This window comes from Dama dama, chromosome X (genome assembly GCF_033118175.1).
Source record: "Dama dama isolate Ldn47 chromosome X, ASM3311817v1, whole genome shotgun sequence".
NCBI lineage: Eukaryota > Metazoa > Chordata > Mammalia > Artiodactyla > Cervidae > Dama > Dama dama.
Window position 1 is genome coordinate 16,487,686 of NC_083714.1, and position 144,179 is coordinate 16,631,864.

The 144,179-nt window shown below is 40.7% G+C and overlaps 1 protein-coding gene across 1 annotated transcript; it reads right to left on the reverse strand.

Annotated features, from left to right (window-relative positions):
* Positions 1-4,621: 4,621 nt before the first annotated feature.
* LHFPL1 (LHFPL tetraspan subfamily member 1) lies at positions 4,622-56,958 on the reverse strand. Its single transcript, XM_061137261.1, has 3 exons — positions 56,577-56,958; positions 43,075-43,173; positions 4,622-5,170 (listed from the first exon to the last, which is right to left on the reverse strand). The coding sequence occupies exons 1-3, from the start codon at positions 56,956-56,958 to the stop codon at positions 4,989-4,991; spliced, it is 663 nt and encodes a 220-aa protein (XP_060993244.1). The 3' UTR covers positions 4,622-4,988.
* Between the last annotated feature and the right edge of the window lie 87,221 nt (positions 56,959-144,179).

A 144,179-nucleotide genomic window follows, 5' to 3' on the forward strand; every position in this document is an offset into this window, starting at 1 on the left:
AAACTATGACCAACCTAGACAGCATATTAAAAGGCTTTGCCAACAAAGGTCCATCTATTCAAAGCTATGGTTTTTCCAGTCGTCATGTATGGATGTGAGAGTTGGACTATAAAGAAAGCTGAGTGCCAAAGATTTGATGCTTTTGAACTGTGGTGTTGGAGAAGACTCTTGAGAGTCCCTTGGACTGCAAGGAGATCCAACCAGTCAATCCTAAAGGAAATCAACCCTGAATATTCATTGGAAGGACTGATGCTGAAGCTGAAACTCTAATACTTTGGCCACCTGATGCGAAGAACTGACCCATTGGAAAAGACCCTCCTGCTGGGAAATATTGAAGGCGGGAGGAGAAGGGGACAGAGGATGAGATGGTTGGATGGCATCACCAACTTGATGGACATGAGTTTGACTAAGCTCCTAGAGTTGGTGATGGACAGGGAAGCCTGGCCTGCTGCAGTCCATGGGGTGGCAAAGAGTTGGACACGACTGAGCGACTGAACTGAACCGAACAGATATGTCAATTGGGTAGGTGCTGTCAATCTGACACTCCTTCTTGAAGGAATATCCTGCTAAGTAGACTCTTGAGAAATGCTCAGTTGGTTTTGAGCTAGCCTGCCACCCATCACCCCTCTACACACAAGATCTAAGTGGTTCTGAGAGTCAGAGAGGATCCATGGTTAGGCACTCGATTTGTGTGCACAAGCAGGGAGCATGTTAGCCAGCCAGGTGTGGGACAGACCCCTGTCTCTCAGATCCTCCCTTTGCTCTTTCAACCCTCCCCTAATCCATGGGCTCTCCTTCCTCTCTACTGAACAGGGACAGACAAGGCTGGCTTAGCATCCAGAGTCTGCTCTAGGCCACAGGGGGAAAACAACCAGCAGGCTAGTCAGATGTCTATTCTATGCAAAAAACAAGGCTTGGCAGGAAAGAAACCAGACACCGGCAGTGAGGAATTTAAATTCACCTTGAACAAGGGGCTGGATCCCTCTTTGAATATAAGCCCCCGTGGGCCTGGTTTCTTCACAGGAAAAAAAAAATCCCCTTTAAATCCTATCCCCTTTCCCTGGAAAAGGAGAGGAAACTGGCCAACAAACTAATACCTTATACAAGATGACAGTCATTTTAAATGGTTCTTTTGAATTAACCCCTTTCTACTCAGTCTCCTCTCTAGGGTATAGCTACTTCACATTGTGTACAGGTATCTGAGCCACTGAGGGCAGCGAGGCATTGGGGAAGCAATGTGGATGGAAATCGGGAGCTGAGAACACTCACTGAGCTGTTATTTTCCTTTTGCCTCTCAAATCCCCAAGGTCCATGCTCTGCCCTTCTCTGCCATGCTCTGTGCCAAAGGAGGCTGACCTCAATGGACTGTAGCAACAGGTTTTTTTGTCAGCTGGCATCTGGCTGGGACTGGCTAATGGTGGGCAACAGTAGGAGATCAGAGAGCAGGAAGACAGGGAAATAAAGATTTTGTGCCCCTGCCTCCCTTCCAGGTGTGTTACATTTAAGCAGTGGGCTTCCCTGGTGGCTCAGACAGTAAAGAATCTGCCTGCCAATACAGGAGTCCCAGATCCAATCCCTGGATGGGGAAGATCCCCTGGAGAAGGGCATGGCAACCCAGTATTCTTGCCTGGAGAATCACAGGGACAGAGGAGGCTGGTGGGGTACAGTCCCTGGAGTCACAAAGAGTCGGACATGACTGAGTGACTAACACTTTTTGTCACTCAACTTTTCTACCTAAAGACACAGTTCCTTTCAGGTAACCCCTCTTGCACCACTAGAGTTCTGGCTGGGTTCTAATAACACAGTTTCTTCCCCTTGCCCCTTCAGTCTTTGGGGTGATATCAGCTCTCCACCATTCATTGCCTCTGCATGCCCCACCATCACGGTAGATTCCCTGAATTCTACCCTTACCACCATAAATAGCCCCTTTATTAAGCTCAGCTAGGAAAACTCCTTGAGTGTACCATCTGTTTCCCGCCAATACCCTAACTTAAGCACTTATATCACTTTCACAAATTTTATCCTGCAGAATTCCAAAAGGTTCCCTAGACTTCTGAGAAGAAAGATTACTTGATCCGACTGCCTTTTCTAAAGAAACTGATCTGCATTTTCTCAACTGACAGACATATTCTCCATACACCAAGCTCTCCTAAATTAAGGTTGCATTATTGTGCTTACACAATAGAAATGAAGTTTGAGCCAGTTCCATTTTTGTTTCACCTGTTCTTAGTCATCTTTCTTGGGGTAAGGGGGTGTTACAAACCTAATTACACTGTTTTCCTCCCAGCGAGGTATGCCCAACTTTCTTTACCTTAAATACTTAATTCAGTTTCATAGGGAAAACTCTTGCCATTAATTCAAATATCAGTTCCCTACTATCTGGTATTCCTATGTTATTCCCCATCTTGATGAAAGCCTACATCCCAGAGTGATCATACCAAAATTTTCACTTGTCCTCATCGTCACAAAACCACTAGACATCGAGTGTTATGGGATCTATTTCCTAGATATCTTTATAAAATTTTAATATGTTCTATTTAACCCAATATTCCCCAAATACTATCATTTCAACATTACTTGACCTTTTGGCTAAAATCAAATATAGTATCTGTTCTTATCAGTATAAAATTATTAATAAGATATTTTAATTCTGATATGTAATAAAATATTCTAAATATCTTCATTCAAATAAGTCCATCTGCTCCAGCTCCACAGTCAGGACCTGATCATCTTATACCTAGATTATTGAAATATCTATAGTCTCTCCCTATTTTCTTCCATTCTCCCCACATTAGTCAAACTGATCTTTGGAAAACACAAATACATTCACATCACTTCCCTTTCAATGGCCCTCCTTTAGGATAAAATCCAAGCTCCTTATCCTGGTTTAGAAGATCCCATTAGTAATTCCCTTTGCAGCCTCAGCTTTTGCCACCTCCCTTTTCACACCTTTATTCATCATTCTTGTGATGGAGCCATGTCTTTTCAAGTCTCCATGCCCTGCTTTCCATGTTCCCTTGTATGGTACACACTTAGCCTTTGCTAACTCTCCCTATTCATCTCTCAGACTCATCTTAGACATCATCTTTTCTAGAAATCTTTCCCATGAACTCCTTCACCCCCAAATTGGTTTAACAGCCCCTCTATGTGAAACTTTAACCCCCACCCCTTCACTTATTAGCACTTAACACACTGTTTGACAATTATTTATTTATATGTCTGTCAATATCCTATCACTTTTAGGGTAATTGTATCTTTATCTTTTTCCCCCAGTACTTAGCATAGAAAGTGGCATATAGATGGATATTCAAAAAGTGTGTCCTGAATGAGTGATTAAATGAATGAATGAGCTCATGAATGGAGTATATGCTTGAATTCACTTACCTCCACAAGGCCAATATATGGACCCTGATTGGCCCTTCTTAGGATGGCCTGTAACTAATGAGAACACTTTTTGCCATTTCTCTCCTTCCAGGTAGGGCTATACTGGGCTGTATAGAAACCACACTGGAGTGATTAAGAATAGAAAGAGATGAACTGGCCTTTTGCGTCACAGGCTGTCCCTAGTCCCTAAAGCTGTACTTATGGAACAAGAGAGCTAGCCTGAATTAATTAAGAAGAAGTAGGGGAGATAAATTCTGTTCCTGAGAAACACCAAGTTCTTAGCCATCCATCAGCCTTGAGCACAGATGGGATGGAGGCCAGGCCTAAAAATACATCAGCCCTAGGTGACATCAGGACTGTGTTCTTTTATGTCTAATTCACCCCAGATGGAAGGAAAAGCACTTGAAAGTCTTTGAAACAGGCAGAGAAACATGTATCATGCTGGGAATGACTATAGGGGCAAAAGGCCACTGTGGATTTCCTTGTCAGTGAAAATGAACTCTAGTAAGAATTTCAATAAGGAACCAGCAGAAACATCCTTGTCATCATCATTTTGAATTAGTATTTATTAAGCACACAACAAATGCTAGTCTCTGCTCAGAACATCTGATGAAAACCATTCCTGTATCTATAAGGGATGAGGGAATACTTGCCACTATTTTAATGCCAGTCACCCAGCCAGAACACAAAATGAACTCTTATGAATATTTTCTAAAGCATAATGAGGAAGGAGTCTTAGACTACATGCAAGCATCCTTGATTACTGTTTTTTCCACTGGCAGTCACTCTCCTCACAAGCTTCGTCACAACCAGAAAGGAAGAGAAGCAGGAAAAAGAGGAAGAGTCAAGGCACAATCATGACAGAGGCATTAAAAAAAATGGGCAGGGGCACTTCATAGATGTTTGCAGATGGCAACAAATATCAGGGGAGGACCAAAGGAATGGAGCAGTAGGAACCAGCCCTGCTCATCTCATGGCTCTTCCCTGCACTAGTGTTTTTGTTGTTGCTGCTGATGCTGTTGTTTAGTCACTAAGTTGAGTCTGACTCTTTTGTGACCCTATGGACTGTAGCCTGCCAGCCTCCTCTGTCCATGGGATTTCCCAGGCAAGAATACTGGAGTTGGTTGCCATGCCCTTCTCCAGAGGAATCTTCCCATTTCAGGGATGATTGAACCCATGTCTCCTGCACTGCAGGCGGATTCTTTACTGCTGAGCCACCTGGAAAGCCCATAAGTGTTTTTACCCAACCTTTAAGCTTTGGGGTAAGTGACAGGAGATGCAGCATTCTGAAGAACTGCTTGACTGTACAGCTTTCAACTGAGGATCTTTCTTATTATTTTGTATGAAAGGGCACTTTGGGACTTGGAGGCTAGTGGGTACTCGCCAGCTAGATAAACATTTGATAGAATTATTGTCCTTGGTGAATTTTGTAAATAGACACTGACCCACTGGTTTAAGGCAAAGTGAAAATGAATGATGAGTTAAAAAGCATACAAACACTGGGTTATATGACTGGCAAGTGGGTAGCAACTGGCCTCGTCTTAGTACTTCTTTTCAAGGCTCCCTTCCCTCCTCTTTCCCACCCTCTCCAATTCTGCCAAATCTCAAGGTTTGAGGCAGTGGTCAAACTCCATGGTATAAGAATTGGTGTTCTTCATGATGCTTTCCACCAACATGACAGGCTTGGGGTTTCTTCCAGCAAAGCAAGAGAGCCAGGTGCAAATCAACATGGCTGCAGCTGCGCCACCTCCAGCACAGTAATAGGCCCAGCCAAGCTGACAGGTACCTGTGGAAACAGGGATAGAGACATAAGGGTTAGATTGTCTTCTCATACATTCTCTTGGAGATGTTATGGTTAAAGTGAGAGTAGCAAACAGTGAATGAGACTGGACTCACTCTTTTCTCTTTCTTCCTTTGCTGATGGCTGGTATTAGCTTTAGCAAAAGGAATGTTATTCTGTTACACGTCTGTAACAGAATGGGGGTGGTGTGGGTAGTGGCAGTGGTGGTGATGCTAATGCCAGTGATGACAAGAACAACTTGATCAAGTGTCAAGAACTATGTTAAATTCTTTAGACATAGCTCATTGATCATTATAGTAACTATAGGAGTTAGGTACTCTTATTATCCCTACTTATTTTATACAAGAAGAGGCAACCTAGGCACAGGTTTGTGGAAAATCACACAGATAGGAAGTGGTAGAATCAGGATATAAACACTTGCTCATCCTAAATCTGCAGCTCCGCACTTTTAACCACACTGATAGACTACACTGCATGAACTGTTTTCAAAGAACTATATCCTGTATCATGGGGAAATTTGCAGGCAAAATCAAATTACTTGCTCCATGCCATGTGTCTCTATTCTACCTAATCTTTCAACATCCAGGGAAGAAATATGCACTGGAATCAAGGCCAAGCTTCTAAGGGGTAGTTTCAGTTTGAAAGATAATGGGAAAAGTCACCTGTTCACAAACATCCACCCCACCCATCATTTATTCTAGCACAGGTAGATTCTTTCCTTTAAAGTATTTGAATTTTTTCAGAGATCCATCAGAAAAAGTCAATGCCCATTGAAAGAGAGCTATTATATTACAAGGGATCAGAGTAATAAATAACTGCTGAAATCAAGTGCTTAAGCGAATAGGACTCCAGAAATTGGAGTAGATGCCCAGTGATACAAAATGGCAGAGGAATCCTGAGAAACAAAGTGGCTTTCACCTACATCACAGTCCTATAGAAAGCAAGTCCTGACTATAGTCAGTCAGTGGTGATGTCAAGACTGATTTTCAGGGCAATTTACATTTTTTAATTGAGGTATAGTTGATTTACAAGACTATATTAGTTTTACATGTACAGCATTGTGATTCAGTACTTTTACAAATTATAGTGTTAGTCACTCAGTCATGTTCAACTCTTTGAGACCCTATGGACTATAGCCCATCAGGCTTCTCTGTCCATGGCATTCTCCAGGCAAGAATACTGGAGTGGGTTGCCATTCCCTTCTCCAGGGTATCTTCCTAACTCAGGGATCAAACCCAAACCCAGGGATTGAACCCAGGTCTCCCGCATTGCAGGCAGATTCTTTACCACCTGAGCCAGGGAAGCTCTTACAGATTATACTTCCATTAAAAGTTATAATTATAAGGCAATGGCTATAACTCACTGTGCTATACAATATATCCTTGTTACTTCTCTATTTTATACACAGTAGTGTGTATCTCTTAATCCCATACCCCTATCTTGTCACTCCCCCCTTTCCTAGTCCCACTGGTAATGAAGTTTCTATTCCATATCTGTGAATCTGTTTCTATTTTGCCATATACATTCATTTGTATTATATTTTTAAATTCCACATATAAGTGATATCATGCCATATTTGTCTTTCTGTTTGACAAATCACTAAGCATAATATTCTCTAGATCCATTCATATAGCTGCAAATGGCAGAATTACATTATCAATATTTTTATGACAGAGTAATAGTCCATTGCATTGGATTGGCCAAAATGTTTGTTTGAGTTTTTCCATAACATCATATGGAACAACCTGAACAAACTTTTTGGCAAACCATTCCTCTCCACAAATATATATACACCACATCTTCTTTATCCTTTCATCTGTTGATGGACATTTGGGTTGCTTTCATATGCTGTTTATTGTAAATAGTGCTGTTATGAACATTGGGGTGCATGTATCTTTTTGAATTAGTGTTTTCATGTTTTCCTGATATATATACAGGAGTGGAATTGCTAGATCATACAGTCATTTTTTGAGGACTCTCCAAACAGTTTTCCATAGTGTCTACAGCAATTGGTATTCCCACCAACAGTGTACAGTGTTCCCTTTTCTCCATGTCCTCACCAACATTTGTTATTTGTAGACTTTTTGATTATAACCATTCTAACAAGTGTGAGGTGATGTCTCACTGGTTTGACTTGAATTTCTGATAATTAGTAATATTGAGTACCTTTTCATGTACCTGTTGGCCATCTGTATATCTTCTTTGGGAAAATCTCTATTCCTATCTTCTGTCCAATTTTAAATTGGTTGTTTGTTTTAACAATATTAAGTTGTATGAGCTATTTTTTTTAATATTTTGGGTATTAATCATAGTAGGTCATGTTATTTGCAAGCATTTTCCTTCATTTCACAGGTTCTATTTTTATTTTGTTGATAGTTTCCTTTGCTGTGCAAAAGCTTTTAAGTTTAATTAGGTTCCATTTGCTTATTTTTGCTTTTATTTCTTTTGCCTTGGAAGACAGATACCCAAAAAAGGCATTACTACAATTTATGTCAAAGAGTGTTCTGCTGATGTTCTTTCCTACGAATTTTGTGGTTTCAGGTTCTTACATTTAGATTCTTGATCCATTTTGAGTTTATTTTTTTATTTTTTTTTCCATTTATTTTTATTAGTTGGAGGCTAATTACTTTACAATATTGTAGTGGTTTTTGCCATACATTGACATGAATCAGCCATGGATTTACATGTATTCCCCATCCCGATCCCCTCTCCCGCCTCCCTCTCCATCCCATCCCTCTGGGTCTTCCCAGTGCACCAGCCCTGAGCACTTGTCTCATGCATCCAACCTGGGCTGGTGATCTGTTTCACCCTTGATAGTATACTTGTTTCAATGCTGTTCTCTCTGAACATCCCACCCTCGCCTTCTTCCACAGAGCCCAAAAGTCTGTTCTGTACATCTGTGACTCTTTTTCTGTTTTGTTATCATTACCATCTTTCTAAATTCCATATATATGCATTAGTATACTGTATTGGTGTTTATCTTTCTGGCTTACTTCACTCTGTATCATGTGCTCCAGTTTCATCCATCTCATTAGAACTGATTCAAATGAATTCTTTTTAATGGCTGAGTAATATTCCACAGTGTATATGTACCACAGCTTCCTTATCCATTCGTCTGCTGATGGGCATCTAGGTTGTTTCCATGTCCTGGCTATTTTAAACAGTGCTGCGATGAACACTGGGGTACACGTGTCTCTTTCAGATCTGGTTTCCTCGGTGTGTATGCCCAGAAGTGGGATTGCTGGGTCATATGGCAGTTCTATTTCCAGTTTTTTAAGAAATCTCCACACTCTTCTCCATAGTGGCTGTACTAGTTTGCATTCCCACCAACAGTGTAAGAGGGTTCCTTTTTCTCCACACCCTCTCCAACATTTATTGCTTGTAGACTTTTGGATAGCAGCCATTCTGACTGGCGTGTAATGGTACCTCATTGAGGTTTTGATTTGCATTTCTCTGATAATGAGTGATGTTGAGCATCTTTTCACGTGTTTGTTAGCTATTTGTATGTTTTCTTTGGAGAAATCTCTGTTTAGTTCTTTGGCCCATTTTTTGATTGGGTCATTTATTTTTCTGGAATTGAGTTGCAGGAGTTGCTTGTATACTTTTGAGATTAATCCTTTGTCTGTTTCTTCATTTGCTATTATTTTCTCCCATTCTGAGGGCTGTCTTTTCACCTTACTTATAGTTTCCTTTGTTGTGCAAAAGCTTTTAAGTTTCATTAAGTCCCATTTGTTTAGTTTTGCTTTTATTTCCAATATTCTGGGAGGTGGGTCATAGAGGATCTTGCTGTGATTTATGTCAGTGTTTTGCCTATGTTCTCCTCTAGGAGTTTTATAGTTTCTGGTCTTACGTTTAGATCTTTAATCCATTTTGAGTTTATTTTTGTGTATGGTGTTAGAAAGTGTTCTAGTTTCATTCTTTTACAAGTGGTTGACCAGTTTTCCCAGCACCACTTGTTAAAGAGGTTGTCTTTTTTCCATTGTATATTCTTGCCTCCTTTGTCGAAGATAAGATGTCCATAGGTACGTGGATTTATCTCTGGACTTTCTATTTTGTTCCATTGATCTATATTTCTGTCTTTGGGCCAGTACGATACTGTCATTTTGAGTTTATTTTTGTATGTGGTATGAGGAAATCTTATGGTTTTATATGTAGCTGTCCAATTTTTCCAGCATCACTTATTGGAAAGACTATTTTTTCTCCATTGTATATTCCTGCCTCCTTTGTCACAAATTAATTGACTATAGTGTGTAGGTTTATTTCTGGGCACTCTATTCTGTTCTATTAATCTGTCTGTCTGTTTTTGTGCCAGTACTATGCTATTTTGATTAATGTAGCTTTGTAGATTAGTCTGAAATCTGGGAGGGTTATATCTCCAGTTGTTCTTTTTTTTTTTTCTTTTTCTTTTTTTTTTCAGTTGTTCTTTTTTTCTCAAGATTGCTTTGGCAATTTTGAGTATTTTGTGGTTCTACACAAATTTTAGGATTATGTGTTCTAGCTTGGTGACAAACATTATGAGTATTTTATTAAGGCTAGGGTTTTAATATTTAGTATTTTAATAGGGATTACATTAAATCTGTAGATTTATTTCTTTCTGTTGTATAGCTGTTTTAGCAATATTAAGTCTCCTAATCCAAGAGCATGAGCTAGCTTTTCCATTTCTTTGTATAATCTTCAGTTTCCTTCATCAGTGTTTTACAGCTTTCAGAATATAGGTTTTTCACCTTTGGTTAAGTCTGTTCCTAAGAATTTTATTCTTTTTGATGCAATTTTAAAATGGATTTTTTAACTTTATTTTTCTGATAGTTCATTAACAATGTATAGGAAAGCAATAGACTTCCATATATTAATCTTATATCCTGCAATGTTACAGAATTCATTTATTAGTTCTAATAGTTTTCTGGTGAATACTTTAGGTTTATTTATATGTTGTATTGTGTCATCTGTAAAAAGTGACAGTTTTACTTCTTCATTTCAATTTGGATGCTTTTTCTTTTTCTTGTCTGATTACTATAGCTAATACTTCCAATATTCAATATGTTAAATAGAAATGGCAAGATTGGGCATCACTGTCATCTTCCTGAATTTAGAGGAAAGGATTTCAGCTTTTCACTGTTGAGTGAGCATAAGTTAGCTGTGGGTTTGCTATCACTGGTCTATATTATACTCAGATACATTCACTCTATACCCACTGTGATAAGGGTTTTTATTATGAATGGATATTGAATTTTGTCAAAAAATTTTTCCTGCATCTATTAATCATGTGATAATCATGTGATTTTTATCCTTTCTTTTATTAATCTGTGTATCACATTGATTGATTTGTAAATACTGAAGCATTCTTGCTTCCCTGGAATAAACCCCACTTGATCATGGTATATGATACTTTTTATATTTTGTTGAATATGGTTTGCTAATATTTTGTTGAGGATATTTTCATCTATGTTCATCAAACATATTGGCCTGTAATTTTCTGTTTTTGCAGTATCTTTGTTTGCTTTTGGTATAAGAGTAATGGTAAAGTGAAAGTGTTAGTTGTTCAGTTGTGTCTGATTCTTTGCAACCCCATGGACTGTAGCTCGCCAGGATCCTCTATCCATGGAATGCTCCAAGCAAGAATACTGGAGTAGGTAGCCATTCCCTTCTCCAGGGGATCTTCTGGACCCAGAGATCAAACCTGGATCTCTTGCATTGCAGGTGGATTCTTTACCATCTGAGACACCAGGGAAGAGTAATGGTGCCCTCATAGAATAAATCTGGGAGTGTTCCCTTCTCTTCATTTTTTTTAATAGTTTCAGAAGGGTAAGTATCATCTTATCTTCATATGTTTGATAGAATTCCCATGTGAAGCCATCTAGTTCTGGACTTTTGTTTACAGGGAGTATTTTTGAAATTACAAATTCAATTTGACTACTAGTGATAAGTTGGTTCAAATTATCTATTTCTCTTTGATCCAATGTTGGCAGAGTGTATGTTTCTAGAAATTTTCTTTCTTCTAATCTGCCTAATTTGTTGGCATATAACTATTCCTAGTGTTCTCATTATTTTTTGTATCTCTGTGGTAGCAGTTGTTATTTCTCCTCTTTCATTTCTTATTTTGTTTATTTGGGCCTTCTCTCTTTTCTTATTGGTGATGCTGGGTGAATGTTTATCAATTTTGTTTATCTTTTTAAAAAACAGGTCTTGGTTTCATTGATCTTTTCTATTTTTTTATCTTTATTTTCTCTCTGATATTTATTATTTTCTTTCTTCTACTGACTTTGGTTATTTTGTTCTTTGTTTTCTAATTCCTTTAGGTGGTAGATTAGGTTGTTTATTCAAGATTTTTTTTCTTGAGGAAGGCTTTTGTTGTTATAAACTTCCCTCTTAGAACTGCCTTTGCTGAATCTCATAGATTTCGATGTGTTATGTTTCAATTTCCATTTGTCTTAAGTATTTTCTGATTTCCTCTTTGGTTTCTTCATTGACTCATTGATTTTTTAGTAGCATGTTGTTTCACTTCCATGTGTTTGGGCTGGAAATGGAGAGGCTAGAGCTGGAGCCAGTGTGAGGTGGGACTTCTGCTCAGTGGCTGTGACCACCCTATCACAGATTTGATCTGATCCCATGTTGCTGGAGGAAAAGCTCTGAAGTCTGAGTTCAGGTTGGCTCTGTTGCCTTTATGCATGTATTTTCCCTTCTCCCTAAACCAGGACCCTTGTCCCAGAGATGGGGAGTGCTAAAGTAAGGGGGCCTCATGCAGGCTCTCTGCTCAAGTCATCTGCAGACAGTGATCCAGACTGTCTCCAATAAACTGCCTATAAGGGTGCCTGCAACTGTTTCCTCTCTGCTCAAAGCCTCAGATGCAAGTTCCCTTTGTTCCTCATAGCTGACTACTGCTCAAGCCTCTGCCACCCATGCTACCATGCCACATCATAAGGCAGGCAGGGCCCATGTGAACTCTCACTGTAAATTGGGGATTGAGCTATAGTGGAATGGCTACCCTCAGAGGTCTAGGCTGCTTCTGATACACTGCTTGAATAAGCACCCATGATAACCACTGCTATTCTACCGAGACTTTGCCCAAGGACCTGATCACCTCTGTATCCCGTGGTTAACTAGTCTTCTCCTTGGTTGTGGCTGCCCCAGATTCAGTGCTGCATTGTGATGTGGAGTGAGTAGGGCTGGAGCATTTCCTTGGTTTGGGCTGGGGCACAGCAAGGCAGTCATGGGAAACTGGGCAGTCACCAGAAAAGAGCTCTCTATGCCCTGCCTAGGGAGCAAGCAAGCATGTGTACACAAGCACATAAGCAGAGTCCAGGCTTCCCACAGCCCCACTCCACCACCCCCCGATAATCCCTGTGGTTTTCCAATCAGCCAAAATGGCTTGTCTCCTATACATAGGACCCCAGGACGATAACTCTCACTGTCTCCATCCTTGCATTGTCCCTTTTCCTATGAGTCCCCTTTTCTTCCTTCCTATCAAATTACATATGTATCTTTCACATAGACTTGCTTGTGCAGGAGTCCTTCTGCCAGTTTCCAGAAGACTTTCAGTGAGACTTGTTCCACGCATAGATACATTTTTTGATGTTTGTGTGGGGAGGATGTGGTCCCCAAGTCCTCTCACTCCACCATCTTGATTGCTCTCCCCTCATGACAATTTATTTTTCAATAACCAATTATTTCTCTTCACATGGTTCCCACTGACCCTTAATTTTCCTTGTTTTAATTGTCTGGTTGGCATATATATAAAGAGTCTAAGATGCCCCCAAGTTAGGCTGCTTTGCTTTTCCATTATGGCCAGGCTAATTTATCCCTAATTTCCCACGTTAGAAATAATCTTTCTACCACCAAGGCATCACTCATGCTGTCTCTCTTGCTATGAAGAGCTTTTCCTTTTATTCACCAATTCATATCTTCCTAAGAATACTCTTCAGGATTCAGCACCTCCAGGAAATCTTCCCTGGCTAACCCCAGTGAACTCAAGTCACCTCAACCAAGTAGCCCTCCAGGAATTTATCTATATACCACTTACATGAGTGTACCTGTTAGATAAAATGTTGGAATGAAGATTTTCATATCATGTATTTTTCATTTACTCTTTACCTCCTTCCAGATTGTTGGCTCAATAGAATAAATGTATTTGTTTCTTTTTTGATAATGCCCCCCATGCTCTGTCAACAGTGGATGCTCAGTATGATTTAGCCTAACAATACTTCAAAGATAGATATATTTGCATTTTCAACCCTCAACACCCAAAACTATGACTTAAATTTTGAATTAAAATGACAAAATCAGCTATTCTATTTGTTTCTGGAATGTGCTATAAGGCATATGCGTATTCTGTTCCTTTTGCCTAAAATGCTTATTGCATGTGCATACATACATATACACTTCCCACCACTCTGTGTGGTCAATGTTCAACCATTCTTCAAAGCTCAACTCTGGATATGAAATAGAAGAAAGGAATCCAACTTCTTGAGTAACCGCAACATGAACAATGACAGTAGAACTCTGGGAAGAGTAAAGTGAAAAATACCATCTTGAGGCAAGCAGACAATAGATCTGGATCCTCCACTCCAACCTTATCACACCTTCCTTTAGACACTCAATTTTCAGTCACTCAGTCACTCAGTAAAAGTAGGAGGTTTTATATGTTTTGGGTTTCACAGAGTGAAAATTCCATAGAAGGGCAAACCTTCCAGTTTTGCCATCTTTACAAGGAAGGCTATATATAGGCTATATTGTACCTACTTCACAGACAGGAATGTGAGGCTCAGTTTAAAGCCTTTGGAAACTCTCTCAGAAGCAGCAGGTACAGGTAGGGATCCAGATCAAGTATCTTTGCTTTCAGTCTGGTTCTCTGCCCTCTACTGTTTTTCTCATCCTCCCAAAAGCCATTTGCCTCTTACAGGACCCTTAATCTGTAAGCCCTACAGAGGGGGATCCTGTGTCAATTTGCAATAGACTCACTCACCAGAGCTTCTTTCCTAACCTCTCAAATGAAAATCCCCTGTGCTCACATGACAGAGTAGGCAGGAGCCAGCTTTGTGAGGAGGGGCCACTGTCGGAGACTTTCCTCCTCTCTGCAATGCTCCCAATCTAGTCTAGACAGGCATCAGAAGTCTCAAGCTGCTGCTTCAGTTTCCTGTCTGGTCACCCCCACCCCCATTGGAGGGGCAGAGCTTTTTCTATTAGGTACATGCACCCTGGGGCCAGGGAAAGACTTGTTTCTGTAAATGAAAGGAATAAATGCATAGCATGCCATTACTCCAAAGCCCTAAGCAGGAAGAAAGCTGACAGTGGGCAGCTCCAGAGTGAAGAGCTAGCTAGAAAGGTCTTAATAAACCTTATTGAAGCCAAGTCAGAACCAGGTATCCCTGAGCTAAAAGCCAACACCAAAGTGCCCCCATTGCCACCCGAAGTGCACAATTTCCTCTCACAGAGATGCCAGTTAAGCCGCTGAACAGCATCTAAGCCCAAGGCTGCTATCACACAGGAAATCAAAGAGAAATAGAGGAAATATATCTCCTATCCAATCCTCTCCCCCAACCCTACCTGTTATCTACCTGAGAGAACAGAGAGGTTACAACATTAGCATTGCAAATGGGGGGAAAAGAGCAAACCTTTTAAGAACTACATTTCCAAGTTGAGAGCTGCTGTCATTATTCACATACTCCACAGAAAGCTTGGACACTGGTCTCATGGCCTACAGAGGAACTCGTGTTTTCTGTGGAAGGATGCAAAAGTAGGAAGCCGTGGGAATAAGCTACCACACTTTACCTCCAATCACCTTTTAGTGAAGCCCCATGGAACATCACCAATCCCTAAATTCTATTTCTTGAAATACAGTTGATCCTTCTATTCATCTGACAAATATTTATCAAGTATCTACTATGTGCCATACATTTTGAATACATCACCTCATTTGATTCTCACAACAGCCATGATTATTTCCATTTAGAGCTGAAGATTTAGTAATCTCAGAAACTTAATTACTTTACCAACTTACATGTATCAGAGTTGAAATTTGAATGCCAGGACTAAGTCCATGGTTATCCATTTCAACCAGGCCAAGAGAGTGGAATCAACAATACAAGTTATTATGGTCCAAGTTTTTTTTTTTTTTTTCAAAGTCTTTTTTTTTTATTATTATTATTATTTTTTTTTCCAGTGGGTTTTGTCATACATTGATATGAATCAGCCATGGATTTACATGTTATGGTCCAAGTTTTATGAGAAAGTATGATACCTTTGGGCTTCCCAGGTGGCGCTAGTGGTAAAGAACCCACCTGCCAATGCAAGAGATGAAGGAGACTCAGGTTCAATCCCTGAGTCAGGAAGAACCCCTGGAGGAGGGTATGGCAACCCACTCCAGTATTCTTTCCTGTAGAATCCCATGGAGAGAGGAGCCTGGCCGGCTGTGGTCCATAGGGTCACAAAGAGTCGGACACAACTGACGCAACTTAGCACACACGCATGCATGATACCTTCAGCTAGTTAATTCACTGTTCTTGGTCTCAATTTCCTTTTTCTAAAGTGAAGGGAATTTTACTAAAGACATTTCTATAAAGGCAGCTTTCAATTCAAATTTTCCATTCTATTATGAACATGATAAATGCTTTGAGAGACATACAAGTAAAAAATGTACGTAATATCCAGGGAAAGAATTACTTGTAACTGAGAGGATTTAGGTTCAAGTAGGGTTTTATAGAGTAGCTAGCATTTTAACCAGACTTTAGTCATGGGAAGGGGGCATTCTGGGTAGGGGGAGAGGTTGGTGTGAGCAAAGTTATACAAGTGAGAATGCAGACCACATGGTTCAGAAACAGCACTCCATTCAGAGTCATTTCAGAAAAGAAGCTGTAGATGGCAAATAATGAGCTGAATCTAGACAAGGAAGGATCATGACTCTGTCATCTTTCCCACCATGAGTGGAGAACAATGGTAATTTCTGATCAGATAATGATATGATAGAACAAAGTTTCTCATCCTTGGCAACATTGACAGTTTAGGCCAAAGAATTCTTTGTCGTAATGGGGGTGGGTAGTGTTGTTCTGTGAATTGTAACACTCTGGCCTCTACCTACTAGATGTCTACAACTTATCCCTGCTCCACTGAACTGTGAAAAACAAAAATACTGACAGACTTGGCTATGTCCCCAGGGTGGAGGTATTAAGAACCACTGAGTTAGAAGTACAGTTTGGGAGATTAAGCTAAAAGCTCTATGTAAAAGGGATTGGAAGTTCCTGTGCTATAGGCAGAGACCAGTTAACCAGAGGTCACAGATGCTGTGACACATCCAACAATATGCAAAGCAGCCTCCCACCACAAAAAATGATCTGGACAAAAATGTTCATATTTTCAAGATTGAGCAACTGTCATTGAGGCAAACACCACATATTTATACTTTGCATTATCTCCAAAATGAATCTTGATGACTGAAAGATTATCCCAGCAGAATGGATTCTTCTTCCTTAAGAACAGCTATGCATGGTTCCTCACTGACCTGGCAAACTGGCTGAAACTGGGGCCTAGTCAGCCTTGAGCATTCTAGTGTGCTAGCCCAGGGAAGCTGGGGAAGGTCAAGGAGAGAGATCTCATAACGTATTGAGAAGGAACTACTGATTCCCTGAGAGTCAAGAAACTGGAGTCTTTGAAGAAATCTCTTACCCCTACAGGATCTCAGCTCTCTCACCCTTAAAATGGAAGAAAATAATTAAGTATCTTTGTAAAGATAGAGCAATAGGATGAATTTTTGAGATCTCCTTCAGAAATAGCCAGGCTCACAGGTGCCTAGCCTTTCAGATTGAATGCATGGACTGAACCTGCATGCTGGAATTGTTCAAGGACCTGTGTCCCCAGAAAATACTGCAGTGAGCTGACATCACACCTGGGGATTGTGTCTACATACATGCATAGTTATCTGTTATAAGACAGACTGGGTGGCAGGATAGGGTGAGAGAAGAGGTCCTAACTGCAAATTAGCTTTATGCAAAGCTTCTAGATAAGCCTTGAGATAAGCCTGCTCCTTTTTGTGCTCTTCTGTATCATTTCTAACACTCTATCTGTGAGTCATTCCATTCCAGTATTGCATTTGCTGTGACAAGATCCCTCATAAGAGTTATTAAGTCATCACTCAGCAGTGGGCCTGACATTTAAATCAAGACACGTTGCCTTTTATTTCAAGCTGCAAATCAAATTGGTTTGGAGTTTGACTCTATTTCCTTTGATTCAGCATTAAGTTATTACATCTCCACTGTTTAGAGAACAAATTATCACTGTCTGCTACTTAAACTGACCCTGCTCCCTAGAGATCCAGTCCTATGCTCTTCAGGGACTTGTTGTCAGGCCCAATGTCAATGGTTCATGATGAGCAAATAGGAAGGGTTAGCCACAAGCTAATGTTTTTCATGAGTCCCAACAGTGGTGTGGGTGTCAGAGTTGGGAATAAGAGTAGGAATGAGTCTGATGGAGAATATTTCTCTGCAGGGGGCATGATTGTAGTTCCAGCTTGGAAGCCAATAATGCCAGTGAAGTAATCCAAAGAAAAGAGTCCTCCTTGGAGGAAGAGAAGAAAGGCATAAAAAGAGAGTGTGCCCACTTTGGAAGACAGTTTCTTACAAAACTAAACATATTCATACCATATGATCCAGCAATCACACTACTTGGTATTTACCCAAAGGAGTTGAAAACTTACAGCCACAGAAGAACCTGCACACAGCAACTTTATCCATCATTGCCAAAACTTGGAAGCAACCCAGATGTTCTTCATTAGGTAAATAGATAAGTAAACTGTGGTACATCTCAACAATGGACTATTATTCAGTGCTGAAAAGAAATGAGCTTTCAAGCCATGAAAAGACATGGGAAACCTTAAATGCATATCACTAAGTGAAAGAAGCCATTCCCAAAAGACTACATAGTATACATTTCCAATTATATGACCTTCTGGAAAAGGAAAAAAGATGGAGACAGTAAAAGGATCAGTGGTTGCCATGAGTTGCAGGAGTGTGGGAATGACTAGGCAGAGCACAGAGGATTGTTTAGTTCAGTTCAGTTCAGTCACTCAGTCATGTCCGACTCTTTGCCACCCCATGGACCACAGCACGCCAGGCCTCCCTGTCCGTCACCAACTCCCAGAGTTTACTCAAACTCATGTCCATTGAGTTGGTGATGCCATCCAACCGTCTCATCCTCTGTCATCCACTTCTCCTCCTGCCTTCAATCTTTCCCAGCATCAGGGTCTTTTCAAATGAGTCAGCTCTTCACATCAGGTGGCCAAAGTATTGGAGTTTCAGCTTCAACATTAGTCCTTCCAATGAATATTCAGGACTGATCTCCTTTAGGATGGACTAGTTGCATCTCCTTGCAGTCCAAGGGACTCTCAAGAGTCTTCCCCAACACCACAGTTCAAAAGCATCAATTCTTTGGCACTCAGCTTTCTTTATAGTCCAACTCTCACATCCATACATGACTACTGGAAAAACCATAGCTTTGATTAGACAGGCCTTTGTCGGTAACGTAATGTCTCTGCTTTTTTTTTTTAATAACAGAAGATAGTTAGAGCAGTGAAATACTCTGTAGGATACTATTGGGTTGGCCAAAAATTTCATTTGGGCTTTTTTTTTTTTCCTAGAAGATGTTTTCCCAAATGAACTTTTTGGCCAACCCAAAATAATGATGGATGCACATCATTATACATTTGCCTAAAAGTATAGAATGTACAACACTAGTAATGAAACATAAGGTAAACTATGGACTCTGGGTGATTGTGTTGTGTCAATGTAGCTTCATCAGTTGTAACAAATGTACCACTCTGGTAGGGGTGTTGATAATGGGGAAGACTATGGATGTGTGGGAGCAGATAGTATATGGAAAATTTCTGTACCTTCCCCTCAGTGTTGCTGTGAGCTAAAACTTCTTTATTAAAGTCTTAATAAAATGAGAGAGAAAGACTGAGGGAAGTCTGTCTTTTCAGTTTTTCAAGTCTTCCCCTTTAGAATCATTTGATGAGATGCTAGGCTCCTGAAAGGCTGGAGGAGAAGACAGAGAAGCAGAGATATAGAAAGAATACAGCAACCACTAACACCTTGAAAACTTATGAGGGCTAAATGAAATGTAATGGAATTTAGAGATATATTAAGTTTTTATTTCATACATGCATATGTGCTCAATCACTCAGTCGTGTCCAACTCTTTACAACTCCATAGACTGTAGCTCACCAGGCTCCTCTGCCTATGGAATTTTCCAGGCAACAATACTGAAGTGGGGTGCCATCTCCTACTCCAGGGGATCTTCCTAACCCAGGGATTGAACCCACATCTCATGTCTTCTCCTACATTGACAGGTCGGGTTCTTTATGACTAGAGCCACCTGGGAAGCCCTTGATTTGACACAAGAGTTGGCAAAAGTCAAGTTCTGAGAGCTAATACTTCAGAAAAAGACTTGCTTGTGACTTGAGATCAGTGGGAAGAAGACCTAGATATTAGTGTGGTAGAGGAGAGGCTGATGGAGGCAAGCCTTGAGGTAGGGCAAGAAGGAATAAATTTGCTTTGAGAATATAAGCAGCTCAAGGGTGTAGAGAGAGGACTGAAATCCTGTACAAAGAGAAAATACAAATTCCAGCAACTCATGGAGTCAGAATGTTGGGAGGTGGTTGATGAAGAATGCAAAGAGAACCATATTAACACCTGTTTTTTTTTTTTTTTTTTTTTTTTTTGGTCTAATTTAGTCCAATAACCAGGAAATTTGAAAAACACTGCTCAAGCCTTAGGTAGGCAAAATAAGGGAAGGAGTGTCTGCAGGATGTAAAAGGACCTGCAAAAAAAAAAAAAAAGGACCTGCAATGGGAACCAGCATAGTGCTGTCAACCTCAGTACTCAGAGTAGAGGGATGGCATAGATATGAACTACGCAGGATGTCTGTCTGGGGCTTTCATAGACTTCATCATATCAAATCAGGCTGCCAACACTGGCTCTGAGTGAAAGACCCTCAGCTACAGAGAGATACCTAAGTTTCCTTTGGAATTCCAAAAAGTAGATTGAGAGGGGGAGGACTAGAGAGAGATCAAAGGAGACAGTGAGACTAAATATGACAATGAGACTAAAGGGGAAGGTGAAAGAGCATGAGAAGAAAGGCAGGGGGAGTTTGTTGAGAGAACATTAGGAGAAGATCAGAACCCTTGAGAACACAATGTACACTGAGTTGAGATCTTCAACAAACCTCTTCCTCATGAGGGTCCTTTTTTTCCAAAGCAGACTCAGCTCAGGAAAAACAGGTACTCCCTCCATCACTGCAGCACCCTCTAAGCTTATGAGACCAAATCTCCAACCCACTGCCCCAGCTGCTGCTTAGTGTGTGTGGTTGGTGGACTAGGAAGGCGGTGAGGAAGAGGGCAGGTTGCTCCTTGCTTACTCAACATATTTTTTTTTTCCCGTGAGGACCTGAATTCAGTGCTAAGCATACTGCTGACTTCAGGGTCTCCATGAAAGTGAAAGTGTTAGTCGCTCAGTCATGCCTGACTCTTTATGATTCCATCGACTGTAGCCTGCCAGGCTCCTCTGTCCGTGGGATCCCCTAGGCAAGAATACTGCAGTGGATACCCATTCCCTATGCAGGGGATTTCCTGACCCAGGGATTGAACCCAGGTCTCCTGCATTGCAGGCAGATTCTTTACCGTCTGAGCCACCAGGGAAGGCCATAGGTAGCAGCATAAAAACATTTTTAATGCAGCCAAAGCCAAGTTAAATGAGTAGAGAACCTTCTCTGCTAGATTCAGTACAGATGCATAATTGTCAAAGATAAAGCAAAGCCAGTGAATTCAAAGGTACCTACACCCACCACAGCCCCCAGTGAAAAGATACCCAAGCCATGAGAATAGCTCTCTTCTCACTTGCTTCACTGAATATGAGTATCAGTAGGAGCTTAGATTGGAAGCCTATGGAAGATTCCAGGAGCCTCTCAGGCTCCCTTATTAGAGAGGAAGGCAAAGCAAACAAACAAGAAAACTTCTGAAAACTTCAGTAGTTCAGGTAACCATATTATTGCTAGTAGCCACTATTTGGCTGGCTTAGTCAGGTCTGCCAGAGAGGTAGGACATTCTGAGCTGCCAACCCCATCTTGGTCCAACCTGATGTTCTAAAAAGCAAGGGAAGGCCAGGGCACTTTCTAGAAAGTCAGGGTAGCACTCTAGAATCAAGTCCTCACCGTGACAGAGATGTCCTGATTTGGTTGATTGTTTTCTTGCTTTTACACAAACTTCTGCTAAACAAATTGAGTCCTATTGAAATCTGCCCCACCACTACTGAGCATTTGATTCTCATCTATCCTCATACTTTGCCAACCTGCTTTCCCTATTTATATCATTTCTTGCATCACTAGCCTGAGGTCCAGCTACTCTGCTCATGTTTTTTATTCCACTGGGAGTGAGGAGAAGGAATTATGTCTCAGACCAATATAAATTATGCTACTGGGTCTTTACCAAGATTGACCCCGTTCTTGCTCCTGAAAAGACCTCCATGTCACTCTGTGTTGTCCTTTGTATACTCCATCAACTACACTTAGGGTTCACTGGAGGCTCAGTGGTAAAAAATTCTCTGCCAATGCAGGAACTGCAGGAGACTCAGATTTGATCCCTGGGTCGGGAAGATCCCCTGGGGATGGACATAGCAACCATGCCATTATTCTTGCCTGGGAATTTTCATGGACAGAGTAGCCTGGCGGGCTACAGTCCATGGGGCTGCAAAGAGTTGGACATGACTGAAACAATCGAGCACACACAGGACACTTGGAGCACCTCCTCACAAGAACTTTGGGAATTACTATAGATTAAAAGTCTATGTCCCCCAAATTCCTATGTTAAATGCTAATGCTCAGTGTGATGGCCTTTGAAGGTGGAGCCTTTGGGAGGTGATCAGGTCATGAGGACAGAGCCTTAATGAATAGAATTAGTCTTCTTATAAAGGAGGAGAGCTCCCTTGCCCCCTTCTGCCATGTGAAACACAGTAAGAGAATGGTAATGTACCAAATAAGGAAGTATTTCCTTACCAGACACTGAATCTGCTGACACATTGATCCTGGACTGGCCAACCTCCAGAACTGAGAGAAAAACATTCTGTTGTTTATAATCTACCCAGTCTTTGGTATCTCTCATAGCAGCCCAAACAGCCTAAGACACGTACTCTCCCCAAGAGACAGGTTTAAAAAAACAAAACAGCTAAGGAAGTGTTGGACCTCTGACTCAGTATGAGCTCTCTAGGATATTTGACCTCTATAAATAAAAAAAAAAAAATAGCTCCTCTTCTCTAACATCTGCTCAATAGACCTTTTCTTGCATCCATCTGAAGTTTCTCAGCTAATTGGGTCTGTAACTGGAATAGAAATAGCTAATATTGGTTAAATGCCTCCATGAGCCAGGCACTGCATTAAGCTCTTTAAACATGTTGTTCTCACATATGCAAGATCAACAAATCGGATGAGTAAAAGGGTACCAGCGACAGATGTAGAACAAAGAAATACAGTATTAATGTGATGAGTGTTATGACATAGAGTGACAAAAGGGTACAGATGAGGTGGGTCAAATACAGTTTGAAAGGGGCAGGGTGTTTTCAAGAAAAATAAGGTAGGTGAGGAAGACCAGGAGCTGACAGTGGCTCAGATCATGAACCCTTTATTGCAAAATCCAGATTCAAATTGAAAAAAGTAGGGAAAACCACTAGGCCATTCAGGTATGACCTATATCAAACCCCTTATGATTATAATTGGAAGTGACAAATAGATTCAAGAGATTAGATCTGACAGAGTACCTGAAGAACTGTGGACAGAAGTTCATAACATTGTTCAGGAGGCAGTGATGAAAATAATCGCCAAAAAGAAATTCAAAAAGGCAAATGGATGACTGAGGAGGCCTTACAAAAAGCTGAGAAAAGAAGAGAAATGAAAGGCAAAGGAGAAAAGGAAAGATATACCCATTGAATACAGAGTTCTAAAGAATAGCAATGAGAAATAAGAAAGCCTTCCTAAGTGAACTATGCAAAGAAATAGAGAATGGGAAAGACTAGAGATGTCTTCAAGAAAATTAGAGATACCAAGGGAACATTTCATGCAAAGATGGGCACAAGAAACAACAGAGATGCTGTGGACCTAACAGAAGCAGAAGAGATTAAGAAGAGGTGGCAAGAATACACAGAAGAGCTATACAAAAAAGATCTTAATGACCCGGATAACCACAATGATATGATCATTCACCTAGAGCCAGACATCCTGAAATGTGAAATCAAGTGGGTCTTAGGAAGCGTCACCACAAACAAAGCTAGTGGAGGTGATGGAATTATAGCTGAGCTATTTCAAATCCTAAAAGATGATACTGTGTGAAAGTGCTGCACTCAATATGCCAGCAATTTAAAAAACTCAGTAGTGGTCGCAGGACTGGAAAAGGTCAGTTTTCATTCCAATCCCAAAGAAAGGCAATGCCAAAGAATGTTTAAACTACTACACAATTGCACTCATTTCACATGCACTCATTTCACATTTAGAAAGGTCATGCTAAAAATTCTCCAAGTTGGCTTCAACAGTATATGAACTGGGAACTTCTGGATGTTCAAGCTGGGTTTACAAAAGCCAGAGGAACCAGAGCTCAAATTGCCAACATCCATTGGATCATAAAATAAGCAAGAGAATTCCAGAAAAACATCCACTTCTGCTTCATTGACTACACTAAAGCCCTTGATTGTGTGGATCACAAAAAAAAAACTGTGGAAAATTCATAAAGAGATGGGAATACCAGACCACCTTACCTGCCTCCTGGGAAATCTGTGTGCAGGTCAAGAAGCAATAGTTAGAACCAGACATGGAACAACGGACTGATTCCAAATTGGGAAAGGAGTATATCAAGCCTGTATATTGTCACCCTGCTTATTTAACTTATATGCAGACTATATCATACAAAATGCTGGGCTAGATGAAGCTCAAGCTGGAATCAAAATTGTTGGGAGAAATATCAATAACTTCAGATATGCAGATGATACCACGCTTATGGCAGAAAGCAAAGAGGAACTAAAGAGCCTCTTGATGAAGGTGAACAAGTCAAGAGTGAAAAAGCTCACTTAAAACTCAACATTTAAAAAACAAATATCATGGCATCTGGTCCCATCACTTTATGGCAAATAGATGGGGAAACAGTGGAGACAGTGAGAGACTTTATTTTTGGGGGCTGCTTCAAAATCACTGCAGATGGTGACTGCAGCCATGAAATTAAAAGATGCTTGCTCCTTGGAAGAAAAGCTAAGACCAACCTATACAGCATATTAAAAAGCAGAGATATTACTTTGCCAACAAAGGTCTGTATAGTCAAAGCTATGGTTTTTCCAGTAGTCAGGTATGAATTTAAGAGTTGGACAATAAAGGAGGCTGAGCACTGAAGAATTGATGCTTTCAAACTGTGGGGTTGGAGAAGACTCTTAAGAGTCCCTTCGACTGCAAGAAAATCGAACTAGTCAATCCTAAAGGAAATCAACCCTGAATATTAATTGGAAGGACTAGTGCTGAACTGAAGCTCCAATACTTTAGCCACCTAGTGCAAAGAGCTGACTCACTGGAAAAGACCCTGATGCTGGGAAAGATAGAAGGCAGGAGGAGAAGGGGATGACAGAGGATGAGATGGTTGGATGGCATCATCAACTCAATGGACATAAGTTTAAGCAAGTTCTGGAAGATTGTGAAGGGCAGGGAAGCCTGGTATGCTGCAGTCCATGGGGTCACAAAGACTGATACGACTGAGCGACTGATCAACAACAACAACAAGGTGAGGAAGGTGACAAGGGTACTTTTGAGCAACTGGCAGAACACATGCAAGGTTGCCAAAGTTTGAAAGAACACGGTATTTTCAGGGTGGCTGGGCAAGAGAAGCTTGGGTGGTGATGGAAATGATGGTCGGGGTCCCTATGGACCATGTAAAGGAGTCTGGGGTTTATCCTTAAGGCAGTGGGGAAACCATTGTCAAATAGTGAGAATGACATCAGATTTGCAGTTTTGAAACATCACTTTTGGACACAGAATGGGAAACAGGTCAGGGCAGTCATGTGTAGTATCTTGAGGAATAGAGAGAGAGAGAGAAAGTCAGGGGCTGTTTTCTGTAATCCAGATAAGAACTGATACTAAGGGAAAGAAGATAGATTATGGGGTTCTCACTGTATGCCTTTGCTAGCAGTATTTATTCCTTCTGATGACTGGCATCCTTATAGTTTGGGGTTGATATTACTATGGTCACATTCATTAGATAGCCATTGTTTTATATATATATATCATGTCTCTTCAAATAAACCACAAGCTCCTTGAAGACTGTAATCTTGAGTTCTGTGAATTATGTACAGTGCTCCATTCAACAACTTGTATACAGTAAGTGTCCAGAATATGCTTATTGAGTGACTGTTATCTATTTTTGACATAATATTCAAATACTTATAAGTGCTAAAAAGCTAGACCTGGCAAGCTGACCTACCTCAGAACTCAGGAATGAATGCACCCGCATTCCAGCTATTGACTTCATGCCATACCAGCAATGCCAGCTTTGTGTTTCAGCTCTTTCCTTCCAGGTTCCATTGGTCAATAGATATAGGCCATACACACTTTCCTGAGATCCAGGATCCCTGAGCAATAACCAATGCCTTGTCTCCCAGGTGGCTCATTGGTAAAGAATCTGCAGGAGACACAGGTTCAATTCCTGGTTTGGGAAGATCCCCTGAAGGAGGAAATGGCAACCCAGTCCAGTATTCTTGCCTGGGAAATTCCATGGACAGCAGAGCCTGGTAGACTACAGTCCATGGGGTCGCAAAAGAGTCGGACATGACTTAGAGATTAAACAATAACCAATGCCACAAATAATACAATATGTGTATAGCACTTTACAAGCTAGTTTTTCCATCCATTATCTCATTTAATTCTCTTTCTTTTGTTTTATTCATTCATCAAGTCCAAGTCAGAGGCAAGAACAGTGTTATCAAGGAAGGAAATGAGCAGCCAGGTGAAGTGTTTGACCAAGATTTTCACTTGGTCAGAGGGTAGAGACAGGACCAGGCCCACGTGTGCTTGGAAAGTCTGTGGTACAGGGAGAAGGGCCTGGGATGAGGATTACGAGGAACTGTGTTTGAAACCATGCCCTGTCATTTGCTAAATCTCTAGGCAAGGCATTTAACCTTTCTGAGTTTCAGGTCCCCCATGTGGAAAATAGAAGTGACACCACCTACCTCTCAGAGCAGCTGTGAAGATCAAATGAGATGACACATATAAAGCACTTAGCATGACACCTAGAATGATCAATACTTCTCAGCTCTGTTTTCTCTCAGCTAAACACTTTGCAACTAATTCACTAGTTCCCAAAAGTGTCCAGGAAGAGCTTTACAAAAGAGCTTTACAACACAGATTCCTAGGCTCTACTCCAGATGTACAGAATTGTTATCTTTGGGGAGAGGGCCCAAATGATTCTGATGTACAGTGCACCGGGGAACCACCTGAACCAGATCATATTAAGAGCTTTTAGGTAAAAAGTAGGAGAGAATCAACATTTATTGAGAATCTATGGTATGCTCAGTGCAGTGGTAGGGGCTTTCATTTGAAAGATATATTTGTACACAATTCTTTCCAGTTCACCTGGATGGGGCTTGGAGAAGATAGTTTGGAAAAGTCATATGACACAATACACAGACATATATTTTCACCCCTGTATCATTAACTTGGCCAGAGAACTGATTTTAGCATGTGCAGAAGTTGTCCCCAGTTTTCTTTCTGGTTCCCGCCTTTAAAACACATTTCATTTTACTTAAAAAAAATTCTTTCTGGGTCAGCCTAACGAGTGGAGGCACTGTACTAAATGTTTTAGGTATATAATTTCATTTTATCACAAGAATCCAGTGAAATGGTTGCTGCAGTATTAACACCCCTAATTAAAAAATTATACCATCTGACCACCTAACCTGCCTCTTGAGAAATCTGTATACAGGTCAGGAAGCAACAGTTAGAACTGGACATGGAACAACAGACTGGTTCCAAATCCGGAAAGGAGTACATCAAGGCTGTATATTGTCACCCTGCTTATTTAACTTATATGCAGAGTATATCATGAGAAATGCTGGGCTGGCTGAAGCACAAGCTGGAATCAAGATTTCCAGGAGAAATATCAATAACCTCAGATATGCAGATGACACCACCCTTATGACAGAAAGCGAAGAACTTAACAGCCTCTTGTTGACAGTGAAAGAGGAGAATGAAAAAGTTGGCTTAAAGCTCAACATTCAGAAAACTAAGATCATGGCATTTGGTCCCATCACTTCATGGCAAATAGATGGTGAAACAGTGTAAATAGTGATAGACTTTATATTTGGGGGCTCCAAAATCACTGCAGATGGTGACTGCAGCCATGAAATGAAAAGACGCTTGCTCCTTAGAAGAAAAATTATGACCAACCTATACAGCATATTAAAAAGCAGAGACATTACTTTGCCAAAAAAGGTCTGTCTAGTCAAAGCTATGGTTTTTCCAGTAGTCATGTATGGATGAGAGAGTTGGACTATAAAGAAAGCTGAGCACCAAAGAATTGATGCTTCTGAACTGTGGTGTTGGAGAAGATTCTTGAAAGTCCCTTGGACTGCAAGGAGATGCAACCAGTCCATCCTAAAGGAGATCAGTCTTAAATATTCATTGCAAGGACTAATGCTGAAGCTGAAACTTCAATACTTTGGCCACGATGTGAAGAACTGACTCATTTGAAAAGACCCTGATGCTGGGAAAGATTGAAGGCAAGAGAAGAACGGGACGACAGAGGATGAGATGGTTGGATGGCATCACCGACTCAATGGACATGAGTTTGAGTAAACTCCGAGAGTTGGCAATGGATAGGGAGGCCTGGCGTGCTGCAGTCCATGGGGTCACAAGGAGTTGGACACGACTGAGTGACTGAACTGAACTGAATTGAATTAAAAAATGGTTTCTGATTTTAAAACAAAGGTTTAGGATACAGTATAATCCTTGAGTAGCAAGGAAAGACAAACACTCATTAAAGGTGAGGGGAACAAAGAAAGCCAATGTTGAGGTTTATAGAGGGAAATCGAGTGGAGGAAAACGGGAACAAAGAAATGAAGCGTGAATAATGTTCTTTGACCGGAGGACCAGAGGCAGGACCGGGAAAGCGGCAGAGAACAGAAGAAATCCGCCTGACTTTACTGCCACCTCATGGTGGTCTGATGTATAGACAACTGGTTCATAATTCAGCCTTGTTTGTTGGAGCCTACTAGACCTTCTGCAGGACACTGGGTAAGGAAATAAAGCCAAGTGAAGCGGAGGACCTGCCCTTGGGGCCTTTTTAGAGCTTGTCTACCTCCAGGTGGCGCTAGTGGTAAAGAACTCACCTGCCAATGCATGAGCCTTAAGAGACACAGGTTCAATCCCTGGGTTGGGAAGATCCCCTGGAGGAGGGCATGACAACCCACTCCAGTATTCTTGCCTGGAGAATCCCATGCTCAGAGGAGCCTAGAGGGCTATGGTTCATGGGGTCACAAAGAATCAGACACGACTGAAGTGACTTAGCACATATGACACTCACTCTGGAGTCACCAGGCTAGACATCACTCTAGAGATTAACTACTCCAAGGGTAAGCACCCTCCTCTCATATGGGGAATTTCAGGAAAGACAGAAATGTCTATAAGAACCATTATTTTTTCTATTACATTCAAAATGAAAATAGCTTAGCATTCCATGAGATGTGTAGAACCTCATTACTTTAAGTTTGCCTCTATTTTTAATAGAAGATGGTCAGTGAAAAAACTTGCCCTGAATTTTAGCTACTGAAATGAGAGGGAGGAGGAAGTTAACAAAGCAGCTTTCTCATGTTTTATCACTTACACTTGTTGGGCATTGTTTTCATAAATCAGGTTCAGGTAGACTTTGTCATTTCATGAACAAAACCATCTCTGAAAGTAGATAAAATTATCCTAACTTCAGCCATAGGGAAATAGGTGTAAAGAACTGAACTCTGTATGTGGGCTCTATAAAAGCCAAAATCATAAAAAAAAAAGAATAAAATGATTACCAGGGGCTGGTGGTGAGAGAATAGGACAGATGTTAAGGATACAAACTTGCAACAAATATTAAATAAGACCTTGAGATCTAATGCACAGTACAGTGAATATAGAAAACAATACTGTATTATAGTCACCAAACTTGCTAAGAGACCAGAACATAATTATTCCAACCACTACAAAGAAATTATAATTACACAATGTAATATAGGTGCTAGTGATCACTACAATGGCAATCATATTATAATATATAAATGTATTAAACTAACATGTTGTACAGCTTATATTTATACAATGTTATATACCAAATGTATTTCAATTAAAACACCCAAAAAGTAAAGAACTAAATCACTTGGCTATGGTCACACAGTAAGATGGCAACGGAACCACTCTACAATTTGTTCATTCTACTCAATGCAACATTTAGAGAGTGCCAAGAGCATGCCAGGTACCAGGGATCCACAGTTGAATTAAGTTTCTCCCTCATCCACTGATTCCCTCCTTCCTCCCCCAACTTAGCCCAACTACCTCTGTGGGTGGAGACTCCTCTCTGGGTGGAGACTCCTCTCTGGGTGAACTAGGAGGGCAACTAAAAAACCTTAAGCAACACCTGAACCACAAGTTTTCTGGAAGGACTGGCTGCCCAGGGCATTCTAGTTGATGCTGTTCATCAATGAGATGCTTTTGGCAATGCCTTTGGCCAATCCTTGGACTCCACCCCCATGTTGTTGTTTAGTTGCTAAGTCAGGTCTGACTCTTTGTAACTGCATGGATTGCAGCACACAAGGCTTCCCTGTCCTCCACTATCTCCCAGAGTTTGCTCAAATTCATGTCCATTGAATTGGTGATGCCATGGGTGACTGATACTAAAAGGTTCCTCTCTTCTAGGAGGGTTGCCTTAAGTAGATTGGCTTATTTTGTCACTATCTTTCTGGTTTTTTAAGAACAAAGTAAATATGAAATTGGATCAAGTGTCTCCACACAAATGTAGGTGGGAGAGCCAGCACCGCATGACTGAAACCCTAAGACACCATTCCTGTGGCTGACACCATTGGAGGCCTAGGGAAACACTTCTCCAAATCGGTTGACTTACCTCCTCAGGAGAAAAGATAATTGCACCCATATGCCATGAAGGTTTGTGGATTGTGCTAATGCTCATGTGAAAGTGAGAAACTGTTTAGAAAAACAGGGAGTGTGTCTGGCTGGCAGGAAGGTTTAGATAAAAAAATAAAAACATATTATTTAACTCATCAAATTCATCCCACATGAAGCATGTGTGAGGCAAGATAATTGGTTCTTTACATCAGCAGCTAAATGTAGAATTGTGGGTTTTCTTTTTTATAAAAGCATGTAATAATGTCGTGTAACATTTTTTAAAAATACATAAAATAGAAGATTAAAACAAAAAAAAAAAAGGTAGGCGGGTCATGACAGGGAACTCGGTAGGTATTTGGGGCCTCTGGTTGTTCTTCAGCTAGTCCAAGGCTCTCTATTTCAAAACAGGGAAACCAAGGCTCAGAATAGGAAAGTGACATGCCCAAGCAAGCTCGGGAAAATTAAAACCCAACTGTTCTGATACCCAGGCAAGGGCTATTTCCACCACACTCTGCTGCCCCTCTGTGGACATGAGCATGTATTAAGCTGTTCTATTGTGCTCTGGTGAGCACAAGAAAACTCCGTTCCTAAAGAAGGAAACTGGCAGAGAGGAAAGGTAACAGGAAATCCCTGTAAACTGAAACCATAAAAGCTAAACCCCGAGTCACCGTAAAAGGCTTTGAACTGGCAAGAATGACAGGAAATGATGGGAAAATAGAGGAAATGGGCCTCTAAGAGAGGAAACAGGGAGCATACCCAAGGCCTTTAGGTAGCCTCTGTTGTGGGTCTTTATCAAGCTAACTGGGTCCCTCCCACTCTCCCTCCCAGAAGTCAAGCCTGGGACATCCTCTCCAAAGAGGCTCTTGAGAAATGTGCTGATTACCTACTAATAGCAGGTTATATTTAGTGCAACCTAAGCAAAGAACTAAAGAGCCTCTTGATGAAAGTGAAAGAAGAGAGTGAAAAAGTTGGCTTAAATCTCAACATTCAGAAAACTAAGATCATGGCATCCGGTCCCATCACTTCATGGCCAATAGATGGGGAAACAATGGAGACAGTGAGAGACTTTATTTCGGGAGACTCCAAAATCACTGCAGATGGTGATTGCAGCCATGAAATTAAAAGACACTTACTCCTTGGAAGAAAAGCTATGACCAACCTAGACAGCATATTAAAAAGCAGAGACATTACTTTGCCAACAAAGGTCTGTTCAGTCAAAGCTATGGTTTTTCCAGTAGTCATGTATGGATATGAGAGTTGGATTATAAAGAAAGCTGAGCACCGAAGAATTGATGCTTTTGACCTGTGATGTTGTTGAAGACTCTTGAGAGTCCCTTGGACTGCAAAGAGATGCAACCAGTCCATCCTAAAGGAAATCAGTCCTGAATATTCATTGGAAGTACTGATGCTGAGGCTGAAACTCCAATACTTTGGCTGCCTGATGCGAACAACTGACTCATTGGAAAAGATCCTGATGCTGGGAAAGATTAAAGGCAGGAGGAGAAGGGGACGACAGAGGTTGGATGGCATCACCAACTCGATGGACATGAGTTTGAGCAAGCTCCGGGAGTTGGTGAAGGACAGGGAAGCCTGGTGTGCTGCAGTCCATGGGGTCGCAAAGAGTCAGACATGATTGAGCGACTGAACTGACTGACTGAGTGTACTAAATGTTTTTATGCATGTTTTACTTCACTTAACCTTCTCAATAACCTTAGGAAAAAAACATATTTTTATCCATCTCCATTAATGGAAATGCAGAGAGGTTGAGTAGTGCACCCAGAGATGCACAACTATTTAAGTGGCAGGGCTCACATTTGAATCCAGGTCTTTCTACTATTAGCCTGTGTTGTTATTTATCATGCTTTGTACAAGTGGCTCCTTGCTGTAATAGAGGCTTTTTCTGAAAACTAAAGTACTGGGAACCTTTTCATTTCAACAACTGGTATCATTATAATGATGATGATGATGATACCAGACAACAACTATTGACAGGTTACTATATTCAAAACCCTGTACTAGGTGTTTTGCATGTGTGATGTCATTTGATCCTCACAACAACCTCAGCAAGTAGCAATAAGCTCCCAAATGCTAAAAGATTTGCCCGAGGTCACAGAACTAAGGGTGTACTGATGATAAAGCCCACTTTTACCACTAGGCAATCCTCTCATGGGTTCTTCTCTGGCTCCTACTCTTGGTAAAGCCAATTAAAGGCTTGGTGAAGACGGCATTAAATGCATCAAAGCTAAAGTTGAACCAAGATAGATTCATTTGTATGGATAAAGTCCATGAAATCTTTATTTGATATCTAGAGTTCAATTAAAAACCATCGAAACACCTTTCTCAGCTTATATCTTTCATTTACTTAGTCAAATTTAAGTGTGAGGAAATTTGCACTCAGCTATTGCTGGCAGCCGTTGTCTGACTTTTCCCTTCTTACTGAATAGCTGATACATTTAACAAACAGATATTGGATTGCCATTGAGCAACATCTTAGTAATATATATGAGGATCAGTGAGCTAGTCTCAAATCCCTAGTGAGGACTTGAGAAAGTTACTGTGCTTATTGGATCTTATTAGCTATAAATGAGAACACTGATTGATCTGCATGGTCCCTCTCCTTGTAAGTTTCAGTTCAAGCTCATGATTCTTTTTTTCTATTTAAAATATGATTCATTAATTTATTTTTATTGAGATACAATTGACATATAAAATTATATTAGTTTCAGACATAAAACATAATGATTCACTATATGCATATATTATGAAATAATCACCAGAGTAAATCTATTTAACATCCATCACCACATATTTTTTTCTTATGATGAGAAATGTTAAGATCTACTCTTTTAGCAACTTTCAAATATACAATGTCAATCATAAAATACGACTTCCCTGATGGCTCAGGTGGTAAAGAATCTGCCTGCAGTGCAGGAAACCCAGGTTTGGCCCCTGGATCAGGAAGATCCCCTGGAGAAGGGGATGGCTACCCACTCCGGGATTCTTGCCTGGTAAATCCCATGGAGAGAGGAGACTGGTGGGCTACAGTCCATGGGGTCATAGAGTCAGACGTGACTAAGCAGACATCATTAACTATAATAACCATGCATACATTACATGGCTAGTACTTATACATTTTATAAACAAAAGTTTGTACCTTTTGACTCCATTTACCCATTTCACCCAGTGCCCACTCCTGGCCTCTGGCAATGACCAACCTATTTTTGGTATCTAAGAATTTATTTTTATCTTTTGTCATTGGTTGATTTTTTCAGATCATACAGTACTTGTATTTGTCTGTCTGACTTACTGATATTTCACTTAGCATAATGCCCTCAAAGTCAATCCATGTTGTTGCAAATGTCAAGATTTCCTTGCTTTCTAAGGCTGAATAATATTCCATTGTATACATTTTCTTTATATATTCATTCATTGGTGGACATGGTAAGGTTGTTTCTATGTCATGTCTATTGTAAATAATTCTGCAATGAACATAGGGGTACATATATCTTTTCAAGTAAGTGCCTTTGTTTCCTTTGAATAAATACCCAGAAGTGGAATTGTTAGATCATATGGTAGTTCTATTCTTAATTTTTTGAGGAACCTCCATACTGTTCTCCATAGTGGCTATACCAATTTACATTACCACCAACAGTGCACAAATGTTCCCTTTTCTCTGCATCCTTACCAACACTTGTTATTTCCTGTATTTTTTGATGATAGCCATTCTGACAGGTGTGAGGTGACATCTCACTGTGGATTTTATTTGCATTTCCTTGATGATTCGTGATGTTGAGCACCTTTCTGTGTACCTATTGGACATCGGTCATCTGCATATCTTTTTTTGAAAAATGTCTATTCATATCCTCTGACCATATTTAAATTAGATTTTTTAAATTATTGATTTATATGACTCCTATATATATATATATATATATATATATATAGGATACTAGCAGCTTATCAGATATCTGATTTGCATATATTTTCTTCCATTTGGTAGGTTACCTTTTCATTTTGTTGATGGTTTCCTTTGCTGTACAGAAGTTGTTCAGTTTGATGTAGTTCCACTTGTTTAATTTTGCTTTTGTTGCCTTTGTGTTTGGGGTAAAATCCAAAAAAATCATTGCTAAGATCCATATCAGGGAGTCTACTGCCTACGTTTTTCTGCTGGGAGTTTTATGGTTTCAGGTCTTATGTAAAGTCTTTAACCCAGTTTGAGTTACTCTTTATGTATGGTGTAAGATGTGGTCCAGTTTCATTCTTTTGCATGTGGACATCAAGATTTCCTGATACCATTTATTGAAGAGACTACCCTTTTCCCATTGTATATTCTTGTTTCCATTATCACAGATTAACTGACCCATGTGTGGGTTTATTTCTGAGCTCTGTGTTCTCTTCCATTGATCTATGTGTCTGTTTTTACGCCAACAGTATACTGCCTTTTGACTACTATAACTTTGTAATATGGTTTGAAATCAGGAAGTGCGGTGCCTCTAGCTTTGTTCTTCTTTCTCAAGATTGCCTTGGTTATTCAGGTGTTGTGTGGTTCCATACAAGTTAATTTTTTCTTTAAGTGAAGAAGAAGAAGGAGTCAATTCCCTAAAATTGACTGGTGGGTAAGAGCCAGGTAATTGATTTTCCAGAGGGGTAGAGCAGTCACTAGGGGAGGACTGGGACCCCAGGGCACCAGGAAGATGGACTGAGAAATAGGAGAGCAGATCCTAGAAACAGGAGAAGGTTGGAAAAAAAGAGTTCAAACTTTTGGAAGGCAAGGGGTTTGAGATATTTTTTGCAACTCTAAGTTTTTATTTTGAGATCTGTATCTTCCCTCTCTGCCTCAGATTGTTTATCTCACACACACACACACACACACACACACACACACACACACACACACAATCTCTTTCTCTCAAGAAGATAAAACACACATAAGGAGTAGATATCCCAGAAGACCAGATAGAGGCCTTAGGTAGACTGCATGTGATCTTAGAATTTGGAACACAAAAACTTTTTTATGTATCTTTATACCTTTCTTCTATGATCAAGTTTTACAGGACCATTTAGGTGCCTTTATGAATACAAGTCAAACTCAGAGGCACTTTAAAATTTCCCATGAATACTCATTCCACTGAAACTCTTTGAGAATTCCATCATGTCCAGTCACTGCCTTATTTATTTGTACTCTGATTACACTAAAAGATTGATAGGGAACTCAGGCTGAGTCCAGGTGGTGGGGGTGGGAGAGACAGGATGAAATACAGGGTATTTTCCATGGTGTTTCTGAAAACAATAGAGCTAAAGTGTATTTTAAGGGAAAAAATCTCAAATGACTCAAGACACACACTCACCAATAGAGAGGGGGCGAGTCAATGTAGTACACACAGGAAACTGAATCAGGAGACAGGCTCCACTCATAGTTCTGACTTTAACTTGCTGTGTGACCTTATACAAATTGCCATACCTCTCTATATCTCGGGATTTCCTCATTATAAAATAGGCATATTGCCATCTTCTGTGCATGCACTTTTGAGGATCAGATTAGCTCATATTCATGAGAACACATTGCAAATGTGATCCATTCATAAAGTACAAAAAGACCTTTGTACATAAAGTACAAAGAGACCTTACCTTAGAATCACATGCTGCTGATAACACAATGGTTTTATAAACTTGCTTGAAAACAGCGATCTGACCTTAGAAGTATCTAGCTTTTCTAAATTCTCAATGGGACTCATTTGTGTACCCAATACTTATAGGCCATTGGGTATGAAGGAATCCCATAATAGTTCTGTAGCTCTAAGAGGATTTGAATATCACAGCAAAGCTGAAGTATGTATATTAGGACATCAGTTGAAATCAACTGAAATCTCTGCTTCTATTGTCCTTCCTATCCCCTTCATCTCTCTCAAACCAGTCAGGGTAAGAAGCTTTGTTCCTTGGGTATGGTCCATGTCTTTCTTGTCTCTGAGTCTTTCCCTTCCCAAAATACAGAGCACATAGTAGGGTGCAGAGCCTAGAGCAGAATCAAAGTAATGCCATCATTTGACTCTCTACTCCCCAGCACATTCTACTTTGTAAGGAAACCCATCACCTCTTTTAAGTCAAATACTGTGCTAGGTCCTTCAATACACTTTTTCTTATTTCATTGCAACAACAACACTCCATGATTAGCCCACCAGGCTCCTCTGTCCATGGAAATTTCCAAGCAAGAATATTGGAGTGCGTTGCCATTTCATTCTTCTGGGGATCTTCCCAACCCAGGGCTCAAACCCACATCCTCCTGCATCTCCTGCATTGGCAGGCAGATTCTTTACCACTGAGCCACCTGTAAAACCCCATGGTATCATTAGTATCACAGAGAAGAAAACTGAGACACAAACATCAACTGACTTTACCCCATAGGTAGCAGAGCCTGGATACCAACAAAGTCGTTTGACTCCAAACTCTATGATCTTCCAGTATACCACGCTGCCTCTCGAGGAAAAGAGAACAAAAACCTGGAGACTGGACACTCAGGGTACTTTTCTCCTAGTTTATCATCCATCCTCACAATATCTAAGGTATGTGAAGATGCTTCCACACTATCTGAATTTCCAGAGTATTAAAGAAAGGTCTAAGAAAAAAGGCTATACTTCTAGCATTGGCATTCCCAAATCTTGGCATTCACAAGTTTGGCATTCCCATCACATCATAAAATATTTCTTTTAAATTCTATTACATGTTTTACCATTGCTCCTGGCACCTCTGTATTACAAGGGAACAACTACCAATAGAACTGTCATTGTCATGTATGCTTGGCCAGTTGACTAGAAATGTGTCAAGAATGGCACAGGTTTTTAGTATTAACCAGGAAGCTGTATATTGTCACCCTGCTTTTTAAATTATATGCAGAGTACATCATGAGAAATGCTGGGCTGGAGGAAGCACAAGCTGGAATCAAGATTGTCGGGATCAATAACCTCAGATATGCAGATGACACCAAATTGCAGAAAGTGAAGAAGAACTAAAGAATCTCTCAATGAAAGTGAAAGAGGAGAGTGAAAAAGTTGGCTTAAAGCTCAACATTCAGAAAACCAAGATCATGGCATCTGGTCCCATCACTGGCAAATAGATGGGGAAACAGTGGAAACAGTGGCTGATTTTATTTTGGGGGGCTCCAAAATCACTGCAGATGGTGACTGCAGCCATGAAATTAAAAGACACTTACTCCTTGGAAGGAAAGTTATGACCAACCCAGACAGCATATTAAAAAGCACTACTTTGCCAACAAAGGTCTGTCTAGTCAAGATTATGGTTTTTCCAGTAGTCATGTATGAATATGAGTTTGGATTATAAAGAAAGCTGAGTGCTGAAGAATTGGTGCTTTTGAACTGTGGTGTTGGAGAAGACTTTTGAGAGTCCCTTGGACTGCAAGGAGATCCAACCAGTCCATCCTAAAGGAGTGTTCATTGGAAGGACTGATGTTGAAGTTGAAACTCCAATACTTTGGCCACCTGATGCAAAGAGCTGACTCATTTGAAAAGACCCTGATGCTGGGAAAGATTAAAGGCAGGAGGAGATGGGGACGACAGAGGATGAGATGGTTGGATGGCATCACCGACTCAATGGACATGAGTTTGGGTAAACTCTGGGAGTTGATGATGGACAGGGAGGCCTGGCGTGCTGTGGTCCATGGGGTCACAAAGAGTCGGAGACGACTGAGTGACTGAACTGAACTGAACTGAAGGAAGGTCCTAATATAGGGGCATGTTATTGGAGAATATGGGCAGCAAATGCAGGCCTCAGAAGAATAAGAGACGTGAGCAATTGGAAGAATGCAACAGTGAATCAAAAAAGGAACTAGGAGGACTTGACTCAAGCAAAATTCTGTAATTCCTTCATCCCTATGGATTCACAGAGCACAGTGTTTAGTGCACTAAGGAGAGGGGCATTATTGTCTTTAGGCAAATATATGGTGCATGAGAGAAGGGTAAATAAAGGAGATGAGAAAAGTCGTGATCCTATGGTAAAAAATTGAAGGCCATCAACTTGGAACAGAGACAGACATAAACAAAGTTGCCCTTTTGGGAACTAAGTCCTTAGTGGTGATGATTGGTGCAGAAAATTGCCAAATGATTACATGCAACTCACATCTCCAGTTTTCCCTCTGGTATTTTATTGCTACATTAATCAAAGCAGCAACTGATTCTATTAGAATAATATTACGCCCATACCAAAATCCAGTCAACATCTCAAGAAAGACATCTACAGGTTAACAAATATAGATGCAAAAATCCTTAGCAAAATTTGAGCAAACCAAATCCAGCAACATATAAAATGGATTACACACCATGATCAATTAGGATTTGTCCCAGAAATTCAAGGTTGGTTTAATATATGAAAATCAATCAATAAAAACATATGATTATCTCAGTAGGTGTAGAAAAATCACTTGACAAAATTCAGCACCTTTTCAGGATGAAAACACAACACTAGGAATAGATAAAAGGAAACTTTTTCAACCCAATAAAAGCCATCTATGAAAATAGCCTATGCATGCATGCTCAGTCACTTCAGTCATGGCCAACTCTTTGCAACCCTATGGACAGTAGCCCATCAGGCTCCTCAGTCCATCGGATTCTCCAGGCAAGAATACTAGAGTGGTTTTCCCTGCCCTCCTCCAGGGGATCTTCCTAACAGAGATCAAACCCATGTCTTCTGTGTCTCCTGCATTGCAGGCAGATTCTTTACTGCTGAGACACTGGGAAAGTCCAAAAATAGCCTAGTCAACATCAATACTTAGTGGTGAAAAACTGTATGATTTACCCCTAAGATCACAGATAAGGATGTTCACTGTCACAAGTTCTATTCAACATTGTCCTGGAGGTTCGAGCCAGGGCAATTACACAAAGAAAAGATTGGAAAGGAAGATGTAAAACTTCTCTCTTCTCAGATGACATGATCAGGTATATAATAAATCCTAAGCAATCTACTAAAAAATCATTAGAATTAGCAAAGGTGTTCTGCAAGGTTGCAGGATACAAGGTCATCCAGAAAAGTTATTTGTATTTCTATATACTAATATGGGCTTCCCAGGTGGCACTAGTGGTGAAAAACCCGCCAGCCAATGCAGGAGATGCAAGAGACCCAGGCTCGATCCCTGGATTGGAAAGATCCCTTGGAGGAGGGCATGGCAACCCACTCCAGTATTCTTGCCTGGAGAATCCCATGGACAGAGGAGCCTGGTCAGCTACAGTCCATAGGGTGGCACAGAGTCAGATACGACTGAAGCGACTTAGCACACACACATACACTAACAATGAGCAATCCAAAAATAAAATTAAGAAAACAATTCCATTTACAATATCATCAAAAACAACAAAATACCTAGGGATACATGTCACCAAACAAATTGTAAGACTTGTATACTGAAAACTAAAAAATATCATCAAAAGAGATTTAAGATAACCTGATTCACTGGAACATCATCTTGTGTTCATGGGTTGGGAAACTTAAAATGACTAAAGAGGTTATACACTCCAAACTGATGTATAGATTCAATCCAATCTCTATCAAAATCCCAGCTCACTTTTTTTTGCAGAAATTGAAAAGTTGAACCTAAAATTCACAGGGAAACACAAGGGGGCCAGAGTAGCCAAAACAATCTTCACAACTTTAGATTTGGGACTACTAATTGTATTCTTAGATATGACACCAAAAATACAAGCCACAAGAGAAAAATTAGATAAAAGCAGATTTCATTAAAATTAAATAATTTTATATTTCAAAAGATGTCATCAAGAAAGTGAAAATACAATCTACAGAATGAGGAAAAGTACTTGCAAGTCACATTTCTGAAAGGGGTCTAGTGTCCAGAATACATTAAGAACTCTTACAACTCAACAAAAATAGGCAAATAACCCAGTTAAAAATCAGCAAAGGATTTGAATAGGCATTTCTCCAAAGATATAGAAATGGCCAATATGTAAATGAAAAAATGCTTAACATCAGTCATGAGGGAAATGAAAATTGAAGTCACAATGAGATATCATTTCCCACACATTAGGATGGCTATAATTTTAAAAATGTGAAATAAGTATTGGTGAAGATGCTGGAAAATTGGAACCCTTGTACATTGCTGGTGGAAATGTAAAATGATGCAGTCACTTTGGAAAACAACTTGCAAGGTCCTCAGAAGGCTTAAATATAGAATTATCATTTGACACAGCAATTCTGTGCTTACCTAGATATACACCCAAGAGAAATAAAAATAGATTTCCATACAAAAATGTGTACACTAATTATTATAGCAGTATTAATCATTATAGCCCCAAAGTAGAAAGGCCGAAGTATTATATATCAACTGCTGCTGCTGCTGCTAAGTCGCGTCAGTCGTGTCCGACTCTGTGCGACCCCATAGACGGCAGCCCACCAGGCTCCTCTGTCCCTGGGATTCTCCAGGCAAGAATACTGGAGTGGGCTGCCATTTCCTTCTCCATACATCAACTGATAAGTGGATAAATAAAATATAGCTATACAATGGAATGTTATTCATCTATGAAAGGCAAAAGTACTGATACAAGTTACAACATGGATGGACCTTGAAAACATTATGCTAAGTAAAAGGAGTCAGACCCACAAAGTCACATGTGATATGATTCCATTTATCTGAAATGTCCAGAACAGGCAAATCTAAATTGACAGTGGTTGCCAGGGGCTGGGCACAGGGAGGAATAAGAAGTGGCTGCTAATGGGTAAGGGGTTTCTTTTGGGGATTTTGAAAATATTCTGAAATTGGATAGTAGTGATCGTACAACCATGTGAATATAGTAAAACCCACTAACTGTACACTTTTAAAGGGCAAATTTTATACTATGCAAATTTTATATCAATAAAACTGTTACTTTTTTCAGTCAAAAAAAATAAAATTTACTTTTTAGAGCAGTCTTAGTTTCACAGCAAAGTTGAGCAGACAGTTACAGAGATTTCTCCTCTGCACCCTGTCCACCACACCCACGACCACCCTCACTGTCAACATCCCACAGTGGAGTGGAAATTTTTTATGATTGATGAATCAACACTGACACATCATAACCACCCAAAGTCCATAGGGTATATTACAAATCACTTGTGGTATCATACATTCAATATGCTTGGACAAAGGTGCTTAGTCACTCAATTGTGTCCAACTCTTTGCAATCCCATGGACTTTAGCCCACCAGGCTCCTCTGTCCATGGGATTCTCCAGGAAAGAATCCTGGAGTGGGTTGCCATTTCCTTCTCCAGGGGATCTTCCCGACCCAGGGATCGAACATGCATCTCCTGCATTGGCAGACGGATTCTTTACCACTGAGCCACCTGGGTGTGTCCACCATTATAGTAGATACTGAGTCTGACAGAACAGTTTCACTGCCCTAAAAATGCTCTGTTAAAGCCTTTATTTATTTTTTTTTTAAGTAGAATTATAGGAGTAAGAACCCAGTAAGAGACGTGTGCTAAATCTTCAGCTTTCTCTACCCTGGTTAGCAGCACCAGTGTCTTGCTTCTTTTTCCTCCAGTCCCTGCCCCCAAAGTTTCTTTTTGAATTTCTTTACTCCTTCCTTCACCTATGGTAGAATCATTGTGTTTACCAGTCAGCCCCACCCTGAGCCAGGAACACTGGACATGCTAGGGTCTTCATTTTGTCACATCTTCTCTACTGTCCTTTCCTTATATTATGTTTGTACAGTAAACAACTCTCTCCAAAAATGAGTCAGGTAAGGCTCAAAAAACAGTCTGAGGTAACAGAGAGAAAAGGGAAGTATGGGAGCATAAGCTACAGTGAATGGGTGGCCTCATTGTTCCAAAATCCTCTACTACAATTGAAAATACTCAAGGAAACCTAGACATTCCATCCTGGTAGTTTGGACAAGTATTTTGAAATCTTCCAGGTAGAGTCTAATCTATTCCCAATTCACAATAATAAACTTAAGTCATTCTCAAAGAAGTTGGCAACCATAGAAGAGTCCAAAGTTATTTCTGTCACCCATTTTAATATTTAACACCTCTTGTCATTAACATGCCAGTAACAATGTAAAAATGCCAGTAACAATTCCCAATGTTTAACTTAGGTTCCTAATGCATGATATAAAACAAATTATCTCTTGCTTTATGCTCAGTGGAGAGTGAGAAGAGCTACTATTGATTTGTATTTGGAAAATAGTTGCCTAGAAAGAAATACTAATAGAGTCTAGGACTTATTCAAAGGATGACAGATCTGCAGTCTCTAAGCATTTAGAATCCCTCTGTAGATAAAACTGAAACTGTTAGTCGCTCAGTCATGCCCAACTCCTTGTAAAGCCATGGACTGTGGCCCACTAAGCTCCCCTGTCCATGGGATTCTCTGGACTGGAGTGGGCTGCCATTTCCTTCTCTAGGGGATGTTCTGGACCCAGGGATCAAACCCAGGTCTCCTGCATTACAGGCAGATTCTTTACCATCTGAGCCACCAGGGAAGCTCTCTGTAGACAGGGTTGCCCTAAATCGGTCACAGAACTCTGGGTAAAAGTACATAAGGGTGTGGTAAGACATCGTTAAAGAAGCAGAATTTATGTTCAATCCTTGTAAATTAGCAAGGCCGCATGAGACTAACCAAGATACCACTTTCCACAAGCTAACACAATGAAAGATTCAGGCAAGCACCACTAGCAAGTACAGGCCCCTCTAAGAGCACTTTGAGAAACCGATTCCCCATCACTGCCATCTTGCACAAGCCATCTTACCTAACTGAAATTGATTGGAGACATTCCCACACGTTTGCATTATCTCCGGGCTATTCCATCCTAAGGGGTATAATGCACAGCCTGAGCTTATCAGCAGTCCTGGAAAAAAAAAAAATACATACAGGCAGAAAAAAATATAACAGGTCTCCGTCATCCCAACATCCCCCCTGGATTAGCTCAGCTCAAATTCTGCCTCTTCCACTCAGAGTTTACCTTTCCTCTTTTGCCCTAGATATCTATGACACTATCAACTCAACAGGATGTCTTTACTGTGTCATGGGTGGTGAGCTGCAACAGATAGTAAAGGGGCCAACTCATTAAAAAAAAGGACAGTATTGGGGATTGAGACCAACCAATGTACTTTTTACAGCCAAAATGTTTTTGCCAATGATTCACAAAGCTGAGTTGGCCTCTCCAACCAGATTCCTCTTCTATCTTGGTCTGATTTACAAAGAGCAACAAGGTAGAGACAGCTACTTTTCCCTACAATTCAGCCTTTTCTAAGAGTCAGGTCAGTCTCTACTAGTTGAAGATAGGTCATGATTTCTGTAACTTGAAGTCAGTTGCCAGACTGAGATCTACACAAAGCATACACATTATATAGGCGTCTACTGGTGAGCAGGGGACCACACTTCCTCCTCCAGAAACACTTCTGAGAGAACATTCCAGCTTCAAGCTAAGCATTCCTACTTTCTTTAGCTTTCAAAACCTTCCACTGTGCCCCTTGCCTTCATCTCATTTTGTTGAGGTCATTTAATTATTAGAGGACAACTCTGTGCGATCTTAGTGATAACCTTACTCTTCTGACTAGAGATATAAATCTGGGTCTACTTGCTGGCACTGCCTTTTAAGGACATTTACGTCAACTACAGCTCTTATTTGCTGCCTAGGTTTACATTTTGTAACCTGTGACCCACTCCCCCTTGCCTTTGGCGATCATGAATTGGACTAAGCATTGGCATCTGACACAAGAGCAACCAAATTCGTTGGCTGGCCAGTAATGGGTGATATAGCATGCTCTGAAGAGAATAGCTGGGCCAGATTCTTGTTTCTGGAAATTTTAATCAAGGAATACAGAAACGTTGTGCTAGTTAGCAGATGGAGCAGAAGATAGGAAAAAAAACACCAGGAGGTAAAATCAAGTCTGTGTCAAGCTGAAGCCAAGTTCAATCCAAAGTTATGAATAGACATCAGTTCTGGGTAAGCTGAGCAAACTGATTGGTAAAAGAAGAGAACACAGTGGCAGAAATCAGATACACCATGAAGGGAAACTCCATACTGCTCCTGAAAGAGTTAGGGAATTCAGTCCTTGTTAATGGCTTTCCAGTTCCACTTTTCTTTTTTTTTTTTTTTCATTTATTTTTATCACTTGCCTTATGTTATAATAAATTCCCTTTTCATTGGAGAACTCAAGTCTCCGCTACTTACAACCAAGAGAGTCTAACTACAAGAAAACTATACTTGAGTGCTACATCACAGGTCATGGGACGATCACCTACCACGAGTGTGGATGCAGAACCTAACACAGTATAGAGCCCCCACAAAGCAGATATTTGATTAATGGTGACTAACTGGCATATTTAGAGGTTCCAGAAAGGTTCCAGACAGTGAAAGGCAGGCTGCTCCAGGGACTGCTAGCCTCACCTTTGCTTCTCTCCTCACTGAGGAAGATTTTATGTACACTCTGAGAAGCTAATAAGCCCACTTTGCCTTCAGCTGAAGCCTTTTCAAAGAAGGTCTTAACATACTCGCTAAGCTTGTTAGCAACATGGCAATATGAGCTGTTCTCAATATTCAGTGAAGCCAGAGAAAAAGATATGGACCTAAAGAAAAAACAAGAAGAGTTTAAATAGGAAAACAGAAAGAACTTTCTGATGGTGAGAGAGGGTTGAGAAACTAAAAAGAATGACCAATTAAGGTTAGAAATTCCCTTCAGTGGAATGATTAAAATTAGAAGACATTCTTATCTGTCCGATAGTCTTAAAGGAAATGAAACTGGTCACTCAAAAGACTTTTCTAGGCTCTGGAATTTATCCAGTGGCAATGGAACAGCACTCATTTTTTTCTTACCACAGATAAACTGAAATCATATGATACGAAGAGTTATGCACCAAAGTATGTGATCCCAGAGTATACACAATGGGTTAAGGACAGAATTGGAAATGAAACCTCAGCCTTTTCCTGCTTTCAGAGTCTACCCTTTGAGAGAAGAGTTAGTAAAAAATGAGCTTTTCCACACAGAGTAGGAAGAAAAAAACACATGTTTATAAAAGAACAGCAGTTCTGTATTCCAGCCTCCACACTCAGATCTCTGGGACGGGCATGAGCTCTGACTTTTCAAGCAGGGGCGTGTGTTAGCTAAATGCCTTTCCTGACATGGCAGGAGGAACCTACCACCTTCTTCAGCCCTCCTGCTCCTTAGACCTTACCATGCTGAGAAGTTCAAGTCACAGATCACCTTTTCCAGGAAACCTTTCCTCACCATCCCCAGTGCCTACCCCAAGCAAAGTTACATATTCCTTCCCTCTGCTCCAGAAATACCCTGTGCTTACTTCTGTGATCAGAATATTCTGTGATATAAGCCCTTAAAACTGCTGCCTGCTTTCATTACTGGACTGTGCATTCCTTGAAGGCAGGTACCATATTTATCTTCAACTATGTATCCTTGTTACCTACTTATTACCTGGTATGTAATAAGTGCTCAATAAATGTACCTGTGTCAGAGTATGCTCTGCCTATCTAACAGACAGCTTCTTTTGCTCCCACTTCCCAAGGGGGGAGCCTTCTGAAAGGATCTCCATGGTAGAGATGAGAGGTCATCCTAGACACTCAATACAGGTACAGAATTTTAGAGAAGGAAAGGCGTTCGGAGAGTACCTACTCCAGTCCCTCTCCATTACAGATATGGGTGCTGAGACCAGAGAGGGAAAGCAATTTACTCAAGGTCGCAGAGCCAGTTGCTGGCAATGCTGTTCTTACTAATAAGAGAGATCCTTAGAAGTGCTGTTCTTCTAGAGGCAGGTGTCCAGAAATGATCACTTTTTGGCAACAGTATCTATAGTAGGCACTAGGAATCTTATAGGCATTAAGATTCAGAGAAACAGCAGGATGGCTTAAGAGAACAATACAATATTATATACCTGAAAGTTGCTAAGAGAGTAGATCTTAAATGATCTCACCACAAAATAATTATGTAAGGCGATTTCTGTGTTCTCTAACCTTATCATGATAATCCTTTCACAATGTACATCAAATCAGTGTATTGTACACCTTACACTTACACAATGTTATGTCAATTGTATTTCAATGAAGCTGGGGAAAAAGAGAGGGAGAAAGAGATTGGGTTCTGTAGTCCCTAGACCTAATTTCAAATTCCAGCTCTGCCCCCTAGAGGCTGTGTGACTTTGGCAAGTTACTTAATCTCTCTGTGCCTCAGTCACCTCATCTTTAAAATGGGAATAATAGTACTGTAACTTATAGGGCTGTTTCAAAAAGTAGTACTCATAAAGTTTCCAGGCACATAGAATGTGCTTAATAAAGATTTATTACTATTATTAAACATCAGCCTCTTCCTCTGGCTCTTCCCTAACTTTCTACTTATATTCTCCATGCTAATTTCTTCCTCACATTTTTGTCCTCATAACAGCTGAAAAGTCAAAAGCTGAACAAGGCTTGATTTTAAAGTCACCTGCTTGGAGTTGTTTTCTTGCAATTTTTCTCAGTCACCAAGCCAGAAAGCAGGAATCTGCCAGGTATGTGTTCTGCCCCAGTGTAGGTGGCCACATGCTCTTCTCAACCTGCCCTACCACCCCTCCCATCCCCCATTCTCCCTCCTGCCTTTCAGACAGGTGAACACAATAGGTTATAAACATACTTCATGGACTTGTAACATACAAGTGCATACTTTATTGCACTTGTAACAGAGGATTATATCACATTTGATCATAGATGGATAAAGATGTCCAAGGAGACATATTATTTTAAAAAACAAAGTCACAGGGTAATTTATCCTCATTGTTGAACGGTTCTGTGAAGACCCACAAGATATTCTAGAACTAACACTCAAAAAAGATGTCCTTTTCATTATAGGGGACTGGAATGCAAAAGTAGGAAGTCAAGAGACACCTGGAATAACAGGCAAATTTGGCCTTGGAGTACAAAATGAAGCAGGTCAAAGGCTAACAGAGGTTTGCCAAGAGAATGCACTGGTCACAACAAACACCCTCTTCCAACAACACAAGAGAAGGCTCTACACATGGACATCACCAGACGGTCAATATTGAAATCAGATTGATTATATTCCTTGCAGCCAAAGATGGAGAAGCTCTATACAGTCAGCAAAAACAAGACTGAGAGCTGACTGTGATTCTGATGATGAACTCCTTATTGGCAAATTCAGAATTAAACTGAAGAAAGTAGGGAAAACCAATGAGCCATTCAGGTATGACCTAAATCAAATCCCTTATGATTATACAGTGGAAGTAACAAATAGATTCAAGGGATTAGATCTGATAGACAGAGTGCCTGAAGAACTATGGACGGAGGTACATGACATTGTACAGGAGGCAGGGATCAAAATCATCCCCAAGAAAAAGAAATGCAAAGAGGCAAAATGGTTGTCTGAGGAGGCCTTACAAATAACTGAGCAAAGAAGAGAAGTGAAAGGCAAAGGAGAAAAGGAAAGATATACCCATCTGAATGCAGAGTTCCAAAGAACAGCAAGGAGAGATAAGAAAGCCTTCCTCAGCGATCAATGCAAAGAAGTAGAGGAAAACAATAGAATGGGAAAGACTAGAGATCACTTCAAGAAAATTAGAGATATCAAGGGAACATTTCATGCAAAGATGGGCACAATAAAGGACAGAAATGGTATGGACTTAACAGAAGCAGAAGATATTAAGAAGAGGTGGCAAGAATACACAGAAGAACTATACAAAAAAGATCTTCATGACTCAGATAACCATGATGGTGTGATCACTCACCTAGAGCCACACATCCTGGAATGTGAACTCAAGTGGGCTGTAGGAAGCATCATTATGAACAAAGGAGGTGATGGAATTCCAGTTGAACTATTTCAAATCCTAAAAGATGAGGCTGTGAAAGTGCTGCCCTCAATATGCCAGCAATTTGGAAAACTCAGCAGTGGCCACAGAACTGGAAAATATCAATTTTCATTCCAATCCCAAAGAAAGGCAGTGCCAAAGAATGTTCAAACTATCCCACAATTGCACTCATCTCACACGCTAGCAAAGTAATGCTCAAAATTCTCCAAGCCAGGCTTCAACAGTACATGAACCGTGAACTTCCAGATGTTCAAGCTGGATTTAGAAAAGGCAGAGGAACCAGAGATCAAATTGCTAGCATCCATTGGATCATCAAAAAAGCAAGAGAGTTCCAGAAAAACATCTATTTCTGCTTTATTGACTACACCAAAGCCTTTGATTGTGTGAATCACAACAAACTGGAAAATTCTTGAAGAGATGGGAATACCAGACTACCTGACCTGACTCTTGAGAAATCTGTATGCAGATCAAGAAGCAACAGTTAGAACTGGACATGGAACAACAGACTGGTTCCAAATAGGGAAAGGAGTACGTCAAGGCTGTATATTGTCAACCTGCTTATTTAACTTTTATGCAGAGTACATCATGTGAAATGCTGGGCTGGAAGAAGCACAAGCTGGAATCAAGATTGCCGGGAGAAATATCAATAACCTCAGATATGCAGATGACACCACCCTTATGGCAGAAAGGGAAGAAGAACTAAAGAGCCTCTTGAGGAAAGTGAAAGAGCAGAGTGAAAAAGCTGGTTTAAAGTTCAACATTCAGAAAACTAAGATCATGGCATCCAGTCCCACCATGCATGCATGCATGCCAAGTCGCTTCAGTCGTGTCTGACCCTGTGCGACCCTATGGACAGCAGCCCACCAGCCTCCTCCATCCACAGGATTCTCCAGGCAAGAATACTGGAGTGGGCTGCCATTTCCTTTTCCACCAGTCCCATCATTTCATGGCAAATAAATGGGGAAACAATGGAGACAGTGAGGGACTTTATTTTGGGGGGCTCCCAAATCACTGCAGATGGTGACTGCAGTTATGAAATTAAAAGACGCTTGTTCCTTGGAAGAATAGCTATGACCAACCTAGACAGCATATTAAGAAGCAGAGACATTACTTTGCCAACAAAGGGTCTATCTAGTCAAAGCTATGGTTTTTCCTGTATTCATATACGGATGTGAGAGTTAGACTATAAAGAAAGCTGAGTGGCAAAGAATTGACGCTTTTGAACTGTGGTGTTGGAGAATACTCTTGAGAATCATTTGGACTGCAAGGAGATCCAACCAGTCCATCCTAAAGGAAATCAGTCCTGAGTGTTCATTGGAAGGACTGATGCTGAAGCTGAAACTCCAATACTTTGGCCACTTGATGGGAAGAACTGACTCATTTGAAAAGACTCTGATGCTGGGAAAGATTGAAGGCAGGAGGAGAAGGGAATGACAGAGGATGAGATGGTTGGATGGCATCACCAACCTCATGGACATGAGTTTGAGTAAACTCCGAGAGTTGGCGATGGATAGGGAGGCCTATCCATGGATAGGTATGCTGCAGTCCATGGGGTTGCAAAGAGTCGGACACAACTGAGCAACTGAACTGAACTGAATACCTGTCCCCTGGAGAAGGAAATGGCAACCCATTCCAAAACAGCGGAGCCTGGCAGGCTACAGTCCATGGTGTCGCAAAGTCAGACATGACTTAGCGACTAAACACATACTTGTCTCCAACAGTTATAATCAATTTGGGATGTGAAGATGTGCTTCAAATAGTAACATAGAAGTCATTTTCCAGTGACAAGCCCTGCCACCTTCTGGAAGACTGGGGGCTTATTAAAAATATAGATTCTTGAACTTCACCCTCAGGTATTTGATTCAGTAACTGTAGCCCAAGAATATGCATTTCAAAAACACCCTCATGATGCTGATGCCTCAGGTTCTGGTACCAACATTTGAGAAAAACACCACTAAAAATATGAAAAGCAGGAGCTCTGGTGATAGAGAAAATTAGTTTAAATCTCAGCCCTGCCATGTATGAGCTGTAGCCCTGGCTCCTACTTTTCTATGTGTCATTCCTAACTAAGGATTTACTGCTCCTCCAGCCACGTATGCCCCTTGGAGAAGTCTGTCCCAACTGCACATGCTCAGCTGGGTACTTCCCTATTCTCACCTATTTCTAGAAAGGGAAAGCCCTTTAGAGTGTGTTACTATCCTTACTCCCCCACAGCTCATGTGCAGATGACCAGTGGGTGGCCATCCTGTTTCCCCTCTTCAACGGCTCCTTCCACAAGAATCCCATCACAAAATGTACCAAGTGTCCTCCCCAAACATGGTTGCTATAGTTTTCGATCATTGCTCTGACCAAGCCGAGGTCTGGAATTAGACACTTTACTTGACTTCAGCCCTTGTGGAATCTCAACGCCAATACAAATGTTTGTGCATATGATCTCGGACAGACCTCAGAACCCTCTCTTCTGCTGCAATCCTAGCTGTCCTGAATCTTCCCCTGCTGCCAGAATTACAACTTCCCCGTATTTCAACAGCTGTGTAATCCCCTCCCAGCTGCACATTCTCAATTAGGTGGATGCCTAGTCTTTGTCTCCGGGCAGAGAAAACCTCCTCAACTGGCTGTTATGAACCCCCTTTGCCCATCATCCCTCCCAATCACAAGTGCAACTATTGGGTGAGCAGTCATTTTGTTACACTTCACACTCCACTCTCAAATATCTGTCCTAATATGGCTATTTGGTAGTTTGAATTTACTACCTTGAGCAGAAGTCTAGTCTGGGTTAATTTGTTATTAATTTGTTCAATTTATGGCTCTTGTAGCAACTTTAGCTCAAACATAGTGGAAAATTTATGTTTGTGGTCCAACTATATCTCAGCTTTCCCTTCCCAGGGAACTCCCCCACTCAACTCTCCTATTCATTTCACTGCATATTCTCTCTCCAAGTTATAAGACAGTTCACCTCTCCTAGAGATTTTTAAAATAGATCAGGGAGGCTTCACAGAGAGGCTGTACTTGACCTGGCCTTTTAGACATGGACAGACATTTGCAGGCAGAGATGGAAGAAAAGGGAATTCCAGAAAAAAAGCAACACTATGAGTGAAACTGAGCAGAGGTTCTCAAATGTTAGTGGGTACTGGAATCATGATGGGAAAATAACAAATAGATAACAAATCCAAGACAGTAGTTACCTTTGCTGTGGAGACAAGGGGATACGATCAGGGTATGAAGACTTCAACAACATCAGTAATAATCTATTCCTTAAGCCTTAGGATGCATATATCTGAAATATTTCATACTATACTTTCAAAAATAAGTCAGTCAGCCTGAGAGGCTATGTAGAATCCAGAGTGCCAGGCATCAGCTCTTATTCGGGAGATTTAGGAAGGCACTAAGGAATCTGCATTTAATAAGCACACCCAGGAAATTCTTATCTAAGTGCTTCATGGACCACTCTGAGAAACACTAAGATAGAACTTCCTCTCCAAAGAGATAAAGAAAAATCAATGACACCAGTGCATAAAGCCCAAGGCTGAGAGTCAGAGGGCCTCGATCATATTCTCTGCTCTGCTTCAAATCTTCTACATGAGTCTTTGTTAATAGGTTAACTCCTTTAAACACCATTTCCCAAACAGAAAGCCACTTTTATAATCCTTGCTCAACATGGTAAAGATAAGTTAAATGATGACTGATGACACTTTGGAAAGCTTTCCAGGAAATGCTTGGTTTGCAGAGAAGATAATGGTTTTTAAAAAAAACATCACCCTTTCCTTGAATCACATTCTCAGTGATCTGTCTCCAATGGCAATTTTCATTCAGCTTGAAGCATGTAGCATTAGGACCTTATGTGGAGCAAAACATTAGTGCCTGTCTGGATGTGTTGAATTCTATCTGCTTAACTAAACCAAAACAAAAAACGTCCAGAGTGGTAGTTCTTACTTGGGTTGGGGAAAGGGAACACAGCACACACATCAGAGTCACTGGGGAGATTTTTAAAAAACATGTAGCCTTCCACCTGTTGCTATGTATATTAGTATGAGAAAGAGGGAGAGAGACCATTTTTTTAAGCACTCCAGGTGATTCTGATACATTCCCTGCTCTAGAAAGATTCTTGGCCTCCCTCAAGTAACCTGATCCAAGATCTTACACTTTTTCCTGCCAAGAGTTCTTTATATTTACTTCTCACCTATTTCTTCTTCGGTTAGCTCTCACTGAAGGTAGAGGATAACTCACAAGCATGTTGCATGTGTATACACAGGGGAATGTAAATAATGACCTTGTTCTCAGGGATCAGGGGCCAGCTGGCTGGAAACCTCAGCATCCCCAGGGTTGAAATAATCTCCTGACCAGATGTTTCCTTCCCCGGTTAGAGGAGGGCATGAAGGTCCCAGTGGAAGGCTCTCTGGACCCTACACTTGTCCAGCTGGATCGGCTGCAGGTGGAGCAAATAGGACCCAAGGGCCCCATCAGGTCACCTTGCTGAATCTGACTCAGGCCAGCAGTTCTTTATTTCTTCCTGTCTCTCCCATTTCCCACCGCTCATCTCTGTGGACAGCCGCCAAACTGGGGAACAAGAGTCAGGCAGAGGGGAGGGAGTAGTTCTTAATGGATACTCCATCTCTTCAGTGGTTTGGGGTCTGGCAGGGATAAACCAAACCTGAAACAAATGGGTTCCTCCCCCTGATATATTTTGGTTAATGCACTAGCTCTGAGAAGCAGTCTGGCCTGGAGCAATGAAATCAATTTCCTTCGGTTGAACAACAGGCTTCAACTTAACCCCCACAGCTCTTTCTCATATGTCTTTTATCCGTGCAGCTCAAAACGCTCTTCAGGTTTGGCTTTCTGCCACTAACAGAGCCCATCTCTGAGGAGTGAGGCACAAGATCTCTGAAGAACCTTGGATAATGGTTGTATGCCAAGGGGTGCCTAGAAAATATGATACATTCAAGCAGGCTTTACCATTCCTTCACATCTGATATAACCTTGACAGGCTCCAGTTTCTAAAAAGGAAATGAAAATGACTCTTAGTTGGCTGGTATTACAGATGGGGAAGTTGTGGAAATTCAGCCATCTGTCCAGTATTATTCCCTTGCCCAAGGAGAAACCTTGTAGCACACCTTGGGTCTTAACTCTTTCCATGACTACTGTCAAATGGCATTTTATTCTTGAGTTTTAAAGATCCTCATCTAAGCATAAACACTGTGACTATGTTCCTATGAGCAATAGCCAATGGGGAATATAAAATGGCAGAAATCATACGAGATGAAAATGATACTGATGTTTCTGTTGCCTCTGCATGACATCTGCCACTCAGTTAAAGTTCTTCCCCACTCAGTTCATGGGTGTCTAAGTCTCCATTGCATGCATGTGCGTGCTAAGTCCCTTCAGTCATGTCTGACTCTTTGTGACCCTATGGACCATGGCCCTCCAGGCTCCTCTGTCCATGGGATTCTGCAGGCAAGAATACTGGAGTAGCTTGCCATTTCCTTCTCTATGGTATCATCCCGACCCACAGACCTGCATCTCTTGTGTCTCCTACATTGGCAGTCAGGTTCTTTACCACCAGCACCACCTAGAAAGCCCAAGTCTCCATTACCTAGTCACATCTTCCTTCAACAATTTGAGTTTCTGGACCTCAAAGGTGAGATCAACCAAAATGTATTATATGGAGACCCACAGAGGTTTTGTGAAAGTCTCACTTAAGCCCAAGGTAGGAGGCAAGGTGGCTGTAGGAGCCAATGTTAATTCTTAGAGTCAGATGTAGACTGTTGCTACTGTCCTTCTTATTCCTACCAGTTAGCCCCTCCTCACTCTCTGCTGGAAACTCTTAGAAAAGCAAATGAAGCTAAGTTGTCACTCTCAAGTCAGAAGAGAAGAGAATTCAGGGTGCTAATACCCTTGAATGAAAGCCTGGAAAAAAGGAAAGGATGTGAATGAAGCCAGCTCTCATGTGACCAACTTATCCCAAAATATACCAGACATTGCCTTAGCCATATGTTCATTCTTTCTACCGTTACTGAATGCCTGCTATATGCCAGGCGCTGAGCTGGGCCCTGGGCTATAAATATGAGTTGTAAGAAGCACTCCTTTCTCTGCCAGCTAAGTATCACTTCCTGAAATAATGAGCCCATAGAAGTACCAAGCTAGTCATAGTAAGCCCAAGAAAGCAGGTGAAAGGTGAGCCTACTTAAGACTCATTTGTAATATCTGTGGAGCCCACAAAGGGGGGCTAAAGTCATTGGTTTAGACCAGCCTTAGTAACCTGTTAGCTCTGTACCAGGGTTTTCAAGGGGAAGAGAGAAATTAATGTAATGACTTTCCAATGTGGCCAGAAAATCATTAGTAATGGGAAAGTTCATACATAAGGGAGATTAGAATGTTAATTCAAATTTAAAATTTTTACAATGAGTCTAGGGAAAGAGGGAAACATCTTAACATCACCTTAACTGGCACAAAAAGAGAATCCGGTACTTTTCATAAGAAGGCAAGGAAATCATATCTTAGCTTAGGGTTTCTCAATCTTGGCACTATTGACATTTGGGACCAGATATTTCTTTGTTTTGGGGAGTAGGCAACTATTTTATTTTTATGCATTGTGGTATATTTAACAGCATCCCTCATCTTTATCCACTGATTGTCAGTAGCACCCTCCCCAATTTGTGATAACCAAAAATGTCTCAAAGACATTACCAAATGTCCTCTGCTGGTGGGGGTGAGGGGTGTAAAAAATCAGTCCCTGATGAGAAGCACTGTCTTAGGTCATCACTACCATTGCACTGCAAGGCTACTTGAATGCAGTCATCGGAGAGAAGAAGAAAATGAGGATCTGGGCTATCTTGCCAATGAACCAATTCAAGGAAAGAAGGAAAGTGAACATGAGAGAGGTCAGTCATTTGCTTACAGCCACAGGGCAACTTAACAAAAGAGCCAGAAGTGGGATCGAAGTTTCCTGGCTCCAGTCACCCACACTGTGCTGCTAATGGAGATGACAGTGATAATGAATAGGAATTCTAAAACTTTTCAGGAACAACAACAAACTTCAGCCATTGATTCTACCAGCACTTTTTTCCATTTCCCCATTCAGGTGTAAAAAATAGCTCATACATTCACACATATATCTGCCTGTGTGTCTAAACTTGCCTTTTTCCTCTCAGTTCAAATGAAACCACTCCCATTGCTTTCCTACACTCTGCCATTTTTGCATTTTGTCCTTTCCTAGCCCATCCACACACTGCCAGCATCCCAGGTCTCCTGCACTAAATTTAGAGGCAGACTGAATGAGAGAAAAGATAAGTAGAGTGAGTCGGGGCCAGAGGAAACCTGAATAGACTGTTGATGGCTACCAGTCAGGGCTAGCCTTAGATGTTGCCAGATAAGTGGTCAACTGCAGTCTGCCTGGTAGCTAGCATTTCACTATTAGAGATGTATTTTTTTGGTGAGGACTGCATATTAAACTCATTTAGTAATTAGAACCTTTGTGTATGTGTTAATCAGATCACGGTCCTCAGATAACTACCAGCGATCAGGGATCTTAGAGGTCAAGTTTATTTGGGAACTGTAATACTGGAGTATCGGAGAAGGCAATGGGACCCCACTCCAGTTCTCTTGCCTGGTTTCCAGGATGGAGGAGCGTGGTAGGCTGCAGTCCATGGGGTCGCTAAGAGCCGGACACGACTGAGCGAATTCACCTTCACTTTTCACTTTCATGCGCTGGAGAAGGAAATGGCAACCCACTCCAGTGTTCTTGCCTGGAGAATCCCAGGGACAGGGGAGCCTGGTGGGCTGCCGTCTATGGGGTTGCACAGAGTCGGACACGACTGAAGTGACTTAGCAGCAGTAGCAATACTGGAGTATAGAGTTGTATACCATACTAGTAGTATACTAGAGTTGCTTCCTCTGCAAAGCAGACCTGGATAATATGTTAAATGGGCACTCTGCAGGAAAAAGAATGTGATGAAAATCAGGGCCAAAAAAACAGATATCAACTCTGCCTGCTAGCCAATCTTGCTGTGAATAAAACCCTGATGTAGATTGCACTTTGGGGAGTCCCAGACCAGGTATCTCAAAGGATCTCCCTTTCAGAGCCTTGTTGTTGTTGTCCAGTTGCCAAGTCATGTCCAACTCTTTGTGACCCCATGGACTGTAGCCCCCCAGGCTCCTCTGCCCATGGGATTCCCCAGGCAAGAATACTGGAGTGGGCTGCCATTTCCTTCCCCATGGGATCTTCCCGACTCAGGGATCAAACCTGTGTCTCCTGCATTGGCAGGCAGATTCTTTACCATCTGAGTCACCAGGGAAGCCCATTCACAGCCTTAGCCCATTCACAGCCTTAGAGTTGGACAAAGAGGAGAAGCTGAGAGTGGATTTCCCTGTAAGGCAATATGCCCACTCTACCCACCCCTGCAAAGCTCCCCAACCTCCCCAATCTCAGCCACACAGTCTTACCTCCCACGAACTGTGCAGCTCCCATGCAACGTCCCATCATTCTGGAGATGAGTTCTTCCATGCAGCAGCCCAGGACAGCAGCCAGTGCCACCAGGAGCAGCAGAGCACAGCCAGCACCTGTCACCACCGTGCACATCTGCCAGGCCAGGCTGGGGATGGCACTGAAGCTGGCATAGCGCCCACACTCTTCAACCATGATCAGACTCTGCCCCTCTCCCCTCACAGGGTAATTGCACCTCCGGAATGTGCTGAATGACACTGGCTTCCCCAGCTGAGATCCAAAGAGCCAATAAGGCAGGAAGTAACTGGCAGAACTGGCCACGGCGGTAACAAGGGACAGAAAGGCCCAGAGGGTCCCCACCAGGGTCAGGCTGCTCCTCATGGTCCCAGGTTTCTTGGCGGGGATGGGGAGATGAGTCGGTTCACAGCACCAAATGCAGAAAGTTGTCATGTAGGCTCCACCAGCCTAGTTTTCATTTGCCTGGCCAGCCCCAGGGCTCAGTCATGTGCTTCTTGGCCCTTACTTCTGGATAAGGTTATTGTTTCGAGGATCATTTGGGTCCCTATGGGATTCTGCTCTCCACCACTTTTCCCATCTTCCCTTCCTTCCACCTGGTTCAGACTTCTATGGTCTCTAGGCTGCAATGGAAGAACCACAGAAGTGAATTAGTGACTGTTCCATCTACTCCAATGCAGCCTGCCTGAGTGTGTGCATGCTAAGTCACTTCAGTTGTGACCAACTCTTTGTGACACTATGGATTATAGACCTCCAGGCTCCTCTGTTCATGGGATTCTCCAAGCAAGAATCCTGGAGTGGGTTGCCATGCCCTTCTCCAGGGGATCTTCCCAATCCAGGGATTGAACCCACATCTTTTACATCTCTTGCATTGCCAAGCAGATTCTTTACCACTAGCACCACCTGGGAAGCCCAATGCAACCCAAACAGACAGCTTTTAGTTCTTGACATCTAGCATGGAACAACGGGTAGGAGGGAGGCCTGAATCAAACCTAGGCTCTCCAGAGAGCCCCCAATTTCCAATGGAAAAACCTTGTTTACCTGAGGCCTGGAAGGAGGTACTGCCTCAAGAGGGCCAGGAACCAAGGTGATTTCAGAGAGTGAAGGAAGAAGGAAGATCACTCACAGGGCCTGCCCACACTCCAAGGGAGAAGAGGGAAGGAGCACTCACCATGGAGTGCCCATTTGACCTTAGTAGGATATCCAATAGAGCATTAACTTGGGCTTCCCCAGTATTGCATCAGTTAGGTTCAAATGGGTAAATAAAATAAGGGGCACCTAGTCTCACTCCCTATGCTCATCACTGAGCAAGCTCTGTTCAGTCACTTTTCCCCAAGAACAAAATGGGAGGCACCTTCCCAAACAGTGAGGGTTGTTTAACACTAAACTGTTTACTAAGAAAAACTGCCCAGTCCTTTGCTGAATATAATCATGAAAACTTCTCCTCTCTCTGAAACAGATCTGGTGCCCCCTGCCTGGATGCAGGAACATAGATCTCGAGCTGTAAGGGCCTTTCAAGATGCCTTTTGGAACAAGTCGTCTCAGATTCAAGATGCTGAGTGCCTTTTTAGATCTAATCTCCTCAGCCCAGCTCACAAATGGCTTTCACAGACCCCACTGTCAAAAATCAACTGCTTCCCTCCCAACTACATTAATCTGCCATTGCATTCTGGCCTGTTTCTCAATGAAGGCAGCCAGAGACCACACTGCAGCCTGCTGACAGCCCTGTGAACATCTCCAGCAAACAGATGGTGGAATCTGTTTCAGAAACTCCATGATTCATCACCACAGCTTAAAGTTACAGGTGGTGGGAAAGGGGAGAAGGGGTAGGGGACCAAAGGCAGGGGAATTATAGGAACTGTCCATGGGGTCACCACCTTGCCAGTTGAGACATGGCCAGCAACAAGTAGCAGTTGTACTCAGGGTCTCAAGGACCTTGCCCAGCCATGAGCCCTGTCACAACTATCACCAAACAATGTCTGACATGAAGCAGGCACTGCCATCCATGTATGTTTAATGAAACCCATTCTAGAGAAGCATCCAATTTCTAGGCTGGCAGAAATCTTGATTAATCACCTAATTCAAACTTTTTTTTTTACATATGGGGAGGTGTGGCCCTGTAAGTGGGTAGTGATTTCCCCCAAATCACAGAGAAGTTAGCAAGCAGCCAGACTGGAATAAGAAACCCAATCTACAGATGCCTAGGCCAGTACTTTTGTACTCCACAGTGCGAACCACCCTCCTCCTCTATCACTTTACAGATGGGAATACAGAGAGGAAATGATTTCCTCAAGGGTAAAGAACTAGTGAAGTACCCTAGCTGGATCAGAGTCCAGTTATCCGATTCTTAGTATAATGCTCTTTTCTTGCTCCACCACAATTCCCCTCCCAATACAGATATATTGTGTGCTGGGTGTTTTGCGCAGGAAGGGAGCAGAGACTATAAATCGCAGGTGTTTACTTTGGAATGTTAGAGCTTGGGAAGAAAGTGCCCTGAGCTGGGCCCCAGGGAATGAGGCTTTGTGCCTGAGAGTTGAGGGAATGAAAGAAAGATGTGACGCAGGGTTGAAAGCCAACAGGAGAAGTGAAACTAGTCTTGAGTAATTGCTGTTAGAAAGCAGGTATGCTTGGCTGCAATGAGGTAATGCCTCTGCTTGCTATATTAGAGCATGTAAGATTATGGAAAATGCAAGCAGCTCTCTTTTATGAGCTCACTTCCTGGTGAAGAAGCCCAGGCCAGAGGATGAGAGGAAACAAGCTGATAAACAACTGCTGGGTGCACCATCATATTCCCTTCCAAGACCATTATTTCATGTGCTCTGCCAAACAATCTCCTCAGGTTGGTAGGAAAGGTAGTACCCCTGGTTTACAAATGAGCAAATATGGAATCTAGAAAAATGGTACTGATGAACCTATTTGCAGGGAAAGAATGGAGATGCAGATGTAGAGAGTGGACTTGTGGACACAGTGGGGGAAGGAGAGCAGGATGAATGGAGAAAGTAGCACTGACATATATACACTATCATTTGTAAAGTAGATAATTAGTGGGAAGCTATTGTAGCCCAGCCTGGTCCTCTGTGATGACCCAGAAGGGTGAGATGTGGAGAGGGGAGGAAGGCTCCAGAGGGAGGGGATATATGTATAATTACTGCTGGTTTGCATTTTGTATGGCAGAAACCAACACTGTAAAGCAATTTTTCTGCAATTAAAAATAAATTTAAAAAAGAAAGCTAAGGAACTTGCCCAAATTTACACAGTGATTCAAATAGCAGCACCATCATTTCTCACCTCTCACTTCACCTTCCCCATAGTCTTCCTCATCACACCAAGTGTTTTGATGAAAAGCCTCCATGGTTTCCCACCCACAATGGCAAATCTGTTTAAGGATGATGAAAAAAATCAGACAGGAAGGACAGGCAAGGCAGGAGGAAGGTGACTTTCTCTACCCAGCATGTCACCATAAAGACCAGGGCATTAGCTATTTCAAGTTTGTAGTCAGAACTAGCCCTATATGTCCACCATGAATGTTTATCATCTTGAGATCAAGTCCCAGTACAAAATCCAGTAGAAGGGCAGAGAGTATAAGGCAGAGAAAGGGATTAAATCGGTGAGTGGTACCTAGACTATACTAAAATAGGAGGAGGGCTTCTGATGTAAGGTAATCACCATCTGTGCCAAGTCAGGCTGTTTAAAAAACTATAAGACTACTATAAGACTACTATGGTAACCCCTGTTACCATCATTTCATTTTAAAGATGCCATTTTGAAGCCAAGAGATAGGAAGGTGGAATCACAAAATTCAGTTTAAATTAAATAGGTTTAGCTTTAGAAAAACTCATTGGCTTTCAGAATTTAAATACTTTCAACTTCAGGAAAAACTCGTTCTCCTTATCTCATTTAGAACTAGGATGTCCAGCCATGCTAGTTAACTTGGGACTAAGGGATGTGGGATTGTCAGGGATGAAACTATAAATAACAAAGTCCCAAAATGGATGAGTTAGTCACTCTATCTAGGACTAGAAGTGTGGTGAGCCAGCACAATCCATGGACAGCAGGTTGAGAATCACTGCCACAGATAATTTTCTCTTGCTCTCTCTCTAGGATTCAAACAATATGAAGTGAAAAGTGACCATGGAATTAAATAATGGAGAGATGAAATCTTTATATCCTGAAGGTAAAACCTTTCTGAATCATAGGCTTGACCTCATGCAGTCAAGAAAGGGAGGTCAGAGATCCCATTGCTCAATATTTTCTGAGCACAAAATAAGCTCCAGTCCAGCTTCTCCTATGGCAATCGGCCATGTGGGGTCTGCATGTACACTGTTCTACCTTCACACAGAGAAATGCATTCAACCAAGTGCTTTGAGTTACTGCACCAGCTGTCATGGAGTAACCTCTCTTCATGATAGCCCTCCAAAGCAATCAGGTTCATTCCCAGGAGCTAGCCAAGTCTCTTTTACACTCACATAAATAAAAGTCACACATAATGCTATACTTCACTTTACTTCTCTTGTATATTTCATGTAGCAATCACTTTGTTTCCCTGTCCTGGAAGGCCTCACCACAGAGCCACATTGGATTTCAGAAACCAAGAACTCACCCCAGTGCTCCTGCTAAATGGTCCAGTAACCAGGTATTGCTAGGTTGGCTACTGCCCCTCTCTCTTTGTTTATCACATGGTCTCTCCCCCTTCGTTGCTCTATCTCCTCAATGGATCACATGCCTGTTTCTGAGAGTGACAGTATGAGATGCAGTGAATGTGGCTAGAAAGTTATAATGACCAGGGTGGAAGCATGAAGGCTGCCCTAAATTTATTGTCCTTACTAGAGACTAGTAGTAAGGATACAGTGGTCATTCTAACATAGACTCATGGATAGAGGTCATTTCAACCTATAAGATGCAGGAAACCCTCCTAAGCCATACACATCAAATGATTATCTATACTGCTTTTAAAGAACTCTAGAGGAAAGAGGACTCAACAGTTTTTCTCAGTAGCTTGATAACTCTCACTGTCAATAAATCATTTACGTCTCATTTTAAACCTTTTTCTGATACAGTTCAGTTCAGTCGCTCAGTCGTGTCCGACTCTTTATGACCCCATGAACCGCAGCACTCCAGGCCTCCCTGTCCATCACCAACTACCAACTTAAGGTAAATTCCTTTGGTCAGGTCCTCAGAGGAAATGGAGGACAGATTGGCCACTGTCATCCTGACAAGAGCCCTTCATCAACACAGATTAACTCAGATTGCTGGTATCTTGTGCTCAGTTGCTCAGTTGTGTCAAACTCTTGCGACCCCATGGATCGTAGACCACCAGGCTTTGCTATGCATGGGATTCTCCAGGCAAGAACACTAGAGTGGGTTGCCATGCCCTCCTCCAGGGAATCTTCCCAACCTAGGGATTGAACCTGTGTCTCTTGCATCTCCTGCATTGGCAGGAGGATTCTTTACCATCTGAGCCACAGGAGAAGCCCTGCTGGTACCTTACCTTTGGACTTTTCCCTCCCCAAATGAGCACTCTACCTCTCCCTGTGGTGTCTCCTTCCCAAGCCTGTGATCATTTGTTCTCAACTTTTCACTCCTGTGTATCCCTACTTATATGTGAGCACTTACTTAGTATTAATGAAACTGGAAACATTGCTCTTGTATTTTTCTTGGTGGAGAAAAACAAAGCAAATTCTTCCAACACCTTATCTCCTCCCCAGTCTCCATGGAAAAGGACTCAAACACTACTGGTTTTGGACTGGTTTGCGAGAAGCAGCTTTGTTGGCACTGTTATTGGCAAGGGAATATGAATAGGCCTTTCTCCTCACACCCCCAGACAGTGTGCATAGCCTACTAGCCAACCCTTTAACAAATAGTGGGTTAGCCAAAAAGTTTGTTCAGCTTTTTCCATAACAGTTTACGGAAAAACCTGGAAGAACTTTTTGGCCAACCCTATTCATCATAGTCGGGCTTCCCTTGTGGCTCAGATGGTAAAGCGTCTGCCTGCAACGCGGGAGACCTGGGTTTGATCCCTGGGTCAGGAAGATCCCCTGGAGAAGGAAATGGCAACCCACTCCAGTACTCTTGCCTGAAAAATTCCATGGACTGCAGAGCCTGGTAGGCTACAGTCCATGGGGTCGCAAAGAGTCGGACATGACTGAGCGACTTCACTTCACTTCACTTCACTTCACTCATCATACTCAGTGTTGAGACTTTAAGAAATAATTAATAGGCATAGGCATATGGCTTCAGTGGGTAAATAGAGTCCTACTCCAGAAAAATTTCTTGCTCTTGTATTAAATTGGGTATATAAGCAACCTGACCATTCTAGATCTTTCTGCTTCAGTGCGTGCTAAGTCACTTCAGTTGTGTCCAACTCTGTGCAACCCTATGAACTGTAGCCCGCCAGGCTCCTCTGTCTATGGGATTCTCCAAGCTAGAATACTGGAGTGGGTAGCTCTTTCCTTTTCCAAGGGATCTTCCGGACACAGGGATGGAACCTTGGTCTCCTGCACTGCAGGTGGATTCTTTACCACAAGTGCCACCTGCTTCAAACACAGCCTCAAAAAGAATCTATAACCACTTTCCAAGTATTTCCCGCCTTATTTTCTGCCACCTGAGTTCCTCCAGAATTTTCTCCTCTATACATCTCCACAATGGGCATCTCTCCAGATTCTCCTATGCCTGAAATCATCTCATGACTTATCTACCCCCAGAATTGTGTTTGTTTCCCATTCGTATTGTGGTAACTTGAAGAAGACCTCACTTTTTGTAAGGTTTATTGAGGTACACGCGATATATGAAAATCTGCACATATTCAATGTATATATCTCAATGAGTTTGGACACATGCCTACATCTGTAACACCATCACCACAGCCAAGGCACTGAATATGTTCATAATCTTCAAAAAGTTCCTTGTAATGAATTTGAGTCAGTTCTAGTGAGGTGGATGAACCTAGAGCCTCTTATACTGGATGAAGTAAGTCAGAAAGAGAAAAATATCATGTATTAACCCATATATATGAAATATAGAAAAACTGTACTGATGAACCTATTTGCAGGGCAGGAATAGAGATGCAGACCTAGAGAATGGACTTGTGGACATAGAGGGTAAGGAGAGGGCGGAATGAATTGAGAGAGTAGCACTGAAACATAAACTATCATATGTAAAACAGATAGCTAATGGGAAGTTGCAGTATAACACAGGGAGCTCAACCCAGTGCTCTGTGACAACCTAAACGGTTGGTATGGGGTGGGGGTAGGAGGGAGTTTGGAGAGGGAGGAGACATGTATACTTATAGCTGATTCATGTTGTTTTACAGCAGAAACCAACACAACATTGTAAAGCAATTATCCTCCAATTAAAAATAAATAAACAAATTGAAAAAACAAGTTCCTTATATTGTTTTGTGGGTTTGTGTGTGTTAAGAAAACTTAACATAAGGTCTATCCTTGCAGTGTATTTTTGAAGTGCACAACACCATATCGTTAACCACAGGCACAAAGCTGTACAGAATATCTCTAGAAGTTATTCATCTTGTGTAACTGAAACTTTATGCCTACTGAGAAACAGCTCCACATTCCCCCTTCCTCCAGACTCTGGCAACCACCATTCTACTCTATGCTTATAAAGACCTCACTTTAGGTCTGAATCTTGTCTTTCAAATTCTCAGCTTTCTTGCTTGTGGATTGTCTTTCTAAGCCTTCTCCCTCCTCCCATCCTCTTTTAATCTGGGGTAGAAAGACTAGCAAAAGTAGCTGTGTTGGGTTTGTTTGTTCATTTATTTGCATTTCTCCATCCTGAGGTAAAGATATTCACCAGGAGGTAAGATGTTGGGAGGCAGGAAGCCAGGGAGTTAGTGCAGAGGACCAACCGAGTCATCAATAACCTAGAAGGTCAATTATAAATAATCAAGTTGGCCATGGAGAGACAGGGAGAGCCCATAAAAAGAACCTCCATGTTAAGTCCTGGGCTATTCCCTTTCTGCTGAGTCTGAGATTAGAAAGGTGAAAATTGGAATGATTTCCTAAATTTTATATGAGCTTCTCCCTTCTTTGTAAAAATAAAATAAAATACTGCTCATTGAGCTCCCTGTCTGTCTTTTGCTTTGGAAAGTGGGGTATCAATCAGAGATCTTCACCCCAGGTCTTATTCTGCCTGGACAAGTGCCACCACCTTTAGTGTTCAATTGGTTGGCTAGGAGACCTATCTCACACCCTCCACCGGTTAGGAACTACTCCAACCAGCCTGCTCTGGCAAGACACCATTAAGTTCTATCAACAATGGATTAACTGGTAAAGCTTTTCCCTACAACCTTAAGTTAATAGTCCCAGCCCTGCTATTGTTGCCCAGTACTCCCTCTACCCATGACCTCCAGTAAGGAATAAAATGCCACCACAGCTAACCTCCTCCATTCAATGAATCTAGCCAGTGTAGGAAGAAGGTGCACTGAATGCTTCTACTACTTCAGCAGACATGAGAGGCAGTCTGGCATGTGAAGAGTGTTTTTCAAATGGGGTCCCCTAACACCTCTGCATCAGAATCACCATCAGTACTTGTCAAAAATGTAGACTACGACCTCCTTTTAAGATTCACTGAATTAGAGTCTATGGAATTTGCATTTTTCAAAAATCCTCAGTTGATTCTGATGGAAACTAATGATTGAGAAATAGCATCTTCATGGACAAGAGTCCAGATTTTGGAATCCAGATCTGGGATAGGGTCCTGAGGTCTGCCCCTTACAAGTTAGATGAACTTGAAAGGCTCACTTAAAACCTTTGAGTTTGAGTTTCCTCTATAAAATAAAGATGATGGAACACAGAGTTCAAGTGAAGTATCATCTGTGCTATGTTATCCTAACACCAGGATAGGTAATTCTCCCACCTACTAGAGAAGACAATATCGTCCCACTAAGTAATAGAGAAGACTCAGAGTCACTCAAGAAGGGGAACATTATTCCTCTTCCCTTTCTCCCCTAACCAGTCTCTCAGTGATTTCTCCTCACCATGAGACTTCTTTCTGCTTTGTTTCCTACCATGAAACAGAATCATTTGGCCCAGTGTTCCTTTCAAGAATGGATTTATAAGTAAACTATTTCAGGTTTTTCTGGAAATCATCATGCTTTGGCACACAGTAGGAACTCAAATATTTACTGAGCAAATGCAATCTTTTACTTCCAGTCCAACTCACTTCAATATCTGCATTTCAGTTTAACCCCAGCACCCCAATTCAGTACCATAACCCCAATTTTGGCAAGTCTAAGAAGTCAACCCAGCACATCAGCAAACCCGATCCACTTTTATTTCTATAGACAGGTCAGAACAAAATCCTTCCCTCCACTCCCAGAGACCCGGACTTCCTCTACTCAAGTTACCAACTCTCCTGGGGAAACCAACCAGCATTTAACTCTTAGGTCTTCACACCGTGTCAACACGAAACGGGAATCCAGCCCTGATTCCTCTTAGCCTCTGTGTAAACAACAGACTTGAGGAAGTAAAAATGAACCAGTTTGCCTTTGGGAAGAAAACAGCTTCTCTGAGCTGTCAGATGAAAGGGCAGGAAGCCTGAGAAAGGAAGGGGAGAAGGGGGGTTGAGCAAAGGGAGAGCAAACAGTTTCTTATCCAGCTGTTTCAATTGTATTTGGCCCAAGTTGCAAATTTACCTTCTGACCACGAAGGCTGATTGACTTGTTCCCTCTCTTCGGACTCACATCTGAGAAACAACTTCTCCTCACAGCTTGTCAGAGGGGATGGGAATTCCAGCTGCTCTTTGCAGTGATGCCTGAAAAAAACTTGCTTTACCTTTGGGAGAGAGAGGCGGAGTCTAACCTAGTGGGAATTAACTCCAAACACGCTGGAGGCTTCAAAGTCAGCCTCAGACATGCAGGCACTTAAGTAGCTTAGCGGGCACAGCATCCCCCACCTCCATCCTCACAGATGCCAAGTCAGCTGTGCGTGAGTAAGTGAGAGTGTGTGCGTGTGTGTGTATGTGTGTGTGTGTGAGCATGTGCAGATATGTCCACACTTGAACTGCATAGCTGTCTCACTTCCTCACCTGCTGCCCAAATGCCTGCCGAGGAATAGATGTTCTCCCTAACTTCCCAAACCCTAAATAATCTCACCATGCATATTACATAGCAGATTTACATGGTTGGAAATGACTCAGTAGACACATGCCTGAAGGGAGTAGGACAGAATAAACCCTTCCCCAAACTGATTTCCACTATATGATGGGGAAGGTGCTCCAACAGGGCCATCCATGACTCCAAGGTGTCTCAAGTTTACACTGAAAAACTTAAAATCACACATTGAAAAGGCTAAATAATACTTTAAAAAAAATTAGTACTATCAAAAAATAATAGCAGCACTACCAAAAGTCAATGTTTAATATCCCAAAGCACCAATAACTGCTCTTATATTTGAGCGAAGAATTGAGAAGTCTGGAAAGTCATGAAGCTTTGCCTGACACTCTGCTCCAAGCTGATGTCATTTCTCCCACCTCTAATGTCCCTGGCACTCTATATTTATTTCAGGAAATTTATTACCTTCTACCTTGTATCAATTTTTTGCATATATGTCTTCTTTCACCTCTGAGTTGCCTTGTGAACAGGGAACTTGGCTGAACAAAATGAGTTAGAAGAAGGAATGGTAACTAGCTAAACTTAATAGAGCATACCGTTGTGTTGTTGTATGTTAGTTGCCCAGTCATGTCTGACTCTTTGCGACCCCATAGACTGTAGCCCGCCAGGCTCCTCTGTCCAAGGAATTGTCCAGGCAAGAATATTGGAGTGGGTAGCCATTCACTTCTCCAGGGAATCTTCCTGAACCAGGGATCAAACTGGGGTTTCCTGCATTGAAGGTGGGTTCTTTACCATCTGGGCTACCAGGGAAGCCCTAATAGAGCATACTAGACTGATCCAAAGAAACTTTCCTTCCATAATGGCCCACTTACCTTCTCAGAATGCTATGGAGGTTATCAGGCCTGTTATGATTCAGAATATGAGAGCAAATGAACTAGCAGTTTAGCACATTCATTGTAGCCTGAGTATTTAATGAAGTTGTTGAAATTTTTCCCATGGGCATTCCTGTCTTTCATCAGTGATATAGCCTTATATTCATGAATGTATGCATCTGTCTATCTTGCTACTTCCCACCAGCACTTTCTAACCATTATTTTTCCTGCTCCAGCACACTGATAAACCACATTCCCATCTGTAATAATGGCTTACTAAGGCAGTTACTGGGGGAGGAAGGGGTGACCCCATAGGTTGAATGTCAGACTTTTAGCAGTATAAACTCCCAAGATAAGTTTTATAATCTTCCTGTTCATGTCCTCTTAAGCACTACTGCTTCAGATATGGGACTATATAAAGAAAAATGCTGACCCTTTCTCATTAAAAATAAGTTGATATTAACAGACACTGTGTGTGAGATATGGCTGAAAATTTTGACATCAGAAAGATAGTGATTTTGTGTTATGCATTGATAAAGATTGCCTTTTGCTTAGCGGCTACACCTGACATTTGGGTAACATCACTATTTGCAATTCTAAGAGCTAATTTTTACTTACCTTTTTTTATCCTCTTTTTCCTGTGCCTCCAGTTCCCTTGAGGGGAATACCGTGGAAACTATGCTAAATAACAATCAAATTTATTGGGTAAAGTTGTGCTTCCTGTTCTTAATTTAACAATTGATAGTGACCTTGGAAGGAGAAGGCAATGGCACCCCACTCCAGTACTCTTGCCTGGAAAATCCCATGGACAGAGGAGCCTGGTAGGCTGCAGTCCATGGGGTCGCTGAGTCAGACATGACTGAGCGACTTCACTTTCACTTTTCACTTTCATGCATTGGAGAAGGAAATGGCAACCCACTCCAGTGTTCTTGCCTGAAGAACCCCAGGGACGGTGGAGCCTGGTGGGCTGCCGTCTGTGGGGTCACACAGAGTCAGACACGACTGACACGACTTAGCAGCAGCAGCAGCAGCAGTGACCTTGGAAAAAAAATTTGCTGGCATCTTGCAGCTCTTGGTAAATTTACATCTGAAAAGGCTTTTCAGCCCTGCTTCCATAATATCATATGGGAAGGATTGAGAAGGGAACACATCTTATTAGTCATTTAGGGGACAGAGTGATATATAATATTTTAATAATACTAAAATGGGTATTGGCCAGGGACCTGGGGAATACCTACATTCTGCCTTTGATCAGTATGAAACAAGAGATCCTGCAAAGATAAGATATGGTGACAGGTGATTCTGATACATAGCACCCCTCCACCCCCATTCTTAGTTTGCAAAACACTGCTCTGTACAATAGAATTTCCCAAGCAGAATCAACACTCCCACAACATTTTGCAGTCTAGACAAGGGGTCAGCAAGCTGGAGCCTGTGCCATGCACCAAATTCAATAGGCTGCCTGTTTTTGTAGTTTTATTGGCACACAGACATAACATTCATTTATGTATCATCTATGGCTGTTTTCACATTACAACTGAAGAGCTGAGTAGTTGTGACAAAGATCTCATGGTCCACAAAGCCTAAAAAATTTACGCTCTGGCTATTTTAAAAAAAAATTCTGACTACTGGTTTAGATCCACACCAATAGATTATAACAGAGACATTATGTTAATTGTTATAAGAAGGGTGTTGAAAAAAGAGGGAGGGAAAGTGAAATTAAGAGAAGCGTTGCTTGCTTTCAGCTTTGTGAAGGTGCCAGTCAACCCTCGCCAGTTCTTTAGAATCAATCTGTGAAGTTAAGAATACACTAGAGATCAGTATAAGCCAAATATTTGCTAAGTCTACAAAAATGTATTTCTCTGTTAACTGGCTACTCTTTGAACCTGCGTTTACATGTTTCTCCAATATGCTTTAAGTCTTTAACTGACAATTTTATAGACATATGTCACATACCATGAGGTTCACCCTTTAAAAGTATAGAATATGGTTTTCTTAGTATATTCACAAAATTGTACACTCCATCACTGCAATATAATTCCAGAATATTTTAACCACCCCCAAAACAAGCCATATAATTACTAGCATATAACTTAAATTATTTTTCCTCTTTCATCAAAGCTGCTTTTTCTTTAGGGGCTACTTTTTAAAAAAATTTTAAATAAACTTTCTTCTTACTCTGGTTCTATGCTCTGTTCTAGTCTTACTTGAAGGGACCATTTATTTCCAGAGTCCCATTGCCTTTGAACTTGGGAGAATTTGCATTATGTGAATACAAATTTAAAACCACATAGACTCTATGACCTGTCACTCATGCAGGTTGGATATGGTAGCTACATCTTGCTTATACTATATTTTCAGTTCTAGACTGAAAACCTAGAAATGAAATTTATATTTCTTTTTTTTTTACATTACCAAGAGATTAAAAATTTATTGAAGTATAGTTAATGTACAGTGTCATATTAGGTTCAGGTGTACAATATATTGATTTGACACTTTAATACAAAATGATCACCATAAGTCTTGCAAACATTCATCACCATACAAAGTTATTATAGTATTATTTATATATTCCTTATGCTGTATATTACCTACCCTTGTACCACTTAATTCTCTTCACCTATTTCATGCAACACTTGCCCCTTCTCCCACCCCCCTAGCAACCACCAGCTTGTTCTTTATGAGTATGTTTCTGTTTTGTTTTGTACACTTATTTGATTTAGTTTTTAGATTCCACATACAAGTGAAATCATATAGTATTAGTCTTTCTCTATCTGACTTATTTCACTTAGCATAACACTGTTTAGATCTGTTCAAGACGTCCCAAATTGCAAGCTTTCATTTTTTAAATGGCTGAGTAATATTCCATTGTATATAAATATGTACATCTTCTTTATTCATTCAGCTATTAATGGAGTTTTCACAGTGTGGATGAAACTTATATTTCTTTTTGCATAAAAATTAGAACTAACAACTCTTTGATGAGTTTTCTTATTACCCTCGGACAATGACCTTATTAGTGTTAACCAAAACTGTGGTGTTGGAGAAGACTCTTGAGAGTCCCTTGGACTGCAAGGAGATCCAACTGGTCCATCCTAAAGGAGATCAGTCCTGGGTGTTCATTGGAGGGACTGATGTGGAAGCTGAAACTCCAATACTTTGGCCACCTGATGAGAAGAGTATTTGAAAAGACCCTGATGCTGGGAAAAATTGAAGGCAGGAGGAGAAGGGGACAACAGAGGATGAGATGGTTGGATGGCATCACTGACTCGATGGACATGGGTTTGGGTGGACTCCGGGAGTTGGTGACGGACAGGTAGGCCTGGCGTGCTGCGATTCATGGGGTCGCAAAGAGTCGGACATGACTGAGGGACTGAACTGAACTGAACTGAACTGAGTGATGTGTTGGGCAGGTAAATACTTAATTTAATAACTGGTTTTGGGTGTCATGGGAGCAAGAGAGCCCTGATTGGTGGTATTTGCTGATCTCCATGGTGTAAATACTCCCACCATGGCCAATTTCAAGCTACCAACTTGAAGTCAATGAAAGTGGAGTTGGAAAGATACATACACAGTCTACTCTCATGAGCTGGTACAATCCAATTCCCACACATTACTGGAATTCAGATTCAGGGAATTACTTCAGTCTTGTTTTGTGTAGATTTATAAGCTGTAACAATATTAACCAAAATACAATAGCTACCATAGTTGTTTATGTGTTGCACACAGACGTCTCCCCACTCTCAACACACTAGTCAGCCAACACTGAAACATATCAAAAATTTTTACTGCGCCAACTTAGAGCCTTTGGAGTGCAATGGGTGTATTATTAAGAAGTAAACCAAAGATAAATTGTTTATGGATCTTACTGACTGCTTTAACAACTTCTGAGAGAGAATCTTTACTATATTTATAATAGATTTTTTAAAAACAGATTGCAATCCTTTTTAAAAAAACTTAAATAATGTACAATGTTTTTAGTCCATCTTGTGCAGTATAAATTAAACTAAATTGTATTATATTGACTACTATGAGTATCTTTCTGTAAGTGTGTTAATGTGGAAATTAACTTTTAAAAAGGAAAAAAATATGGAAAATGTTTGTCAGCAAACAAAATTCTTAAAAAGTCCTATATATTAGGTGGGGAGATCCATCACTCATGCTGTTGTTTCCCTCTTGGAAAAAGGCTACCTGACAGTTACTTCCTAATCACTCATGTGTGCCAGACTCTGTGTTAAGTGCTGGAAACACAAGAGTTAAAGATAGACAGGGTCCCTTGTGATGTTTACACTCGACTCAAAGAGATGCAAAAGATTAAACAAGCAAACAAACATGATAATAATAGACAGTGATGAATACTGAGTAATTTAAAAATAGTGATATTGATAGAGTAATGAGGTTGAGGAAGACCTACTTTATTTTTGTTTTGTTTTTTTTAACTTTTTACTTTGTTTTGGAGTATAGCTGACTAACAATGTGATAGTTTCAAGTGGAAAAAAACATGATAATAATAAACAGTGATGAATACTGAGTGATTTTAAAAGTACTTATACTGAAAGAATAATGAGGTTGAGGGAGATCTACTTTTTTTTTTAACTTTTTGTATTGGAGAATAGCTGATTAACAATGTTGTGATAGTTTCAGGTGGACAGCAAAGGGACTCAACCATTGGGAGAAAATATATGCAAATGATGTGACTGACAAGGGATTAGTCTCCAAAGTCTACAAACAGCTCATGAGGCTTAACATCACCAAAGCAAACAAACCAATCAAAAAATGGGCAGAAGACCTAAATAGACATTTCTCCATAGAAGACATATAGATGGCCAAGAGGCACATGAAAAGATGCTCAACATCCCTAATTATTAGAAAGATTCAAATCAAAACTACAATGAGATATCACCTCACACAGGTCAGAATGGCCATCATCAAAAAATCTACAAAGAATAAATGAGGGAGACCTACTTTAAATAGAGGAATCATGGAAAGCTTCTCTCACATGGCTTGGAGCATACAAGCTTAAGAATGAGAAGTAAGAGAAGAGGTGGAAGAAATTGAGTGAAGATTGTAAATGGAAAGGCTCTGCGGAAGGATCTTGGCATGATAAGGAACAGAAAGGCCAATGGCACTGGAACATAATGAACCCAGCAGGAATGGTACCAGGTAAAGGTGGAGAGGTGAGCAGAGGGCAGATGCTGCAAGGATTTATGTGCAAGTGTGAAAGTGTTAGTCGCTCAGTTATGTCTAACTCTTTGCGATCCCATGGACTGTAGCCTGCCAGGCTCCTCTGTCCACGGAATTCTCCAGGCAAGAATAATGGAGTGGGTTGTCATTTCCTACTCCAGGGGATCTTTCTGACTCAGGGATCAAACTCAGGTCTCCTACATTGCAGGCAGTTTCTTTACCATCTGAGCCACCAGGGAAGCCTAAAGTGAAAGTGAAAGTTACTCAGTCGTGTCTGTCTTTGTGACCCCATGGACTTTATAGTCCATGGAATTTTCCAGGCCAGAATAATGGAGTGGGTAGCCGTCCCCTTCTCCAGGGGATCTTTCCAACCCAGGGGTCAAACTCAGGTCTCCCGCATCACAGGAGGATTCTTTACCAGCTGAGCCACCAGGGAAGCCCAGTAGGTCTCTAAGACCACACAACTTCATATGTACTGTTGTGAAAACAGGAGCAGCCACAAGGAAATGGTAACCATCATTTTATTTTTATCTCAGGGCTTCTGAGGTACTACTAGTCACAGATTATTAGCAGTAAACAGAGGTTTAATACTTTATCACTTAGTCTGCCTTGACCTAGTCTAAGTCATTATCTTCATCAGTCTTTGACCCTTGACCTGATTTTCTGGTCTGGTCAGATCAGACCAATGAGAATACACTTCCTGGTTTAAGCAATTATCTGATTTATATTTGAAAACTGTCTTCTCTTTTAAAAAAAAATGCAATATTAGCATTTCCAGTTCAGTTCAGCCCCTCAGTCATGTCCAACTCTTTGCGACCCCATGGACTGCAGCATGCCAGGCTTCCCTGTCCATCACCAGCTCCCGGAGTTTACTCAAACTCATGTCCATTGAGTCGGTGATGCCATCCAACCATCTCATCCTCTGTTGTCCCCTTCTCCTCCTGCCTTTAATCTTTCCCAGCATCAGAGTCTTTTCAAATGAGTCAGCTCTTCACATCAGATGGCCAAAGTATTGGAGTTTCAGCTTCAACATCAGTCCTTCCAATGAACATTCAGGATTGATTTCCTTTAGGATGGACTGGTTGGATCTCCTTGCAGTCCAGGTCTTTCTCAAAGCTTTCATCTGTTCTAGGTAATCATCTTACATTTATAATCATCAAACTTCACTTTTCCTTTCCCTTTGAGCCTCTGCATTCAAGGTACCCCAATGCTGACTAATTATGAAATTGTCTTGCCTAGGAACAGAAGGTCTACTCTCATGCATCAGTCAATCAAAAAGTGACTAGAATTCTATTCCTAGGGCAGTGTTCTAACACAGTTTAAAAAAAAAAGTCTTCTTCCAAGTCTCTCGACAATATTTCCTCTGTCCTTCTTCTCTATCTCACCTTTCACTGCAAAGCCATCAGTGTAAACCCCTATCTTCATAGCCAGCCAAACCATGTGGGGAGTGTCTTCTGATAGCATAACTGATTTTCTAACCACCCTGATTCATTTCCCAGATCTGAGGTATAATCTGAGGTATAAGAGTTTTGATGAAACAAGAGAAGCAGCATTCCAGAACCAAGAAATCCTTATTATCCTTGTCTCTGATCCCTGAAGCAAGTCACGGAGCTTTGGCAATTTGGGGACCTCACTCCCTAGATTGGTTTTTAGACATCCCATTGGTTATCGCAGCATTACTACACTTCCCTGGCTTTGCTGACCGGTGTAGCCAGCCAGACTGCTCCAAAACACCTGGGCTATCATACTCCAGAAGGACATGAAAAGAACTGAAACGATGAGTGCGGCTCCTGCCAGTTCAGTACAGTCTTAAAGGCTGCAGGGAAAGTGAGGGTTACAGGATAACCCCCAAATGCTCAGGAAATGAGATGCAGAGCTCAGGAAATATATGACAGCATTTTCCATAGGGGTAATCTGATAGGGCTAGTGGCTGGCCAGCAGAGACAGTGCTACGAGCCAGTCTACTTGCCCACAAAATCCCATGAAGCAACAGCTGCAGGAAGGAAGGACCACACAATAAGAAAGGCCCTGCTCTATGAACCTTGGCTTTGTTCTCTGGGTGAGTGTTTGGGTGCTGGGGTAAGACCACCTGAGCTCATATTTGGGCAGTTGCCTAGAGACTTGCAGTATATACCATGTTTTCCTGACAGTTGTGGGTAAAACACAATTGGCAGCCAAAAAACTTTGCTCATTCTCTTCCTGGAATGTACCTGCTTTCTGGGGACATCATAGGCTCATCTATTTGGCAGAAAACAACAAAATTCTATAAAGCAATTATCCTTCAATTAAAAAAATAAATAAAATCAGAAAAAAGAGCATTATTATTAAGGATGAAATAATATCTTTTAAATATGAAAATAAAATTTTATCCACATGTGTGTACTCAGTCACTTCAGTCATGTCCGACTCTTTGCGACCCCATGGACTATAGATCGCCAGGCTCCTCTGTTCATGGGATTCTCCAGGCAAGACTACTGGAGTGGGTTGCCATGCTCTTCTCCAGGGGATCTTCCCCACCCAGAGATCAAACCTGGGTCTCCTGCATCTTCTGCATTGCAGGCAGATTCTTTACCACTGAGCCACCAGGTAAAGAAGAACTATAAAAAAAATAAATTAATTAAAAGTAAAAATGCCTTCTATCTAGAAAACCTGCCTCCAAGGCTATAATCATGGATATTTGCTGGGAATTAGGGGCAGACATTGCCTCATCTTCACAAGCAGAACTTGCCTTTTACTTAGTAACTGACACTTAAATTTGAATAGTAAAGTTGTTCCTCACAGCAGCCTTATAAAGTAGACATTACCTCCATTTTCAGGGCAGAAAACTGGAACTTAGAACAGTTAAATGGGGAGATTTCCCTGGTGATCCAGTGTCTAAGGCTCCATGCTCCCAATGCAGGGGGCCTGGATTTGATCCCTTGTCAGGCAACTAGATCCCACAGGCCACAATTAAGAGTTCACATGCCACAACTAAAACAATTTCACATGTGGCAACTAAAGATCCCACAATAAAGATCAAAGATTCCATGTGCTGCAACTAAGACCCAGCCCAGCCAAATAAATAAATGAAATATTTTTAAAAAATAAAAGTTAAATGACTTTCCCAAAGCCAGGGAGCTCTTAAGTAGTATATTCAGAAAAAGACCTGGAGACAGAAGACAGGTTGTGTGGGAGCAGAGGGGATGGGTCAAAAGGAGTATGAGAGAAAGGGAGAAGCATGGCATGAACCCTACATTTCTGCTTTGAGAAACCAGGTGCATGGAGACATCCTTCATTAAAATAAGAATGAAGGCAGATTGCACTGTGACCTCCCTACATCCTTTCTCTTTGGTGATGGATAGTGAAGAACTGGAAATAACTGAGTTCATCTTGGCTGTTCAAAGCATCTCTGGAATATACTAGTACATAGTAAATAGTTTATATGAGCCTGAAGCTCAGAGGGAAGTCTATACTGAAAGTTCAAATGTGGAAGACAGAAGTCCCAAGAGTAGATTATAAGACCAAGGTGTTTGTCAAATAGGAGGGCCGAGGACATGAATAACCCTGATAAAGTTTATCTCCACATTAAAAGAACGGGTAAAGAGACAATACAGTCAATGGGATTGTATACAGTTGGACACAACTGAGTGACTTTCACAAAGAGACAAGGTGGCGGGGAGCGCTTCCCAGGTAGCTCAGTGGTAAAGAAGAATCTGCCTGCAATGCAGGAGATGCAGGTTTGATCCCTCAGTCAGGAAGATCCCCTGGAGAAGCACATGGCAATCCATTCCAGTATTCTTGCCAGGAGAAATCGATAGACAAAGAAGCCTGGCAGGCTACAGTCCATGGGGTCACAAGAGTCAAACGGGACTGAGCGACTGAGAACGCACACAAAGAGACAAGGACCTATGAAGGAGACACAAATTGCTCAGTCCTCCCCTTACCATCCTGCTTCCCACACACCACAACCTCTCAAGAGCAGAGCTGGCTCAGGAAGGATGTGGGATATGGAGGCTGAGGCAGCAGAGTGGTTAAAAATCTTTCAGTGTTAAGTGCTTTATTGATCAACCACTGTCCTGAGGTAACCAGGGATGAGCTGTGAGAAACCAATCTCACTACAGTATTTCCAGGTTGTTTAACAAGTCTCCTTCATTTTTAGTGAGTTTTAAGGGGCCACTCAGTAGCGAGTGCTTGGCAAGGAGTCATCAACTCCGGTACCACCCGGTTTTCTTCCTTGAGTTTATAGAAATTTCAAGGAACAGCAGGGAGGCTGAAAGCAGGTTCAAGCACCTTGGATTTGGCCTTGAACAGTCTCTCCTGTGCCTTCCTCCTCTACTCTTGTGGGATACCACAAGCTAAATTAATGCTGTGGGAATCACTCCACAAATGAAAGACTCTCTGTTCGACCTTGGGGAGTCACTTATATCCTTCCCAGAACTTACTTTTCCTATCTAGGGAAAGATTTTAGAAAATTAAAAACCAGCCTCATACACAGTGGAAACAGATCATTTATTAAGTTCCAAAATGACTTAGAGGGCATAGTTGTCAGTATTATACTACTAATGGGACCATTTTGTTCATTCTACAATGAAGTGTTGACCATGTGTTGTGTATCAGAAATCCAAGATCCTTGCTCTCACCAAGCTCACATCCTAGTGAAGAAGAAATTTAAAAAAAAAGTGAACAACTAATAAAATAGAATGACAATGTCCAAAACAAAAATAAAATTTGGTCATAAGATAAGGTGTTGAGGTATGAATAAGGGCAACTTTAGATTAGATGTAGTTCAGAGAGGCTCTGAGGTGATATTTGACATGAGACCTAAAAGATCAGAAGGATCCAGGCATGCAAAGAGCCACGGTAAGAAACTTCCCCAGAGGGAAAGCAGAGGCAGAAGACATAGAAAATTAAGAGGCATAAAAATGTTCAGAATGTTTAAGGAATTAAAAGTGGGTTAAGAACAACTGAATGTCCACAAATAGAAGAGAGAAGTTGAACCCCTACTTCACACCATGTTCAAAAATGAATCCAAAATGCATTAAATATCTAAATATAAGAGCTAAATAACATAAAGTTCATAGAAGAATACTTAAAGATACATCTTCATGACTCTGGATTATGCAGTGTGTTTTAGACATGACAACAAAAGCATAAGCAAGAAACAAAAGAAAAAATATACAAACTGGACTTCATAATTAAAAACTTTTGTGCATCAAAAGATATTATCAAGTTAGTGAGAAGACAACCCATAGAATGGAAGGGAATGTTTACAGATTATATATCTGGTAAGGGCCTAGTATCCAGAATATATAAAGAGCATTTACAACTCAAGGGAAAAAAAGACACATGACCCAGTTTTAAAATTGGCAAAGGATTTAAGTGAATATGTCTCCAAAGAAGATATGTAAATAATCAATAAGCTCGTGTGAACATAAAATCATGCAGCTGCTGTGGGAAACAGCTTGGCAATTCCCCAAAAAAGTTAAATATATAGTTACCATATGATCCAGCAAGTCTATACTCCTATCTGTATGCCCTCTCCCCAAAAATAAAAACAAGTATTAAAAAACTGTGCATGAAAATTCACAGAAGCACTTTTCATAATTGCCAAAAGCTTTAAGCAATCCAAATATCCATCAATTGATGAACAGATAAACAAATTATAGTATAGCCATATAAAAGGAATGAAATTCTGACACATGGATGAACCTTGAAAACATGGTAAATAAAATAAGCCAGACACAAAAAGCCATATATCATAATTTAATTTTCATGAAATATCTAGTATAGTCAAATTTACAGAGACAGAAAGATTATTGTTTGCTAGGGGCTGGCGGGGAGGAATAGAGGATTGCTCAATAGGTACAGTGTTTTCTTTAGGAATGATGAAAATATTACAAAACTAGATAATGGTGAGGTTTCACAACTTTGTGATTATACTGAAAATCATTTTCAATGGGTGAATTTATATATCTCAATAAAGCTGAGAGGGGAAGGATTTTACTGATTGAAAAAAAATGGGTAAATTGAATGATATCTGAATTATATGTCAATAAGGCTCAGTGGTAAAGAATCCACCTGCCAGTGCAGGAGACCTGGGTTCAAAACCTAGTTTGGGAAGGTCCCCTGGAGAAGGAAATGACAACCTACTCCAGCATTCTTGCCTGGGAAATCCCATGGACAGAGAAACCTGGTGGGCTACAATCCATGGGGGTTGCAGAGTCAGACACGACTTAGCAGCCAACCAACCAACCAAAGTTGTAATCACAAAAAAGCAGACTGATGTTATAGGAAAACAAAGAGGGAAAGTGATAGAAGGGCAAAGATGGAAATTACCTAAGGATACCACCTTCCTAAGGCTCCTTGTAGATCTGAGGCTTATAATGCTAAATATATGCTAAGCAGCTTTCTTGGCCTCTTCATGCTAGGCCCAGGGCCTCTAAAATCAAAGATCAGGGAACCCTCTAACTCAGGGAAAGAGAGTACTTTTCCTTGCATCTAGAGCAGAGGTAGTCCAACTACTCTCTCTAGTCCTGTTCAGGGTATGAGCTTCCATCCAATCCCCACTAAATGCTCCAGAGACATGAATACAACCAAGGACGCAATGGAGTGAGGATACGATATGCTTGTTCCAAGGACATGGAAGTTCAATGGTTCCAAGTACATAACATCAAAAGCACTACTATCCAGAACTGTGGCCCAAGGATCACCTTGCTAACATTAACAGCTACATTTTATTAAATGCTTATCTGTGCCAGGCATTATGCTAGGTGTTACATAGGTTATCTCATTTGAACCACACAACAATCTAGTGAGGATTTTACACATTTGTAACACCAGTTCAACAAGTGAGGAAATTGAGGCATAGCTGGGTTAAAATCTTGCCTAAGATCTCATAGATAAGGGGCAGTACCCAAGTTCTGTCAATCTAAACTTGCTCTTAAGCTCCACACCATACTCCCTGTCTCATCTGACCCTCAGGAGTGCTTCTCTTTGTGGAGTTAGAAGTGAAGTGAAAGCCGCTCAGTCATGTCTGACTCTTTGCAACCCCACGGACTGTAGCCCACCAGGCTCCTTTGTCCATGGGATTCTCCAGGCAAAAATACTGGAATGAGCTGCCCTTTCCTTCTCCAGGGGATCTTCCCGACCCAGGAATAGAACCTGGGTCTCCCGCATTGCAGGCAGAAGAGGGAGCATTGAGATCCTTCTAAAAGTTAGGGGTATGCTCCTAACACCTTTTATTCTTTCTCTGGTAAATTCAGAGGATTAAATAGATAAAGTTTTGGCCAATCAGAGATGTAGCTGGCTGCCTTAAAGGAGATAGGCAGAGTATCAGAAATATCCTATCTGTACACCTTCATGACCCTGCTTCTCTGACTCACCTAAGGCCTGTGAGAAAAGAGTACGTTGGTCATCAGAGTTCAGGCTTTGCTTCCCTCATCACATAAAAACCCTTACTCTAGAACTGTAGCCTAAAGGTGTCCTGAACTAGCAACCATTGCTAACAAATACTAAGCATTTACTATCTAGTAAGTACCATGGTTAAGTGCTTTGACATAGTTTATCTCATTTGCTTCTGACAGCAACCTTGTGTAGGAGGTACTACTTTATTTTCTTTCTTAATAATTGGAAATACTGAAACACAACTATAACATACTTGTCATAGATCTCTCAGCTCATGAACATACTCAAACCAATGACCAGTTTTCAGTCAGTCAGATCTCAGAACCCTTGATTTTTTAAAGTTCTTTTAAGAAATTTTGGTAAGAAACACGTAAATAAAATTTTCCATCTTAACCATTTTTAAGTGTACATCTTAACAGTGTTTGGAGAGGGAAATGGCAACCCATTCCGGTATTCTTGCCTGGAGAATCCAATGGACAGAGGAGCCTGGCAGGCTACAGTTCATGGGGTCGCAAAGAGTCGGACACAACTGAGCGACTTCACTTCTTAACAGTGTTAAAAGGGGCTTCCCTGGTGGCTCATATGGTAAAGAATCGGCCTGCAATGAGGGAGACTGGGTTTGATCCCTGGGCTGGGAAGATTTCCCTGGAGAAGGAAATGATAATCCACTCCAGTATTCTTGCCTGGAAAATTCCATGGACAGAGGAGTCTGGCAGGCTACAGTCCACAGCATCACAAAAAGACATGAATGTGTGACTAATATTAACAGTGCTAAATATTTTCACATTGCTGTACAAAAGATCTCCAGAACATTTTCATTTTGAAAAATTGAAATTCTATAACTCCATAATGTTTTTTCATAGTGGCTTCAACATTTTACAGTCCCACCAACAAGGGTCCAGATTTCTCCACATCCCACTCCTCTAGGTCATCATTGAGGGCCACACGGAGCTTCCTGTGCTATATAGCAACTTCTTCTCACCAGCTATCTATTTTATACATGGTAGTGTATATATGTCAATGCTACTTTCTCTGTTGGTCCTACTCTTTCCTTCCCCCACTGTGTTCACAAGTCCATTCTCTTATCTGAGTCTCTATTCCTTCGCTGCAAATAGGTTCATCAATACCATATTTCTAGATTCCATATTTTATATGTATTAATACATTTGTTTTTCTCTGACTTACTTCACTCTGAATAACAGGTTCATCTACCTCACTAGAACTGACTCAAATTCATTCTTTTTATGGCTGAGTAATATTCCATTGTATATATGTACTACATCTTCTCTATCCATTCATCTGTTGATGGATGTCTAGGTTGCTTCCATGTCCTAGCTATTGTAAACAGTGTTGCCAGGAAAACTCTGGTACATGTGTCTTTTCAGTTATGGTTTTCTCAGGGTATATACCCAGTAATGAGGTTGTTGAGTCATATGGTAGTTTTATTCCTAGTTTTTTAAGGAATCTCCATACTGTTCTCCATAGTGGCTATATCAGAAAACATCAAAATTCTGTAAAGCAATTATCCTTCAATAAAAAATAGATTAATTTAAAAAAATAAATGATGCACACACAAAAAAATATTCCCACCAACACTGCAAGAGGGGTCCCTTTTCTCCATATCCTCTCCAGAATTTATTGTTTGTAGATTTTTGATGATGGACATACTGACTGGCGTGAGGTGATATCTCAATGTAGTTTTGATTTGCATTTCTCTACTAATTAGTGATATGAAGCATCTTTTCATGTGTTTATTGGCTATCTGTACTTTTCTTTGGAAAAGTGGTTTTGTTTTCATAATAGTGACCATCCTAATGATTGCAATGTCATTGTGGTTTTGATTTGCATTGCATTTCTCTGATAATTAGAAATGTTGATCACAGCAGGATCCTCTATGACCCACCTCCCAGAATACTGGAAATAAAAGCAAAACTAAACAAATGCGACCTAATGAAACTTAAAAGCTTTTGCACAACAAAGGAAACTATAAGCAAGGTGAAAAGACAGCACTCAGAATGGGAGAAAATAATAGCAAATGAAGAAACAGACAAAGGATTAATCTCAAAAATATACAAGCAGCTCCTGCAGCTCAATTCCAGAAAAATAAATGACCTAATCAAAAAATGGGCTAAAGAACTAAACAGACATTTCTCCAAAGACATACAGATGGCTAACAAACACATGAAAAGATGCTCAACATCACTCATTATCAGAGAAATGCAAATCAAACCACAATGAGGTACCATTACACTCCAGTCAGGATGGCTGCTATCCAAAAGTCTACAAACAATAAATGCTGGAGAGGGTGTGGAGAAAAGGGAACCCTCTTACACTGTTGGTGGGAATGCAAACTAGTACAGCCACTATGGAGAGCAGTGTGGAGATTTCTTAAAAAACTGGAAATAGAACTGCCATATGATCCAGCAATCCCACTCCTGGGCATACACACTGAGGAAACCTGATCTGAAAGAGACACATGCACCCCAGTGTCCATCGCAGCACTGTTTATAATAGCCAGGACATGGAAGCAACCTAGATGCCCATCAGCAGACGAATGGATAAGGAAGCTGTGGTACATATACACCATGGAATATTACTCAGCCATTAAAAAGAATTCATTTGAATCAGTTCTAATGAGGTGGATGAAACTGGAGCCCCTTATACAGAGTGAAGTAAGCCAGAAAGATAAAGAACATTACAGCATACTAACACATATATATGGAATTTAGAAAGATGGTAATGATAACCCTATATGCAAAACAGAAAGAGAGACACAGATGTACAGAACAGACTTTTGGACTCTGTGGGAGAAGGTGAGGGTGGGATGTTTTGAGAGAACAGCATGAATATTATCTATAGTGAAACAGATCACCAGCCCAGGTGGGATGCATGAGACAAGTGCTTGGGCCTGGTGCACTGGGAAGACCCAGAGGAATCGGGTGGAGAGGGAGGTGGGAGGGGGGATCGGGATGGGGAATACATGTAAATCCATGGCTGATTCATGTCAATGTATGACAAAACCCACTGCAATGTTGTGAAGTAATTAGCCTCCAACTAATAAAAATAAATGAAAAAATAATAATAAATAAAAATTAAAAATAAATAAATAAATAAGAGACACAATGGAATTAGAACCAGGAAAGCTAGTCATAGGATCTGCTTACTGTTGTATGGACTTTAATTAAATATTATTAAAGTGTCTTCCCATGAATAGAGATATACTGACTGCTTGTATTAAAAATCAGCATCAGTAAAAATGTTTCTTAAAAACTTAAAAAAAAAATTACCTATGACAGTCCTTGGTTTTTACTTTGAATGTTTAAGCCAGTTTGTTGTAATTATTCCTATGGTTGGGTTAGAACTGTTTGCTAATTTTTCTATTCATTTCATTTGCTTTCTGCTCTATTTTTCTTCTCTTTTTGCCATCATATGCATTAACTGACTTTTCAGTTAATCATCCTTTTCTCTACTATTTGATTCTTTCTACCCCAGGTAAGAAAAAAAAAAAAGAGCTGCCATATGACCCAGCAATCCCACTCCTGGGCATACACACCGAGGAAACTAGATCTGAAAGAGACACGTGCACCCCAATGTTCATTGCAGCACTGTTTATAATAGCCAGGACATGGAAGCAACCTAGATGCCCATCAGCAGACGAATGGATAAGGAAGCTGTGGTACATATACACAATGGAATATTACTCAGCCATTAAAAAGAATTCATTTGAATCAGTTCTAATGAGATGGATGAAACTGCAGCCCATTATACAGAGTGAAGTAAGCAAGAAAGATAAAGACCAATACAGTATACTAATGCATATATATGGAATTTAAAAAGATGGTAACTATAACCCAATATGCAAAACAGAAAAAGAGACACAGCTATACAGAACAGACTTTGGGACTCAGTGGGAGAAGGCGAGGGTGGGATGTTCTGAGAGAATAGCATTGAAACAAGTATACTATCAAGGGTGAAATAGACCACCAGCCCAGGTTGGATGCATGAGACAAGTGCTCAGGGCTGGTGCACTGGGAAGACCCAGAGGGATGGGATGGAGAGGGAAGCAGGAGGGGGGATCGGGATGGGGAGCACATGTAAATCCATGGCTGATTCATGTCAATGTATAGCAAAAACCACTACAATATTGTAAAGTAATTAGCCTCCAACTAATAAAAATAAATGAAAAAAAAAAGAAAAAGGAAAAAAAAAGAAGAAAGAAAAAAAAACCTACATTAAAAAAAAAGAAAAGAAAAAGAAATGTTGACCATCTTTTTGTACGTTTGTTGGATATTTGTACATCATCACTGGAAGATTGTCTATTCAAGTACTTTGCCCATTTTTAAAATTAAGTTATTTGATATTTTTGAATTGCAGTAATTAATTATATGTTATGGATATTAACCCCTTAGCAGACATATAATTTTCAAATATTTTCTGCCATTCCATAGGTTGATTTTTCACTCTGATTGTGTGCTTTGATGTATAAAAGTTAAGTTTGGTATAGCCCCATTTGACTATTTTGCTTTTAGTATCTTATATAATAAATCATTGCCAAATCCAATGTCATGAAGATATCCCCCTATGTTTTATTCTAGAAGTTTTATAGTTTTGGATTTTATGTTTACATCTTTAATCTAATTTTGAATTAATTTTTGTATATAGTGTAAGATAAGTGTACAACTTTCTTCTTTTTCACGTGGATACTCAGTTTTCCAAATACAGTTTGGATACTATCCTTTCCCCATTGAATGGTCTTGGCACCCTTGTCAAAGGTTATTTCACCGTATACATGAGGATTTATTTCTAGACTCTATATTTTATTCCATTTATCTATATGCCTGTCTTTATGTCAGTAACACTTTTGATTGTTGTGGCTTTGTAATATGTTTTAAAATCAGGAAGTGTGAGGTCTCCAACTTTGTTCTTTTCAGAATTGTTTTGCTGTTTGGGATCCCTTGAAATTCCACATGAATTTTAGGATAACTTTTTTTTTCTACAAATATAGACAAATGGGACATCAAACTTAGCATCTTTTGTAAAACAACAGGGTGAAAAGGCAACCTCTAGAATGGGAGAAATGTTTGCAAATCATATATGTGATAAAGAGTTAATAACTATAATATGTAATGAACTCCTTTGACTCCTTTCCTGGAAATTTGCTACGGGGATTTTGATAACAATTGCATTGAATCTGTAGATTGCTTTGGGTAGTATGGACATCTTAACAACATTAAGTCTTATAATCCATGAACATGGCTGTCTTCTCATTTATTTGTGCTTTTTGAAATTTCTTTCATCATGGTTTTGTAGTTTACAGTATATAAGTCTTTCAATTCCATGGTTAGGTTTATTCTTAAATTTTTTTATTATTTCTGAGTGGAATTGTTTCCTTAAGTGCTTTTTTGGATTGTTAATGTACAGAAATGAAACATATTTTTGAATGTTGAGTTTGTATCCAACAACTTTGCTGAAATAGTTTATTAGCTCTAACAGTTTGTGTGTGTGTGTGTGTGTGTGTGTGTGTCTTTGTGCGTAATCTTTAGGATTTTCTACATTCAAAATATCATCTACAAACAGGGATTATTTTACTTCTCTCTTCTAATTTGGATGAAGTTTACTTATTTTTATTGCTTAATTGCTCTGGCTAGAACTTCCAGTACTATGTTGGATAGAAGTGATGAGAGTGAACATCTGTGCCTTTTTCCTGATCTTAGAAGGAAACCTTTCTGTTTTTCACAATTAAGTATAATGTTAGCTAAGAGTTTTTCATATATGGTCTTTATTATGCTGAGGTAATTTACTTCTATTCCTGGTTTGTTGAGTATTTTTTTATCATAAAAGGGTGTTGGTTCTTGTCTAGTGTTTTTTCTGCCTTAATTCAGATGATCATGTAGTTGTCACTCATAATGCTAACGTGTTTTATTACATTTACTGATTTTTGTATGTTGAGCCATCCTTGTATTTGAAGAATAAATTTCACCTTATTATGATGTATAATTCTTTTAATGTGCTATGGAATTTGGTTTGCTAGTATTTTGTTGAGAATTCTTGCATCAATATTCATCAGAAATGATGTTTTCTTTCTTGTATTGTCTTTGGCTTTGGTATAAAGGTAGTGCTGACTTCATAGAATGAGCTTAGAAGTGTTCCCTCTGCTTCTGTTTTTCAGAAGAGTTTTAGGAAGATGGTATTAATTGTTCTTTAAGTATTTGGTAAGAATTTGCAGTGAAGCCATCTGGTCTTGGACTTTTTTGGTTAGGAAGTTTTTGACTATGGATTCTATATTCTAACTTGTTATCAGTGAGTTCAGATTTGCTATTTTTTAATGACTCAGTCCTGGTAGGTCGAGTGCTTCTAGGAATTTATCCATTTTTTCTAAGTTATCCAACTTTTTGGTACATAATTTTCAGAGTATTCTTTTATAACCTTTTCTTTATTTCTCTGCCATCATCTCTAATATCTCCTCTCTCATTTCTGATTTTAGTTAGTTGAATCTTCTCTCTTTGTTTCTAAGTTAAATCAGGTAAGGGTTAGTCAATTTTGATGATCTTTTCAAAAAACAAACTTCATTTCATTGTTTTTTCTACTATGTTTTGTTCTCTATTTTATCTCTAATCTTTATTATTTCCTTCCTTCTGCTATCTTTGGGGTTAGTTTGCTCTTGTTTTTCTAATTTCTCAATATGTAAAGTTAGATTGTTATTTTGAGATCTTTCTTTTTCATGTACACATTTATACATGAAGTTTATAGCTTTAAACTTCTCTTATTACTTTTGCTGTGTCATATAAATTTTGGTATGTTGTGTTTTCATTTCACTTGTCTCAAGGTATTTTCTAACTTCCCTTGTGACTCCTTCTTTGACCTATTGGTTGTTTAAGAATGTGTTGCTTAACGTCCACATATTTGTGGATTTCCCAGTTCTTCTTACACTCTTGGTTTCTATTTTCATTCCGTCATAATCAGAAAAGATACTTTGTAAGATTTCAATTTTTCTGATAAGACTTGTTTTGCAGCCTAAGTTATGATTTATCCCAGAGTATGTTCCATCCGTCCTTAAGAAGAATGTATATTCTGCTAAGTTGGATGAAATGTTCTGATCATGTCTGTTAGATCAATTAATTGGTCTTTGGTGTTAGTCAAGTCCTCTATTTCCTTACTCATCTCCTGATTGTACCTTACATTATTGAAAGTGGGGTATTCAAATCTATTATTGTGCTATTATCTATTTCTATCTTCAATTCTGTCAAAATTTACTTCATATATTTAGAAGCTCTGAGGTTGGTGCATAAATATTTATAATTTCTATATCTTCTTGGTGAATTGACCCATTTAACATTATACAATGTCCTTCTTTGTCTCTTGTAACAGCTTTTGACTTAGTCTATTGTCTGATATTAGTATAGCCATCCCTGCTCTCTTTAGCTTACCATTTGCATCATAGCCCTTTCTTTTGGCCACACCCCAATCCACCCCACCCTACACTCCATTGTCTCCCTTCAGGTATCCTCTTGTGGAGTGAGAGAGGATGACCCGAATTCCTCCTAGAAGTTAGGTGTGTGCTACTAAGCTATTTTGTTATTTTTCCCATAAATGAATGGACTGAAGAGCAAGTTCTATAATCACCCATGGGTCTGACTAGCCCCCCTCAGAGGAGGTTGGTAGAGTACTAGAGAGTCTTGCCTGTACATTCATGAGGCCATTTCTCTAAAATCTCCCACTGCTCCTATGTAATCACCTCTGACCAATAAGACGGTACTTCAGCAACTCAAGTCCTTTTGTAAGGGTCTGTGATATTGCTTACCATTGAAATAGAATGGAGCATAAAGGAACTTCAACCCTTTGAGTCTCCTTCATCTCATCTTTTGCCAAGAGTGTTCTGTGACCTTAAAATCCAGAGTTGGCTGTTTTCAAGGCTTATGGAGGTCTTTGAAGTCTTTTCTGTGAGGGAAAATGAAAAGTACAAAAATGAGAATTCTTGTTATGTCTGTAATTAACTTTTTTGAAATTCATGTCCTCTGAACTAACATAACTCTCTGCTTTCAGAGTGAACCTTGTTGTCCACATCTGAGTACTTAGTTTCTAAGACTGCTCCTGAGCCCTTTTATTGAGTAGAACCCTTCAAAGTAATCTCTGAGAGGACTACCTAAAGGGAAGACCACTTACAAGCCAGTGCAATGGCAAGAAAACTAGGTATTGCAGTAATAAGTCTACCCATGACATGCACTTCCACTTTTATCTCCCATAACACAGTCAGCTTCAGTTCTCACTGACTTCCATCCTTTGCAGAACAACATCTTCCTGTAAATGCAAATATTCAGGTTGACCGTAGCTGGCTTTGTGCCTGTGGCTCTTTGAAAGAAATAAGGCTAATAATAGAGTTTTGTGTGAAAATAGAGAGCTGAATGACATCAAATAATCATGAGGCATCCTGCTGATTAATGGGCCAATTGTCCGGAAGGTCATCTGGTCCAAGCTTGGCTAGAAATTATTAAAATGTGGGTTGTTACACAAAGCAACAGCTGCCTCTTCAGAGCTTCCATTTTAGCTCAGAATAAGAGAAGACAATCAAATTTTTGAATCACACATAGATTGTACTTTTAACTGAAGCTTGCATCAGTTTTTCTTCATTATTCCTAAGAAGGCAACTGATATTTGATGCATTTAACATGATTTTCCCTTTGTGAAATTACCACATATGGAGGCTCCAGGTGTTCTTTTTCTTACTCTATGTAATTTCCATAAAAATTGACCTTTCAATATATACATCAAAGTATTAAAAAGTGTAGAGTACATACAAATTATAGTTTATTGAACCACTTGTGTATAAGCTCCTGGTTTTCCCCCTCGCTCTTCTTACTGTCTTTTACTTTTTATATTTATTTTTTATTTATTTATTTGGCTATGCTGGGTCTTAGTTGCAGCACACAGGATATTTTTAGTTGCAGCATGAAAAATCTTAGTTGCAGTATGTGGGATCTAGTTCCCTGATCAGGAATTGAACCTGGGTCCCCTGCATTGGGAGCATGGAGCCTTAGCCACTGGACCACCAGGGAGGCAGGGGTAAGGAATACTTCCCAGTGTTTCCCCTTGGGAATAAAGGGAACCTTCAATAAAAACACTATCACTGAAAACTAAGTTTTGGTAGGCTTTCCACAGGAAACAAACAAACCACATCTTAAGGAGATAAAAACATCTTTGGTAGGTTTCAGTGTGGAAGCCCCCATTTTAGTGAGTTTTTAATAGTGTGCAGTGTTTGTGCATATGTTTTTTGTTTCGTTGCTCAATTACATTTTTACTTTTCTTTTTTAGTGAGAGGAAGATATTATTATCTTTTAATAAAAGATGACCACTTCAGCTTTGCTAAAGCAAACATTCAGGACAGATCAGAAAGATGAAAAAACTATATCACCGGTGACTACCTATTCCAGGCCCTCTGCTCACCTTGTCCTTGGGTCTAGCCAATGGATCCTCTAATACGGAGTTGGCCTTCCCAGGAGGTCTCCTGTGTCTTGAGTTTTGCTAGCTTCTTAGCTGATTTTCATTTCATCAACCCCCTTCCCTCCCACATACACACAGGAATCAATACTCCTCAGACCTCACTATGTAAAACATGCAAGTTTTCTCTTATAGGTCCTGGCATCACACAAAGGAGTGGTGGCCTTCTTATGTGTTCCCTGAAATCAATACTTTGGTTGCTATTTTTCAGTTTTGAAAATGGTTGTTTTCTTCTATTTCAAAAAATTCTGTTTCATCAGCCAAGGTGGGTCCTAAAAACTTAAAAGACTTTCTCACCAGTGTCTACCTATTCTTTAATGTTTAAGAAATGCAGGGGTCAGGAAGATCCCCTGGAGAAGGAAATGGCAACCCACTCCAGTAATCTTGTCCGGAGAATTCCATGAACAGAGGAGCCTGGCAGGCTACCGTCCATGGGGTTGCAAAGAGTCAGGCATGACTGAGCAACTATCACTCAATAGCATACTGTACCCCCTAGGTCAGACCAAGTGATTCCCTTAGGAGCAGACTTGGCATTTGGGCTTCGCAATTTAGATTATGAACAACTGGGGATCTCAATGTGGCAGATTCCTCTGTCTTAATTCTTCCCCCTTTTGGCAAAGGGATGAATTTTCTTATCTTTAAGATAGAGAATAGTACCACATAGTTAGCTAAAGGAAATGTGCACTATGCATTAGAGAGATTTTCTCATGAAGACCTAGAGATTTCCTCTTATGATTATACACTCTGGAGTCCCAAAATGTTTTAATCTGAGCATTCTGCTTCCTCTTGAACCCTAACTTCAGGTCTAGCCAATGGTACCTCTAAACAAGGAGTTTACCTTTCCAGGAGGCTCTCTGCATTCTGACTTTTTTTTTTTTTTTTTTTTGGACTGGAAGCCAGAACTTTGGTAAACCTCTTCCTTGTACCCCCACAAAAATCAGAATTATCACTCCATTATCCACATAAGCCATAAAACCTTATTCTGAGTGTCCTGGCACCACACAGAGGAATGGTGCCCTTCAGGTGTTATCCCATGAAGGGATACTAATAGTTACTATATTTTTCAAGTGTTATACTTTTTAACTATCAGAAGCTCAGTTATATGGTTGGCCAAGGTGAAATCATTTGTCCTAAAAGATTCACCCTCATCAATGTCTACCTACCTATTCTATCACCTTTACTTTTGTTTGATTTGTTTTTATTTTTTAAAGTGATATATAGTTGATGTACAATATTATATAATTTGGGCTTCCCTCATAGCTCTGTCGGTAAAGAATCTGCCTGCAATGCAGAAGACCAGGTTTGATTCCTGGGTTGGGAAGATCCCCTGGAGAAGGAAATGGCAACCCACTCCAGTACTCTTGCCCAGAGAATCCCATGGACAGAAGAGCCTGGAAGGCTACACTCCATGGCGTCACAAGAGTTGGATCCGACTTAGTGACTAAACCACCACCACATTATATAATTTAAAGGTATACAATACAATGATTCACAATTTTTAAGGTTATACTCCATTTATAGTTATGAAAAAGTGACTAATTTCAGAACATTTTCATTTATGCAAAAAGAAACCTTTCACCCATTAGCATGCACATCTCTCTGTCCTATCCAAGCCCCTGGTTACCACTAATCTACTTTCTCTCTATGAATTTGCATTCTGGACACTTCAGGTAAATTAAATATAATATGTGGACTTTTGTGTCTGGCTTCTATCATTTAGCATAATGTTTTCAAGGTTTATCCATATTTTAGCTTGTCTCAGAAACTCATTCCTTTTTGTGGATGAAAAATATTCCACTGTATGGATATATCACATTTTGTTGTATCCATATATTGGCTAATAGACTTTTGAGTTGCTTCCATTCTCTGGCTATTGAATAATGTTGTCATGAACATTTGTGTACAAGTTCTTGTATGGACATATGTCCTCATTTGTTCTGGGTATCTATGACAAACCTAGACAACATATTATAAAGCAGAGACATTACTTTGCCAACAAAGGTCCATCTAGTCAAAGCTATGGTTTTTCCAGTAGTCATGTATGGATGTGAGAGTTGGACCATAAAGAAAGCTGAGCACTGAAGAATTGATGCTTTTGAACTGTGGTGTTGGAGAAGACTCTTGAAAGTACCTTGGACTGCAAGGAGATCCAACCAGCCAATCCTAAAGGAGATCAGTCCTGAATATTCATTGGAAGGACTGATGCTGAAGCTGAAACTCCAATACATTGGCCACCTGATGTAAAGAACTGACTCATTTGAAAAGACCCTGATGCAGGGAAAGATCGAAGGAGGAAAAGAGGACGACAGAGGATGAGATGGTTGGATGGCATTACCAACTTGACAGACATGAGTTTGAGCAAGCTTAGGGAGTTGGCAATGGACAGGGAAGCCTGGTGTGCTGCAGTCCATGGGGTCGCAAAGAGTCGGACACAACTGAGTGACTGAACTGAACTGATGGTATGCCCATTAACACAGATTTATAATAACTGACTTATAAGTGTCTCAAAGTATATAGAAAAATTATAAACAAAAATATATTTAATTATCTGTTATATTTACCTATTTAGTTACCTTTTTCAGTATTTAGGGCTTTCTCAGTCCTTTGATGAGCTGCTTATAGTCTAAAAATGTGTTTGGCCACCTAGACTCTCAGGAATACATAAGAGCTTTCTAAAGTCCATTGGACATCTCATTCTCCAGCTTTTCATTTTAAGATTTTGGTTAGCCTATTTTTTTTGCCCTAACTATTATCCACCACTTAAGGCAATACTGAAATTAAATAATGCCTGTATATATATTTGACAAATATCCTCAAGAAAAAGGCTTTTAGGACTATGTGAGCTCTGACTATATCCTTGCAAGTAGGAGCATTCCAGGATCAGTCAAATAAAAGCAGTTCTCTTGGAGTGAGGCTTTGAAGGAGCTCCAAAACTGTCCTGCTCCCTCCAGTGCTCCCATTATGTTGGTTTTTATTGTGATTATGAACTACTGGTTTTCAAGACTACCACAGAGCTGGAAAGAATGCAGTGTAAATAAGAGATGTTAAAACACCACAAGCTCACTGTTTTAATCAAGATTTAGCCACTTTTCTTAAATAAACATTTCCAAAATTGCCATAAACTTTTTGTTAATTTCCAGAGCTCTGAAAAAGTTGATTCTGACACATTTTACCTGTTTTCTCATTGCTTTTGTGGAAGATAGAATTTTCAAATGTCCTTTGCCATTTTTGACACCATTAGCCTGTTATTTAGTTTTCACAGTTATTTTTTGCTTTGTTGTTCCTTCAATTTGGACAGCAGCACGTCATGAGTTCAGCCAAGGTGATCGATCCCCTGTGGATCCTGAAAAGTCAGAAACTTATTTTCCATTATCTGTCTTATTACTCCCTTGATCAAGACTACTGACTCTCCTCCTGGCAGCCTTCACACTCTTAGGCCACCTAATTAAGAAGATCTCACCTTAAGAGGAAAAATCCCCATGAATCTTCAGGGAACTACCTAACTAGACATTTACAAGGCACCATATACAGCTGGGAGTGATCCATGTGGAAACTTGTTTTTATTTTCCTCTTTTTCTTAATAAGCGGAAAGAATTCCTATTGTTTAACAGAGAATAATGTCTCATAGTTCATTAGACCAAACACCCATCATGCATCACTGGAAGGTTTAAATGTTTCCTCACTGATAGATGTGCACTCCACAGCCTTGTTTCAATGTCTTGGCTTATTCCTTCCACTGAATCCATGTCTCACTGTCCTTCTGATTAAATGTGTTCTTGGCTTTGCCCTGAATGCTGTGACCATATCACATGTGTGACACCTGGAAACTGTCCTGGTGTGGGGCTTCCTGGTTGAATGAACCAAAGGGTTCCCTAAAAACCCTGGGGTTTGCTTCCTTTGGCTTTGCTCCAAAAACTGAGGAGACTGTCCAAAGGAGACAGTCATCTGGGCTGAAGGGCTGGAGGGCACTGTCATTAAAAGATTGCAGCACAGTTAGATATCAGTCAGGGAGTCTCCACCCTGAGTTACCATACATCATTAGGTGATGCTGGAGAAAAGGAAAGTCTGCCAATTGATCAATCAATCGATCGATAATAAGATGGTCACCTTACATTTGAGAAAGTACACTTCTTCACACTATCTCCTCTCTGAGTGTTTATCAGACACCCTTGTCTTCTTGTAAAATTTTCAAAAATTTGCAATACTGCCACATACACATATACACCTGTCATTGGATCTTACCCATAAAGTCTGTTACACACATTTCAAATCTTTTAATTCCCATAATTTCTATGAACTTTGTGCTTGAGAGCATCCCAAAGTTGGACTGAGCATGGTCTCTATCTAGTAATATAGTCCCCTAATGAACAAGGTAGCCTGCTGCAGTAACTTGCTATTTACAAAGCACTCTATTGCCTGTATTCTTCACAATACCAGTCTCATGCCCTTCTTTACCTATCTCTCGCAAGATATTAAATAAGGTGTTTTCATCCCTGGGATATAGGAGCTTGCTATCTCCCCTGGAATTCTATGTTAAAAATTGACTTATTTATACTAATTAGTGAATATGTAAATGAGAGCAATTAAAGTACATAGCCTTGGTTTGTCCTACGATACAATAAATAAAATGCTTCCTTATTTTATTTTTCTCATTATCTCTGACCAGCACTCCCCTTGAAGTAGTCCCATAATGCTCTCCATCCCCAGCACATTAAGTGTGCCTGCATTTCAGGATGCTAGAGAGGGCCCTCTCCGGCCTTGGAAGAGGACTATTACGAAGAGAACAGGTAAGAGTTAGGGAAGTACCTGAACTTTGCTATACTCAGGGGGAAGATTGACATTTACTGAGGGAAAACTTACAGGCTTACAAATAGGAATTTTTGGTCACAATTTCAATTAAAAATCTCAAAGCTGAAGATAGTAAGAGTGAACTGAAAGTGTTAGTCGCGCCGTCATGTCCAACTCTTTGCAGCCCCGTAACCCACCAGACCCCTCTGTCCATGGAGTTCTCCAGGCAAGAATACTGGAGTGGGTAGCCATTTCCTTCTTAAGGAGATCTTCCCAACCCAGGGATTGAACATGGGTCCTCCTGCATTGCAGGCAGACTCTACCATCTGAGCCACCAGAGGAGCTACCTAGCCATACATACAAAAAAAGAAGAAAAAAAAAAAGCTTCAAGCAGATGCTAGATACCTATTCCAAGGCTTTCTGTCTTCAGTTCAGTTCACTCAGTCATGTCCGACTCTTTGTGACCCCATGGACTGCAGCATGCCAGGCTTCCCTGTCCATCACCAACTCCTGGAGTTTACTCAAACCCATGTCCATTGAGTCAGTGATGCCATCCAACCATCTCATCCTCTGTCGTCCCCTTTTCCTCTCACCTTCAATCTTTCCCAGCATCAAGGTCTTTTCAAATGAGTCAGTTCTTTACATCAGGTGGCCAAAGTATTGGAGTTTCAGCTTCAGCATCAGTCCTTCCAATGAATATTCAGGACTGATCTCCTTTAGGATGGACTGGTTGGATCTCCTTGCAGTCCAAGGGACTTTCAAGAGTCTTCTCCAACACCACAGTTCAAAAGCATCAATTCTTCACCAATGAGCTTTCTTTATAGTCCAATTCTCACATTCATACATGACTACCGGAAAAACCATAGCTTTGACTAGATGGACCTTTGTTGGCAAAGTAATGTCTCTGCTTTTTAATATGCTGTCTAGGTTGGTCATAACTTTTCTTCCAAAGAGCAAGTGTCTTTTAATTTCATGGCTGCAGTCACCATCTGCAGTGATTTTGGAGCCCCAAACAATAAAGCCCTGTCACTGTTTCTACTGTTTCCCCATCTATTTGCCATGAAGTGATGGGACTGGATGCCATGATCTTAGTTTTCTGAATATTGAGTTTTAAACCAATGTTTTCACTCTCCTCTTTCACTTTCATCAAGATGCTCTTTAGTTCTTTCTAACATATGTTTAAAATGTTCCTGTGAGCCTCACCCTACCCTGACTCTGGCTAAACTACATGGGAGAAGTATGTTAAATTAATTTGTAAGGGTTGTGAATGGTGGGGCCATTGGAGTTTTTCCTATAGTCTGGATAGTTCCTTGAGCTAAGAGACAATGGAAATAAAAAGCAAGAGGTATGTGGATAACAAAAACAAAGGCCTGCATCCTGCAGTGTGGATAGTGAGGTCTCATGACTCCGAAAAGGAAATGGATATGGGATGTGCGTCTAAGATAGGACCATTAGACATCTCATAAAATATACCAATGTCCCAACAGAAAGATTACCATGTCCCAAGAAGGCACTGAATAGCAGCTTCCTGCTGGGTCCGATGAGTCATCAGACAGGGACAGTATCAACAGGGCTGTGGCAACTTGTGTGAGCTAATAAACAAGACCAGATGGCTCCACTTTTCTCTCTTCTCAATGACTTAGTGTTGTGTAAGCTCTCACTGGAAGGAGTGTCTATTGCTCAGGCTGGTTATTGGGTGGGGTTAGACTCTAAATAAAGACAGAAAACTTTTTACTGGGGTTAATGGGAAGGGGAAGAATGTTAACAGGGACTCCAGATACAATCTGAGCATTATCAGGATCATTGGTGAGGCTGGAAAAGATATTGTTCTAGGACATAAGGATTCTTCTGGGAAACAGTTGTATGGGAAAGTGAGCAAATCTGACTCAACAGAAATAAATTAGTATCTGAGGATGAGGAGAGGTGGACTTTAACTATAGCATGGTGTATATCAGATTGTATTTTAGGCCAGGCCTTGGAGACTGAAGTCCGAACCCTTTAGCAAGGAGGCTGCTTTACTGCAGTAAATCTCCATAGGACATTGAAAACAAAAGAATCAGTAGCATGGGGGCCAACAGCTTTGGCAGCAACATGACGCATGACCTCTGATACAGTGTCAGTACTCTAAGTGCAAGTATCTTCAGGTTGTCACAACAAAGAATTCAGCATCTACAATGTCACCTTGGTCCAACAAAGAGTTTAGGCACTGGTGTTCCTGGTGAAAGTATCAGCATCCTGGAGCCATCTGTGGAGAGTAGCCACAAAATGCATCTTAACGATAGATAGGGACAGAAATGGGTTGAAATCTTTTAGAAGGAGATTGTTGCAGGCTGAGCAAATTAGTCAAGAAGCTCACTTTAAGATCCTATTCAGCTCACTGCGAAGCATCCCAACTGCATTTCACCATCCTTGTCAAAGCAAGCAAGAAATGGCTACTGCCTGGACAACTGCAAGAGAGGGCATCAAGAAAGAATAGACTTTGTAGGTATGGAAAGAACAACAGTTTGTGGTTGGAAGTAATAAAACTTCATGTGAGATTCTAAAGTTGCTTGCAGAATTCCTTTGGATATATATTTGATGTATATCTAGCTTGCTCCTCCCTCCTCTGCCATGCAGGGCAAGACCATGTGGACATAAACATTTTTATCTGAGATGACATCAGTATCTTAACTCTTATTTAACAGGAACCTAGGGGAAAGTGGCAAAGAAAACCAACCAATAAGCATCAATGGTGCTTATTGTGCAGATGTTACAAGAGGAACACCGGGAATCTTACAGGAGAGTGAAAAGGTATTTGACCAAGGAGCCCTTTTACCACTACTATGAGGAAAAGAGAGGCCAAAAAGTAATACACTTTTCTAACATTATAATTATGTCTAGTATTACTTCAAGGTAAGTGTAAATGTAGAAAATAACCAGAAACTGAAGAATTCCTACTTCAGAAATGTAGCCTATGAACAAAGATCAACTTTGCTCACTTTCTAAGTGAGTGATAGTTTCAGTGCCACAAACCTAAAATTTAGTAGAAATAATGTTGTTGAGACATCTGCCAATATGACTTATAAGAAGGAATTTGCAACTAAAAAGTCCTGACTCCCAGGCACTGTTTTCATTGACATTATTACTGTTTAACAAAAATCCATGTGTGACTGTTTTTGTGACCTAGCTGATATAACATACAGATATGGAATATTTTTGTTTCAAACAAAAAATCCAGGCAGATTGTTTATCAAGTTTATCTTTTCTGATTTGTTGATATATTATGAACATTCTTACAAATGAATAAGAATTCACCCCCACTGAGTTACACATTTATGTTCCCTTCATTTGAAATAAAACAGTGGACTTCCCTGGTGGTCCAGTGGTAAAGAATCCACCTACCAATGCAGGGGACACAGGGTTTGATCCCTGGTCTGGGAAGATCCCACATGCTGCTGGGCAACGATGCCCATGCACAACAACTACTTAAATCTGCATGCCTAGAGCCTGTGCTCCCCAACAAGAGAAGCCACCACAATAAGAAGCCTGCACACCACGACTAGAGAGTAGCCCCTACTATCCACAACTAGAGAAAAGCCCACACACAGCAATCAAGACCCAGTGTAGCCATAAATAAATAAATATTTCAGAGTCATAATATATAGAAAATCATTTTAAGAAAACAAAAAATAAAGTAAAATAGCAGTAAGTTGAAACTCTCCCAGAAATACCTAGGTATATTTTTTTCATTTATTTGTGCAATGAATATGTTGGTAATAATTCCAGCTCTACTTTAAGTAGCATCCTAGAATCCCTCAATCCCTTACCCTTACATGCTATCTGCTTTGTCACCATACCCAAACATCTGTTTTGTTTATATCTGCTGAGTTCTGCAATACAAAGTTGGCTCCACTACAAGTGAATGCCATTTAATCTCAGTTCAGCCTTAAATACTGATTGGCAATTCTTTATTTCTTCACCCCTACGTTGATGTCCCTCAAGCAGCTGTTCAAAATTGTTTCACTCTTCACGGGCTCTCAATCTTCAAAGAAGACAATCAAAGGAAGGAAACAGAACAATTTCAAAAATGTATAGTTCATGAAAATGTATTTGAAATAGAATTTGAAACTGCATATTATAAAAGAAAATTGACCCAGTCAAAGCAATGAGACATATTCAAGTAAAATTGCTAGACTCTAAGGGGGAAAAAAAGTCAGTGAAAGGACAAAATTGCTCATAAAGGAGAGAAAGCCAGATTGTTGTCAGACTTTGACAACAATCATTATGCCAGCAGGAAATGGAATAGCATATTTCATATACTCAAGGAAAGAAAAGCTGAGCCAAAGATTTTATACCCAGTCTGATTTTCAAATAGAAAGGCAACAAATTTATCAATATGTGAGAAATCAGGAAATCCTGTTCCCACAGTCCTCTCCTTATTTTAGAGAACTATCTTTTAACAATCAAAACATCCAGAAATGTTATCAACCTAAAGACTGATGACACTGATCATTAATGGCAGCTAAAATGACAAAAAAGAGAGACAACCCACATTGTGTACCTCCAAATAGAACACACCACTACCTAAGAAGCCAAAAGAAAAACACAAATAAAACCAAATCTAATTAATCCTGTAGAACTACTAATCTATAGGAAACTCAGGTCTGTCAAGTTAATATGTGAAGCATAGTAAACTGCAACAGAGAATGTCATCAAGTGAAATCAAGACTGTGGGAAACTCTAGAGACAAAGGACACCATTTCTTCAACAAATAAATTACAATAATAAGAGGATAGTCCCTGGAATAAAAGAGACATATAGTGAATTTCCTGGTGGTCCAGTGTTTAAGACTTAGCCTTCCACTGCAGGAGGCCTGGGTTTGATCACTGGTTGGGGAGCTAAGATTCCACATGCCTCACGGCCAAAAAACCAAAACATAAAACAGCAGCAATATTGTAACAAATTCAATAAAGATTTTAAAAGAGAGAGAGAGAGACTTCTGGCAGAGAGGGAAGTATAACTAAACTAGTGCTTAAGTTAAGTGTTTGTCACTCAGTTGTGTGTCTGACACTTTGTGACCCCAAAGACTGTAGTCCGCCAGGCTCCTCTGTCCATGGGATTTCCCAGCAAGATTACTGGAGTGGGTTGCCCTTTCCTCCTCCAGGGGATCTTCCCAATTCAGGAATAACATTTGGGTGATAAACTTATAAAGAAAGAAGTAATCGCTATGAAGGTCAGAACTGTGATTACTTTTGAGAAGAGGAAAGGGGTTATGGGTAGGGTGGGTAGATGGCAAAACTCTATTTTTTAACCTAGGTGGTGGTTTTAAAGTTGTCTGCCTCATAAAAACTGGTTGACTTATACATTTGTTCTATGGAATTTCTTATATCTGTTAGATATTACACAAAAAAAAACTATTTTAAAAAATAACTATATATTGCTTCATATAGATTATACTTTTATGTTAGAGCATTGATGCACTAGCCAGTCCAAATACACAGAATTTTACACAGCAGGGCAGGTCTAGAAAGGTCTAGTTGTTTAGAAGATAATGAACAACTTAGGGTTTATGAAGACTCCTGAGGCAAAAAAAAAAAAAAAAAATGAAGAAGGGAAAGAGGAACAGGAAGAGGGGATGGTGGGGGGGGTGGGGAAGAGGGAGGGAGGGATGGAGGGAAAGGCAAAAGGAGAGGAGGGGAGATACAGAAAGGGGAAAGGACACCATAAAACACATTGTCCTGCTCTTATTTATAAGAAGTCTCATCACTTCCATTATTTCTGTTGTAAGTGGAGTTTCCTCATGTTTACAACAAATAAGCAACAGAGAACTGTTTAAGAAATCAGTGTGCACAAAGACTTAGACAAATACTGCTACTTAGCACAGTTGCCTATAGAAGACCAAAGCTAACAAAACCAACAACTGTGTCTGGAAGCTATATCTTATGAAATTTTATGTTTACAATGCTATAACTATATTTTAATATTCAACAATATGAATAATGGAAGGAGAATTTACCTGGAAGCAAGATTTGGAATAGCCCAACTACATTTTATTTTTAAAATTTAGCATTTTTTTCTTTTTAAAATTTTTTAAATTAATTTATTTTTTTTGAAGGATAATTGCTTTACAGAAATTTGCTATTTTCTGTCAAACCTCAACATAAATCAGTCAGCCATAGGTATACCTATATCACCTCCCTTTTGAAACTCCCTCCAATCTCCATCCCCATCCCACCCCCTCTAGGTTGATACAGAGCCCCTGTTTGAGTTTCCTGAGCCATACAGCAAATTCCCGTTGGCAATCTATTTTACTTACAGTAATTTAAGTTTCCATGTTACTCTTTCCATACATCTCACCCTCTCTTCCCCTCTCCCCATGTCCATAAGTCTATTCTCTATGTCTGTTTCTCCACTGTTATCCTGTAAATAAATTCTTCATAACCATTTTTTAGATTCCATATATATGTGTTAGAATACGGTATTTATCTTTCTCTTTCTGACTCATTTCACTCTGTAAAATAGGTTCTAGGTTCATCCACCTCATCAGAACTGACACAAATGTGTTCCTTTTTATGGCTGAGTAATATTCTATTGTGTATATATACCACAACTTATTAATCCATTCATCTATTGATGGACATCTAGGTTGCTTCCATGTTCTAGCTATTGTAAATAGTGCTGCAGTGAACAATGGGATAAATAGGTCTCTTTCAATTTTGGTTTCCTCAGGGTATATGCCTAGGAGTGGGATCGCTGGGTCATATGGTGGTTTTATTCATAGTTTTTAAAGGAATCTCCATACTGTCTTCCATAGTGGCTATATCAATTTACATTCCCACCGAGAGTGCCAGAGTGTTCCGTTTTCTCCACACCCTCTCCAGAATTTATTGTTTGTAGACTTTTTGATGAGGGCCATTCTAACCGGTGTGAGGTGATATCTCACTGAAGTTTTGATTTGCATTTCTCTAATAATGAGCAATGTTGAGCATCTTTTCATGTGTTAGTTAGCCATCTGTATGTCATCTTTGGAAAAATGTTTGTTTAGGTCTTCTTCCCACTTTTTGATTGGGTTGTTTGTTTCTCTGGTATTGAGTTGTATGAGCTGATTGTATATTTTGGAAATTAATCCTTTGTCAGTTGTTTCATTTGTATTATTTTCTCCCATTCTGAGGGTTTTCTTTTCACCTTGCTTATAGTTTTCTTTGCTGTGCAAAAGCTTTTAAGTTTAATCAGGTCCCACTTGTTTATTTTGTTTCTATTTCTGTTACTCTAGGAGGTGGGTCATAGAGGATCTTGCTTTGATTTATCTCATCGAATGTTCTGCCTATATTTTCCTCTAAAGGTTTTATAGTTTCTGGTCTTACATTTAGGTCTTTAGTCCATTTTGACTTTATCTTTGTGTATGGTGTTAGGAAGTCTTCTAATTTCATTCTTTTACATGGAGCTGTCCAGTTTTCCCAGCACCATTTATTGAAGAGGCTGTCTTTGCCCCATTGTATATTCTTGCTGCCTTTGTTAAAAATAATGTACCCATAGGTGCATGCGTTTATTTCTGGGCTATGTTGTTTCATTGGTCTATATTTCTGTTTTTGTACCAGTACCATACTGTCTTGATGACTGTAGCTTTGTAGTATAACATGAAGTCAGGAAGCTTGATTCCTCCAGCTCCATTCTTCTTTCTCAAGACTGCTTTGGCTATTTGGAGTCTTCTATGTTTCCATATGAATTGTGAAATTTCTTGTTCTAGTTCTGTGAAAAATGCCATTGGTAATTTGATAGGGATCACATTGAATCTGTAGATTGCATTTGGTAGGATAGTCATTTTCACAGTATTGATTCTTTCTACCCAGGAAGATGGACTATATCTCCATCTGTTTATGTCATCTTTGATTTCTTTCATTGGTGTCTTATAATTTTCTGTGTACAGTTCTTACATCTCCTTAGGTAAGTTTATTCCTAGATATTTAATTTTTTTTGTTCCAATGGTGAATGGGATTGATTTCTTCACTGCTCTTTTTGATTTTTTCATTGTTAGTATATAGAAATGCAAGTGATTTCTGTGTACTGATTTTGTATCCTGCAACTTTACTAAATTCACTGATTAGCTCTAGTAATTTTCTGATACTATCTTTAGGGTTTTCTATGTACAGTATCATGTCATCTGCAAACAGTGAGAGCTTTACTTCTTCTTTTCCAATCTGGATTACTTTTATTTCTTTTTCTTTTCTGATTGCTGTAGCTAGGACTTCCAGAACTATATTGAATAACAGTGGCAAAAGTGGACACCCTTGTCTTGTTCCTGATGTTATGGGGAATGCTTTCAGTTGTTCACGATTGAGAATAATGTTTGCTGTAGGCTTATCATATATGGCCTTTACTATGTTGAGCTAGATTCCTTCTATGCCCATTTTTTGAAGAGTTTTAATCATAAATAGGTGCTGAATTTTGTCAAAGGCTTTTTCTGCATCCATTGAGATTATCATATGGTTTTTATCTTTCAATTTGTTACTATGGTGTATCACACTGATTCATTTGTGTATATTGAAGAATCCTTATATCCCTGGAATAAGCCCAACTTGATCATGGTGTATGAGCTTTTTGATGTGTTGCTGAATTCTGTTTGCTAAAATTTTGTTGATGACTTTTGCGTCTGTGTTCATCAGTGATATTGGCCTGTAGTTTTCTTTCTTTGTGTTGTCTTTGGTTTTGGTATCAGGGTGATGGTGGCCTCATAGAATGAATTTGGAAGTGTTCCTTCTGCAATTTTTTGAAAGAGTTTTAGGACAGGCATTAGCTCTTCTCTAAATGTTTGATAGAATTCTCCTGTGAAGTCATCTGGTCCTGGGCTTTTGTTTTTTGGGAGATTTTTGATCACAGCTTCAATTTCAGTGCTTGTAATTGGGTTGTTCATAATTTCTGTTTCTTCCTGGTTCAGTCTTGGAAGATTGAACTTTTCTAAGAATTTGCCCATTTCTTCCAGGTTATCTATTTTATTGCCATATGGTTGTTCATAATAGTCTCTTATAATCCTTTGTATTTCTGCATTGTCTGTTGTAACCTCTCCTTTTTCCTTTCTAATTTTGTTGATTTGATTCTTCTTTTTTTCTTGATGATTCTGGCTAAGGGTTTTTCTTTTTCTTTTTTTTTAGGGTTTTTCAATTTTGTTTCTCTTCTCAAAGAACCAGCTTTTAGTTTTATTAATCTTTACTATTATTTCTTTCATTTCTTTTTCATTTATTTCTGTTCAGATCTTTATGATTTCTTTCCTTCTACTAATATTGGGGTTTTTTTCTTCTTCTTTTTCTGGTTGCTTTAGGTATAAAGTTAGGTTGTCTATTCAATGTTTTTCTTGTTTCTTGAGGTAGGACTGTATTTGCTATAAACTTCCCTCTCAAAACTGCTTTTGCTGCATCCCATAGGTTTTGAGTTGTCACGTTCTCATTGTCATTTGTTTCTATAATTTTTTTATTCCCCTTTTGATTTCTTCAGTAACCTGTTGGTTATTTAGAAACGTGTTGTTTAATCTCCATATGTTTGTGTTTCTTACAGTTTTTTTCTTGTAACTGATATCTAGTCTCATAGTGTTGTGGTAAGAGAAGATGCTTGATATGATTTCCATTTTCTTAAACTTACTGAGGTTCAATTTGTGACCCAAGATGTGGTCTAGCCTGGAGAATGTTCCATGTGCACTTGAGAAGGTGTATTCTTCTGCATTTGGATGGAATGTCCTGAAGATATCAATGAGATCCATCTCATCTAATGTATCATTTAAGACTTGTGTTTCCTTATTAATTTTCTGTTTTGATGATCTGTCCATTGGTGTGAGTGCAGTGTTAAATGTCTCCTACTATTATTGTGTTACTGTCAATTTCTCCTTTTATGGCTGCTAGTATTTGTCTTATGTATTGAGATGCTCCTATGTTGGGTGCATAGATACTTACAATTGTTATATCTTCCTCTTGGATTGATTCTTTGATTATTATGTAGCATCCCTCCTTATCTCTTGTAATCTTTATTTTAAGATCTATTTTGTCTGATACAAGGATTGCTACTCAAGCTTTCTTTTGCTTCCCATTTGCATGGAATATATTTTTCTATCCTCTCACTTTCAGTCTATATGTGTATTGAGGTATGAAGTGGGTTTCTTGTAGACAGCATATATATGGGTCTTGTTTTTTATCCATTCAGCCAGTCTGGGTCTTTTGGCTAGAGCATTTAATCCATTTACATTTAAAGTAATTGTTGATATATATGTTCCTATTGCCATTTTCTAATTGTTTGTGGTTTATTTTGTAGGTCTTTTTTTCTTCTGTTGTATTTCTTGACTGTATAAGTCTGTTTAACATTTGTTGTAAAGCTGGTTTGGTGGTACTAAATTCTCTTAACTTTTGCTTGTCTGAAAAGCTTTTTATTTCTCCATCAGTTTTGAATGAGATCCTTGATGGGTACAGTAATCTTGGTTGTAGATTTTTCCCTTTCAGTATTTTAAATATATCCTGCCATTCCCTTCTGGCCTGCAGAGTTTCTCCTGAAAGATCAGCTGTGAGGCGTATGGGGTTTCCCTTGTATGTTACTTGCTGCTTCTCCCTTGCTGTTTTTAATATCCTTTCTTTGTGTTTAGTCTTTGTTAGTTGGATTAGTATGTGTCTTGGCATGTTTCTCCTTGGGTTTATCCTGTATAGGACTCTTTGTGCCTCTTGGACTTGATTGGCTATTTCCTTTTCCATGTTGGGGAAATTTTCAACTATAATCTCTTCAAAGATTTTCTCATACCCTTTCTTTTCCTCTTCTTCTTCTGGGACCCCTATATGTTGGTTCATTTTATATGGCCCCAGAGGTCTCTGAGACTGTCCTCAGTTCTGTTTATTCTTTTTACTTTATTCTTCTCTTCAGCAGTTATTTCCACAATTTGATCTTCCAGCTCACTGACTCGTTCTTCTGCTTCAGATGGTTGGCTATGGATTCCTTCTAGAGTATCTTAATTTCAGTAATTGTGCTGTTTGTCTCTGTATACTTCTTTTTCAATTCTTCTGGGTCTTTGTTAATTGATTCTTCCATTTTTTCCATTTTGTTTTCAAGGTTTTTGGTCATCTTTACTGTCGTTATTCTGAATTCGTTTTCAGGTAATTTTCCTATTTCCTCTTCATTTATTTGGACTTCTGTGCTTCTAGTTTGTTCCTTCATTTGTGCATTATTTCTCTGCCTTTTTTTTAAAGTTATTGTCTTTGAGGTCTCCTTTTCCTTTAAACCTTAAAGAAGGTTTAATTCTTTCTTCCTTTAGGTTTCTGCCCTCCTAAGGTTGGTCCAGTGGTGTGTGTGAGCTTCATATAGGGTGAGATTTGTGCTGAGTTTTTGTTTGTTTACTTGTTTTACCTCTGATGGGCAAGGCTGAATGAGGTGGTACTCCTGTCTGCTGATGATTGGGTTTGTATTTTTGTTTTGTTTTTTGTTTAGATGAGGCGTCTTACACAAGGTGCTACTAGTGGTTGGGTGATACCGGGTTTTGTACTCAAGTGGTTTCCTTTGTGTGAGTTCTCACTATTTGATACTCCCTAGGGCTTATTCTCTGGTAGTCTAGGGTCTTAGAGTCAATGCTGCCACTCCAAAGGCTCAGGGTTTGATCTCTGGTCAGGAATGAAGATTCCACAAGTGGTTAGTTATGGCATTAAGGGAGAGTAAAATAAATATCCAAAAACGAGAAATGAAAGATGAACCCTAAACCAATAGCAGTTACAAAATCAGGCAAATAATAATTAAAATAATGGCATATACATATACACCCATGAGCTAAGTGAAAACAGTCCAACAAAAAAGAGTACAGTGGATTGATCTGGTGAACAAAGGAAATCAAAAATTATATTTACCAGTTAAGAACAAAACTAACTTAAGCATAAACTGGAAAACAAAATTAAAGCAAGGTGCCAAGTGGGGAATAAAGCAATGAAGACAAAACTAGCAAATATGTTGAGAGGAAAGAAAAGGGAGAAAGAATAGATATGCAAAGTTAAATAGAGGTAGATGAAGATTTATATATATTAAAGATTAACTGCAAAGAGAAAAGAACAGTAGGAAAGGCAAATGAAGGAATAAATGTAGGAAAAATATAATAGGTTTAAAAAAATTAAAATTATAAAAAATAAAAGAGAAAAAAATAAACAGAAGAAGAAAGAAAAAAGGGGGAAAAGGAAAACTCGACACAACTGCAAAGGTCCAATGTAGAGGCAGAGGTTTATAATAATAGAAAGTGTCACTGAATATATACATATCCACCCATAAGCAAAATCAAAACAGTCCAACAAAAATTAAGTACAATAGATTGACCCGATGAACAAAGGAAACCAAAAATTATAAAACAAAAATAATTAAAGCACAAACTGGAAAAAAAAACTAAAGCAAGGTACCAACTGGGTAATAAAGCAATGAAAACTAACAAATACGTTGAGATCAAAGGAAAGAAAGAAAAGAAAGAAAGAATAGATATGCAAAGGTAAATAGAGGTAGACAAAGAAGATTTACATACATTAAAGATTAACTGCAAGGGGCAAAGAACAGTAAGAAAAGCAAACAAAGGAACAAATGTAGAAAAAATAATAATAGGTTTATAAAGTTAAAAATTAAAATTAAAAAAAGAGAGGAAAAAAAAGAGGAAAACTTCACAGAACTGCAAAAGCTCAATGTAGAAGCAGAGGTTTATGACAACAATAAAAAATGTGGCTGAGGAAAGAGAAAGAAAAGCTCAAAAGCTTAATTGGATTTCTTAGTGCCAATAAAATCGACAACTACAACAAGGGGGATAAAAGGGAAAAAAAGAAAAAAAAATCCAAAAGAATCTGCAGAACAAGTCAAAAAATAAGAATAATAAATGTTCTTCTTGAGTCACTGCTGTCACACCTTACCTCCCTAGGATGCCCTCCAACACTGCTGATCTCTGGACCTGCTGTGGGAGCAGCTCAGATTCTAACCTGGTCCCACTCCTGTGTGTTCTTGCCTGCAATGTCCACAGCTATCAGAGTAAGTGCATTTTCTTTTGTGGGAGCTCTCAATGTCCCTTTATATATTCCATAGGCACAGAGTCTGCCTAGTTGATCGTGTGGATTTAATCTGCAGCTTGTATAGCTGGTCAGAAGGTTTTGAGTCTTCTTCCTTAGCCACACTGCCCCTGGGTTTCAATTGTGGTTTTATTTCCACCTCTGTATGTGGGTCGTCTACTGGGGTTTAGCTACTGAGGCTGCCCTGGAGGGGTTGGATTTGCCCCTGTGAGGGCCAGGTGTGGAGGTGGTGCAGCTGCTTGGGTCACAGGGGTTCTGGCAGCACCAGGTACTCAGGGTGGGGGTTGGCGGCCAGGGTAGTAGGAAATACAGTGCTCTAGAAGGGCATGGCAACCAGTATTGGCCTATATGCTCCAGTATTCTTGCCTGGAGAACCCTCTCTCTGACAGAGACGCCTGGCAAGCCACAGTCTACAGGGTCGCAAAGAGTCAGACAGGACCAAAGCGACCCTGCGAACAGAAACACAAGACTTTTTCTTTTTTTTCCCTTGCCTGTGGCAGCTCTGCCCCAGTGAGAGTGAGAGTTGAGCGTGAAGTTAGTGCAGCTGCTTGGCTTGCACTTGGCTTGCCAGGGGACCCTGGCAGCACCAAGTGTGCAAGGACATAGACTGTCTCCACAGCGGGAGTTATGGCCCTATCAGAATCTTTTTTTAAGCCTCTTGTAGCTGGCGATCAGAAGGCCTCTTTAGCCAGTCTTTCTCCGTAGCTCCGCCCATTCAGGCACTTAGAGGGATCTCTTGCCTGGGGTCCTTCTCTGTTGTTCCGCCCATCAGGCACATAGAGGGGCCCCCCTGACTAGGGTCCTACTCTGTAGATTGGCACATCAGACACTTAATGGGGCACCCTGGGTGGGGTCCTACTCTGTAGTTCAGTGTGTCTGGTATTTGATAGCCCAACCTCTCTATTGTTCAGCTGCCAATGCTGGTGTGTGGAGAGAGAGAGGCTATGGTGATGGCTTCACCCCCTATCCATGACTCAGCTGTATCGCCTTGCTTCCATGGCTGCCCGGCTTTCCTCCACAGGCATTTCCCACCATGAACTCCTCCCTCATATCCCCTCGATCTCTCTCTGCAGTCAACGGCAGCCCTTGCCCTGGGATTGCTCCACGATCTCTAATAGATCTCTAATATGTAATATATCTCTATATAGATATATAGCTCCCAGCCGCTGCCCCTTCCAGGAGACCTGCACTCCTGCCCAGCATATGTATGGCTGTGGCAAGGACTGTCTGATTCTCATTCCATTTAGGCTGCCACAGATCAGCTGTTTCACTCTCAGCCTTATATGTTTCTCCTCTGACTCAGACAATTGCCCCGCTGTGGGGATCAGACCCCTGCTTCAGTTCCCCCCCTGCCGGGGGCAGGTCCAGCCCTACCAACACTCCTGTTTTGCCCCCTAGTTCTTTGTCCTCCCGAGTTTTGCGTGGTTCTATATATTCTTTTCCACTGGTCGGGTACGCCTGTCTGCTCTCAGTTGGTGTTCTGCATGCACTTCTGTGTCTGAAGGTGTGTTCCTGATGTATCCATGGGAAGAGATGTACTCCACATCCACCTACTCCTCTGCCATCTTGTTCTCCCCCCTTTTTAAAATTTTTAAGTGGAGTATAATTGCTTTACAATGTTGTATTAGTTATTGCAGTTTAACAACGTGAATCAGCTGTGTGTATACATATATCCCCTCCTTCTTGAGCCTCCCTCCCACCCACTGCCCCTCATCCCACCCCTCTAGGTCATCATAGAGCACCAAGCTGAGCTCCCTGGTGCTGTACAGCAGCTTCTAACTAGCTAGTTATTTTACACATGGTAGTGTGTATATGTCAATGCTACACTCTCAACTCATTCCACCCTCTCTTTCCCCCACTCGAGCCTGTTATACAGAGTTAAATAAGAAAGAGAAAAACAAATACTATATATTAAAGCATGCATATGGAATCTAGGGAAATGCGTACCAATGCACCTATCTACAGGGCAAGAATAGAGATGCAGACGCAGAGAACGGACTTGTGGACCAGCTACACCTTATTTTTATTTTTATTTTTTTTTTATCTGTAACTAATTCTTTATTTTTTTTCCATTTATTTTTATTACTTGGAGGCTAATTACTTTACAATATTGTAGTGGTTTTTGTCATACATTGACATGAATCAGTCATGGATTTACATGTATTCCCCATCCCGATCCCCCCTCCCACCTCCCTCTGGGTCTTCCCAGTGCACCAGGCCCGAGCACTTGTCTCATGCATCTAACCTAGGCTGGTGATCTGTTTCACCCTTGATAATATACATGTTTCGATGCTGTTCTCTCGAAACATCCCACCCTTGCCTTCTCCCACAGAGTCCAAAATTCTGTTCTGTACATCTGTGTCTCTTTTTCTGTTTTGCATATAGGGGTATCATTACCATCTTTCTAAATTCCATATATATGCGTTAGTATACTGTATTGGTCTTTATCTTTCTGGCTTACTTCACTTTGTATAATGGGCTCCAGTTTCATCCATCTCATTAGAACTGATTCAAATGAATTCTTTTTAATGGCTGAGTAATATTCCATGGTGTATATGTACCACAGCTTCCTTATCCATTCATCTGCTGATGGACATCTAGGTTGCTTCCATGTCCTGGCTATTATAAACAGTGCTGCAATGAACACTGGGGTGCACGTGTCTCTTTCAGATCTGGTTTCCTCACTTAAAACTTTGAGCCTGTCTCTTCAGAAAATAAGTGATACCAAAATTTTCTTGAAGCTCTATATCCATTTTTAATAAATTGATTCTTTAGTAGTATCTTTCTGTGGAGTTAGAAGATAAAACTTTAAAGCTCTTCACAATGGCTTAACTGTAGCTATAAACTTCTTTAAGAGAAATAACGTTTAAGATATATTAGCACTTCAAGAAATATTTTTAAAATATAAATTTTAGTTAAATATACAATTACTGGTATTCCAAGAAGCCACTATTTCTAAAATTGTTTTTCTAGCACAGTTTTGAAGACACATTGGTCTCGAAAGAGCTGTAAAAGCATTGACTTGCTATATAATGAAATACTCACCTAAGTAGAAATGGGGAGGGAAGAAGCATGTTAAGCCAGAATTCTGTTTCAGAAAAATTTCAGGGCCAGATTTTTACCCTGATATTAACATCTGGTAATAATAACGTCTACATTCAAATTATGATGGGCATGGTCAATTCTAGAAACGTACTGATTACAAAAATTCTCCCTAATAAGAAAAAAACCTCTGGATTGAGAATGGTTATTAACCACTAATTGGCATTAATTACATTCCAAACCCATACCCATCATCCTACCACCATGAGAAATGTCTAGAGCATGATTAACCTCACTCTGAATGCCCTCCTTTAGTGCATTGCAACTACCATCTCATGGGAGCACATCACTCCAAACAGCGAAACACAATTCCTGATTCTCTTCTAATGCTCGCTAAATTAGTATAAGTTCAACTTCCTTTTTGATGTCTTACCTATCTGGATAAATTCTTCAGATTTCAATTCAGATTCTGATCCTTCTCTTGCTGCTCTTAACTGGGAGTGAGGGTGGAGGATTCTGCCGCTTACTGGCACTTCTCTCAAAAGTCCAGTGATCCAGTCATCCAGATCTCTGCCTCTGTGTTGCTGACCTTAATGGTTGGCTAGCTATTTCTGCACACATTTCTACTAACTTGAAGATCTATGACTTCCAACTACCTAGAATTCTCTGCAATCTACCAGTTGCCTATGTTCTTTTCCACTGTCTCTGTAGTTGCCCAGTTTTGATTGCTAGTGTAGTTGGAATTCCCTATCCACTGACAGATTTCTTGTCCACTACCACTGTAGCTGGAGTCTCTGGCCCACTATAATTGTCCATTTTCTTTTCCACCATGACCCAGGATGATGTTTTGCCAGGATTCTAGAGTGTCCTGCTGACTCTGAGACAAGACTTTCACTATTTCTATTATAGCTTTCTTCTACCACATTAGGAGACTCTTTCATGCTCCTGATTATTTTTCTTCATCAAAATTGTACTTGGGGACAAAAAACAATACCAGTCACATCCACACAGTCTTTTTGATAAGCAAGTTGGAGATAATACTGCTTATCTGATCTTTTATTTCCCCCACTTTCTTCAGATGTTCAACATCACTAATTGTTACAGAAATGCAAATAAAAACCACAATGAGATATTACCTCACATCTTTCACAATGGTGATCATCAAAAAGTCTACAAATAACAAACGTTTGGGAAGGTGTGGTGAAAGGGGAACCCTAGTACATTATTGGTGGAAATGTAAATTGGTGCAGCCACTATGGAAAACCATATGGAGGTTCCGCAAAAAATTAAAAATAGAACTACCATATGATCCAGCAATTCTACTCCTATGCATATATGCAGAAAAAACAAAAACACTAATTCAAAAAGATATATGCATCCCAATCTTCACAGCAGAATTATTTACAATAGATAAATGGAAGCAATCTAAGTGCCACTCAACAGATGAGTGGATAAAAAAGATGTACACATACACAATGGGATGTTACTCAGCCATAAGAAGCATGGAATTCTGCCATGTTCAACAACATGGATGGACCTAGAGATTCTGCCTAACAAAATGTCAGACAGAAAAAGACAAATACTGTAATGATATCACTTATGTGTGAAATCTAAAAAAATAAAGCAAGTGGATGTATCTAGGAAAACAAAAACAGACTCACAGATATAGAGAACAAACCAGTGGTTACCAGTGGTTAATCCCAAACCAAGGGTATGAGATTAAGAGATACAAACTACTATGTATATAATAGATAAGTAACAAGGATATATTGTATAGCATGGGGAATTACGGCCATTATCTTATAACTTTTAATGGAGCATAATCTGTAAAAATAATGAATCTTTATGTTGTACACCTGAAACTAATATAATATTGTAAATCAACTATTGTTGGTCGGTCACACAGTCATGTCCGACTCTTGGTGACCCCATGGACTACAGCACACCAAGTTTCCCTGTCCTTAACTATCTCCCAGAGTTTCCTCAAACTCATATCCATTGACTCAGTGATGCCATCCAACCATCTCATCCTCTGTTGCCCTCTTCTCCTCCTGCCTTCAATCTTTCCCATCATAAAGGTCTTTTCCAATGAGTTAGCTCTTCATATCAGGTGGCCAGAGTATTGGGTTTCAGTTTCAGAATCAGTCCTTCCAATGAATTCTCATGGTTGATTTCCTTTAGTGGTTTGATCTCTTTGATGCCCAAGGGACTCTCAAGAGTCTTATCCAGCACTGCAGTACAAAAGCATCAATTCTTTGGCACTCAGCCTTCTTTATGGTCCAACTCTCATATCCGTACATGACTACTGGAAAAACCATAGCTTTAACAATACTTTTTCAGCAAAAGTGATGTCTCTCCTTTTTAACACACTGTCTGAGTTTGTCATAGTTTTTCTTCCAAGGAGCAAGTGTCTTTTAATTTTGTGGTATAGCAAATGAACTACACTTCAACAAAATAATAAAATTCTGAAAAATAAGGCATTTTAATCTATAAAAAAGAAGAAAGGAAAAAAGAACAACAATGAAGTTTTCTGCACTGATTGATTCTTCCTTTCATGAATGAATTCCATGTAGCATGGAGCACTGTTTGATAGTATTTTACCCACAGTAGAACTTCTTTCAAAATTCGAGTCAATTCTATCACTCACCTAGAGCCAGACAATCTGGAATGCGAAGTCAAGTGGGCCTTAGGGAGCATCACTATAAATAAAGCTAGTGGAGGTGATGAAATTCCAGTTGACCTATTTCAAATCCTAAAAGATTATGCTATGAAAATGCTGCACTCAATATGTAAGCAAATTTGGAAAACTCAGCAGTGGCCACAGGACTAGAGAAGGTCAATTTTCATTCCAATCCCAAAGAAAGGCAATGGCAAAGAATGTTCAAACTACTGCCCAATTGCATGCATCTCACATACTAGCAAAGTAATGATCAAAATTCTCCAAGATAGGCTTCAACAGTACATGAACCATGAACTTCCATATGCTCAAGCTGGTTTTAGAAAAGGCAGAGGAACCAGAGATCAAATTGCCAACATCTGCTGGATCATTGAAAAAGCAAAAGAGTTCCAGAAAAACATCTACTTCTGCTTTATAGACTGTGCCAAAGCCTTTGACTGTGTGGATCACAATAAACTGTGGAAAATTCGTCAAGAGATGGAAATACCAGATCACCTGACCTGCACCCTGAGAAACCTGTATGCAGCAGGTCAGGAAGCAACAGTTAGAACTGGATATGGAACAACAGACTGGTTCCAAATTGGGAAAGGAGTACATCAAGGCTGTATATTGTCACCCTGCTTATTTAAATTATATGCAGAGTACATCATGAGAAACGCTGGGCTGGAGAAAGCACAAGCTGGAATAAAGATTGTCAGGAGAAATATCAATAACCTCAGATATGCAGATGACACCACACTTATGGCAGAAAGTGAATAACTAAAGAGCCTCTTGATGAAAGTGAGAGGAGAGTAAAAAAGTTGGCTTAAAGCTCAGCATTCAGAAAACTAAGATCATGGCATCTGGTCCCATCACTTCATGGCAAATAGATGGGGAAACAGTGACAGGACTTTATTTGGGGGTGCTCCAAAATCACTAAGTTTACTTGGTGGCTCAGATGGTAAAGTGTCTGCCTACAATGCAGGAGACCCAGGTTCAATCCCTGGATCAGGAAGATCTGGAGAAGAAAATGGCAACCCACTCCAGTATTCTTGCCTGGAAAATTCCATGGATGGAGGAACCTGGTAGGCTACATACAGTCCATGGGGGTCACAAAGAGTCGGACACAACTGAGCAACTTCACTTTACTTTTTTTTTTAAACTTTTTTATCACTGCAGATGGTGACTTCAGCCATGAAATTAAAAGACACTTACTTGCTCCTTGGAAGAAAAGTTATGACCAAGCTAGACAGCATATTTAAAAGCAGAGATATTACTTTGCCAATGAAGGTTCATCTAGTCAAAGCTATGGTTTTCCCAGTAGTCATGTATGGATGTAAGAGTTGGACTATAAAGAAAGCTGAGTGCAGAAGAATTGATGCTTTTGAACTGTGGTGTTGGAGAAGACTCTTCATAGTCCCTTGGACTGCATGGAGATCCAACCAGTCCATCCTAAAGAAGATCAATCCTGGGTGTTCATTGGAAGGATTGATACTGAAGCTAAAACTCCAATACTTTGGCCATCTGATGTGAAGAGCTGGCTCATTTGAAAAGACCCTAATGCTGGGAAAGATTGAAGGCAGGAGGAGATGGGGACGACAGAGGATGAGATGGTTGGATGGCATCACTGACTCAATGGACATGAGTTTGAATAAGCTCCGGGAGTTGGTGATGGACAGGGAAGCCTAGCGTGCTGCAGTCCGTGGGGTCACAAAGAGTCAGACACGACTGAGCGACTGAACTGAACGGATGCTCTTACTTCACCAACTAAGTCTGTATAATATTTTCAATCCTTTTTTTATCATTTCAAAATCTTCACAGCCTCTTTGCTAGGAGTAGATTCTATCTCAAGGAACCACTTGCATTGCTTATAGATAAGAACTCTTCATCCATTCAAGTTTTATCATGAGATTGCAGCAATACAGTCATAGCTTCAGACTCCAATCTTAATCCTAGGTCTCTTGCTGTTTCCACCACATCTGCAATTGCTTCCTCCACTGAAGTCTTGAACTCCTCAAACTTATTCATGCTGTTGGTATCAACTTCTTCCAAACTCTTGTTTACTTTGATATTTTGACCTCTTATCTTGAATCACAAGTGCTCTTCATGGCATCTAGAATAGTGAGCCCTTTCCAGAAGGCTTTCAATTACTTTGACCAGATGCATCAGAGGAATTACTGTCTATGGCAACTGTGCTGTTTGTGCTCTGTTAAGTCTCTTCAGTCATGTCTGAGTCTTTGTGATCCCGTGGACTATAGCCCGCCAGGCTCCTCTGTCCATGTGATTCTCCAGGCAAGAATACTAGAGTGGGTTGTCATGCCCTCCTCCAGGGGATCTTCCTGACTCAGGGATCAAACTCACATCTCTTATGTCTCCTGCACTGGCAGGCCAGTTCTTTACCACTAGTGCTACCTGGGAAGTCTATCTGAGGCAGCTATAGCCTAACAAATATATATTTTTAAACAAGACTTAAAAGTTGAAGTGACTCCTTGATCTATGGGCTGCAGAATCATGTGTTAGCAGGCATGAAAACATTAATTTCATTGTACATTTCCATCAGAGCTCTTGGGTGACCATGAAGAATTGTTAATAAGCAGTACTAGGTCTGCAGCTGCGTGGCGCAGGAGCCACAGGAGCGGCCAAGAGGAGATACCCCACATCCAAGGTCAGGAGCAGCGGCCGAGAGGAGATACCCCATGCCCAAGGTCAGGAGCATCAGCCGTGAGGAGACACCCCACGTCCAAGGTAAGAGAAAGCCAAGTAAGATGGTAGGCGCTGAGAGAGCATCAGAGGGCAGACAGACTGAAACCACAATCACTAGCCAATCTGATCACATGGACCACAGCCTTGTCTAACTCAGTGAAACTAAGTCATGCCGTGTGGGGCCATCCAAGATAAACGGGTCATGGTGGAGAGGTCTGACAGAATGTGGGCCACTGGAGAAGGGAATGGCAAACCACTTCAGTATTCTTGCCTTGAGAACCCCGTGAACAGTATGAAAAGGCAAAAAGATAGGACAATGAAAGATGAACTCCCCATGTTGGTAGGTGCCCAATATGCTACTGGAGATCAGTGGAGAAATAACTCCAGAAAAAATGAAGGGATGGAGCCAAAGCAAAAGCAACACCCAGTTGTGGATGTGACTGGTGATGGAAGCAAGGTCTGATGCTATAAAGAGCAAAATTGCATTGGAACCTGGAATGTTAGGTCCATGAAACAAGGCAAACTGGAAACAAGAGATGGCAAGAGTGAACGTCGACATTTTAGGAATCAGCGAACTAAGATGGAATGGGTGAATTTAACTCAGATGACCATTATATCTACTACTGTGGGCAGGAATCCCTTAGAAGAAATGGAGTAGCCATCATAGTCAACAAAAAAAGTTCGAAATGCAGTACTTGGATGCAATCTCAAAAATGACAGAATGAACTCTGTTCATTTCCAAGGCAAACCATTCAACATCACAGTAGTCCAAGTCTATGCCCCGACCCATAACACTGAAGAAGCTGAAGATGAACAGTTCTATGAAGACCTACAAGACCTTTTGGAACTAACACCCCAAAAAAAGATATCTTTTTCATTATAGGGGACTGGAATGCAAAAGTAGGAAGTCAAGAAACACTTGTAGTAACAGGGATATTTGACCTTGGTGTACAGAATGAAGCAGGGCAAAGGCTAATAGACTTTTGCCAAGAGAATGCACCAGTCATAGCAAACACCCTCTTCCAACAACACAAGAGAAGACTCTACACATGGACATCACCAGAAATCAGATTGACTATATTCTTTGCAGCCAAAGATGGAGAAGCTCTATACTGTCAACAAAAACAAGACCAGGAGCTGACTGTGGCTCAGATCATGAACTCTTTATTGCCAAATTCAGACTTAAATTGAAGAAAGTGGGGAAAACCACTAGTCCTTTCAGGTATGACCTAAATCAAGTCCTTTATGATTATACAGTGGAAGTGACAAATAGATTTAAGGGACTAGATCTGATAGACAGAGTGCCTGATGAACTATGGACGAAGGTTCGTGACATTGTACAGGAGACAGGGATCAAGGCCATCCCCAAGAAAAAGAAATGCAAAAAAGCAAAATGGCTGTCTGAGGAAGCCTTACAGATAGCTGTGAAAAGAAGGGAAGTGAAAAGCAAAGGAAAAAAGGAAAGATATACCCATCTGAATGCATAGTTCCAAAGAATAGCAAGGAGAGGTAAGAAAGCCTTCCTCAGTGATCAGTGTAAAGAAATAGAGGGAAAATATAGAATGGGAAAGACTAGAGATCTCTTCAAGAAAATTAGAGATACCAAGGGAACATTTCATGCAAATATGGGCTCAACAAAGGATAGAAATATGGACCTAACAGAAGCAGAAGATATTAAGAACAGGTAGCAAGAATACACAGAAGAACTGTACAAAAAAGATCTTCACGACACAGATAATCACAATGGTGTGATCACTCACCAAGAGCCAGACATCCTGGAATGTGAAGTAAAGTGGGCCTTAGGGAGCATCACTATGAACAAAGCTAGTGGAGGTGATGGAATTCCAGTTGAACTATTTCAAATCCTAAAAGATGATGCTGTGAAAGTGCTGCACTCAATATGCCAGCAAATTTGGAGAACTCAGCAGTGGCCACAGGACTGGAAAAGGTCAGTTTTCATTCCAATCCCAAAGAAAGACAATGCCAAAGAATGCTCAAACTACCACACAGTTGCACTCCTCTCACATGCTAGTAAAGTAATACTCAAAATTCATGTTAGTAAAATAATGCTCAAAATACTCTTGCTTCAGCAGTACATGAACCATGAACTTCCAGATGTTCAAGCTGGTTTTAGAAAAAGCAGAGGATCCAGAGATCAAATTGTCAACATCTGCTGGATCATTAAAAAAGCAAGAGAGTTCCAGTAAAATATCTATTTCTGCTTTATTGACTATGCCAAAGCCTTTGACTGTGTGGATCACAATAAACTGTGGAAAATTCTGAAGGAGATGGGAATACCAGACCACTTGACCTGCCTCTTGAGAAACCTGTATGCAGGTCAGGAAGCAACAGTTAGAACTGGACATGGAACAACAGACTGGTTCCAAATAGGAAAAGGAGTACGTCAAGGCTGTATATTGTCACCCTGCTTATTTAACTTATATGCAGAGTACATCATGAGAAACGCTGGGCTGGAGGAAGCACAAGCTGGAATCAAGATTGCTGGGAGAAATATCAATAACCTCAGATATGCAGATGACACCACTCTTATGGCAGAAAGGGAAGAAAACTAAATAGCCTCTTGATGAAAGTGAAAGAGGAGAGTGAAAAAGTTGGCTTAAAGCTCAACATTCAGAAAACTAAGATCATGGCATCTTGTCCCATCACTTCATGGCAAATAGATGGGGAAACAGTGGAAACAGTGGCTGACTTTATTTTTCTGGGCTCCAAAATCACTGCAGATGGTGATTGCAGCCATGAAATTAAAAGACACTTACTCCTTGGAAGGAAAGTTATGACCAACCTAGATAGCATGTTAAAAAGCAGAGACATTACTTTGTCAACAAAGGCCCGTCTAGTCAAGGCTCTGGTTTTCCCAGTAGTCATGTATGGATGTGAGAGGTGGACTATAAAGAAAGCTGACAGACGAATGGATAAGGAAGCTGTGGTACATATACACCATGGAATATTACTCAGCCATTAAAAAGAATTCATTTGAATCAGTTCTAATGAGATGGATGAAACTGGAGCCCATCATACAGAGTGAAGTAAGCCAGAAAGATAAAGACCAATACAGCATACTAACACACATATATGGAATTTAGAAAGATAGTAATGATACCCCTATATGCAAAACAGAAAAAGAGACACAGATGTACAGAACAGAATTTTGGACTCTGTGAGAGAAGGCAAGGGTGGGATGTTTCGAGAGAACAGCATCAAAACATATATATTATCTAAGGTGAAACAGATCACCAGCCCAGGTTGGATGCATGAGACAAGTGCTCGGGCCTGGTGCACTGGGAAGACCCAGAGGGATCGGGTAGAGAGGGAGGTGGGAGGGGGGATCGGAATGGGGAATACATGTAAATCCATGACTGATTCATGTCAATGTATGACAAAAACCACTACAATATTGTAAAGTAATTAGCCTCCAACTAATAAAAATAAATGGAAAAAAAAAAGAAAGCTGAGTGCCAAAGAATTGAGGCTTTTGAACTGTGGTGTTGGAGAAGACTCTTGAGAGTTCCTTGGACTGCAAGGAGATCTAACCAGTCCATCCTAAAGGAGGTCAGTCCTGGGTGTTCATTGGAAGGACTGATGTTGAAGTTGAAGCTCCAATACTTTGGCCACCTGATGCAAAGAGCTGACTCATTTGAAAAAACCCTAATGTTGGGAAAGTTTGAAGGCAGGAGGAGATGGGGACAACAGAGGATGAGATGGTTGGATGGCATCACCGACTCAATGGACAGGAGTTTGAGTAAGCTCCGGGAGTTAGTGATGGACAGGGAGGCCCTGGCATTCTGAGGTTCATGGGGTTGCAAAGAATCAGACATGACTGAGTAACTGAACTGAGTATTAGGTTGAAAGGCATCTTTTTTTTTTTTTTTCCCTGAGCAATAGGTCTCAACAACAGGCTTAAAACATTCAGTAAACCATACTCTGAACATGTGCTGTCATTATGGCTTTTTTTGTTCCATTTATAGGTCCCAGGCAGAATCAATTTAGCATAATTCTGAAGGCATGGAATTTGTAGAATTGTAAATGAGCGTTGGCTTTTCAACTTAAAGTCCCCAGCTACACTGGCCCCCAAAAAGAGAGTCAACCTGTTCTTTGAAACCAGGCACTGACTTCTCCTTCTAGCTATAAGTCCTAGATGGTATCTTCTTCCAATAGAAGGCTATTTCATCTACATTGAAAATCTGGTTTTTTGCATAGCTACCCTCATGAATTATCTTAGGTTTTCTAGATAACTTGCTGCAGCTTCACTATCAGCACCTGCTGTTTTCCCTTGCACTTTGATGTTACAGAAACACTTTCTTTCCTCAAACATCATGAACCAACCTCTGCTAGCTACAAACTTTTCTTCTGCAGCTTCCTTACCTCTCTCAGCCTTCACAGAAGTAAAGAGTGTTAGGGTCTTGCTCTTGATTAGGCTTTGGCTTAAGGGAATATTCTGACTGGTTTGATCTCCACCCAGACCACTAAAACTTTCTCCATATCAGCAATGAAGGTTATTTCTCTTTCTTAACATTCAAGTGTTTACTGGTGTAGCACTTTCCATTTCCTTCAAGAATTTTTCTTTTGTTATTAATAATTTGGCTGTTTTGTGCAAGAGCCCTAGCTTTTGGTCTATCTTGGCTTTTGACGTGCCTTCCTCACTAAGCTTAATCAAGTTTTCTAGCTTTTGGTTTAAAGTTTGAAACAGGTGACTCTTCCTTTCATTTGAACACTTAGAATTATTAATTGGCCTAATTTTCAATATTGTTTTGTCTCAGACTCAGAGTCTCAGATAATAGAACACACACAATATTTATTGTTTGATGTTTTACATGACTGTAGTTTGTGGCACCCCAAAATGATTACAATAGTAACATAAAAGATCACTGATTACAGGTCAGCATAACAAGTATAATAGTGATGAAAAATTGAAACAAAGTTTGAGAATTACCAAAATGTGACATAGAGACACAAAATGAGAAAGTGCTGTTGGGAAAATGGTGCCTATAGACTTATTTGATGTAGGATTGCCACGAACCTTCAGATTGTGAAAAGTATAGTATCTGTGAAACACAACAAAACAAAGCATGTCTATAATTCATTCAGAATCCAGTATCACTTGGATTAATTCTGGTGATGATGGTTTCCCCCCTCTTCCTTCAAACAAGCATTTACTTCTATGAATCAGAAAACAAGTAGAGAACAAACATTGCTGCGTGTAATTTTGGCAAAAACTTCCTAATTCTCTCTTCCTTCAGGTAAGCATTTAAGTTTACTCACCAAACCCCACAGCTATCTCATCCATCCTCAAATATCAATGGAATTAATTTCAGTGTTTGCCTACAGCGTAAGCTTTCCCCTGGGCTTTGGGGTTTTATCTGTTTCTTTGCCTATTCCCAACCTCAAGCCTTGCCTTTTTCTTGTGCTGTTTTTGCTTTTTTCACTCTAGTTAGCACTTTGTCACACCTCTCCACCTCATAAGAATATAAGATTCTTCAACTTGGCATCTATAAATCACCTGACTGCTTGGCTTAAGGAGTGTTTGAGGCTGACACATTTTAGCCTTGGGATTGGATATACAAAGCCCATGATTGAAAGTATAATGAGAGAGAAAGGACAAGTGGTAGGAGAGCAAGAGAGTACAAACGAGCTGGTCCTATAATGTGGCTTACAATTAGAAAGAGCTGAAGAATTCCAGCTTTGATGTAGAAAAGAAAATTCAATAAAAAAGGACTTCATCCACTCTCTATAATCTTGAGAGTCATGAGCGTATTTGATAATCAGTCTCTCTATCAGAAAACCCTCTGATAGGTTCTGCCTTTTATCACACAGCTCTTTTCCAGAAAGTTCGGTCCTCATCCCTCCACCTTCAGAGAAACACTCAAGGGAGAAGGGGTTTAGTTCAGCTATTCTTCATCCAAACACATCTGACCTTCCACCTCACTGTTTGCTTCTTCCTAAAAGTCTTCGTGCCCCTGCCCTTGTAAAAATTCCCAGAGAGGGGAATTCTACTCAGTTCTCATTCCATCAATCATGTTCTGAGCCTGCCCCTGATATTTTCTGTAACTAGGCTTCACAAGGGCTTCCTCAATGGCTCAGATGGTAAAGAATCTTCCTGCAATGTGGGAGACCCCAGGTTTGAACCCTGGATCAGGAATATTCCCTGGAGAAGGAAATGGCAACCCACTCTGGTATTCTTGCCTGGGAAATCCCATGGACAGAGGAGCCTGGTAGGCTACAGTCCATGTGTTCACAAAAGAGTTGGACACAACTGAGTGATTAAACAACAAAGTCTTCATAAGCACTCCTGATTAAGCTTTTCATGGTTCCAGAGGCTAAGTCATCTGGCTGCTTCTTCAGAGCCTTGGGCCCAGACGAGGTCCCAAGGGAAACCTGCTAAGGGGCTATAGCAACAGAGTTGGGTTTGGAGTGAGGGACCTCATGGATACTGCCTGCGCTGTGTTCAACAGGCGGACCTCCCCTTGGGACATACATGTGGCCAGATATGCAAGTCCTGGGGAGGAGGCCACAGACCCAGCTTCTGAGGAGGAGCTGCTGAGAAGAGGCCTGCCTGAGGCATGAGCTCAAGTGACTTTCTTCTGATTTCCCTCATGTCTCTACCTCTCCAGCTCACAAACTCTGCCCACTCATCCAGACCAGCTCCCCCAAATAATACCCAAATTAAATATATAAATAATGATGAATAGTTTTCTCCTCTTCCAGCAAAACAGTCCAATTCCCAGTGCATACAGTGATGGTATTTTCATGAACCAAAAAGTAGGGCCTATTTTCCAGTGTAAGCACTTAGAGCCAGACAGAGATTTTGGAATTGAGGCTATCTTGGAGGATCCAGGGCTTTTGCTTTCCAGGGAGTAAGTCTAGACTAATTTGAGGGAGGAATCTGAAGTCCAGTTCACGAAAGTGGACATAATTCATTCAGCTGTACGTCCTGAGGTACTTCTGTGGTCAGTGCTGTGCACTATCAAATCAAACCTTCCATTACTCCTATCTTCAAGAGAATGACAGTGATTGTTCCATCTCCAAAATATGACAAAAGGCATAGATTTCTCCTTAAATGTGTTTATGTATAACAGTTGGACATGCTGGGACTCTGATGACTGAACATTAAGTAAACATCCTTAGAGTGATTGTTTATACAATGTAAGTTTTGTTTGTTCATATACCACTGATTATTAATACATATTGGAAATATTTTCAAATCATGTCTTGTACAAGTACACTGGCCATTAAGAAACCTAAGCATTACCATTTTCTGACTGTGTCACCCTAATTGATATAAATAGCTTAAAGCAGATTATCTAAAAATCTTTGCCAATTCCACAGTGGATCAGAGCCTCCACCTTGGCAGTTTTTAGGAGTCAACAGAAAGGAGAATAGTAACAATTTAGAGCAGCAAATTGTTTCTTGAGCTCTACTAGCTCTCTTCAAGTCTAGATATATCTGGAAATATAGCGAAGGCATCTCAAAGGAAGAATAACTCCTCTCTTTCTCCAGACTAAGACAGATGCTGTGGTCTACACTGCTATCTTTATTCAAATACAGATGACCACTTTGTTCAGTGGAACCCAGAACAAGGTTGAAGCATTTCTCTCTTTCATTTAGAACCAGACATGTGCTGGTAAATTTTAACAACTGGCTCTCCAGGGGGGAAAGTGGTCTCTATTTGTAGCATCTATATATTTCCATGGTATTAAAATCTCCCACTATGGGCTATTTCAAGCCACCAAAGTGATATCACTGAATGGGGAGTCAGAAAGAGGTCCACAAAATTAACTTTCATGAGACGAGGTGAGCCAGTTCCAGCTCTGTGACCAGAAATGTAATTCATTTAGGAAAGAAGAGAAAGTTAAAAGGATAAATAGCAGTAGCCTCCTGTTGTGAATGGCTATCATGAAAAGTGATATTTACTCATGTATTTCAATGGTACAAAAAAATGAAATTGTATACTGTAGGAAAATGAGTAATTGGTATAAGAATACAGAAATGATAGTCAATTTGGATTCAAATACTGGTTCTGTCACTACCAGCTTTGATTACTTAATCTTATGGACCTTTAGAATCCTCATCTAGAGTAACAAGATAGTAGCACTGATACATGCAGAATTCTAAAAACAACATATAGCACACTCAATAAAAAATATTAGCTCTTATCATCATCATCCTCACCATCATCACCATCACTATCTGCAGAATTGGTATAACAACCAGTTTATTTTCCTCACAGGGGTTTTACAGACTGAAATGTTGCATGTGAAAGTAAATCTACAAATGCCATTTCAATCAGGTATTTCCATAATTATTTGCTAACCTCAGAGATGTAAGAAAACTAAAGGTATCCCTAAGGGAAATGCATGTTTTCTCTAGGAAGCTCTAAAAATAACTCTCATTGTCTATGAAGGATCGTGTCATAGTCACAGTCACAGGGGAGTTTGTTAGACTTTAGAGATCATCTGATCCAACACCCTCTTATATGCATCTGAAAACAGTTACTGAAAGTTTAAGTAGTTTAGCAGCACAACAAGAAATAGCATCCAGGCCATTTGGGTTATGGTATTCTTGCCATCAAGGGCACAGCAATATTGAACCCTACACTCTTCAGTCACTTGCAGATCTTGCTGACTAGCCAGCTAAAGTGGGATAATAAATGAAAATGACACTCTTAATCAATATTCTAAGATCCAAAACTAGTAGGAGTTTTGATACAGGGGCTTCCCAGGTGGCACTAGTGGTAAAGAACTGCCTGCCAACACAGGAGACATACAAGATGAGGGTTCAATCCTTGGGTCAGGAAGATTCCCTGGAAAAGGGCATGGCAACCACTCCAGGATTGTTGTCTGGAGAATCCCCTTGGACAGAGGAGCCTGGGGGTGCTATAGTCCATAGGGTCACACAGAGTCAGACATGACTGAAGTGACTTAGCACAAAATGCTCAATTCAGTATCAGGGTTTTGGATTCTCTTTTACGTGATATTTTCTTACAAGGTAGAGAAACTGAAGGATCTAGGTTAATCTAAAGTTCTACTTGCTGAATACATTCTGAGATCATTTTTTGCCTATCCTTTTCAGAGGCAAGGGGAAAGGTCCCCTGGTCCATTGGAAGCAAAAGTGTAACCCATGTAAAATGTTGCACTACCTCCTTGAACTTCAGTTTCTTCATGTGTAAAGACAGATGGTTTGACCAGCTAATTTAATTTTCAATTTGGAAAACATTTATTGAGTATCTGTGCTGTGCTTAGTCATTTAGTCATGTCCGACTCTTTGCAACCCCATGCACTGTAGCCCACCAGGCTCCTCTGTCCATGGGGATTCTCCAGACAAGGATACTGGAGTTGGTTGCCATGCCCTCTTCCAGGGGATCTTCCCAACCCAGGGATCAAACCCAGGTCTCAATTCTTTACCATCTGAGGCGGATTCTTTACCATCTGAGCCACCAGGGAAGCCCAAGAATATGGGAGAGGGTAGCCTGTCCCTTCTCCAGGGGATCTTTCCAACCTAAGAACTGAACTGGGATCTCCTGCATTGCTGGCAGATTCCTTACCAGCTGAGCTACCAGGGAAGCCCATTGAGTACCGATTACATGGCAAATGTCCTAGACTCTGGTGATATCGAGAGAAAGCAAACAAGCCCCAATGCTTATTGAGTTTAAGAGTCTAATGGAGGAAACAGACACATCAATTACACTACAAATGTAACTGTAATATAATAATGTGTGCAATAATAGCAACATGTAAATTATGCCACAGAGGAGAAAATGATCCCTGGTAATGAGGAAGGCTTCAAACACTGGGTGAAAGACATTAAAGCTAGGTCTCAAAAGATGAGTAAGAGTTTAATAGGGAAAGAACTTAAGATAGAGGATTCCAGGCAGGTGAAACAGCAGTCAAAAAGGTAGAGAAGCATCAAAGTGCCTGGTTGGTTTTGGTGTCATCAAGAAATTTAGAATGATTAGAATTAATGTCTAGTAATAGTAGCAGCTAACATTTATTGAGCACTTCATATGAGCTGGGAGCTGTTCTAGAATGAACATTAAAATAAAAAGATTAATGAGATACTCTGCTTTCTTTTAAATGTGGTATGATTTTACATATACTCTACATCTCAATTCAAACCAGCCTCAGTTTGGGTGCCTAATAGCCACCTGTGAACTAGTGACTACTACGTTGGGCAACTGAGCTCTAAGTGATAGTTTTTGTATTTGTACAAAAAGAGGATGGGAAACATCATCCTTTTTGCTGTCTACAATCATTTTTGTTGTGTTCTAGCATTTCATGCAAAGATGGGCTCAATAAAGCACAGAAATGGTATGGACCTAACAGAAGCAGAAGATATTAAGAACAGGTGGCAAGAATACACAGAAGAACTGTACAAGAAAGATCTTCACGACCCAGATAATCATGAAGGTGTGAACACTCACACTCACCTAGAGCCGGACATCCTGGAATGTGAAGTCAGGTGGGCCTTAGGAAGCATCACTGTGAACAAAGCTAGTGGAGGCGATGGAATTCCAGTTTAGCTATTTCAAATCCTAAAAGATGATCCTGTGAAAGTGCTGCACTCAATATGTAAGCAAATTTGGAAAACTCAGCAGTGGCCACAGGACTGGAAAAGGTCAGTTTTCATTCCAATCCCAAAGAAAGGTAATGCCAAACAATGCTCAAACTACCGCACAATTGCACTCATCTCACGTGCTAGTAAACTAATGCTCAAAATTCTCCAAGCCAGGCTTCAGCAATATGTGAACCGTGAACTTCCAGATGTTCAAGCTGGTTTTAGAAAAGGCAGAGGAACCAGAGATCAAATTGCCAACATCCTCTGGATCATTGAAAAAGCAACAGAGTTCCAGTAAAACACCTATTTCTGCTTTATTGACTATGCCGAAGCCTTTGACTATGTGGATCACAATAAACTGTGGAAAATTCTTCAAGAGATGGGAATACCAGACCACCTGACCTGCCTCTTGAGAAACCTGTATGCAGGTCAGGAAGCAACAGTTAGAACTGGACATGGAACAACAGACTGGTTCCAAATAGGAAAAGGAGTATGTCAAGAGTGTATATTGTCACCCTGCTTATTTAACTTATATACAGAGTATATCATGAGAAACACTGGTCTGGAGGAAGCACAAGCTGGAATCAAGATTGCTGGGAGAAATATCAATAACCTCAGATATGCAGATGACACCACTCTTATGGCAGAAAGGGAAGAAGAACTAAAGAGCCTGTTGATGAAAGTGAAAGAGGAGAGTGAAAAAGTTGGCTTAAAGCTCAACATTCAGAAAACTAAGATCATGGCATCTGGTCCCATCACTTCATGGTAAATAGATGGGGAAACAGTGGAAACAGTGGCTGACTTTATTTTTCTGGGCTCCAAAATCACTACGGATGGTGATTGCAGCCATGAAATTAAAAGACGCTTGCTACTTGGAAGGAAAGTTATGACCAAACCAGACAGCATATTAAAAAGCAGAGACATTACTTTGTCAACAAAGGCCCGTCTAGTCAAGGCTATGGTTTTCCCAGTAGTCATGTATGGATGTGAGAGTTGGATTATAAAGAAAGCTGAGTGCAGAAGAATTGATGCTTTTGAACTGTGGTGTTAGAGAAGACTCTCGAGAGTCCCTTGGACTGCACAGAGATCCAAGCAGTCCATCCTAAAGGAGATCAGTCCTGGGTGTTCATTGGAGGGATTGATATTGAGGCTGAAACTCCAATACTTTGGCCACCTGATGCGGAGATCTGACTCATTTGAAAAGACCCTGATGCTGGGGAAAATTGAGGGCAGGAGGAGAAGCAGACGACAAAGGATGAGATGGTTGGATGGCATCACTGACACAATGGACATGGGTTTGGGTGGACTCCGGGAGTTAGTGATGGACAGGGAGGCCTGGCGTGCTGCGGTTCATCAGGTCACAGAGTCCGACACGACTGAGCGACTGAACTGAACTGAAGTATTTAAGGGATTTTTGTTGTTGCTGCTGTTTTGCTGTTTATTCCATCTCAAAAATATCACTGTTCATACAGTTATCCAAGGTGGACCTGTGGACCCTGAAAACTCAGAGACTCCCTAACCAAACTGTTCTGTAGTCTTGGGTAGGCCAACTGATTTTCCTCTGGCAGCTTCTGTGCTCTTGGATGTGTTCAGTAGGTAAGTGAATATGCATGTCTTGACCTCAGCATGTACTTAATAGCAGGAGGTACATGTGGTGACTTATTCATCAGCACATAATGGGGATTGAAACCACGGCTCATGGATGAGGTCAGTCGAGGAAAGTGTGTAGATGTTGTAGAATGAGAAGGCACAGAGCTGGGGGAATTGGGAAAGCACCCGCACTGAAGAGAGAGAAATGATCAAAAAGTTATGAGCAGACCCAGGGCCAGAGTTGTGTCGCAGGAGCCAAGAAAGGAAAACCTTTAAGGAGAGGAATAGACAACCATATCAACTGCTGAAGAGAGGTCACAGTAGTTAGGAGCCTGTCATCTCTAGGGTTATATGTATTCACAATCATTTAATAAATGTGTTTTGCAAGATCACAAATTTAATTTTTTCAATGAAAAGAAAATAAAGATGGTAGAATCTGCATTAAACTGCCTTTATTTTCATTTTAGGTAAAAGCTCCCTCTTGTGTCTAGAAAAGGGATTTCTTAACAGTTGGCAAAAGTTTTTTGGTTTTTTGTTTTTTTTAACTTTTTCTTTAAATGAAGTATGGCTCCCTGGTGGCAGTAAAGAATCTGCCTGCAATGCAGGAGACCTGGGTTCGATCCCTGGGTTGGGGACGATCCCCTGGAGATGGGAATGGTTACCCACTCCAGTATTCTTGCCTGGAGAATCCCATGGACAGAAGAGCCTGGCGGGCTACAGTCCATGGGGTCACAGAGAGTCACACAATTGAGCGACTAACACTTTAATTGAAGTATAGTCAACTTACAAGGTTCTGTTAGTGTCAGGAGTGCAGCAAAGTGATTCGGTTATACATACATATATTATTTTAAGTACAGCATCTGTTCACTTATATCTTCCCTAATATTCTTCCACAATATTCACTTTTGCCAGGGAATGTATATGAAAGTTATAATCAAACAGAAACATTATAATAAGAAAAAAAAGCAAGACAGTGCTTTCCCTCCGGATTTAGGGCTGCATTGGAAGGAAAGCCATCATGTAAACAGAAAATTCCGCTGAGTTGTAGACCTTTCTCAAAAGGGTAGAGTTTGTCAGTAACAAACAGCTGGGAAATACTGATGTGATTATCACCTCAGGTGTTTCAGAGCAGTTGACAGTTTGAAAACTCTCTCTACAGGCCCCCAAACCCTATCGTCTTTTCACTAAAAGGAGAGGAAAAATCCTCTCTTCGAGGGATCCTTGAGATCTGGAAGGCTCATAGTCCAGACACAGGGAATAGAGTAGCAGTGGAAGGTACCAGGAGCAGAGGTCCTAGCCTGGCTCATTTGACTGGTGGAGATGCTAGGGAATTAAGCTTCCTTGGGAAGCTGGAGACCTAGGGGCTAGCATTCCAGCTCTGCCTCTAAAGATGTGTGTGTGTGTGTGTGTGTGTGTGTGTGTGTATTGTGGTTATGTGTGTGTGGTGTGGTTGTGTGTGTTGGGGGGGAGTGACCTCAGACAAAGACCTTCCTTTCTGGACCTCAAATTTTCCTTTCATTGGACTATTCCATTCCAGAATCCGAGTCACACCCCAAAGGAGGTAAGACTATAATAAAGCAGGTGATGCTTCCCATCCTCTCCTTGTACCTGTTTTCAGAGCTATCATCCCCATGAGAGCCCAAGGCCTGATGCCTCCCACCCTGAACTACTGAGGACCCTCTACCTCAGCACCCTGTGCAAACCAGGAGCAACTTGAACCCACCTCCTTTCCACAATAAAGCTTGCCTGTGAGACAAGGATCACTTAACAGTGGTTCTGCAGTTACCTTTGGACAAGGAACTGAGGCTTCTTGTAGAATAGGGGGTCGAATACCTTTCATTAGGTTTGGGTTGTTTACCGCAATGAATGTGTACAAGTGTGTCCATATGTGCGTGTGAAGCAACATACTTTGCCTGTTAATGGGAATCTATTTCCCTCAAAGCCAAACACCTTTGAGAAAAGTGGATTCCCAATGAGATGTTACTGGCATATCACATAGTGCTAGAACACTCTGAACAGTCCGGGAACAGTGGCATTGCTACAGGGTACTCAAATACAAGCTTCTTAAGAAAAGGAGGTGATTTGGCACTATGGGCCAGACACTGGGCTAGGTCCTGGAATGAGAACCCAGGCTGATCTGATTCCACTACCTGTCCACTCTCCATCATATCATATATCAATACTTTTCCTGACACCACAGTAGGGAATGAAAAGGCTATGCCTCAAAACAAAAGTTATCATTTTTAAAGTTAATTTTTTTGAAATTTAATATTTAATCAAATGTATCCAAAGTATTACCATCTGAACAAATAATAATATAAAATTGAAGTACATTGGCTTCACAATGTTGTGTTAGTTTCTCCTCTACAACAAAGTGAATCAGCTATATGTATACATATGTACACGCATTCATGCTCAGTTGTGTCAGACTTTTTGTGACCCCATGGACTGTAGCCTGCCAGGCTCCTCTGTCCATGGGATTCTCCAGGCAAGAATACTGGTTGCCATGGCTTCCTCCTAGGGAATCTTCCCAACCCAGGGATCAAACCTGTGTCTCTTGCATCTGCCTGCATTGCAGGCAGATTCTTTACCACTGGCACCACTTGGGAAGTCCATATATCTCCTCGTTTTTGGATTTCCTTCCCATTTAGGTCACCACAGAGTACTGAGTAGAGTTCCCTGTGCTATACAGTAGTTCTTATTAGTTATCAATTTTATACATAATAGTGTATACATGGGCTTCCCAGGTAGTGCTAGTGGTAAAGAACCTGCCTGCCAATGCAGGAGATGTAAGAGACATGGGTTCGATTCTTGGGTGGGGAAGATCCCCTGAAGGAGGGCATGGCAACCCACTCCAGTATTCTTGCCTGGAGAATCCCATGGACAGAGGAGCCTGGAAGGTTACAGTTCATAGGGTTGCACAGAGTTGGACAAGATTGAAATGACTTAGTGCATAGGTAGTGATGCAGTGTATACATGTCAGCCCCCGTCTTCCCTCCAGAACATCATTTGTTTAATGAATTTCTGAGCAGAGAAGCAGGAAGGTCACACGAGCTAGGGATGGAGCCTAGGGACAACTGTTACAGGAGTTTTCTCATTTTTTCTTTCATATTCCTTTTCTCTTTTCCTGTTCTTTTCTTTCTTTAACTTACAATTCCTTTTCTGTACCAAAGGCTGAAAAAAAATTCCCTTACCTTCATCTGCTGGAGACGGAGGTCAAGAAAGTGGCAACAGCAAGAGAGGCTTAGTGATGAAAGCTGACCTGTTTGTGTGGTCACTATACCCTGACCAGGGCACAACAACCCTCATTGATGACAAAGGCTCCGCCTTGGATTGTGTGCATATACGTGCGTGTGTGCTCGTTAGTATCTGACTCTTTGCGACCCCTTGGACTGTAGCCTGTGAGGCTCCTCTGTCCTTGGAATTTTCCCAGAAAGAATACTGGAGTGGGTAGCCATTAACTTGTCCAAGGGATCTTCCCAACCCAAGGGTCGAACTCATTTTTTCTGCTTTGCAGGCAGATTCTTTACCACGGAGCCATCAGGGAAGACCCTGCCTTGGGAAGCCCCGCTGTGGATGAGAGCACAGCTTATCTGTGGAGCAGCAAAAGGCAGGGGGCGGCAGAAAGGAGTAGGATATTGGAACATTGACTAGAGTTTGGTTGTTGTTGTTGTTGTTTTTTAACTCAAAATTCACTTTAAAAAATAACCAGGTAGGTAAGAAACAAAAGACCCTATTCTCCCCTCATAAACAAATGAGGGGTCGCATTTGGATTAAATTGTTACTACTAGTCATTGGGAAGGAAATAGCTTTGTGGCACTTAGGACACATGTATTACAAGTACAAAGCACACACAGGAAAGTAGTGCATAGCAATGGCAATGTATCCCTTCTCTTCCCTTTCTCACTCTCTTCCTTTTCCTCTTTTTTCTTTTTCTTCTGTCTCTTTATCTCTCCACTCCCCCTTCCCTCTTCTCTCTCTGAGAGAGTCTCTGCCAAGATTTATTACAATGAAGTTAAGAGAAAGCAGGGTGTTTGGTTCTCCACTATAAAACCCTATGCACAGATGGCAACTCAGCACTCACCAGGGAGATCTCTAACTTCCCTTCTCCCTTAGGAGGGAGAGGATATAAGCAGCTAGTCAGGTCCGCCCACTGAATGGAGGCCAAGTGTGGGAGAAATGACTGAGTGCTACCCCTGTGTTGTCCAGTGGAGTTTGCCTTAAGAGCCAAACCCACTAAAATGAGGTCTGGAAGCTATCAGAAGAGAAATCTGATGCATGTATGTTTTTACCCACAATCGTCCATCACGAAGGATTTTTGCGTTTGAGGCATGTTGCAGAGACTCAGGCAAGCTGCTGTATATCAACTGTGGTCAGTTTTTAACATGCTGTAATAATCTAAAGGGAAACAGCCCCTGGAAGCCACATACTGACTTTTTTTTCCTGACTTGCCCTTCAGTACAAAAAAAAATTAAAACAAAAACCTGAAAGGCAAGATTGAAATTGAACCACCACTATTTTACAAAGATCTAACTTACTCTGTGTGTGTGTGTGTGTGTGTGTGTGTGTGTGTGTGTGTGTGTGTAGTTACAGGATAGTGTAGGCATATTTAGGTAAAAACAACAGATAGTGCCACTTGAACCGTTTTGGCCACCTACTATGTTCCTAAGCACAGTGCTTGGTGCCTGACCTAGGTTAAAACTGAGAGGAAGCAACTCTTCCTGGGGCAAAGGGATGTGTTACTTCAAAGCTTTTAGGTAAATGAGACAAAGAAAATAAAAACAATTATTCTGCCTAGAGAGAATTTTAGTTAACTTGGAAAACTTTGTAATGAAAGTTTTTTCTTGCAAAGCAATTTGCAACAGTATTCAGAAAAAGTTACTAAAATAGACATTGAAAAATATGCTGCCCTAAAATTTAAAATCCTCAATTATATAGGCCACAAAAAGGTTTTAGAAGTTCCAAGAAGGAAAGATTGGGGTTATGTGTCGGGGTTTCTCATTCAACCCCACAATTCCTAAAATGTAGAGTCCAGGCTTAGCACCAATCTTCCTGAACCCTCTGCTGTCTGCCTACTGAATATTGATAGTCCAAAAGGTTTTTGCTTTGGCCCTCCTCTATATTCACTATACATCCTCTCTCTAGGTGATCTCATCTCCTCCAATGATTTTTACCATCATCCATATTCTGATGTTTTCCAAATCTAAATCTCCATCAGGGACATGTCCCTAGAGCTCTAGACTCATATATCAAAACATTTCCAGTGGACATCTCCTCTCTACTTGGATATCCTACAACCATCTGGAACTCAATATGTCCAAAACTAAACTCATCATTTTTCTTCCAGATTCTGTTCTCTATTCTTCTTGGTTGGTGAAACCAAAATTTACTCATCATTAAGGTCCCAAACTCAAGAGTCCTCCTTAATTCCTTTTCCACCAACCACCATATCAAATCAGTCACCAAGTCCTGCCACTTTTAATCCCCCATCACTCCCCTCCTATCACACCTACCTCGGTTTTGTTGAGCCATTCATCATCTCTAGCATGAACTGTTACAGTAATTTCCTACCAGGTATTCCTGTTTCTGGTCTTGCCTCTTCTAATCTCACCACCTGGAATCCCATGCTCTACACTACTACTAGTCTAATAGGTGCATCAATACATCTGGTTGGCCCTTAATTAAATGAATTCAGTGAAATGAAACACTCCTATACTGCTGATGGGGATGTAAATTGGTACAGCCACTATGGAGAACAGTATCGAGGGTCCTTTAAAAACTAAAAATAGAACTACCATATGATCCAGCAATCCCATTCCTAGGTATATGTCTGGACAAAACTCTTAACTTTGAAAAGATATATGCATCACTATGTTCATAGCAGCACTATTTACAATAGCCATCCCATGGAAACAACCTAAATATCCATCAACAGATGAATGGATAAATATGTAGTATAAATGTGCAATGAAATCCTACTCAGTCATAATAAAAGAAGAAATAATGTCATTTACAGCAACATGGATGGACCTAGAGATTATCATACTTGAGAGGAACAAATCAGAAAGACAAATACCATATGATATCACTTACATGTGAAATCTAAAATATGACACAAATGAACTTATCTGTGAAAGAGAAACAGACTAACAGACATAGAGAACAGACTTGTTGCCAAGAGGGAGAGGGGACGAAGAGATATGAACTGAGAGTTTGGGGTTAGCAGATGCACACTATTATATATACAATGGATAAACAACAAACACCTACTGTATAGCACAGGGAACTATATTCAATATCCTATAATAAACCATAATGGAAAGAGATATGAAAAAGAATATATGTATGTATAACTGAATCACTTTACTGTACAGCAGAAATTAACACAACATTGTAACTCAGCTATACTTCAATAAAATAAATTTTAAAAGAATAAATAAATTACTTCAATTACTTTAATGACTCCCCATTCACCTACTAGATTAAGTTGAAACTTCTTGACATGGCACACATAAAGTCTTCTAAACTTGGCCTCTGACTGTCTTCCTAACCCCATATCCTACCCCTCTTGCCCCTCAGCCTTCATGCACTTTCTGCTCCATCTCTACTGAAATTCACACAGGCCTTCACATTCCATGCTGTTGTCTATCTCAGCACCTTTGCTGTGTTATTCCTATGATTGGAATGACAACGCTCTGTGCCTTTACTGTGCTATTCCTATGACTGGAATGACAACCCTTTGTACCTTTATTGTGTTATTCCTATGATTGGAATGACAACCCTCTGTGCCTTTGCTCTGTTATTCCTATGACTGGAATGACAATCCTCTTATCTTTTCTTTGTTTGGATAATTCTTTCCACCCTTCAAGACTTAGTTCCAGAGGTTCCTTTTATGAGTAGCTTCTTCTGACCTCTCTCCACACCCGAAGAATGTTCTTTCTCTGTGCTTCTCCAGCGCCCTGCATGTGGGGTGCTCCCACTGAGCATACTGCATTGTATTGGAATGGTTGGTTTGCCTTTGATTTGAGAACTGTCTTCTGCACTATATTGTGAGGCCCTTGAGATGAGAATAGAGGCTACATAGCACTTGGGCTTATCTCTGTTCACACTGCTACTATGTTAGTACGGACCCTCATTATCACTAACTTGAACTCCTTCCCTGTATGCAGCCTTTCCACATCTTTGATGATTCTCTCGAGGGTGAGGTCTAAATTCCTCAGAGTGGCAGACATAAAAGGTCCTCAGTCAACCTTCAGGCATGTTTCCTGCTGATACCCACCTTGCCCACATCTGCACTTCAACTATGCTCAATTACCGTGCATTTGCCTTTGTATACTCTCTGTGCCTCTGCGTGAATCCTCGTTTAGTCTTCAGAGCCCATCTTACATAAGCTCTCTTCTGGGACGCTTTCCCCAGATTTCCCCAGGAGGGATTAGACAGGTCCATCTTTGTATTCCTATCGCACTTACCTATTGCTTCCCAGGTGGCTTAGTGGGAAAGAATCCGCCTGCCAATGCAGGAGATGCAATTTCAATCCCTGGGTCGGGAATATCCTTTGGAGGAGGAAATGGCAACCCACTCCAGTATTCTTGTCTGGGAAATTCTAAGGACAGAGGAGCCTGGCGGGTTACAGCCTGGCGGATTGCAAAGTGTTGGACCCAACTGAGCAACTGAGCATAGCATATTATAGCACCTGCTACACTCAATTATCATCATCCTCTTCTCTTAGCCTCAGTTTCCTCATCTGGGCATTGGGGAATAATAATAACTTCTGCATTATAGGATAGTTGTAAGAATTAAAAGGAGACAATGCAAGGAAAGCATGTAGTGCAGAGTGTAGCACTTAGTAAGCACTGAATAAATAGTAGCTGCCATCAGGTGGCGCAGTGGTAAAGAATCCACCTGTCAAGGTAGAAAACGCAAGAGATGCTGGTCAACCCCTGGGTCAGGAAAATCCCCTGGAGTGGAAAATGACAACACATTCCATTATTTTTGCCTGGAGAATCCCATGAACAGAGGAGCCTGGTGGTGTACAATCCATAAGGTTGCAAAGAGTCAGACATGACTGAGCACACACATGCCATCAGTAGAGTTCTCACTGTGTGCTAGGTACTTTACAGGCATGAGCTCATCTCACTGTCCTCATGAGATAGATAACAGCTATCGCCTCCATATTCTAGATACAATAGTCAGAGGAGACAATGACTGGCTCAAGGTCATCAGCTGATTAGTGGAAGATCTGGTTGAATTCATGTGACCTGGCACCAGAGCCATGTTCTTAACCATTATATTGCTGTTGTTTAGTCACTAAGTCATGTCCAACCCTTTGCAATCCCATGGACTGTAGCCCTCCAGTTTCGTTTGTCCATGGGATTCTCTAGGCAAGAATACTGGAGGAGGTTGCCATTTCCTTCTCCAGGAGATCTTCCTGACCTAGGGATCGAACCAGAGTCACTTGCATCTCCAGCACTGACAGACGGGTTCTGAGCCACCAGGGAAGCCCCTCTTCACCATTATGTTGGGTTGGCCAAAAAGTTATTAGGTTTTTCTGTAACAGGTTATGGAAAAATCTGAAGGACGGTTTTGGCCAACCTAATATACCTGTGCACACTTTTCCCATCCCTAAACATACATTCCTTTAAGACAGAAACTAAAAACAGGCTCACAATTTCTAACTTTCTCAGTTCTGCTCCAGAGAGAGAGGGACACAGTTTCAGGTCCTCAACTCTGCTTAAGCAACCAGCAGTTTACCTTGCCTCCATCAGTGGCCCCCTGCTATTCAGCCACCACGTTGACCTTAAACAACAACGTGCTTTACATTTCTAAGCCTGTCTCCAGCTGCCTCTTTGCCCCTTCAGGTTGCCTCCAAGCCTTTAATGCATTCCAGATCCACCTGAGAAGTCCCGTGTGCACTTCAGGTGAATAGAATGGGGTTCTACACTGCATAAGGATTTCAGTCAATGGTTGTTAACTGTTTTATGGCATATAGTTTTACAATGATTACAAACAGAACTGCAAGTGCACCACAGAGGCTGTTATCCTGATTGATATGTCTGGGCCACAATCCGGGACCTATACACACTAGCTAAATTATACAAACATCACAGTCCATTCCAAAGATGTTAAATGTTGGTATGGTTTTACAGTCCTAAAAAGGAGAGCAGCTTATAAAGCGGATGGCCAGTGATGGTTCCAGAATTTCTACACAGGGAAGCTGGCCCCCTACCCCCATATATACATATATACATATATATATATATATATAGTTGTTTATATATATATATATATATATAGTTGTTGTTTAGGTGCTGTCATGACTCTTTTGCAACCCCATGTACTGTAGCCTGCCAGGCGCCTCTGTCTAGGGGATTCCCCAGGCAAGACTACTGGAGTGGCTTGCCATTTTCTTTTCCTGGGGATCATCCTAACCCACAGATCAGATTGGCAGGCAAATTTTTTTACCACTGAGACACCTGGGAATTATCCTGTGTGTGTGTGTGTGTGTGTGTGTGTGTGTATACACACTGTTCTGTTCATTGTTCTGTGAAGGGGCTTGCTGGGGCTGGTGAAGATTAAGGGATTTGCCTTGAAGGTGTATTTGTCAAGCAAGCAAGCACACTTTCTGTAAACTGATTTGGGGTAACGAGGGTGGCTAATATCCCCTTCCACAAGCCAAGTGGCACTGTCACTGAGAACAGCTCATCGTCACTAGTGAGTCTTGGGTAAAAGATAAATTAGAAGTTTCCACTTCTCAGCTCCAATTGCTGGGTTACAGAAAACTTAGTTCCGCCATCCCTTCCAGACACTTATTAATTTTGGAGAAGATGGAAACCTTTGCTGGTGAGAAACCCCAATTATAGAGATAAGAGAGTCAAGCCAGGAAAGGAGGGAGTGGGGGAAGAGTGGGACCAGAGCCTGGAAGGAGGAAATCACACCCACACCAGAGTCCAGGCAAGGTTTGTAGTTCCCACTAAGAAACCAGAAAACTCAAAACAGGAAGAAAGAGGTGAGGTGCAATCCAAAAAGCCATCAGTTCACTGACATTTTATTTATTTTTACCTGGGGGAAAGGGGTGTGGGGGAGGGGTTGGAGCGCCCAGGCTGACCCCGCGCAGCTGCAGCTGCTATAAAGGAAGTGGGTGTTTGGGGGAGGGGAAGAGGGGACCAGGGCAGGGGGGCTGGCCAGGTTCTTTGCCCCCAGAGGAGTCCCAGAGCATCTGAGGGAAGGAACCTGAGACTCTGTGAAGCCCAAGAGACTGAGAGATTTTCAAGCCTCGCAGAAAATAAAGCGGCTCTCCACGGACACAGAATCTATCCCAGTCCTGACCTGGAATCCCAGAGGAGGCCTCCCCACCCCCACTGCCTTTTGACTGCACTGTTGGTCTGGGCCATTTAAGTGCGCATGAAGGCAATGGAGATGCAAAGGGGGAAGAAGAGAGACAGAAACTGTGCCAATAAAATATACAAAATTAACTGCAAACAAGACTTTCCTGGGATTTTTTCCCCTGGTCTTATAGCATCTGGTTTCATTTCTCCTCCCTGAAGGAATAAAAGAAAAGAAAAGGAAAGGAAAGGAAAGGAAAGGAAAAAGGAGTGGGGGTTGGGGAACATAGTACATATGTTTTCAATGGAGCCCTTTAAAACATATACAGGCAGCTGAGAGCCCAAGCCCTGAGGTGGAACCAATGCCAGTCAGTCAGGAGGATATACAGGACTCTGAGTTGTAAAGAACTTGCCTGCCAATGCAGGAGGCAAAAGAGAGACAGGTTCTATGCCTGGGTCAGGAAGATCCCCTGGAGAACGAAATGGCAGCCCACTCCAGTACTCTTGCCTGGAGAACCCCATGGACAGAGGAGCCTGGCGGGCCACAGTCCTTAAGGTTACAAAGAGTTGGACACAACTGAAGCGACTTAGCATGCATGCACGAGTGGTCCTGAGTAAGTCGTTTCACTCTGTGTCCCAGCTTCTGCCTCACAAAATGGACAGTGAAACTTTTAAGAGAAGTAACAGGAGAAAATATACTGACAGATATCATAACACTAGCCTTAACATTTTTCTAGAAGCTTTACCCACGTTTTCTCATTAATCCCTGCAAAACTCAAAGTGATTATGATCATTACTGTTGTCGTTTCATTTTATAGATGGGGAAACTAGATAATAAACAAATTGACTTGCTAAGGTCAAACAGCCAATAAGTGGAGGGATTTGAACTCAGCTGTACTGACTCCAGAGCTTTTAGCTCCTACATTATATAAGGTAAGACTGTTGGTATTGTTATTAAACTGTACACTTCATGGTTTCTGCAATTTGTCTGGAGGAAATGTGCAATCTGAGTAAAATTTTCTTATTTGATTTTTGAGAGGTGAGGGGCTGGGGTACTTCTGTCTGTAAAGTGGGAATTGACACCTCCCATAAGGCATTCTGGTCTCTGGAGTATCAGCTAGTCAAGGAGTACTTTTGCTAAGTACCCCTGTTCTCAACCTCTCTATAGTCCAGTTTTCTCTACTACAAAATAAAACAATAGTAGTACTTATTACATCTGGTTTGGGAGGAATTAAATGGAAAAAGTGCATGTAAAGTTCAGGAAACTTCTAGACAATGTTAGTGCTTTTATTATTTTCTCCTGGCACTCAAGAGTACCATCTACAGGCTGCTTCCAACTACAACCTCCCAAAATCCAGAATGCATGGGAGAAGGAATATGTCCACTGGGTTTGGAAGAGTGGAAAGATCTCTAAAGTTGAGGATGAGATCTCTGAGTCCTATCTTTGCCTTTCTCTAGCAGTATGACTGTAGGCACGTCCCCTGCCTGGAGGTATATGGGGTTAATCATACTTGTGACTCACAGAGTCATAACCTGAAAGAGAGAGAGTGTTACAAACAGAAAGTTCTAGAGTTGATGCTGTAGGCCACAGTCTTTTGACTCTGCCTTGTGATATTAAATACTGAGGAAAGATTGTGATAAATTGAAAGCAGTATTTTACCAAAGTGACACCATTATTTTTAATTGGCACTTCACACCATTTTTCAATGAAGGGATTAATTTTCAGCTGATCAGAAATGGGCCCCCTTCACTTCCTAAATTTTAAACATATGTCTGGGTGGTTGCTGAGAGAATGTGATGATCAGAGCCTCAGTAGAGGAGAATGTGACCAGCCAGGAAATCACCCTGGAGAGTAAAAATACAACTCTCTCTTCTGGCTACAGGCTTAGCAAGTAAATATGAAAAGGGAGTGAGAGAAGTGGGAGACGACAGAAACAGATAAAGGAACAGAGAGGCAGAAGGCAAGGTGAAGGACAAGGAGTTGAAGAAATCCAGATGGAGTCTTGGGCTTTAACACATCCTGCAGATGCTTGACCTGGAGCAGATGTGGAAGGGTGTACAAATTTTTAATTTCCTCTGTGAAGAATACAAAATAGGCCTTTGGTTCCCAGGAAGGTAGCTTGTGACTTCTTCTGTCATCAGTGTTTGCCTGAGTACAGAAACCAAAGGATGTTTGTCTGCCATGAACTGACTCGACTCCTGCTCCAAGGTTTTCCCATTCCCAGTGGGGCTTTTTTGTGGGGGGGGGGGGGGGGCGGGGGTGGTCTTAGAAGGTATTGAAAATCCTGGGGCTGGGGGCAGAGGAAGGGAGAGAGATTCAAAACTGAAGTGAGCTGGATAAGAAGGGACTTCCTGGCCTCTGCAGTGGTTCCCTGACTGGACAACAAAGCCAGTATAGTGTAGTTGTGAAAAGTATTGACGCCGAAGTTGGCCAAAGCTGGGCTGGAAGTTTGCTTCTGCCACTTACCAGATACGTGTCCTTGAACTCTTTGCTTCCTCTCTGTGCCTCAGTTTTCTCCCATGTCATGTAAACATAATAATCACTTCCATCTCCTCATGTTATTGTGAGGATTAAATGGATAAGAACACATCAGAGGCCTGGCGCAGGGCCTGGCACATAGTCACAGGCACTCCATAAATGTTCAGCATGACTCTCATAATTCGGAACAAGAAAGAGCTGCCACCTGGGCCATATATTTCGCAGACATGTCTTGTCTCATGCAGAGTGGTTGCCAGAAGTGGACTAGCCCATAACCTCCATGCTTTTTCAAATGCTTTCTCAAAATACTAAAAAGGTTTTTCTTTTATCAATTCCTCTCGCGCGCGCCCTAGTGCCCTCTCAGGCTCTCTCACGCTCTCTGATGCTCACCCCCTCCCCCGCCATCACCAAAGAAGTCCCCAGTGCTCCAAAGAGATATAAAGATGTGACAGTGCACAGGCCTTGTCTCATTTGAAGCAGGAGAGACTTGTCCAAAAAGGATGACAATGTTGCTTTTGTTTCTCAGACCCTAGAATCTCCCAGAAATCCTGAAGTGGACATTCCAGCGCCTCTTCAGCCCACTCCTAGCTACTTGAGCCCCGGCTCTCAGGAATCCAACAGTGCCACCTTTAAGGCCTCACTCACAATTCTGACACCTGCATCCTGGCTCCTATAGAAACTCCTTCCCTCTTCTCAATGTATGTGATGTTGAGAGAACTGCAGGATGAATGAGGAAGGCATAATCATAATGTTAATGGGACTTTTAGACATGCAAATATATGTTCCTAGCAGGGATGAGATGAACAAAGTCAGGATGGACAAGTCTCAGAGCCCCAGATGTGTGACGGGAGGAGGGGACCAAGAAATGATGAAAGGAAACATAAGGGCTGTTTAGAAAAAATGGGACATTTGAAGGACCCAGTGAGAGGTGTGTCAATGGACAGACAGCATGAGAAAGTTGGGAAAGAAGTCTGAGTGCCTGCAGGGAGCATAGTTCAGAGAATTCTTGAAAGCCAGAGAGCAGGGGAGGAGCCTGGGTGGGGAACTGCTTAAAGCTGGAGGCTTTGTGTGCTCAAAGAGTTTCAGGACAGGAGGCCATGGGAATGATCAGGCTGTCAGGTAGATTCTGAACAGTTTCAACCTGGGACCTAGCACTCACCTAGGAATCAGGCTGAAAGGATCTGGCTTCCTACTAATGAGTTAAGCCGGACTGTGAACCTAGGCTTTTGCTATGTGTAACATTTGAACCTTGCATTTCTTCCCACTGTAATAATGCATTTCAAAGAACTAGCTAAAAGTCCTGGCGATGAGAACCCCAGGAGACTCAAAGGACACAGGAACAGCCCTGGTTTTGAGTCTAACCTGCATCAGTGTCTATCTAGGCCCCAATAAACTGCTCTTCTCTTAACAGTGTTTTTCAATCTATCTATGGACAAAACCAGAGTATTGTGTCACTGAAGATGAAACAAAATGATAGTCTTTCCCCCAAATTTTTTAAGAAAGAGCAATAAGTTGATGGATAGAATATGTTCCCATAAATTTTGCTGACATCCTTGTTGCCTGTACTACAACATAATAGGTAGCATGGGATTATATTGGTAGATATTTTATGATTTAGATACAAGTATTTTGGATTTTCCACAAAGAGCTCTATAATTTTCAGTGCTGTCACTAAAACAGGTTTAGAGGCTCTAAAATTAAAGGTTAAGATCCTTGTCTTTATTTTGCATGATGACGTTTTTCCTTTCACGTTTGCTCCTTTCCAATTCATTCTTCATGAAGTAGTGAGAATGATGTTCCTAACATGTCAACCAGATCATGTTATTTCCCAGCTTTAACTTTTTTAATGGCTTCTCATTGCCCTTAGACTAAAATACAGCCTCCTGACCACAGCCCCACTGTGAGCTGGCCCCTGCCCACCTGTCCACTATTATCTTGTCCCACTGTCCTCTTTGCTCACATTATTCCAGCTATATATGATTTTTAGCTCCTCAAATATGCCACACTCATTGCCAAGCTCATTGAACTTATGCATGCTGTTCCCTCTGCCTATAATATCCTTTCTATCTGTGGTAGGTAGAATTTGGGCCCCTAGACCCTTCAGCCCTTGGTGTCACACCTGTGGTTATGTAATGTTACATAACAAGAGGAATTGTTCAAATATAATTATGGTTACTAATAAGCTGACCTTAAGATGGAAAGATTATCCTGGATTAATTATCCAAGTAGGCCTAATGTGATCACTTGAACCCTAAAAGCAGACAGATGCAGAAAAGAAAGTCAAAGAGTTGGACGCATGAAAAGGACTCAAGCCACATATACTGACTTGAAGATGGTGGGAGGCCATGTGGGAAACATGAAAGGGAAATGAGCATGGAAGCGGATTCTTCTCCAGAGTCTCCACTAAGGAATGCAGATCAGCCTACACCTTGATTTTGGCCTTGGACACCCTGGGCAGAGAACCTAGCTGAGCCACACTCTGCCTGAGCCACTGACCTCTGGAAATTGCGAGACAATAAATCAGGGTTATTTTCATTCGCTAAGTTTGTGGTGATGTGTTACAACAGTGATAGAAGACTAATACATCATCGTTCCTTTTTCATGCTTGTCTCTTTCCCATCTTTTGGATCTCAGCTTAAATGTCAGCATATTCAAAGCACGACCATCCTACTAAAAATGAATCTCTTCTCTGCATGCCCATTTTTCTCCCTCTCAGTCCCTATTGCTTGCTTCCTGCACGGCCCTTATCTTAGGTTTCCCTATTACACTCCTTTGATGTTTTAACATAAGCACCATGAGAATAGCTTCCCTGGTGGCTCATTGGTAAGGAATCTGCCTGCCAATGCAGGAGATGTGGGTTCAATCCCTGGGTCGGGAAGATCCCCTGGAGAAGGAAGTGGCAACCCATTCCAATATTCTTGCCTGGGAAATCCCATGAACAGAGGAACCTTGGCAAGCTTATAGTCTATGGGGTCACAAAATAGTCGGACGTGACTTAGCAACTAAACAATAATAACAACAACAACCAGGAGAATAGGGAGTTTTGTTCACTGCTGTAGATCTGCAACACACAAGAGCAACTGGCACAGAGTAAACGTTCAATAAATATTCGTTGAATGATTGCATATTTATTGAGCACCTATTTTGGCAACTCAAGTTAGGCACTAGTGTTTTCCCCATTTTATAGATAGGTGATACTCAGAGTGGGTGTGTCCATTGTTCAAGATCTTCCAGCTAGTAAGTGGTAGAGCCAGGATTCAAAGCCAGGTCTTTTTTTTTTTTTTTTCAAGCCTACCAGTTTATTGCCACCAACCCATCTCCCTCCACCCTTGTGCACACATGCTCAGTCATGTAACCCCATGGACTGCAGCCCACCAAGCTCCTCTGTCCATGGACTTTTCCAGGCCAGA

Coding starts and splice junctions, on each gene's coding strand:
- LHFPL1 (XM_061137261.1), bottom strand. CDS start 56,958: ATGAGGAGCAGCCTGACCCTGGTGGGGACCCTCTGGGCCTTTCTGTCC. Junction 43,174..56,576: donor AGCTGCACAGTTCGTGGGAG/GTAAGACTGTGT, acceptor TTTTTTTTCCAG/GACTGCTGATAAGCTCAGGC. Junction 5,171..43,074: donor CTCCAATCAATTTCAGTTAG/GTAAGATGGCTT, acceptor CTGTTTCCACAG/GTACCTGTCAGCTTGGCTGG.